This window comes from Aulonocara stuartgranti (assembly GCF_965226115.1).
Source record: "Aulonocara stuartgranti genome assembly, chromosome: 13".
NCBI classification, from domain to species: Eukaryota; Metazoa; Chordata; class Actinopteri; order Cichliformes; family Cichlidae; genus Aulonocara; species Aulonocara stuartgranti.
The window spans coordinates 22214555-22358733 of NC_138949.1; the positions used below are offsets into that span (position 1 = coordinate 22214555).

At 39.8% G+C, this 144179-nt stretch overlaps 4 protein-coding genes and 1 long non-coding RNA gene across 8 annotated transcripts in view; 2 read left to right on the plus strand and 3 right to left on the minus strand.

Moving 5' to 3' along the window:
* The first annotated feature begins 761 nt into the window (after positions 1-761).
* Positions 762-17824, plus strand: LOC309720628 (carbohydrate sulfotransferase 15-like). The gene is made up of 8 exons (XM_082557714.1): positions 762-1047; positions 11171-11793; positions 12435-12774; positions 14468-14611; positions 15338-15491; positions 15707-15863; positions 17275-17422; positions 17533-17824. Exons 2-8 carry the CDS (start codon positions 11329-11331, stop codon positions 17721-17723), a joined length of 1599 nt encoding a protein of 532 aa, XP_082413840.1. The 5' UTR covers positions 762-1047; positions 11171-11328; the 3' UTR covers positions 17724-17824.
* An 18127-nt stretch (positions 17825-35951) lies between these two features.
* Positions 35952-41501, minus strand: LOC309720685 (G-protein coupled receptor 26-like). 3 transcript variants are annotated; one of them, XM_082557817.1, is made up of 4 exons: positions 41436-41501; positions 37960-39537; positions 37312-37425; positions 35952-36645 (listed from the first exon to the last, which is right to left on the minus strand). In XM_082557817.1, exons 2-4 carry the CDS (start codon positions 38631-38633, stop codon positions 36369-36371), a joined length of 1065 nt encoding a protein of 354 aa, XP_082413943.1. In that variant the 5' UTR covers positions 38634-39537; positions 41436-41501; the 3' UTR covers positions 35952-36368. The 3 variants fall into 3 exon arrangements, with proteins under 3 accessions (XP_082413943.1, XP_082413945.1, XP_082413944.1); XM_082557819.1 differs by lacking the exon at positions 41436-41501 and adding an exon at positions 41234-41277; XM_082557818.1 differs by lacking the exon at positions 41436-41501 and adding an exon at positions 41150-41187.
* LOC309720686 lies at positions 41309-111511 on the plus strand. 2 transcript variants are annotated; one of them, XR_014280554.1, is made up of 6 exons: positions 41309-41524; positions 65966-66021; positions 72259-72321; positions 89733-89891; positions 109276-109361; positions 111012-111511. It is a non-coding gene; the product is annotated as an uncharacterized lncRNA (long non-coding RNA). The 2 variants fall into 2 exon arrangements; XR_014280555.1 differs by lacking the exon at positions 89733-89891.
* A 22537-nt stretch (positions 111512-134048) lies between these two features.
* Positions 134049-136518, minus strand: hmx2 (H6 family homeobox 2). The gene is made up of 2 exons (XM_082556225.1): positions 135663-136518; positions 134049-135048 (listed from the first exon to the last, which is right to left on the minus strand). The coding sequence occupies exons 1-2, from the start codon at positions 135934-135936 to the stop codon at positions 134501-134503; spliced, it is 822 nt and encodes a 273-aa protein (XP_082412351.1). The 5' UTR covers positions 135937-136518; the 3' UTR covers positions 134049-134500.
* A 5031-nt stretch (positions 136519-141549) lies between these two features.
* Positions 141550-144179, minus strand: part of hmx3a (H6 family homeobox 3a) — a 3048-nt gene continuing 418 nt past the window's right edge. The window contains exons 1-2 of the mRNA XM_082558004.1: positions 143917-144179; positions 141550-143134 (exon numbers count right to left, since the gene is read on the minus strand). The exon at positions 143917-144179 is cut by the window's right edge and continues 418 nt beyond it. Coding sequence (XP_082414130.1) covers positions 142512-143134; positions 143917-144179 — 886 coding nt within the window. The 3' untranslated portion in view covers positions 141550-142511. The remainder of the gene's footprint in view (positions 143135-143916) is intronic.

Sequence of the window (144179 nt, forward strand, 5' to 3'; positions counted from 1 at the left end):
ACTCTGAGGAGTTTCTTGAGGACACTTGAGCAGTGTGAAATATTCACACTGAAATATATAATTTAGTAAAAATTAACTGGTGACAAACACTATAGATTTTCCCCCCCTCTTTATTTATAAAGTTTAGTTTTTTTAAACCTTTAGTTAACCAGGAAAAAAACAACACTTGAGATGAAAAATCTCTTTTACAAGAGCGTCCCGGCCAAGAAGGACAGCAGTACGATCATAAGCTGCACAAATTAATAGCAGATACACGTCAGAATCCGTACACGGGTTAAATACAGGTAAAGAGTAAAAAAAACAAACAAACACACAAAACAACCAAAATTATAAACGTGATTATCAATAAAGAATGAATACCTTAGTAATATCTTGTCAAATGCCAGAAACAAAGGTATTCACGCAAAAGATTTGCAGCCTGAATTAAAAGGTCGTTTAAAATGACCGTGAATGTATTAAGTGAGAGCAGTTCCTTAAGTCTTATTTGATTAAACTCTAGCTTTTATAATTAAACCATTAGACAGATAGATAAAATCGCTGCATCCATAGTGGTCACCCTTTTAACTCACAGCTGAACTATCTTCTACTTAAAAAAAAAAATCCCCTTCTCCCCAATCGACCAGCAGGAAAACGCCAATCTATTTTAGCTGATATCCTATCGGTCATATCACTCAGCAGCACAACAGCACTTCGAAGAAGTTGAAACGCAGATAAGACTGAATCTGCTGCTGGTGTTGGAGGTGGTGTTTCCTGCTACTTGCGTGCACCTCCCCTTTCTCTTCCACCCCTTCTTCTGTGATACGCGCAGGAGAGCTCAGTTGGATGGAGACTCCAGACTTCCGCGGTTCTTCGACGAAACCGAGCCGGCGTTTGTTATAAATGAAGACATCGTTCATACCTAGGTTCATCTGCTGTGCTGTTCTCCACCCCGCCTGACGCTTAATACAAATACCCATCAAGTCGCTTTGATTACCTTAAGTGGCGGTCTCAGTGGCTCTTAAGCGGCTGCACAAGAGACTCTTGGAATAAAACCGACTCAACTCCAGCGTGAGTATCTTTATTCAGCGGGATAATCACAATAACAGGAAAAGTGACGGGAAAAGGATTTGGTCATATTGTTGCTATGATTTAAGAAGGTTCCCAAGCTGATTTATAGATTTTTAAAAAGTTTATTTTTCTTATACTGAAGCATAATTGCGTACTTTATCTAATTAATCCTTTTGATATATATGCAAGTAAACGATAGACAATATGGTCCGAAAACTTGACAGCTTCTAATAGACACCTCCTCTGTGCAGTACCCCCCTGTGCTGAAGTGTAACCTTAACCTCCTAAGACCGGAATTCTTCCTTGGCATGCATTTTTAATTTCTCTGTGATATTTGGGCATATTGGGACCTGATGAATGTAAAAACAAAGAACTACCTGATATTTGTTTTACCTAATTTTTGTTTCTAAGAAAAATGAGAGCCACATATGAGATATTCATTTAAAATTTCGACAGAACAGTTGCAGTATAATGTCCTCGTAAGTGGATATCAGGCCCTTGGAGAGCAAGATTGAGTATTTTGGTCTAAATAACCCAAAATGTGATGTCCAAATATGTGGACGCCAGGTCCTAGGAGGTTAAAAAAGATATATGCCATAAGAGCACTACATATGCTTTCTTTAACCCCCCTCCCCCGAAATTGCTGGAATTTTGCCTTTGCAATGTTTAAAACTTACTAACCCCTTATCTCCATCACTGAACAGCTGCAGAACATCACAGTGTCATGTCTCTGGGGGTAAAAGACTTTTAGCCCAGTTTGTGATTCACCGACTGAATCACAAACTGGGCTGTGTGATAGGGTTAACATAAACTGTGTACATGCTCTTAATGTCCTTGTCTTGTAATTATTATTCAGTTTATTGTTACAAAGCAAAACCAGAAGGTTCTACGTCAACATCGGACTATCTGAGAGTTCCCCTGGCAAATTCCTTTCATTATAAGTCTTTATCTCATGTATCCAGCAAATGATGCAAAGTTAATTGTACAATGTGTTTTTGTTTGGAGAGCTCATGTTGTGTGAGATGTTTGTGCCCTCCCTGTAGCTGTTTGACATTATGTCTTTTCTCTCAGTTACAGTCTATGCATGGGGTGCATAGCAGAGGCCCTGACAGGCAGGTGACCTTTGGACAAACCTGCCTCTCTGGGCTCTCTGTGCAGTGTCGGAATACCCAAAGTTGTATTTTTTTTTTGTTAATTGGAAGGACAAAGAGTTGAATCTGAAAGTGAGTGAAGGGGAATGTAGATTTAGTGTTTTTTTTGTAAAAGGTAGCACATCTCTACACCTCATTACACTGCACACACCCAAACTAAACCACATTATGGCTGCTGCACCTATCTCTGCACTCTGTATGGTCTGCTAGGAAGGAAGGTTTTAGGTTGCCCCCCTGAAGTTGTGGAACAAATTTCTAGAGCTGCTAGGATGTCAATGCCATGCTTCTTTTGGCCAGCGGTAGAAGGCTTAGGTCATGCTAGAAGTATGAGAGGGGAGAGGAAAAGCGAGCGAGTGAGCTGTACCATATCAGATTGTTTAGACTGGACTCTAGGGGTCCACTTCAAATGGAAGAAAATGATTCTGTAACAGAACATTGGGAATGTGGGAGGACTGCGTGATACTAAAGTGTTTTGGCATCTTGGTATCTCAGAGCTTCTATTTCAGGAGTTGGCTGTTTTAACCTGTCATGACAACAAGCCTCAGTAATCCAAGATTGACTTTATTATTTCAAGCATGAAAGCTGGTTTTGAACGGATGCTTTAGTGTAGTCAAACCTTTATCTGCACCTGTCACTCTCTTGGCGTTGAGTAAATTTCCTGATGGATGATGTTTTTCACTCTAATATTTTCTTTTCCATTTGTTGGTCTTTCTAGTTTGATTATCTGTTATGCGAACATCATACTTTATACAGATGTGGCAAACAGATTTACACTTGGGTGGAGTTGATTTTTTCCCTCTGTGTTTGAGTTGTTTTTTTAAAAGGGTTTTTTTTTTTTTTTTTGACAATTGAAGCACAATTTTAAAGCGGGTAAAATTCATTAATTTAAGTTTTACACACTGAATGAATTCTAGTGCGTTTAAGGAACACAGTAGCCAGAGTATATACTGTAATTGTTGAAATAACGTTTGTTTTAAAGTAAATTGAGACACATTAACTAATATTTCCAACATTTCCTTCTTAGTTTTATGTTAAAGTTGCATGCTTTATGATTTACCCATTAACAGCTTGGAAACAAAATGGAAATTTAATTATCCACATACTGTCTGTAGCCCTGAGTCAAGTCTGAGTCACTAGGCAAGACAAATATTTTCTGTAACATATGACAACATTATAATGTGATATTAGGCAGTGTTCCAAGTGAAGCAGACAAATAAGTGATTAGTTATTCTAAATATATAATTATTATTACTGACATTATAAACATGAATTAAAGTCAAAAGAGACAGATTTACGGGTCAATGATGAGTTCAAACTTTAAAGATATTAAGTCAAGCAAGTATGTGGACAGCTGTTGGCTAAAAATCTTTCATAGAAATCAGGTTAGGTCAGTCAAGCTGCTGCATGTCTTGTATCCACACCATTTGTGTGCAAATGGGATTTGCATGGATGTTTTCATAACCAGTCAAAAATAGTTCAGTTGATAAAAGAACATTGCTGACAAGTTCTTTCTTTAACTGTTTTCATTATTAGTGTAGTGGGCAGCTGAAGGTGAAGTCGCTCAAGAAGAGACATGCCAGGTTCAAGGAGAAGACAATAACCAAACAGAGAAATGAACAGAATTTCTGTCTCTTCTCTCCACTGATAGAGCAAGCTGTGCAACAGCAGTAATATTCAATGGGAAGAATACTTCAACACAGATTTAACTGTCTGGTTATACTGTGGTTATTCTTACTTGTAAGTTATTGCACAAGTTTACTATGGAGAAACTACTGGAAAAAAGTGGGTGTGGCAGTAAGATGATCTGATGTATATATGATAAAAACCAAGGTTAGGCCTAATCAGTCAATCAAATGTCAGCAAATAAATGCATTTAGGGATGCAGATATGTCAAGTCAACCTGCTGAAGCTTGAAATCAAGCATCACAATGGGAAAGAAAAGCGATTTAAGTGATTTTGAACGTTTTGTCACCGATGCCCACTCTTATTGTGTGTGGTGGGTCTTCCCACCTCTGGAGTTTCCATGTGTGCATATGGAAGGGTGGGGATGTGTAACTCAGAACAGAGGCATATGGCACAATATAAATTACAGCAGGTGGAAATAACAATCTTCTTTCCGCTGCAGTGATTCTGAGTGAATTACAGCAATTAACTCGCGGTTAATGTTATGGAAGATTTAAAAGAAACAGCGCAGATTATCACTTTAAAACAGGAAATGCACATGAGAGTTTCCTGCGTTAAGGTTCCCTGTTTTATTGGTCCAACTATGGCCTTTGTCATAATTACTGCAACAACTTTGCCACTCGAGCAAACACAGTGGCACAAAAGGCACTGTTTTTTAAAAAAATGAGAGAACAGTCACTGGGATGATGGATCGAGCACAGTGGCAGAGTGTGAATACTCAGTGGGTCCCTCAACACACCACAATCTTGAGCCTTTTGCTTTTTAGTTCTCTTATACCCTCACTTGTTCTTTTTTGATCTATTGTACTTCCTGCAGGCTTTCTTTGCAAAGGCAAAGGGAGGATTTCACATGTGATCACTGCTGCTTCTTACAGCGTCACAGCTCACCCATGCTGACCCCAGGTCCTCAGATGTTTCCGTTCCATTTATTAAACAGTAGTGATGCAGATGTTCTCTGTTTTCTATTGATATGACATTGGTTTTAAAGTCTTACTGAAGCAAATCATATGTTGATACTATAAATTCATATGCATGCAGATGTACATAGTGGCATGTATCCACTGACCCTCTTGAGATCTGGACTCCAGATGTCAAGAATGTCTATATAAGCATATTCTTGTTTTCTAGTTACGGTTTCTTTTTGACCGTACTAGTGGGTGTGGCTTATGAGTCAGATTCCTGTAGAGACAAAATGTTGTTGTTGTTGTTTTTTTTAGTGGGAAGTAAAAAGGAAAGGGAGGCTTAGTCCAGCTCTATGAAGTAGATTAAGCCTGTTTCCTGAGATATTTGCGCTCTCGGGGTGCTTTTTCCTGCTGATTTTATTTGTAATCTCACTGCGAGGGCCTCTGAAAGGAGAAAAAAAAAATAGATACAAGAGTACCTCCCAGAAAATAAGTATTTGTTGTTTTCTTTCCTTTAAATTGCTTTAACTTTTTGATTTCTTTTTCACCCACATTGAGAAAGTTTTATTATTACCTCCGTTTGGAATCCAATCTGTCTTTGTTTGACTTCCCCATCAACAGGGAGACTTTCTTATTTCCTTTTGTGGCATCAGGTTTTCCTTGTGCCTCCCTTTTCCTAGCGCTGGCATTCTGCCAAATCCCACTCACAGAATGCCCTGGATCACATCAGGATGTGTTTACACAGTTATAAACATTAAGACATGATTCAAACATGTTTCAGGAGAAGCGATAATGTACGTGTATACTGAGTACTTACTCTTGGAAGTCCCCTCTCTGAATAATGTTCTGGTTACAGTGCATTCACTCAAAGGTGTTTTCAGAAGTCACGTTTCATAGACTCGTCATGTGAAATGCTATACAGAGCTGTGCCACAGTTGCATAGCATAAAGCATTTTGTTCACTGGATGAACTCTGCGGAGATGCTTGTAATCACTGTGTCTAATTCCTATCGTTTTATCATGAACACTAGAGATAAAGAGCAAAACAGAAATTAAGAGTGTAAGGCATTGAGGAAGGTTCTAATGAGCGTGCCTTTGTGTAAGCATAAAAGCAGGAAGTATGCATACTGCAAACGTGTATGTGTGCAGGGCTCATGCTCCCATGTATAAATTTAACATCTCAAGCAAGATTTTCAGTTAGCAAATCAAACAGATGCATGACGAACCACCAAATATCATAAATGCAATCAAGCTTGAGTGCACCACCTTTGACACCGCCTATGACTTTTTTTTTTTTCGATCCAAAGAACAGAGGGAACACAAATAACATATGTGGCGTAGGCCTGTTGTTTGACAGTAGACATTGTTCATATTTATCAGTGGAGTAGGTTAAATTCCAGATCTGACACACATCTGTTAAATCTGTGCCGCTGGGGCTGATTAAAAATAATGAGCTCTCGTTGTTTGTCCGTTTTACAGCCACAAGCTCTTGATAGGCTAAGCCACCACTGAACATATTGCCATTAAGAATCAGAGGACATTTTATTTTCACTGTAACACTTGTGAGTAGACTCCAGACAGACGGAAAAGGAAGAAACCATATTGACTACATGGACTGGGATGATTTACTATAGCCCCACCATAAGGTGGATTTTTTTTTTCATTTTAATTGAAATGGGTAACATAAGATTTAGTTTCACAAAACTGTGCTAACTTTGATTGTATAAGCAGAAATGTCGTGTGTGATTTGCAAGAAAAATATGTTTAACTGCAACATGTTTGACCTAATCTTTGGCATTAAAGGAAAAAAAATAAAAGAAATAAAAAAAATAAAAAAAATTAAATGCTTTTCACATGATCAGGCTCAAGAAATCCCTGAAGATTTTATGGAAGTTTCCACATTAGCTCAAGGACAATATTGACCCGAAGATGGGGTCAGAGGAATAACAGGTGTTAAAAATGGAAGAAGTTTTCTCTGTGAGTATTTGGTTATGTGTGCGTGTGTTTTAACGGTGGCACTTCCTTTCCTTAAGTCATTTCAACATGACTCCTTGTGTTTGCCATTGGCCAATAGGAACTCACTAAAAACATTACCATTAATCTTTCAGGGTCAAGGAATGTGCACTGTAAGAAAACTCACATGTACGTGTTGCAATATGTTTATTTGGTCCAAAATGTGCGATGGACTGAACATCTGCATCTCATGAAAGATGATCCTGGATCAGCCCTCTTTTCTACCAGTTAGCATGGCCAAGTATTCTAAGGAGCCACTCTTGATGATTGACTCCTTCCTGAGCAAAGAACCCTAGGATGTCCGAGCAGAAATGCAGGATCAAGTTCCTCTTCCCACGGCTGATATGTTGTAACATGTATTTTATGTTCTGCTTTTAATGGTAAAATTTTTAAGTACAGGTGCATCCTGGCAGTCTCATGTATGCACTCTAGCTTAAAACAGAGGTTATATAGTTTACAACTGCATGCAAATTCTATTTGGATTCATGAATCCAGATAGATTTATTGGCCAGAGGGTTCCATCTATATTTAGTTTATATGAGAAACAGGTTTTATGAAGTCAACCTGTTGGACATAATTTTAGCTGTATAGCTCACGTGGTAGAGGATTCTACTCTTAATCTCCGGGTTCAGGGTCTTTTCCCCATGTCGGAAAATCTTAAACAGTTCTGAACATTTAAGCCTAGTCACAGACCAAAAGAAAAATCAAATGAAGATCGCCACTGAAAAAGGTTTTTAGTCTAAGACAAGGCTTAATCCACGTCTGGGAAACTAAGCCTTAGTATTTAAGAGATGTTAAAAACCCGTTGCTTTAAGCCACGTTCACACTACACAGTATAGGCACTAAAAAGCCAGACCGAAAACGAGTGTTCGTCATTAAAATTTATAGTTTTATCCTCAGTCATGAATTATGAAATACTTCGACTAGCGTGACAGAAACTTCTTCCCTTCTCTCACAAAAATTGAAAAGCAGACTGAAAGCAGCATAAAACAGCATCTGAATTGTCATCACTATCTGATCTGTGTCTGACTTTTGCTAAATTGTCTTTCAGTTTAAAAGTTCTAAACAATAGTTGTGTGTTTGATAAAAACTCTTTCTGGTTTATTTGTATATCCGCTGTGTGTTGTCCAAAGGAGAATGGGCAGCATATGACTGCACGAGCCATAAGCTTAGCTACTCCTACTTAAACTTCCTCTTGTGTTTACTTTGTGACTTTTGCCTGAGTGGGTGAGCTAAGGTGCTACGGTGCCAGAGTCATGGGTTGAATCTGTGTTAATGAAAGGCCCTTATGGTTTCCAATTTAATGTGTAGATTCAAACCGTTTGTCTTTAGATTTCATTTAAGTTGTATGATGGAGCTTCCCTTGTGTTTGCAAGCCAGAGTCTTTTTAATAACCCTCTCGAAATTAAAATGATGAGACTCTTAATTCTAGAGGCTAGAAGTTCAACCATGTCAGTGAGTGGTGAAGAGATTTCATCCAACTTTCTGTTCATCAACATCAGGGAGTTGCTTAAAGCCACATAGGCACAAAAGGACCTGAAAAATGTAGACCCACAGAAAGAAAATAAAATCTGTTGCAGTAATCATTCTGACTTTGATATTCTTGCACAGCCATCTTAACATTTTGTATGCTTAGGACAGCAAATGCTTCTAACTCAATGATAAATGCAGGTTTTTATTTTGGTTTCTCAGGATTTTTATGGTAGGGTTTCACCTCAGTCAATCCCATGTGGTGTTTATTGCTTCCCGTCGTTGATTGATTTTGAGACCAAAGAATCTAAAACCCGTCTTTCCTGCACGTTCTCATGCTGTTTTTCTCATCTCTGCTGCTTCCGTCCTCCACTCTGTGCTTTACCCTTGACTTTCACTGTCCTCTTTATGCTCTGTCACATTTCCAAATCCCTCTCTTCTCCCACAATTTGAAATTTGCCCAACCAGACATAAATCTTTAATGGTGATAAATAGATAAATAGATGCAGAGAACAGAAAAGATCACAATTACCTGGGTTTGTAGAAATAAAACATGAAGAAACAGAAATAGGGGAATGGAATAATTTATTAATATGATTATGGATCATTAAAAAGAATGAAAAAGCTTGTATATATGTGAATATATGGCATATAGGAAATAAAGATTAGTATCACACACAGCCATGTTTACTCAGAACATGAACTGTTAATTATGATGGATATTATACCTTCTTTATCCACCGATATTTCACTAAATTATCCCTCACAACTCTAGTTGGATCAAAAATAAGTTCAGTCTCTGCAGCTGCCCACGCAGGCTTACAAATATCGACATGCATTCCTGATAAGTCTGCAAGGGATCAGGTTGGTCCCATTATGAAATCTGCAAGTCTGTGGGAATTGTTTAGGATTTTTGAAGCTCCATGTGCACATATTTATCAAACATGCTGCAGACCTTACGTGAGTACTACACAATTTATATCAGTGTTGCAGAGTGACAAGTGAAAGGCTATAAACATTAAACAGATGTGCATCTATTGCGGTAACACTGAATCGCAGTATGATTTTCAGAAAATTCCTTGATGTTAAGCTACAGAAAGAGTAAATTCTAGGTTTTACGTAATGTAACTTGATATGATCATTCGTTAGACTCTCTGGTTTTGAAAGGAGTGCAGCCATGTTTATAATCCAGGCTTCAATTAAAAATTGTTTGAGGTAATCCCAAAGGCTTGAAGTATAAAATCATCCTAGTGAAATGAATAAATTGACTCGCATTTGGGGTATGCCGGTACGCACACAGTCCACTTTGTTAGAACTGCTCAACTGCTTGTTACGCATTCTTATCAGCTAATCAGATGTCAACAACTCAGTGTATTTAGCACACTGGATGCCACTTAGAAAACTGAGGCTATAATTCACCCAGACTCACCAAAACTGGACAGTAAAAGTCTGAAAAAATGTTGCTTGGTCTGATGAGTTTTGATTTCCTCTGTGACATTTGGATGGAAGTCAAAATTTGGTCAACATATTAAGTGTTCAGGCTTCTGGTGGTGGTGGTGTTTTAATTGTGGGGAGCATATTTTCTTGGCAAACTATGGGGATTATTGTACCAACTGCACATTTTTTAAACACCACAGCCTACCCTGAGTATTGTTCATGACCATGTACATCGATTTATGACCACAATGTACCCATCTCATCTATGCCATGTTGCTCGCCTCAAAACAGAGCAGATTTTTTCTGTCTGTTTTCAGACAGCAGTACCTTGTGAACACCTTATAACCCTCGTCTTCTCTTCTTTCCAAAACTGCTTGAATTTTTTCTCTAGCACAAACTGTAATGGAGTTATAGTCATTTAGTGCTTTTAAAATAGGCCCGCCAGCGGGCCCACGGGAAATAAAGGGTTAATCTGACGTCAGTAACAGACGAAATAGGTTACAGGAGAAACCTGCTCTCAAGATAATATGACAGACTTCCAGTAACTTGTTAGTGCACAATAAGTAAACGGTCATGAGCAGGTGGGACTTTCTCTTTCACTTGAAGTCATCTAATTACTGGAACTGCTTGTTTGGTTGAAGCACTGAAGCACTGACGCATAATCACGTTTCACTATAACGGATTTTGTGAACGGGTTGAGATAGCATCGCTAGCGTGGTTGCATTTTAACAGACCCTTTTCCATAGTAAGGAAAAAAGAAGTTGTATCCATTAGAACTGGTGCAGGATTTCATTCCTTGCTCTACTGGGATTTTTAAGTCAACAACAAAAGAAAAATAACTGTAACTGGCTGAGGACATGTCAGAGTAAAAAGTCTTTTAATAATGTTTTACACTTTAGTGCTGGGATTTTTTTTCAGTACGACATTCTTGAAATAATCTACTAATTTACTTTCTTATTATTCATGTGGTGGGAAAAGAAAACAGTGTGTGCACTGTTTGGCCACCTGTATCAATACCTAATGTGGTTTCCCTGTAAAAATAAGTTAATCTTGAAAATAACATTCATAGGTTAAAGAAATAAAGCTCAGAGTGGGCTTTTAGCTCGAAGAGAGTAATCGTGTGTTTTTAGTTTTGAATTACAGAGCTACCATTATTCTGACCTTGAAAATTTTCTAGAAGAGCTTGCCTTTGCATGTGCTTTATACCCCAAATCATCAAGCCGGAGATCTCCATATAGCAGACCACACACATGCAGCAGCTAACCTCAAACATTTTAGAGGTGACTCCTATTATAGAATGGAGAATAGGATGAATTTCACATACTGGTGTGTGAGAGTGACAATGACCCGTAGTGCTAAAAATGTTCACTTAGTTTGGGTGACACTCTATAACTTCAAAGGAAAGCACACTGCTGCACTTTGATTGAAAAGACATGTGTTGTGTTTTAACAACTGTTTCTGCTTTACAGGAGGCCACATTGAAGACTCAGACACATGTAGGAAAAAAGAAGACAAGCGATGACCTGCAGCTTAATTTCACTAAATTCTTATGGGTGAAACAAAGCTTTTTTTAGAGAGTAATTTCCTTGCTTCTATTTCTACATGCCTGCTGTGATTCTCGGTCACTATGTCACTATCAGACTGCAAAAATGGGAGCAACACTCCAAGGCTCCACAACCACCTTCACAGCTTGCACATTGCTGAAAACTATGCAAAACGGCCCGTCCGGACGTTTTTGGACTTCAGGGACACAAATGTGGCTGAAAATCTGGACATCAAACATGTTCCTATGCTGTTTTTCAAGAACCTACAGCGCATCTCGAAAATCAAAGTGGTTAGCTTCCTCCTGGGCTTGACGTTGACATTTTTCATTATGGCTTCTTACGTCCTAATGTGGGATAAGAAAGGACCTTTGTTCACTCCATCACCATATCAGCTCAGACCTGCAGCCATCCCGACCAGCACAACAGCAACAAGAGCTTCTTCTAAAAAGAACCCAGTAAACGTGAAAGTGCTTGTAAAGCTCATCAAACAGGAGTACACACCCAGGAAAGTGCCTGATGAGAAGGATGTCATTGCCACAGACTCTCATGTAAGTTTGCTGCAGAATTTTACAACAAGAGCTTTCACTGTAAATGCTCCAGACTATTGTCACAAACAGAGAAAACATAGAAGTGATAACTGAATTTATTTTTTAAGTGTTTTTTTATTTGTTGGCAAAAATGAATTATAGGTGTCAGTTAATTTACAAGCACCTTACAGTCAACCCTGCAGTAAATACCTATTTGGTGAAGCTCATAATGACAGGTGTTTGCTAAGAATGGTTTCACAAAGCATTGCTAAGGGCCTATGGACTACTTTTACTACGTGCTTTTGCAGATGTCCTGTGTTTAGCGTGTCATCATACATTTCCACATTACAGTGCGTAATTTTGCACTATTTATGCAGAGAGCATCATCAGTTGTTGCTGTTGAGATGTACAGTTATTACTACCATTACAAGTGAGTCATTAGGAGCAACAGTTAGTGGGAAGTTTGTGTCAAACATTTGGAAACACAACTGAATTTTTCCACGCGGCCATATATTCTTTACTGGCTATTAACAACTTGTAAACACTGGTGTGCAAAATATATGACATAACTGACAGATGCAGATACCGAACTATACAGAGGACAGGATTTTACAAAAACAGCATCATACAAAAATGACAGATGAGTATCTCTTCCTCTCCAGCTTTTTTCAGTGATTCCTCACCGTTTCTTGCCTGGTATCAAGAGCCCTTGCTGGTACGAGGAGTTCTCCAGTAAACCTGGCAATGACCTGTACAGGAAGAACCTCTTCACACTGCGCTCAAAGTCCTTCAAGACTGTGTGTGACCGCCTGAGGGCCAATTTCCACAAGCATTTATACCACAAAGATGGGAAGGACTTTCGTCTGCGGTGCCTGCCATACTTCTACATTATTGGTCAACCAAAGTGTGGCACGACTGACTTGTTTCACAGAATGCTACTTCATCCAGAAGTCAAATTCAACATAATGAAAGAGCCACACTGGTGGACCAGGAAACGGTTTGGTAAGTCATCAGGAAATGGATGTCATTTTGGACTTGTTTTTGTAAATCTCACAAGTTTAAGTAATACTTTAATCGATCATTATGACAGATACTTTAATGTAGATAAAGCACGAGCAGATGGTACTAAATCAACTGGTTTAAAGTGACTAAGAAGTGAAGCCTCAGTGAGAGTTTATGTGAAAAACTGACCTGGAAATAAAATGTCCACAAAGTGTCAGATTATTCCCATGGGAGGGTAGATGCCATTTATCCCGTCTGCTGCACACGCTACCCAGGCAGAAACATTTCTTCATCCAAAACTAGAATATTTCCTCTGGCTATAACTAGTCTGACACATACAACCTCACATTCTGTGCTGCATTTGAGGGCAACTCATTCAGGGGCATTTACCATTTTTCACTTCTTCTGTTCCTTATGTATAACCCAAAAATGAGTGTGCAGAGTTTTCATAGTGGTTGTGCAGATCCTTGTGTGCGTCATCTTAAAATTCCAAACTTTAGCGAGCAAAACAAGTTTAGTTTGTGCAACAACTAAACATGAGTTCATCACTTACCTGCAACATGACAAACAAGATGACACATTCATCACTGACCTTCACTGGAAGCTCAGAAAAAAATGTCAGGCTCGAAAAAGAGTTTACAAACCATAAAAAATGTTGCTGTAGCTAATGTTACATAAAAATAATAATATTCAGTAGTTTGTTTTAGTTACATCATTTTCCCCAGTAGCACTAACAGCTATATTAATGGATGGAAGAAGTGATGTCTGCTTCGGTGAGGCTGTAGTGTGCTCTGCATGGAAGAATTTTATTTAGGGAAGTCCTTTCCCCTGAACAGAGAGCACGGTGTACTGTTTACTGAATGTACAGCATGGAAAGTTACTTTCTGCAGTTAAGAGTTGTGTAACTTCCTGAAGCTATGAGGTCACTGCGAGGTTAGAAAGGTAACCAGTGGAGACCACAGGAAGTCATGGTCACGACACATGTTCCAGCAACCGCATCCACTGTCCACATTTTACACAACCGTCCGTGATTAAACAAACAAATAGTGACTTTACAAGTATGAAGAGCAGCTTTAAGGAAAATGAAAAATGGGTGATCTGTTTGCTGTGTTCACTTTACCATTTATGCTTCCTACGCTGTCTGTTTTCACCTGATTGAACTTGTGCTCATTCCCATTCTTCCAGCATTAAAAAAGTACACATTTTTTAGAGTGTTTGTATAATCTTCATCACTAAAAGTACTTTTTGAGTCTACAAATAAAAATCTTGTTAGTCTTACTGAATTAGTTGCAGTATGCAGTGATTTTGTTGTCAGTGTTTGGCTGCTTTTTCAATGAGACATGCAATTGAAGGGGAGAGTATCAATTTGATTTTTCCTTCTTCTATACAGTTAAATACATAATAAATAAAATGGAGCTTTTAAATGTTTTTAGGAAAATAATCTTGTAGTGTGTATCTGTATAAAGTCACCATTATTTGCTGATTGTATGTCATGTAAATGTAGCTAGTGTGCAAAATGGAGTCAAATTATTGCTTATTCATAAACAGAAGAAAAACAGTACTGTTTCAGAGTCCGGAGTTTGTTTGTCCTGCCAGGGTTAAAGTGTACACACTTCATTCTCTTAATTTGATTACAAAGCAGTCTAAAAAGAAATACATCATATGTGATGTTTTGGTGTAAATGGGGTTGCAGGTTATATCCGTTTCAAAGATGGCTTCCAGGAAAGTTTTCGTGTGGAAGATTACCTGGATCTGTTTGACTTGGCAGCCCACAGCATCCAAGAAGGAATCACTGGAAATTCATCTGGACACCACCGTGCACTCCAGCTCATAACAGGTGAACACATGTGAAAGTGTTTGTGTGTGCAAGTGGTTATGATCTATTGTTAGTGTCACTGTGCATCAAATGGAAGAATGTCTTGGCTTTTTATTTCTCATTTTGTATCTTCTGAGGGGCTTTCAGCAGCCAAACAACTGTATCCTGACCATAATTCAATTGAGTTTTTTTCTCTCTCTTCTTTTTCTTTAGCGTCAGGCCATGATCATTTTCAGCAAATGGCTCTCGTCTCAGAAGCACTACAGTGCTCAAGAGAAGAGCTGGAAGGACACAATGTCGGCATTATTCATGATATATATATTTTTTGCGATGTAGAACAGATAGCTCAGTGTATTTATAAGTGTACACAGAAAGCCAAATGACTTGGGGCTCTGTCACGAGAACATTTCTTGCAGGTCATTCTGTTGCACGTTGAGATTCAAAATGGAACTGGTTTCAAACCTGGTAGTGAGAGACAGCAGGACTACCAGCATCTGTTTTAGTCACATGCATTTCCACATTTTTACATGTAAAAAGACAAAACTGTACCCTTGCAAAGCAGCTCAAGCATATGCATTTACTGTATCAGGCTGCTGTTCCCAGTTAACTAGTGAACGCAAAATCTTTTTCACAGCTTTGCTTAATAGGAATCTTCTCTATGCTATAGTTTACCCAAAGGACTGCACAACTGTATTAAATCAACTGTTGTTACCCAGAATGATACTGAGACTGTCACTGTCTTGTCAGGTGAAGCCAGTGCATCCACTATGTGGGACAACCAAGCCTGGAGCTATCTTCATGCAGACAAGGAGACAGAGCCCCCCTTCCTGGCCCAGGACTTTATCCATGCAGTCCAACCCGATGCCAAAATTATCATAATGCTCAGAGATCCAGTAGAGAGGTAGAAAGAATTTCTTACCCACATCCATCTGTGTAGACACAGACTTGAATTTCTGTAGATAAACAATTTCTAACACTTCTGATTGCTTCTATGGGACTCCCTTATGTTTTTCATTGTTGCAGAACATATTTGTTTTCAATCAAAATTTCCACTGCACAAATTGTGCAAAAATGTGCTTTCCTGCTTCCAGTTGATTTATTTCACTTTGTTGCCAGGCTCTATTCTGACTACTTGTATTTTAAGACGGCCAACAAGTCTGCAGAGGACTTTCATCAGAAGGTCATAGAGTCTGTGCAGTTGTTTCAGTCCTGTGTCTCTGAATGGTCACTGCGTTCCTGCGCCTACAACACCAGCCTCTTCAACGACATGCCAGTGAGCTAAAATGATTTTCTCATTTTTAAGAATATTAGGAGCCTTTTATAAGCATTTTCAATGATGAAACATTTGTACTTTGAGAATCCACCTGACACTGTAAATGGATGTTGCTGTGCTGAAGTGAAGCAAACAACTATCATGCAGCACTCTCTTGGGAATAAGCTGAGTTATGAGCTCTGGCAGTTGGTCATTTTTTATGATAACATACAGATGACAACACTGTTATCTTGAAAGATTTAATACAGTAAAAGCCAGTTCATCCTGAAAACACTGTGAGCCAAAGAATGTGTCTCTGATCTAACAGCAAGTTCAGAAAAACAAACTTAATCCTTTATTTACATGACTCTTCTCTTACGAAAGAGAAGATGACAGAGAAAGGCCTCTCTGTGGCACTCGATTTGACCAGTATCACAGCTACAATAGGTGATGTTGTATAGTGGCGCCCTCTGGAGGACTCAAAGTGTCTGTGCATTTAGATTAAATAATATACTGTCTTGCTTCGTGTTATTATTTAGGTTCAAGAAGAAAATTATACTAAAGAATCACTATAACCGAATCCATGCATGTGGGTCACATTAGTTTACTTGCTGTTAATATCTAATTTATCCAGAAAAGGTCTTGTTGGCTTTTTCCATAGTTCATCTGTGTTTGACAACAGTTGTTATGGTTTTGAGAAATATTGAGACTTTTGATGCACTTTGCCAGATCTGTATAAAATCAAACACATTTCCATGCAACATTTCTGTGAAAGAAGGAGACATTCTTAAGAGCTCTCCGAAACAGTAGTTAATGATTAATCATCTGTTTATTAATGTAAAATACACTACTTACACATTCTAAGAGATCTATATGTCAAAATTTGGTATAAACATAGAAATCATACCGTAAAGGTATCAAACGGTATGTAATAGACTAAAATGAGCACTTTAAAGTGGTCAAGAATTTAAGATCAGTGCTTGATATACTACTACTATGTCAATAATGTAGTATATTAGTAAATCCCATGACAAAGGACAAAACCAAAAATCAGTATTTACGCTGTGTGCATTTCTTCACTTAAGCATCATAATTTTAACTGATGATTTAAACAGAAATAAAATACTTTTATCATATAAAAAGCTCAACTGTTTTTTAAATAATGTATTTGGTGTTTTGTTTTTTTTTTGTTTGTCTTTTTTTAGATATCTACAGGAGGACCCAAATTTTGACTTAAAACTTTCAATTAATTAGTTGATAATAAGGAAAAAAAAAAAAAAAGCAAGAGCAGCTGTGCCCCTTTAATTTCAATGACTTTAGATCAACAGGTCATATTCAGATTTTATTTTTGGCCTTTGTAACAGCAGCTGGCTCACCACAGCAGATTTGTCATGTTGATTTGTTGTTGTTGTTTCTCACCTTTGTCCCACAGGTGAGATTAAATCTGGGGATGTACATCGTCTTCTTACTGGACTGGCTGAGTGTTTTCAGTAAGGAACAAATCCTTGTTCTTCGACTGGAGGACTATGCAGCAAACCTTAAAGAGACAATCCAAAAAGTTTTTGATTTTCTGAGTGTAGGTAAGTGTCCAAAAAGCTACAAAAACATCAGTCAGAGTGACTTTGTCTTTGTAAGTGAAATAAAATCCATTTTCACGGGTTGATTATGCATTGTTTTACTTTTCTTGTAGGTCCTCTGTCACAGCAGGTGGAGGCAGCACTGACCAAACAGCCTATGTCTAACACTCGGCGGGAGGAAGACCGGAGTCTTGGTCCTATGCTTCCGGCTACCAGGAACATCCTCAGGAATTTTCACCAGCCTTTCAACCATAAACTGGCCAGTCTGCTGGACAACAAGGCCTTTCTCTGGAATAACTCCTGAAGGAGCACAAGCACTGATAAAATTCTTGTTTGAGATATTTATTTGCTTTTGGAATATTGTGAGCCTTCGATATAAGATAACAATAAAAATAATTGAATTTGTTTTTTGATTTTTTAAATTGTGGCTTTGATGCACTGTTACAATAATAACCAATACATTAATCTACACTGAATTTAGCTTTCTCTTCTTTTAGGCCTTAAAATGCTTTTATTGAATATCATAGGATCATGGTACTATTTTATACAGTATAAAGAAACATTACCTGTCCTAGTATTGAGTTTTCTCTTTCAAATATTGTTTGCAAAGATTAATGGAAAATAATTTACCCCTGTAACAATACAATTTATGAATAATCCTCAAATGAAATGGATGTTTATAATTATAAAGACTATTGTGTACTTTGATAGCACTGGTCTGTGCTGGTCAGAAGGTCCAGCAGGTCTGGAGAAAGTCAGGCTTGATATTTCATTACTTGAAAGTGAATCTCTTAAACCGTAAGCCCTGATAAAAATGCAAATTCAAATTAGAATTACAAATATAACACTTTGAATTAACTTCAGATATTTCTGCTTCATTTTTCATGAAATAAAAAGGGAAGAGGCCTCACCTGGCTATTAAACTGTTGCCAGTCATTTGTCCAATTACTTTTGAGCCTCTGAAAATGGGGGACAGTTTATAAGACTAAACAATCTTGATTATTTCATTTAAATCCATTGTGGTGGTATACAGAGACAAAACTACAATAATTTGTCTTCGTCCAACAATTTATGGACCTAACTGTAGAACTAAACATTATCAGTATAAAATAGATGCCAGCTATGTGGGATAATTTATTAAAGCAACAAAACAGTGCTGCAAATAACTACACATCCTGTCATTCCATGTGGCCACAAAATCTCACCAAACGCTTACCTACAAACATGACTCTTGGGTTTGAAAAATTTTTGTCGGTGTAAATATATACACATAGATTCAGACAGAGTCAAACCAACTTTGGGGGAAATAAAAGGGCAAATGTGGATGGTAAGTAATTAAATATATGATACGTGAGAGATGGAGTGACGTCTGAGTGAGACAAATAATACATCATGCTGAAGTTAAGGCATTAATCACAAGAGGGCACTAAAACACACTATAATTCAACACTTTAACACCATGCAACTAGACACTGAGACATCTCAAAGTATTATAGGTATTATACTACAATGTCACATTGATAACAATTTCATAATGTAATATGTTATTAATATTCCAATTTATTAATATTAGGTGTGTGGACACTTTTCAAGCAAGAAAACATTGAAATTCCAAGACACTTATTCAAGTACAAAAAGATGTTCTCGTGAAATTAGGAATTTTTAAATAACCAGCACTTTAGTTTAGCAGAAGAGTCTCCTTTTCTGTGATCACCAGTGTTTTGGTTTGTGTCACTGAAAATTACACTTTATCTTATATAATGACCTGCCTTCACATTCCTTGTCTTTAAGGACTAATTGGCTTTCAGCTCAAAATAAACTACTGCCTCATGATGTTGCATGGAGTGAATTAAAGTGCCATCAAAGTTTTGCTCACATGAACTGCTGTTTTACGCAGATGAGTTACTCATGCAAACACTTTTCTATAGTCATGCTCAACTGTTATTTGCGGAAATTACAACTATTAACTGTGACATTTTAACTCTTCAGCTGTTTCCCATGTAATTGGTGAGAGAAAAATCAAAGGTCAATGACTGAGAAAGGACTGTGTGTGTGTGTGTGTGTGTGTGTGTGTGTGTGTGTGTGTGTGTGTGTCTGGTGTGGGAACTCTACTTTGTCTGATTGATCCATGGAGTGAAAACTTGGTTTAGGTCCTTTCTGAGATACCGCCCGATTTTTCAGTGCTGTAAAACCACCAGAAAGGGTGGTTCCCACAATGCATGTTCTGGTCATGTGTCCCTACAACATCATAAAGACAAGGATAGAGGGTGTGTGTGTGTGTTTAGCATTTTGATTATGATTGTCACTTGTCTCACAGAAGCCAGCAGTCTTTCAAGGTGTGTTTCTATTTATGTTAAAATAAGAGAAAAGTAGTTCAAGCATTTCAGGAATGGCCTCTAAGCGTGATGTTGATGGCAATTCTCTCCAGTAATTTGGAAAGCACAAGAGCCTGATAAAATGGAAGAATTTTAAATGACACTTTATCAAAGCCGTGAGACATCTGAGTGTAGAGAGTAGTGTGTGTGTGTATGTCTGTGTGTATTTAAGGTGTTAAGATGTTGTTAGAGTCAAGTGCCTTTTTTTGTTGCATCATTCCTCTTCACACCCGTTTTCACAGTTTCAACTCATTCACACCTGAGAGCTGTCAAGAGAAGCCATAATCATTACCATCATCACGACTGAGCAGTTTTGCTATAGAAGCATAATATCCAGTGCCTTGCTCATGAGCACGTTGAGTTTGGTTGCACAGAGTAAGGCTTCTGTTTTTCCTCACTTCTGTGTGGAATACGCGCTGTTGCACAATGATCCCTGGACATAAATACATTAACATTTCATTTTATCAGTAAAGTCTAGTGGAAAAAGCTGAAAATGTAACAATCACCCGATTAGTAAACTACAGTAAAAAACACATTTCTTTTCACTTGAGACTCACGTCACAGTGAGCAAAGTGCTGGTGTAAAAATAAATGTAGACAATAAAAGATGACATTTGTTTTATAAATTTTTCTTAAAAAATTCTCGTTTTTGTTTTCCACTCTTGGCTCATGATGACCTTCATTAAATTAGAAAGCTTTCATGTGGAAGAAAAAGGCAATCAACTCCTTGACGCATCCTCAGCTCTCTAATGAGTGGATCAATTGAGAATGCATTGAATAATGATCATTAGTCTAGACCTCAAACATGAAAGGCTCAAAGGAGACAGAGACATAATGGGAAGAGGGAAAAGAGAAGGTCTAGGATATTTTTAGTAGTTATTAGTTAAGCTACCTGTTCACTATTGAAGTAAAGTTGTTGTTTGTTTAAATTGTGAATACAGTACATTTTGGTACAGTACATACACTGTTGATTCAATGTTGCAGTTAAAGAGAATCGACTGATTTCTCTTAAACCCCGTTTTTCTTCTTCTGTTGTGCTCTCTTTTTTGCGTTTTGTGTTAATAAAGACTGACTGGCAGGAAAAAGAAACCTCGCTTATCCATATATTTGATCTGAAAAACCTAAAATTCTCTATTTGTCTGAAAAAGTCTGACAGATAGCAAGTGGAAATAAGAAACTATATTGTTGTCCACTTAACTTTTGTTAATTTTTAAAAATCTTATTTTGTTTGTTTCTGTATTCTCTGCTCTTCTTTGATATGTAGGTAACTGACTTAAAAGGCCATTGCCATTTCTATTTACCAGTAATGCATTCAGGTTTTATCTAGTAAAGCTTCTTAAAAATACGTGAGGTCAGAATGAGAACAATGAGCCTCTTGATAATGATGACTAAACAAAAACAAAACAAAAAAACAAATGCAAAACATTAGCACGTAGCTTGATGCAGACACTTGGATGTCCTGTATCCAGGGTCTACAATTTTGTTGTGACATCCACATCTGTGCTGAACATAGTGAAGTGCCAACGTCTAGCACTCTAATTAATTCAACCCAGTTAATCACTGTTCATCTATACCCCGATTATGAGAATGTGCTGGCAGTTGTTGATGTGCAATGATTAGCCAGATTCTTGGCAGCAAGGAATTACAAACCAGAACTATTTCTGCTACTCCTTAAAAAAATACAAAAAAAGAAGAGTTGAGTAAAAACTAGCAGACACTGGGAAAAGAAAAATGACTCCAAGGCATAGAGAAGCAGACAACAACAACCAGTATCTATGAAAACACCAAATATGTAAATATTGGAGCATCAACACTTACATGGATGTCCTCGGGTTTTATCTTTTAATGTGTTTCTCTGCAGACACTCGGGGTTAAAGTGGAATTTGGCAGGTGGGTGAACCAAAAGTTCAGGTGTAGTGGAGCAGCGTATGGTCATGTTACACTTGCCATTATGGCTGCTTTAAATGTAAAAAGCATCTGTAATCCATAGCCAGTATAAAGCTGGAATTTGGCAACAGCATAATGTCAAACTGAAACTGATGACATCTACTAGAAGCAAGTCCTGTTACTCAGCAACAATATTGTAAAGCATCTGTGCACTTGTATTTACAATTATTTTGACTCAATATCTAACTTACCTTTCATTTCAAAGGTGGCATGTCACTCTCTCTCAGTTTATGCGTCAGTTTAAGCGCATTTTGGAAAAAGAATTTCTAAAACTTACCCCGATGATGCCCATTAAATGTCTGTAGAGCTAGCTAGTTGCTGAATACGGAAAGACCAGTTGTAAAAGTGGCATGATTTGGTACTAATGGCTTTCCGTACATGAACATAACTTTTTTTTATCTTACCCCTGAACGCATCACAGGGATGAGACGACAAAAGCATTTGTGCACCCTGGATCATGTGGCAACTTAACTGTGTCTGTCGCATCACCTAAAATGATGCCAGACTGCATAGAAAACTGAAAACATTTGACAATATTTTACTGCCAATCAGATTTAATTACTCATTAAGAGGAGGTGTCGGATCAACATTCTGGGTTGGCCCACTTTAACCCCTGCTGAGCCTGCATCTTTATGACTGACTCAAGCGGTTTATAAAGGTACTCGGTAAGCAACCACCTGCCATGCATTGCAAATGAATGATGCCGATAACGGTGTGTAGTCGAACAACAAACGCTCATAAGTGTCAGAATTAATCTAATTAATTACTTAATATAAGAAGTTTTAAAATAAAAATTGAATATTGGCTTCGATTTGTGAGATTGATTTATATTTTTTGCACAAAATACAAAACAATTTCACTTTGAGTAAAATATGGAGTATTAATTTGGAAAAATCAGTGTAAACATGAGTTCAACTGAAACTGGATCAAACCATTTCAGACAGTCAAACAAAGTGAAATCATGTTTTGTCAGTGCAAAACTTGTCTCTCTCTTAACTGTCCATGGAGAACGATGTATATTTAACGTAAAATTCAGCTTGTAGAAAAAGTTAATGAACATTCCGTGAGGCACTTCATAAGTTTAAACTGCTACTCGTGTGCCTGTTAACACAAATATCAAATTAGCTACTCACATGGCAGTAACTGAATACATTTAAGTAAATAGACATGGTCAGTATGTGATGTTAAAGTTTAAATGAAGCATCAGAATGGGGCAGAAATGTGATTTTAAGTGGCTGTGAATGTTATGGTTACGTGGGCTGGTCTGAGTACTTCAGAAATCTCTTATCTACTGGGATTTTCCCACTGACGCGTCTCAAGAAGTGAATGGTCAGGAAAAGAGAAAATATCCAGGAAGCTGCAGTTCTCTGGACAAAAAAATGCCTTGTTAATGCCAGAGGTCTTAAGAGGATGATGAGACTACTTAAAGCTGATAGGAAAGCAAGATAAACTTAAATGTAAAAAGCATCTCTAAACACAAAACATGTTTAGAGATAAATTCTGAAGCAGATGCGCTAATGCAGCTGAAGACCACAGCAGGTGGGACTCCTGTCACTTAAAAACTTGAAACTGAGGCTACAATTTGAAAGCAGTCATCAAATTGGACAATAGAAAACTAGAAAAATGTTGCCTGGGGTCAAAATTTGGCATAAACAACATGAAGGCATGGATCCATGCTGTCTTGTATTACCGGTTCAGGCTAGTGGTGGTGGTGTAGTGCTGTGTGAGGTATTTTTGGCTCACTTTGGGTCTAAGTAATACTAAGGGATTCTTAGTATACTTAGTATACAGCATTGTTTAAACACCACAGCAGCAAACCTGTGTATTGCTGTGTTATTTTCATCTTTTATTTACACTGAACAGAACAAAAATGGTGCTATTGGACCATCCATGTGTTGAGGAGTCCTCATGGTGTGTATATTGGTCTCTAAACAACAGTTTCTCATTTTCTTCTTTGCAGGGACTAGGGGTAAAAGAATGATAGAGATAAATCTCTGTGTACTATGAGTCCTGAGCAGAGGCAATCAGTCATGGTTGAACTGTTCTATGACTTCAATTTCGGTGTGAGGAATCTCATCCTGCTATCTCATTTGATTGCACAATAGAGTTGCCCTCAGCTGGGACTCTGTTTTTGTCATTCTGTTGAAATAGAGAAATGCAACATTTTTGTCAATGATTTTTTTTTCCTTTTCAGTGTTTGAAAGACACACACTCATGTTGAATGACAATGTGCACAGGGACACATACTCATACAAGTCTGCTTATGTTCAATATTACAAAAAATACAAATATAACAATAAAAATAGAGAGATAAAACACTCAAATAAATACAAAAAAGGGGCACATACGTTTTATTAAGAAACATTTCTGTTCTTTATACTCTGGAACTCAAATACTGTCACTACCTCCATAACCATTAATAGAAGCTATAACCTGTGCATTCGGTAACTGCTTCAAAGTGAATTCATATTCTTTGTGGTATGATGTTTACTTGCTGTTAAGTAATTTGCAGTCTTCTTTCCATGGTTGCAACCCCTATTCTTTTTGCAGTGACAGTGCAAGAGTCTTTGGGTGTTGCCTGGGCTGAATTGACCACACCTGGTGAAGTGTGGATAAACGCATGCCTGAGGCAAGTTTTATCGAGGCACACCAATCTTTGTCTTTATGCTGGTTTGTTTTAGCTAACTTATTATGTAATTTAAAATAAAAACTATTCTTTAAAAAAACATCTGGTGTCAGTCTCTATGGTTATGTTGAGGCTTTTGAGTCGGGTTGTAATGCTGCCTTTGTAATCATCTGGCCTGCCCTGTAGTTTCACCTGTGTTGTATAAGTCACACCAGTTTCCAATAAGCTTATCACCCTCTTCCATAATTAAACTTCTAGTTGTTTACCTCTCACTTGTCAGACTCGCGCTGACAAGCATTTCCCGTGGTTCTCGTATATTTTTGTGTTCCACTATGTTTGCGGTTTTTATCCCACATGTGACCTTTTGTCTGATTTTTTTGAGCTGGTCTTTTATCTGCCCCTTACTGGACTTGTTCGCCTGTGTCTGACCTTTGTGAGGATTTGGATTTTGCTCCTTCTACCTCCTTTGTGTTAATATTTGAGTCCTCCAGTAAGCAAAACCTACTCCTTCACATGCAGCTTAATTAGTGTTGTGTTCTCTATTGCATTGTTTTTCTTGCGTGTTCTTGTTGTTTGATAAAGGGGTTAAAAAATGAAAGAAAAATAAGTACTTTTTCCATGTTATTTGTCTAGATAGTGTGGTATATTTGCAATAGATCTGGTGCTTTGCATGCTAATCAGATGATCTTTTTTCATTTAATGATTGAGTTTTTTAAGGATTGTTTGCCTTTGAAAAGGTGTTTTTATTTTTGGCTCATTTGGCATAGAGTTTGTAGTTAGTGTGTAGATTTTCAAAGCTAGTGTGTTAGTAACAAATATTTATAAAGCCTCATCTTCATCTAACATTTAGCATTTGCAGAATTGTGTACTTGACAGTCTATAATGCCCCCCCCCCCCCATAAATCAATACTTTGCCAAAGCTGTTTTTTTTCTTTTTTAATTATCAGAATGCTAAAAAAAAAAAACAACATTATCTGGGTATTTATCTATAGTTAGGGAGGAATTTTGGTTTTCTTCCTACAGGTCTTTCAAATGTTTTTTGAATATTGGCTGCTTTTTCACTCATTGGATGAACCGCTGTTGTGTCTTCACATAAGTGACAACTTATCTTTAGGCATTTTATTTCTAGCCTGTCAAAAAACTACAACAACAACAGGTTGTATGTAGGTTATGGAGTGATGAATCCAAAACTTGATGAATCCAAACTTTTGCTTCACATCATCATATATACTCATTATCATCAATATATATGGAGGAGGTCAAATGAGAGGTATAACAGTGAGTGTCTACAGCCATCTGGTAAACATGGTGGAGGCTCTTTCATGACTCAGGGCTGGATTTCAGCCAGTGGGGATCTTATCAAAACTGATGGAATATTAAAGCAGAAAAGTACATCTTTGATAAATAATGTAATACCTGAAAACAGTCTGATGGACAATGACTTCATGACAATGATCTTCCACACACTGCTAGTACAGTAAAAGCATACCTGTATAGAAAAGCATACAGTGAAACACTATCAGTCATGGATTGGCCTCCACAGAGCACAGACCTCAACATTATTAAAGTGGTGCGGGCTCATCTTGATAGAGAATGAGAACAAAAGGCAAAGGAAAGCTTTGAATGTCCTTCCAGAAACCTGGAGAAGTTTTCCTGAAGGCTACATAAGGAATGGAACGAAAGTGCATAAACCCTGTTTTTCCCTAAATATGTATGTTTGCAGATATTTCCATAAATCTCTTCACCAATTTCTCATTTTCCTAACAAAACATATTGAAGAATTAAAGGTGACTTAGTTTTTTGCACATTACTCTATTATATTTATAAGATAATTGTAGTCATGCTTAAATACAAAACATCGTTGACTTTTGGATTAAAACAGGACACAAATCGCAGTCTTCAGTACTTTAGCCCAGTTTTTCATGTGTGAAACATAAATGGCTACATCGGCTCTCACAACACTGATCGAGGCTTAGAAATTGCTCTGGATTTTAACCCGCAAAGATCCACTACAGAACTTCTGTCTCCTGTTGTGAAACTACTATTCTTTCCTGGTAAGGCAAGAAATACACGTTACTCTACTGATACAAAGTGATATTATGATGTTGACAAGTACACAGAAGTGTGAGTGATTAAAGAAGATTCAATTAATTTGGATGTATCATGTGTGACAGGAAACGTGACGGGGATGCAAAAAATATCGTTCTGAATCACATAAAGTGAACATGTCTATTTATAAAGTCATCGACCAAGACTCTTTGTTCAGTCAAGCAAGGTCAATGTGCAACTATCATCTGTGCTGCTGCACTGCTTTATCTCTGACTCATCCTCCTCATTCGTCACAAATAATTACAGTATGCCAAACTTAAAATGCATTGATAATTGCTTTTGTAATGTGATGATGTGCTGAATGATGATTCAGATTTGTGAGAAACAAGAATCTTTGTTGTTGGTGCTATTAATAAACACAGTTATTAAAAGTGAGTTATTAGATAATAAAGGAGGAATATGAATATCTCTTTATCATGTTCCTTAATCATGTGGAAATGATTTTTACCATCATCATCAAAGTACCAAATTAAAGAAAATCCTTTCACAGAAAGATATTATAGCCTTTCAGTAGATTGCCAAATATATGCAGATTTAAAGCTTTTCTGGCAGCACTCAGTGCAAGGCCCCTGCAATACTACCATAACACACGTTATGGTAGCATTTCTTGCCGGTAATCTATCAGCAGCCTGGAAATTTTTCTTTTGCCTTTTAGTGAGAAGTGTGACCACTGGACCAGGGTAAATGTATAAGAAGCTTTCATAGTTCACAGCAGGCGATGATTGCATGATGATTCCCTTTCTCTCTCAGGTTAATGTCATGCCAGCTTTTATTTGCTTTCCCTTTTAGATCCCTCTCTTTACATGTGCATCCAAACTCGCTCATACAATCACACATATCAGCTAATGGATGGCGGATGGTGTTGATGGTGCTTCTGCTGTGGAACATGTTGCACGTTCTGTGTTTGCAAGGAAATTTAACATACACTGCATATACTCCACGTGCTGGCACGTTTAGAGTCCTTCAAAAGGTTTTCACAAATTCACACCTATAGTTTTCCACTTCATTTGATGAGTGTAGTGTTCAAAATTTGAGGAAAATTGAGTATTGAGACAAAACCCATGCAGACGCTGTCCAGTGGAAGAAACCAGGAGTTTTTAAAAAAAATTTTAACTGTGCTGTGAGCATAGTTTCACTTGGTTCAACAAAGCTTTGAACTTGTTCTTTGCACTTGTACTCAAGCTGATGTAAATAGACATAACTGCTTTGTGTCCTTTACTGATAACACCGTGCAATGAAAAGGATCTAAAGGAGTGTCCTTTCAAGATGTGGTTAAGTACTGAGCACGGAACTGGAATGCTTTTCAAATTCTTCTCAGATCACTACATTTTTGTTCCTGGATGCACTTATGTTTTCACAATGGGAAATATACAAGAAGGTCATCAGCAATTGTAGGTGCCTCTCAACCATTGTTCTCAAGTATTTTCACTCGATAGTGATTCTCCTTTTCGCAGCTTGTATGTTCATTTGACCTCTGTGAGAGAGGCTTATTCATGTGTAACCACAGTTCTCCAGAAAGTGGCTCCATTGTCTCCAGTTCTTTTCAATGCTGACGTCTCTCCGATAATGAAATGACTTGATGGATTTTCCCTAAGCCGTGGGCTCTTAGGTGTCTGAAAGAATAATTACATGGATCACTTTTGTTCGCAGTTCTACTGATAGATTCACAATCCCTCTCTTTGGGTTTTTTCTGCCTCTTATAATGGCAGCCTCCTTACATTTCTGCCGGAAATTTCCTCAGCATTTGAGGGTATTGACTGACTGGAACAAGGCTGGAAAAAGACATATATGGTCAGTGAGCGACAGTCACATCCTGTTACGTTTAAATGCCCTTCTATTTCTATTCTTCATATTGCTCCACTCAGCATTAGTGGACATATTTTTCCCTCTCGGACCATGAATCTATCAATGCAGTATGTTATAATATAACCATTGTTGTTTTCTTCACTTCTGCTTTTGCTTTAACCTTCTGCGAGCTTTCACTCACCTCATAAAGGATAAACGTCCTCCCTGTGTCAGTTTAGATGTGCCCCTCTTTGGTCTCAATTATTGTCTGATGGGATTTTTAATGGTACCACATGTCACACTGGGTCTTTGGCACATTTTTATCACACACAACCCTCACTGCAGCTGACAGCAAGGTAATGAAAAAGGTGGAAATACCTGTCAGGCGCATTTCATGGCATTGGCTCATAGCCTAAAGTTTATCTGAAGGATTTATATCAAAATGACAGAAGCTAGTGATGCACTGGTGTGCTTATTAGATATTATAGAAGTACGCTGCTTTGAATGGGTATGTGACTGAAAACAACAGTTTTTCTTGCATAATTACATCAGTAGAGTGCCACTGTAGCTTGATAACAGCGTGTGACAAATTAAAAAAATGGATTTAATTAAAATTGAGACACTATCGAGTGAAATTAATGGATTTGAGTAAGATGGGAGTCTGGATGCAGTGTTCTATCAGTGAAGTAGGAGGCAGCTGTCTGAATATGTGCCTTGTATACTTGGCAGGATGGGTAAACATGGGCTGCATGCTAACTCGAAACATGAAGGTCAGAAAAAGACTCGGGGAGCACAGACAGCATTTGTTGCTGTAAGCTTGTCGGCAGTTTGTTAAAACCAGACTTAACTTGTCTGACACAAAGTTTCCAGATGCAGGTGCAGTTGGGTTATAGCTGAGGTAACACCTCGATCAATTTATATTACATGCACACATTGTTAATAGGACAACCTGAATTTGTTTTACTGCAGAGTACCATCTGATATAACCCTCCTCATCGAATGGCAGTCTATATTTCATGTATTCATCCATCTGTATGCTGCAAGCTACAGTATTTACCTTTCAGCTATCAACTCATACCTTCAAAAGCCGACTCGCAAACACGGAGCTTCAAAGCTACACCTCATAACGAAATCTATTATTTCATACTGAGTTATATTTTGTTGTTAATGTAAAATATCCTAATAAATCAAAATGAAATCAATCATTTGACAAAAAGCTGTTATGCACAAAAATCGCAAATTCACCCCAACTTTCTCCCGTTATTGTATCTCGTGATCATGAAGCAGATGGTTAGAAATGACTCAGTCTGAACACTGAAGCCACATACATCATCCTCTCATTAACTGTCAGCATTGATGCTCTCAGAGCAGCTGGCACAGTTAAAGTCACCAAAACATTACCATATCCACATGATGCCTTAAAAGTGGCCAAGCAGGAAATCACAGAGTACTGTGGAGTACTCTTTAAGAAGCAGTGATAAACACCTGGAGCAAGCATTTGTATTTAAATAGATTAGCTTTATTATTCACTTGCAAATAAAAGCTTTGTGGTTACACCTTAACCTTTCTGCTGCCTTGTCTTGAATTTTGATGAGGAATAAAAAATGTGGAGCATCTTTTACCCTCTGATCTATTTTTAAGAAGTGTAGAAGAATTCCCACCTCTGGAGCTTTCTGTTTGATTCAGGGCAACATTACTCAGCTGTGTGTGTGACTCAGACAAGAAGAAGCTGCAGGAGAAAGAGGAAGTACTTGAAGTGAGGTCTCATGTTTCCTTTATCATACATGTGCATGAGTCTTTTGTTCCCTCCTGTCTTTTCCTGTCAAAATTTAGAAATGCACAGATCTGAAAGAAGCATATATCTCTTCAAAACATGCATGTTTAATTGATTGCACAGTGAATGCACCGTGAAACTCTTTGATTATTCTGAGGACGGTGCCGGTAGTGTACTTCTCAAAGCTGGACAACAGTCAAGGTTTGCATAAAGACCAAATGGGGTTACAGTAGGTTCATTAGTGCTTTTATTGCTTTGACTCTGGAACAATGTGGTTCTCACGTTGTACCATGTGCTAGCAAGATAATGTCTGTACTTCTTAATTAGAGCTTGTGTGTAGCACATGAAAATCATACCACAAATGCCCTTTGAAAGAAGTCTTAATAACAATATCTTATAGCTACAATAACACTTTTGTGGGGATTGCATTAGCAGATGTTTTTGTCTGAAGTCATGGAAAATTTGTTTTTTGATATCATTCTTTTCAACAAACGCAACAAAACAAACAAAAAACTTTTTTATTTAAACTTTTTTCTAAACAAAAACATTTAAAATATTGCATGTTTTTACGAACACTGTTTCTCAGGAGACCATAAGCCTAAAACTGGATAAGTGACTAAGAGAGGAGATGGATGGATGGATAGATGGAGTGATATGATTTAGTGATGTAGAACCATTCCAGAACAACGGGAAATCTGAGTGAATAAAATTACCCTAAATTAATGTGTTTTTCCAGTAAAATTAATTGACCAATTTTCCGATATCATCATGATGACTTTTATTTAAACAAATAAATAAATAAAACTTGATCCTTTTGTGTTTATGATCATTGAAAATTGAACTATTTGATGGCTTGCCAATGTATTACACAGGGTGACTGGTCTCGAGAGGATGAATGCCACTGACTCCTGTGGTTATACAGCACAATCACTAGTCTGAGTTGACATTTGTGCTTCAGAATGAAATGTCTATTTTGGTCTCTATTGGATGGATTACAATTCAATTTAAGGTGGACAGATATGGTCTCTGTTGGATTTGGTGACTATGTCACCCCTCCCACTGTCTCCGAGGTGGTCCTGGCCTACTCTTGATGATGACTGGTTGACAAGGGAGGGTTATAAGCCACTGCAGTTATCCTGGGGCTTCCAGGTTGTAAAAGCTGGCCTAGATGAATTGCTGTCTGTCTAGTTCACTCAACCTTTTTGGTGTTTGTGGTGGTTTATGTTTGATAAATTATCTTTTAATGAAAAATAACATCTTGTGTGGATTTGTTTCTTTTCACACAAGAGTTCACAGGACTTTGGAATCCTGTGAAAAACTAAGTACTCCACATAATACAATAACATGTAGAACCACTTGTAGCAATAACTTGAAGCCACTGCGTTACTTTATCAGTCTGTCGTATTGTCGTAGAGGAGTTTTTTCTTTACAACATTACTTCAGTTCATGGAGGTTTGCAGGCATTTGTTTATGAACAGCTTTCTGAAAGTCCTGGCATTTCAATCAGCTGAAGTCTTCACTTTGATTGTGCCACTGCAGCACATTGAGTCTTTTCTCCTTCAGCTATTCTGTGTGTTTGGGATCATTGTCCCATTGCATGACACAGTTTCAGCTAAGCTTTAGGTGTTGGACAGATGGCCTCACATTTGACTCCAGCATATTTTGCTACTCATGGCAAAACATGTCATAGACACGCTGGTCCACCTCATTCAATTCACCCTTTACTAGCTTAATCATTTCTGCTTTTTAAGGACTCTGGGATGCACTTTTTATGTTTTTTGCTCACTACCGACGTCTTGGCTTTAAATATATTACCTCTGTCTGCTGGTCTCTTCTAGATGCGTCTCCATTTCATGTTTTGGAGAGGCAAAGTGTGAAATAGACACGAGGAACGGGCATGTCTATAACACGTTTTGCTGTGATACTGGGTTGTCAGGTCATACCCCAAACATCACCCCTCCACCACTGCCTGACAGTTGGTAGGAAGTGTTTGTGCTGATTTGCTGACACGGTGCTGTGCATTAAGCAACATTGTCCCAGAAATTATGTCTTTTGTTCAGATGCAACTTTGAAAAGCTAAGCAACGCTGGCATGTTCTTTTAGGAGAGATGAGATTTTCTCCAGCCCTTCCAAACAAGCCTTGCTAGTTCAGCCTTTTTCTGTTATACTGTCATTAAATTTAACCTGCAAACTAAGATCTGACCCAAATGTAGACGTGGGTTTTTTGTAGTTTCTCTGAGTATTGTCTGACCTTTGGGCTAGTCTGCTGGGATGTCCACTCCTGGGAAAATTGTAGTACTGTGTTAACACACACCAAGATGCTCCACACTAACAAAATGCCAAAACTAGTGGTCACACTTACTGATAATCAGTTAATTAAGTGCATTTAATTAGCAGGACCTAGCTGCTACTGACCCTCAGTTACTGCTCAGTAATGATGCTCTTTATTTTTCATGGGACTACGAATAAAACTTTCTTTTTCACATGATTGCAGCTTGAGCCAGTTTGTGAAAGTGAGCTCCTTGATCACTCATCTTAAATCATTTTTTTATAGTTTAAATTTGTCTCACTTTGGAAAAGCAAGTGGGCATCAGTATTCAGTTAATGCTCAAAATATGCAGATACATAAACAGATATTGGCATGTCCATAAGCAGTAGAATCAATGTTTACATGCTGAACAGATGGCTGGAGCATAACAGACTTGTAATGCTATTAATTTAATATTTGCTTGACATTTTTGCTGCAGACGTGAACACGCAGTGTGGACTTTGTCCTTATGGTGAGTTATCCATGGTATCAAAACAAATAACTCTTGCTGCTCATTAATTTTATCATGTGAAAAGCTTTCAAATCAGATTTTTTTTTTAATTTTTAAATTTTGAATTATTGCCTTTATAAATTTGTGGAATGTTAAAATTAACCATGAAGTCCTTGAAGATACTGAAAACAGTAGCATGAGGTTTTCGCTTGAAGGCAGTGATACTCTTTAAACGTTTCTGTAGTGGTTTGGGGGACAAAAAATATAAATAAATAAATTAAAAAAACCCAGGGGAAAAAAACAAAACAAATGCGGCATTCCTGGACAAAAATAGATGGTCTTTTTATTACATCTATGAGCAGGGCAGGCTGTTTGCTTAAGGGCATGGGGAAAACTTTGACATTTAAGACCAACATTCCCATGATTCACATTATGTGGTTTGTCTGGTAGATTTACTGGAAGAGATTAGGATAAACTGCTATATAAGGAATACTTGGAGATTAAAGACAAAGAAAACTAGAGAATAGAGGCCTAGTGAGACAAGGGGACATAATAGAAAGTCATGCCTTCATTATCATCATTATCTGCTGTTTTCCTCGGATATGTCATGTTTAAACATCTACGGATACTGTATGTAAACCCTTCTATGTGCTTCTGCAATTAATGAGCAGATCAGAGGGAGCTCACGGTGAAAGATTGTCTAACAGAAATTAAAAAGATGAGTCAGTTACGTTTTCTCAGTGTGTGCACGGTGATTCTTTTCTTATTCAGCTCGCTGTAGCTGCTGCTGATTAAAAGAGGTTGCAGCACACGGGTGACTCCAGCTACTGTGGCAGTCTTGCACAAATTTGACAGCCAATTTATTTTGCTACAGTCTTTTAAAACACCCGTGTGAAATGCCACATTTAGATTGTAGTGGCTCTTTAGCTCTAAAACTTCATCACTGCATATTTTCAGGAATTTAGAGGTCTGGCATGTTTGCATGCTTTTATGAGTTATTAATATTTTGTTTATGAGCTTTGTCCTTTATGATAAATTTGCACACACATACTGTATTCTGTGTAATCTCCTGCAATCTACTTCTACTTTACTATTGTGGTATGATGACCTGTTATAGCTTGTTCAATAAACTCAGACAACACTGTAAAGACGGTGACTGCACTGACATTTTAAATTGAGCTTGATCAGTTTAAGAGACCTGACATAATCTGATCAGGAAGTCAAATTTGTACAGCGTTTAAAGCTCACATAAAACCATAAATCCTTTGATACTGAACTGAATTTTTACCTCACATGGTCGTAAATGTTTTTTTTTACACAAACAACTTTTACTTTGTCGGAGTGGGAGAACTGTAGCGAGCGCCACTCCTTCGTCGTGCCCTGACACTCGGGTCGCATGAAGTCATCCAGCAAACTCATGTTCTTCTTCTTCCTCCTCTGCTTTCTTGTCCTTCCCACGCACAGTGACTTAATCGCTAGGTCTGTACACAGCATTTCGTGTATGGCAGGTTTGTGTCTGCCACTACACTACCCACTCACTAAATCTCCCAGGGAGATGTGGTATGCACACACCTCCAGACTGGGGCTCCTTCCAAACTCACTGAATACTTTCAGCTAATTGCCCTCGCTTGGTGTGCTTCACAGTGATATGGTCAGCTCATCTTTTGCCCTTTTGGTGAATAATTCAATTTACTGGGGGCAGTTTTGTCTTATGACAAGACATGATTGTTTCAAATTTTTTGATTCAATTTGTTTTGCATTGGATTTAAGTAGGATAGATGACACAGATGGAAGGGACCTTTGAAAACTGCCACAGCATTTGGCGAGATAATGCCTACCTCCATCCTTTTTCGTGGCTTCTTTTATTCTTTTCCCACTCCTTCTAGAAGCTCTGCAATTAAGAAAGCCTTTAACTTTCAATCCTGATGCTTTTGTATAAAGTCTTTGTTCTGCTGCCACATCAACAGCAGCAGTAGTGGGAGGGACCCTTAAATGATTTTTCGGGTTAATTATTATTTCTCCATGACTTAATCATCGTGGGAGAATAAAGGTGTTGGAAGATTGGTGCTATAGTAAAGCATTGTTCAAGATCAGATTTGCTGAATTCTCTATGCATCATCTCAATAAAAATACAGATGATAAATGTTTAAGAAGACAGCTTGGCACAGTTTCAAATGTCAAAATGCACAGCATTTATTGTAATATCATCACAAACGTATTAGCAAAATTCAGACACAGTTTTGACAAAAATAAATAGATTTTTTTTTTGCCTTTTAAAGGCTTCATATTGTCACAGTAAAGTAAAAACACAACATCCTGATTAGTCAGTGTTGTCTTACAACACAGATATCGCACAGCCACTCATATGACATGAGCTCAAATGTTAATTACACATTACTGAATAGCTGCTACCACATTCAATAACATTTCACCTTGTGCTGCCTTACGCAACCAAATAACGAGGTTGTATTACAAAATAAACGTTACTTACAAAACGGACTACTTAACAGGATTAAAATCACACACTTTACCATAACACAACCATTGAGAAAAGTGTTCCCTCTGTTGAGTTGTGATTCAATCAGAGACTTCATAGGCACTTTAGAAGTCAGGCCTCACAGTTATACTGTACAGTATTTTCAATAAAACTATCAGTGTGGTGCAACACAACTTTAAAATATCATCTGCTTTAAATGATTCCATGAACACATGAAGTATTTAATCCAGCTTTCTTCATCATGAGTGAGGTCAGAGGTTATGCTTGAATTTCAGTCAAGACATGCAGCCATTCGCTTTAGGTGGAACACAACACTTTGAGCATCTTTTTCCAAACAATATAACTTATAAATACATCGATTTGAGGTAATCAGATACTTCTGTTCCTTCGTTCTGCATTTTGGAGATGGGGCGCTGTTCACGTGCGCTGCAGTTTGTGCCTTTGAAACAGTCACTAGATTACCATGCCACAGCAGTCTAGGTATTTCACACAAATTTACCAGAATGCTACAAAGCTATATCACGAAAAACAGGTCCAAGACCTTTGCAGAAAAAGATGTACACTTGTATTAAATCCTCAATGCCATTAAAGTCTACAAACGTAGCTGGCCTACATCCCCCCCCCCCCCCCCCCTCCCCACAATAAACCTACTCTATTGAGAGTTAACAAATAATAATTGAAAAACACATCTACAGTAAGTAGCACTGTGTGACATACTTCTTGTAATCACGAACATGGGTATCTGCTGTAAATAAAGAGATGTCACTGTCAATAACGGTCAATGCATTTTTGCATTCAGGAATACAGATGCGAAAAAAGCAGCACAATCTTAGCATTTAGCTATCTAAGTCAGAAACGGTGGCAAATTAATAAAGTATGGAGATGCGGAGTAACACATTGCTGGTTTTGGTCTTTTCATTGAATTTGTTCACAATAAAAAGTACAAAATATCTTGTCCCTTAACAAGTAATTACATGAGAAACGTTTGATATTATAATATCACTTTTTATGTTATCTCAAACTCAGAAGAAAATGTCAGCATCCAAGATCAACACTTCACCTGTCACTGTGTTGACGTTCACTGGCCGAGGGGTTTTTCGGTCGGTGGTTGGACATTGTTGGTTGCATTGGAGGAGTTGTCACTTCTCCTTGCATTGTTCTCTATCCTGAGTGAGGAGGAGTTGAACGTGCTCCTCTTGAGGACTTTGTTTGCCAGAAGGCTGCAGGTCTTCCTGTACTGGTGACGCAACAGTGAGTAGACAAATGGGTCGCTTGCTGCCTTGGTGTAGGCCAAGCATTTGGACAGCACACCCCAGTGAGAGTTTATGGGTCCTGGGATGAAAAGCTCTACAATTCTACCTCAAACAGAGAAAACATGGGAAGAAAAGTCACATACAATTGATGGACAAAGTGCAGCTTCTTACATGAGTGAAATGGAAGAAATCTACAACACTTAATGAATCTCCACCAGTGCCTCAGTACTGTGAAAATGTCATCACTTCATTTCACTTCACTGAAATGTCATCACTATGTTCGGGAATCTGAACAGATGGCTGTGGCTTTTGTGGATTCTCAAGTTCTTGCAAATGATGATTTCTTTTTAAATTCCTATTACATCAAAATAAAGGCTGGACAAACCAGCAAGAGCATTTTTTTTTTGCACTTGTTATTAACAGCAAGTGCAAACAGTGAGTGCACGTTATACTGTAAAGAATTAAGTAAAGATGTAGTAGCTTAAATATTTAAAATATTATCGTACACATACAGTAGTTACCACCATCTGTATTGCTGTACTTGATAAGCTTTTGATCATTAGCTGTAGTCCAATATCTCCTTGATGCCAGTTGTTAAAAATGTATTTTTAATCTTTTGATTCAAAATGAAGAAAAATGTACGAAACCTTCACATCTTCTGGTGACAGTATGGTGGTAAATATCTCTCACAAACATGGATTCTGCTCCCACCCACCCACACACACATACACATCCACAAACCATGCAGCATTATACATCGCTCGTCACCTTGTAATGACATAAGGCGTGAAGCACACCATAAATGTGCCGATGAATGTACTGATTTTTTTGGTGGCCCTCTGCCTCCTCCGCTTCTGTTCATCCAAGCATTTCTGGCGTACACTGTCAAAGCACACAGGTAAGATTATCTCCCTTGTATGCATTACCAGAGACATGCAAACATAATTAAGCAGTCAAAAGAGAAGACATATGAGGCAGACTTGAAGAGAACAGTACACTGTGCACTGTTATCTAAGACAATTACATCAGAGATTCTCACACTACAGAGATAAAAAGAAAATATACAAAGAGAGAGCATTTCAATTCTGTTACTAGGAATCAAATGTGGTTATTTTATTCAATCAAATGTCCAACATTTGATTACAAATTTTGATAGACATTATCAATATGATGGACAGCTTTATAACAGCTAGTGAATCTGTAAAGATTCTGTTTGATTTAAATAAATGCACTAAATAAAGGTTTTCTTATATAATCACAATTTGCTGACAGAATGATTTAACCTCCAAAGTATCCAAATGATTGTTTGACACACTGGATAACATAAATAACAATGGGTGGAAATGTTTTATTAAAAGACACATGTATTAAAAGGACAGGTGGATTAGAGCGAATGCATCTCTAATGCTTGTTTACCTGGGGTGGATATCCACAAGCAGCACCAGTGTCTGCATAGTGATGACGTCGATGCGTTTACAGTGAAACCTCGCAACTTTGAGAACTTTGAGATACGTTACACACAGCACGATCAGCGTGAGAAGGAAAGTGAGAGAGTGCAAAACCACGGTGAAAATGATGAACTGCGTCCCGGCTCCCTTCGCTCTCACACTGCACAGCGTGCACGATGCGTAAAGGTGGTTGTAGCCGACCCAGGAACGGCAGGTAGCCACCGTGGAGAAGCAAAGTGAATGTATCCACGTGTATCCTAGAGCTATCACTGCATCCCGGTGCCGTATTCTTGAGTGGTAGCTCAGCGGGAAAACCACCGCCACCCATCTATCGATGCTAAGAGCTGCCATGGTCAACATGGAGTTTGTGGTGAGAAAAGTGTCGAGGAAACCCACAATTTGACAGAAACCGCTGCCCCCGGGGTGGCCCGTGGTGATGAGCCCGATCAGAGTTAGTGGCATGTTGGACACGCTCAGCAACAGGTTGCAAAACGTCAAATTGAGAATAAAAAGGCCGGGTACCTGTTTACGGATCTCCGGATTGTACATAAAGCAGATCAGCACCACAACGTTGGACAGCAGCGACACGACAATAATCCCCAAAACCAGCACAGAGGCAACTATGTCCGCTGCGTCCATCATGCTTCCTCTCAGAAACCCAGACTTTTGAAAAGTGCATCCATAGTCCTGATGCGAGCTGTCATCGTGAGTTGTGGACACAACGTATATGAGTCCAACAGATGAACATGCTGCTTACCCTCACCGGTATACGAACGTCTTCATTACACGAAGCTACTCTTCCAGCAGCGTCGAAGATGGGGTTGTGGGAAATTCGCACAGAGACCGCTCACCTTGTTACTGTGGGGGAATTTAGAAGTCTTCTTTACTGGAATGGGGTCACAGTAGGAGGCTGGTTCTCTTGCGGCGCTGCGGTAGTTTTTTCAGTGGTCATGTCACTGGTCTCACACATCGGGGGTTCCTGCTGCGCAATTGCGCACTGACATGATGGACGGCTTTTTTTAAGGACAAAAAGTGCTTAAAGCAGTCGCTGTGTTTGAGCACTTACAGTCTATTGTCTTTTACTGCCAGCGTCTGAAGCACGCTGGTGCACTCGTTCAAAAATAGCTTTTTAGTGTAAAAATAGAAGTGCGACGCACGATTACGTGGCTGGTGGTAATGCTGATGTCATAAGCGTCACGTTGAAATCTGGAGTTTGGTAATGAAATGTTTTTGTGGGGTTTGGGGAAAAAATAGAAGCTTTAAAATATTTAAATAGCTAATTGAATGTTTTGCAAGTCAGTGTGACGAGATTAAATGGCAACACTATCATCACTTTATTAACATTTCACAGCAGATACACTTTTGCCCAGAGCTCAGAAATCGTTGCGAGAACTGAGTTACCGGAGCAGTAACAGCCCAGTGTTCAAAGCTTTACGTGGTGCTTTAATTGGACGCAGTGCAGCTGGATTACATCCAGGGTATTAGTCCATAGTGCAGCAGTACCACCGCCTCTGGCACAAAACAGAACCGCGTGCATCCCCCAGCCCTGCAAAGGAAGGCACACTGTTAGAGATACTGTGTTTTCAATAGATCAGCAGTGTGTGTGTGTGTGTGTGTGTGTAGTGTGTGGTTAAAGATCTTGAATTAGAAGACATTTCGGTTCCTTCCTGTCTTCTTTACAAGATTGTTCAAGGTATATTTAAGCTTTACAATTAGAAATGCGTTTAGATTATATCTGAAGTTCAGCATTTAAAATGGTGATTTGGAAGTAAGGGAATAGTGAATTTATGATGTACTGTATACATCATTTGCCATCTTTGTGAATTAAAAAATAGTCTTGTTTGAGTTCAGAAAAGCACATAGGTATTAAAATATAGAAAAGATGACCCACATAAATGCTTTCTTGTTTATCAATGGTTGTAAATAATGGCAACATTTTTACATAAAGGTAGATCAAATTGATTTCAGTGAAGATTTAGAGGTTTCAAAAAAATACAAAGGAAATGTGAAAAAGTGCACAGTAGAGTTCCGCTTAGTACCTATATTATGCTGATAACAGTGCACTATAGGTCTGTACAGATATCCTTCACTACCCATACATTTGAAATATTATTTTACTTTATCGCTGTCCCTCACTATCACTAATATATGTGTGATAGTTCTTTTCTATCTATCCAAAGTAGTTCAAATGCAACATGATGCCTACTTTTGAATGCAGAAAGTTCAGCTTCAGACATACAACAAAGAATTAAATATTCATGCAGTGTCCTCTTTTCATTTCAGTTAACAGCCAAACGAAAAAAAAAGAAAAGAGAATGACACGTTTAGGCTACAGCAGTCTTTGCAGTGAAGCACAAAGTTAATGGCTCTACAGATTTACCCTATTATGTGAAAATGTTCACACTGAATAATATGGTACAAGGCTGACAACTGTGCAGAGCACTGAAAGGGAAAATATGGTGTATTCTTTACAAATCACTAAGTGTAACTAGATCAGACTAATGAAAGTGGTGAATAATGAGTTGCAGTGATTATATGTTGTATGTGTTTTGATACATGCTAAATCTTATGTCAAGGGTGAATCAGGGAGGTCAGACAACGAGAACATTAACATCTTTGTCATGCTGCAGTTACTGTGTTGTATTAAATTGCTGTTACAATCTGAAAAAAAAAAACCCAATCTCACACTACAAACCTGTAGACTGTTCATGTGACAAATGTAATTTGTGACCATCGCATCAATATTAGTCATATAGCAGTTTCTATTTCCACATATCCTTTAAATACACAGTATAGAGTCATTAACCACTGTCGCCATCCACCACACATGTGAGCTCTTTGAACATTTCAATTAACCTGTTCAGTGAGACCGGCACAGTAAAGGTGCAAATTAAAATTACTAATTTCCACAAAAATCATTTAACTCAGATTAGCTTCAGGGCCAAAATTAAAAGCTTGGATTTGATGTATGGTGTTTAATTGAAAAAGATTTCCCCACTGTCCAGCTACAAGGTGAGAAGCCAGTCTATTTGCTAGAACAGTGGTCACATGTGCAGCTGTCTAGCCATCTTATAAATTAAAGGTAATGACAAATATCTAGCAGGGCACTGATTTTTTAATTAATACCACAGAGAGAGAAATTTTTAACTTTTTCATACAGGAGCAGATGGTAAGTCCACAAAGAACATCAATTCTCCCTGGTGCTCCCAAAGCCAAGATAAAGTCCAACTTCATTTTCTTACACAGACTGAGTTAATGAGGTGAGAGGTTACAGCTCCAAATGGCCACACAAAGAATCACCCAATGGTCTCTGCAGACACTAGAAGTCAGAAGTAATTTCTAAAACCTTTGATTTAGTTCAATTTTCTTCATTTGTGTTCAGACTGACCAAAAAAACACAAAGGATTAAATCCATGCTTTCATTTTGTTTCTGTTTGAAAATACCTTTCTCTGGCGCCATCCAATGGTAGGAATAGAAAAAGACACCACGACCAGACAGCGTGAACACAAGATGAGCGCGCTTCAAGCAACAGGTAGATGGCTGTGTGTGTTAAATCATTTTAAATCTGCTGTAATACACAAACAAACATTAAAGCAGCACAACTGAAACAAAAGTCGCTCTTGTGTTGACAAAGTGCTTCACAATGTTTGGCTCTTCCTTGCTGGCGTGTTCAGCCGCATTAATGCAGGTGTCTTCATTCATGCTAAGGTCGCATTTGACCTGATAATAATAATGCCCCTGGTTTCGGAAGGCTTGGTTAATCATTGAGTAATATGCTAACGCACACCAGAAGTTTTCTCGTGTTTGCTGCCGATATCTGTCTCTAAGGTCTTTTCAAATGAGTCGTTTAAGTGTCTGTTGCTGTTTAGATGCAGTTTGTGATTGGTTAATGGCTTTGCTATGTTTTCAGGCGATGTGGTGCCTGTTCAGTTGTTGTGTGCGCATTCAAACTGTGTGATTGTTGCTATCCACAGTGGTCAATTCTCAATTGTTATCTTCTTTTAAATATTGGCTTTTGCATCCTGCTTGATCGCTAGATTTATATAATATTACTGTTTTTAGAGATTAATATAAGGATGAGGCCTGGTTGCAAATACCGTGTTTGGTTCTGAATGTGTCGCTCTCATGAACTTACATTAGTATTTTGGACATGTATGCCTTCTCACCCAGTATTATTGAGTTCCATCTCGGATGAGAGGGGCTTGCTGGCATTCAAATCACAGTCTGGAGTTCATCCACATAGGTTGGATGCATCACAGTGTAGAATATTAATTTTGAATTTGAATAAGGTCAGTATCCAGCGACAGCAAGCTTAATGCCACATGGGACACCGTGATTTAAGCCTGTTCTCATCAATTTACGTTCTCTGCAGGCGGCCTTGTTTGTTTTCGTGTAGTTATATGAATCGACTAATTAAAACTGACTGTGCCATTGGTTTGTCTGCTTAGCTGGACATCTCCTGTGTCCATCTGCACAGTTACTGCTTCGTCACACCGAACATGCTACTGGCTAAAGGAAAAAAAACTTGATGACCTTTAAAGGAGAATCATAACATTTCCCATCTCTGTATATTTTTAGGTCAGTTACTCAGTACACCTGTGCTCCCTCTCAGTGTGCTGCCTTCTTCAGATGTTGGATTGCTTTCATGTTGAATTTACACTTCATGCAAAGCTCTGGTTTTAATATTGGCTAAACCTCAAATGGCTGGTTGTTTCTTGGCTGTACATAAATTGTTGCAGCCATTCCAGGCTCCGTTAATCATACCCATCGCCCATCTGCTTTGATGTCCTTTCTCTGGTAATGAGTGTAACATCGCTGTACACAGCCGCGACAGTAAGCAGCTTCCACTAGCCTTTTTAAATGGAGTGCTGGGTAAGTTTTAATGAGATGTCACGATGGTACATGTCAGGACCTTCATAATCTGGACATATGAGGCTTTGCTTTATCCTTCTGGTCTCTCCTAGCACCTACAACTGTGTGTGTGTGTGTGTGTGTGTGTGTGTTTGCTTGCTCCTAACCTAACCTTCAGTTCTTATGGCAATTAAAAATTGCCAGAAAAAAATGCCTGACTGCAGCCCGAACTGGCTCTTTTGTATTTTCAGGCTGTCTTTTGTTCTTCTTCTCTGTTTGGAGCCATATCACTTTTTTTAAGCACAGTTTCATTTCCACATAAATTGCCAAACTGCTAGACAATGTCATGGTTCATCCTTTTGACAGAGAAGTGCACAATTACATTTCTGCATTTTAATATCTATAGGTGATGTCTTAAGTTCAATACTATAAGTTCAATATTCTGACTTGATAATTCACATAGCAATAGAAGTAAAGTGTTAAAGTGGGGATATGTTTTTCTCTTTTTTTAGCTGCAGAAAGCTGCAACAGAAAACATATACAAATGAATATAACCTTGAGAATGTTTCAGTTCAGGATGCTCAGACAGTTAATGTAAACTCATTTTCTTTGTTTGCCTCTCTGACCATAAAAGCTATTTTTGTTTAATAGCTGAACAATGTGGTTCCTGAAACATATTAAACTCAATTATTTTAAATAATGATGTGGAGGATTGGAAATGTCGGCGTTCACATTAACAGTAAAGTGGGGTTTGTTTAAAACAAAAGCCACCTCTGTTTTCTGAGACGACTGAGGTGCTTTAACATCTGTTTGCTCGGGATGTTTTATGAGGTTGTGGTTGCCAGCGCCATCCTCTATGTAGTGATGTGCTACGGCAGCAGACTGAGCGCAGCGGATTACAACAGACTCAATAAACGGATTCACAAGGCCAGTAATGCTGTGGGTGTGGAGCCTGGCTTTCTGACAGAGGTTTCAGAAAAGAGGATGCTGTCGAAGTTATGGTCAGAATTGGACAATCCTTCACATCCTCTCCATTTTGTGCTGAACAACAACAGGAGCATGTTCAGCAAAAACTTCTTCCACCGCAATATGTCGGAGGAAAACATTTTTCAGTTTTCAACCTAAATTTTCATTTGGATTGATTGTTTGTCATTGCGATGTCACTATATCTACTTCTATGGGTAGAGCGAGAGAAGTGTCCATGATAGGAGTGCACACCTTTTCATTTACCATTAAGGCTGCTCTACTGGTCCTTTCATATCGTAAGCACCACAGTATGATAAATGACTGTGGATACATTTGTTTGCTTTCATTAGATGCTCATCTTTGTTTCATTGGGACGGCATCAGACAAAAGTGTTGGATTTGTTCCATTGTCATCTCTGCGCCCATTCCAGATCATCCACAGTACACAATTGCTTCTCTTTAGCTCTACAAGATTTCCGACAATGCTTTGACAGAAATTGAGTGCTGTCTCTGTTTCTTCTCTTTTGTTTTCCTTTTTTGCTCATTTCCTATTTTCAGGGAATCATGTTTAATTTTTTCTGTCCTTATGCTTTGCTTTCTTTCCATACATTTTCCTTTTATAACCTTTCTTTTTTTGTATTTCCTGTTTAACTAATCAATATCTTTTGTCCCACCTATGATGGATTTCACTTTTAAACAAGATGTAAAATCCTTTCCATTGTGTCAACTCGTATATCTCTTGTTGAGACCACAGTTCCCTTCAATCAGCCAGGTCCTGTTTAATAAGGACTGCAAACTGCTCTGTTTTTAGCTGCAGACTGTTTGGATATTTAGATTTGTGCAGGTATTTGTCTTAGAAATGCAGGCTTTTTAGTGTTGTTTTTCATCAACATCAAATGATTTCATAATTTCATCCTCTACTTGATCTGGAAAAAATGTAGCATTAATGACATAAATCTGAATTTTCAACCAAAATAAACAAAAATACATTTGTGTCATATCAGCTGAATGAACGTCCTCCAGGTGTGTTGATTTCATATTTGTTTTGTCAGAGGCTGTACTTCACCTTTGTTTAAACCTACAGCATTGTATGTGGAGGATGCGTCCCCTTGTGGTAAAAGAGGAAAGTAGGATTGTTGCCATCTCCTCCATGTGATAAGAAGCTACTGTTGTCATACAGCAGTAGCATCACGCCCAACCTGATGTGGGTGGATGGATGTGCTGATCTGTCAGTCACCTGCTCCTCCCTGACAGTTAAGATTGCTGTAGTTACAAAAGCAACACTTGCACAGGCTCAAGCTTATGTTGCTGGAATATTTGCTAGGAATTCATTGTAACATTAACACTGGACATCTTTTCACCTAAAGCATGGTAGAGATTCTGTTAATCTGCTTTCTGGTGCAGTGCTTCCCTCTACTGATTAAGAAATGGTAAGAAGGGAATGACTGTTATTCAAATACAAGAGTAACCGTGTGACAATATTCTTGCTACAAATAAAATTTACATTGTCAATTCTGAATAATTCATTAAAACTTTTTTAAAATTATATTAATGTGACTATTGGTACATTTTCTTAATAGTTTTAGTTATTAAATTACATTGCATACAATTATGAGAAGATTACTCAGTTTTACCTTTTTATATTAATGGGGGCAGATACAGGAAGGGAGAGGGGGAATCGTTTCCCTGGAGCACCTTTGAGTCTTCTGGTGATGTCCTTTTTTGTCCAGAGGAGGGCGCTCTCGGCTCTGTTGACGCTCTAAAGGCTGAACCTGGTGGAGGTGAGCTAATGCAGTGGGTGCTGTCTGAGCTGTCAACACTCATTAGTGCTGTCTCATTAAAGTAATGTCAGTGGCACTCCATTAGCAGTAAAATGAACAGCTGCCCTGCCTTCAGGCCAAGTCAACAAGTGAACTTTGTGAGTCCGTGCAGCCTGCAGGTCAACCTCCTTTTAAGTAGGAGGAGAGAACAAACTGTTATTTGTTTTGGTTTTTAAATGAGTCTGCAAAGCTGTTTTTAGGTCAAATTGTAGAATATGGTTTCAGAATAGGATCAGGGATAGCTCAAAATTTAGGTAGTCACTGATATTTGAAATTTTGCAGGATGTATGCAGATTTTGGAGATGCATTTGCAGTCATGGCTTGTTTAACACAGAAACATTGTAGGTGTCTGTTTTTCTGCAGACAGGTCAATAACAAAACATGATGATATAAAATTTAGAGATCTCAGTAAGACATGGGGAATCTGGCCATAGGATCAAGACTGAGAGACACGGGAAATTGTACCTTTGCTGTTGTGGCCCTAAAAGCTCTCCAGTAAGCTTTCCTCTGCATATTAGACTCACTTCTCCACTGCCCTTTTTAAAAAAAGGTATTCCACTTTTAAGATACATCTTTATTTATACAGTTTTAACACTGTGTGAATATAGCTTTTGTTTTTGTTGCTGTTTAATTCGTATTGCTCTCGTCGCTTAATATCCTATTTTTAAATTGGTGTTTTTAATACTCTGTTTTTCTGCTTTGTACAGCCTTGTTTGGTTTTGAACACACCGTCTTCATCATTTTGAATTGATAAAATAAACAATTGAATGGGGAAATGGGGTCCAGAGATTAATTATCTCTTGAGTATTTTGTTAATTTTATGATTTAATAATTGTGTCGATCATAGAAGACCACAGGCAACTGACTCAGAACTTTTTATACATCAATGTGTTTAAAAATTTCATGTTGTGACACCAGAGGGTGAAGTTACCCCTTCACTTTGATGTAATGACTGTGTAAACATTAGATTTTGGGGCATTAATATACTATTTATTCATGAGACATCAATATACGTGTGATTTGTTTTCTGTCAGTTGTCAGTTAAAAATGTTTATTAAAATGATGATACTTGTCTCATTACTGTTGTAGCCCATTCATGGAGTTGCAGCAGCTCAGAGATTTTGCCATGTTTTTATGTCTTCCTAGTAATGACAGTAGGTTTGTAATTCAAGTTTCAATGTTCTTCGTTTTACTTAGCCCACATTTTTTTTAAACACATTTTTACACATTTAATGTTTAATGTCCTCTACCACAGTGGAGACTACATCCATAATAGTGAAACAGAGAACAGTGGAGAGCATTTTTTGGGGGTGGGTGCATTTTTACCCTTTCTAATTGATAGGAGAGTAGAGCATAAACAGAAAGGGAGAGAGTGAGGGGGGTATGACCCACGGTAGTTAAAGCCAGGCCCCTGCAGCCTTTCAGTATATATATATATATATATATATATATATATATATATATATATATATATACAGCGACAAGGGGCAGTACCCTCCATGGAGAAGGAGGCTAGAGGGCAAGATCAAAGTAGCACGGAGGGAGGTTAGCCAACTAACAGAGTTGCAGAAAGGTGCGACAAATAAGGTGCCTAAGAAATACAGCAAGCTGTCCATACCTGAGGCCTTGGAAACTGCCAAGCAAAGACTCACAGCCTTGGCCAGCCGCTTGAGGAGGTACACCAGAGAGATAGAAGGCAGGAGAATAAACCAGCTGTTCTCCACAGAACCAGCAAAGGTGTACTCTCAGTGGCAAGGGAACAATAAGAGAACAGCACCACCAAGGCTGGAGACGGAGCAATACTGGAAGAGCATATGGGAGAAGGATGCAACCCATAACGGCAATGCTCAGTGGCTAGAGGATCTGAGGGCTGACCACAGCGACCTCCCTGAACAGGGTCCAGTAACCATCACAGTGGCAGATATCCAAGAAAGGGTCTCCAGTATGAAGAGTTGGACAGCACCAGGGCCCGACATGGTTCACGCCTACTGGCTGAAGAAGCTGACTGCACTCCACGAGCGTCTGGCAGCACAAATGAACCAGCTGCTAGTTAACGAGAGACACCTGGATTGGCTAACTGAAGGCTGGACGGTCCTGATCCCCAAGGACCCCAAGAAGGGACCGGTCCCCTCCAACTACCGACCAATAACCTGCCTCAGTACTACATGGAAGCTCCTGTCAGGCATCATATCGGCTAAGATGAACAGGCACATGGGTCAATACATGAGCGGGACACAGAAAGGAATTGGCAAGAATACCAGAGGCGCAAAACACCAGCTACTGGTAGACAGAACAATCAGCCGAGACTGCAAGACCAGACTGACCAACCTGTGCACTGCCTGGATTGATTACAAGAAGGCCTATGACTCAATGCCCCACAGCTGGATACTGGAATGCCTAGAATTGTACAAGATCAATGGGACCCTAAGAGCCTTCATCAGGAACTCAATGGGGATGTGGCGTACAACACTAGAGGCCAACTCCAAGCCCATAGCACAAGTCACCATCAAGTGCGGGATCTACCAAGGAGATGCTCTGTCCCCACTGCTGTTCTGCATAGGCCTGAACCCCCTCAGTGAGATCATTAACAAGACTGGCTACGGATACCGACTACAGAACGGAGCAGTTGTCAGCCACCTCCTGTACATGGATGACATCAAGCTGTATGCCAAGAGTGAACGAGACATCGATTCACTGATCCACACTACCAGGCTATACAGCAATGACATTGGAATGTCGTTCGGACTGGAGAAGTGTAGTCGGATGGTAACAAAGAGAGGGAAGGTAGTCAGAACTGAGGGGATTGAACTACCAGAAGGCAACATTGCAGACATAGAGGACAGTTACAAGTACTTGGGGATCCCACAGGCGAATGGGAACCATGAAGAGGCCGCTAGAAAAGCTGCAACCACCAAGTACCTGCAGAGGGTCAGGCAAGTCCTGAGGAGTCAGCTGAATGGTAAGAACAAGATCCGGGCCATCAACACGTACGCCCTGCCCGTGATCAGGTACCCTGCTGGGGTAATAGGCTGGCCAAAGGAGGAGATAGAAGCCACTGACATAAAGACAAGAAAGCTCCTTACCATGCATGGAGGGTTTCACCCCAAATCCAGCACCCTGAGGCTGTACGCTAAGCGGAAGGAAGGGGGCCGGGGACTGGTGAGTGTAAGCACCACAGTCCAGGATGAGACAACGAACATCCAAGAATACATTAGGAAGATGGCCCCAACTGACCGAGTGCTCAGTGAATACCTCAGGCAGCAGAAACCCAAGAAAGAGGAGGGAGACGAGGAACCATCATGGAAGGACAGGCCCCTGCACGGTATGTACCACCGGCAGATAGAGGAGGTGGCTGATATCCAGAAATCCTACCAGTGGCTGGACAAAGCTGGACTGAAAGACAGCACAGAGGCACTAATCATGGCAGCACAAGAACAAGCTCTGAGCACAAGATCCATAGAGGCTGGGGTCTATCACACCAGGCAAGACCCCAGGTGCAGGCTGTGTAAAGATGCCCCAGAGACAATCCAGCACATAACAGCAGGGTGCAAGATGCTAGCAGGCAAGGCATACATGGAACGCCATAACCAAGTGGCCGGCATAGTGTACAGGAACATCTGTGCCGAGTATAACCTGGAAGTCCCGAGGTCAAAATGGGAGATGCCCCCAAGGGTGGTGGAGAATGACCGAGCTAAGATCCTGTGGGACTTCCAGATACAGACGGACAAAATGGTGGTGGCTAACCAACCGGACATAGTGGTGGTAGACAAACAGAAGAAGACGGCCGTAGTGATCGATGTAGCGGTTCCGAATGACAGCAATATCAGGAAGAAGGAACACGAGAAGCTGGAGAAATACCAAGGGCTCAGAGAAGAGCTCGAGAGGATGTGGAGGGTGAAGGTAACGGTGGTCCCCGTGGTAATCGGAGCACTAGGTGCGGTGACTCCCAAGCTAGGCGAGTGGCTCCAGCAGATCCCGGGAACAACATCGGAGATCTCTGTCCAGAAGAGCGCAGTCCTGGGAACAGCTAAGATACTGCGCAGGACCCTCAAGCTCCCAGGCCTCTGGTAGAGGACCCGAGCTTGAAGGATAAACCGCCCGCAGGGGCGTGCTGGGTGTTTTTTTTTTTTTTTTTGTATATATATATATATAAAAAAACCAGGATCAGATGAACATTTTTAAGTTATTTTACATCATATTTGAAAAGTGTGTGTGTGTGTGTGTGTGTGTATGTATATATATATATATATATATATATATATATACACATATTTTTAAAATATGATGTAAAATAACTTAAAAATGTTCATCTGATCCTAATTTCCCGACTTTGAAACTTGGCAATGTGTGTGCTTTTAACGATCTGCTAGCAAATTACAGCAAAGACATTTGATCTTTTGAAATGCCTTAATAAAGGCCAGCCACACTTTAGCTCTTTTAACACAATCCCCTTCCTCTCCATTGGCTCCTTGTTACCCAACACATGCTACACCTCAAACAGCCACTCGGATAGACCAAGATCTGAATGGTATTTGGGGTCAAAACCACGATTTCCCCCATTTGCCTTCCTCCATTAATGGCCTATTTAGCGTACTGCCTATGGCAGTAAAGAGATAGCTGGGCTTTTATACCTTCTGACTGGATATATTAGCAGGTAATGTCCTTAAAGAGGATTAGCGGATGGAAAGAGAGGAAAAGAGAAAGGGAGGGAGAGTGGCTGAAAGTGCCGTAGGGATGGCATGGCAGTAAATAGGCAGGTGATAGCAGGGAGGACAGGAGAGCTTATGCTGCCTTGTGCAGCCTCTGGCTATAGATGGGGGGATTAGCTGCCATTCTGGATTCTCTGGTATCTTTAAGCATGTTAAATCAGACCTGCTTAATTTTTTATTTCTTTGCATACAAAGAGTATCTGTTGGAAAATAAATCTTCCTTTTCCACATATGCATTGAAGAATATGTTTTTTTTATCATCTTGTTAAACCTCATTGTATAGCACTTTGGGGAAATGCAAGGTATTAGTCGCCATGGTCAGTAAGTGGTTAATTCTGCATTTGTGGTTATCTGTTCTTTCCAATCCAGTGGAGTCAGTAAAGAATGTGCCCTAGATCAAAGGTCAAGAGTCCCAGTAAACCAAACAAATCACCCATTTACTGTGTTCAACCTCATTTCTACTTAAATGCATTCTTAAACAGGCAGAGCGACGTTTAATGGCGACGTTAAGGAGGTGAATTATGAAGTTGACAAATGTGCGAGTGAGGGAGCAATTAAAAGTATTCATACTGTCCATCGAATGTAGCAGAAGATATTTGTTTATGCGACTGGGCTTGAAAGGAGACACTGATTCTAAAATGGTAGTGCTCCTTGATGCATATCCTTTATTCTATTTCTATTTCTGTGTGGCTGGTGATATTTTCAGAATAATGACGATATCTGGCCATTTTGCAGCTTGTTACACGTCAATGTTCAATTTCAGTGTCCTTCGTGTATAACAAGGATAGATGGGAGTCATAGATGTGTGTGTGTGTGTCTGATTTTCGTATGGAAGACAAGTTTTCTGTTCTTTCACACTTCAAGGTTTTTATGCATCAAGTGGTTGAAACTGTTGCTAACCTTATCCTGGCATTTTTCTTTTCTTATTTAAAGGAAGATTGAGGAGAAATGACAGTGAAATGACAGTGTTTGTCGTCTTTTTTGCCACACTGACATAAATGAGGGAGTAAAATGTAATGTTCTGCATTATATTATATGCAATATGACCTGATTTAAAAACAAAAAAAACAAAACAAACTTAAGCTGGAGAGTTTTCTAACTCTTTTACCAACAATTTTTGAGAATGTAGAGGTTTGGTAAAAGAATCCTTTATAAAGTGTTGTTGTATTGAACTGCACAGGTGTATCTGTTAAGGTGCTCTATGGCTGTATATCGAGAATATTATGTAAAAGTACACCAATTTTCAAGAAACCATTTCAAGTTGCTCCTTAGGACCTTACATGTGGGATGTGGGTGGGGCTGGGCGATTGCTAAATGAGCAAGTCTACTCAGGCCACCCCCACCTCCAACATTTTCACTGCAATATGACTAATGTCCTAGACCTTGACTTGGCCCAGCTAAGCTGTATTTGGGGTATTTGATCATGCATAGATGAGTTAAATTGGGTCACTGCAGAATCTGCTTTAGTCAAAGTCCATTGGAAAGGAGTCAAGTGGAGGGCAAGCACCTGGGCTAGCTGACCTTTATCTGGGAGAGAGGATATGGAGAGGGATCAGAAGGGAGAGCCTGCAGAGATCTGGTTTGTCAGATCGTGCATTTCAAAATTACAGGGATGAGTAAGTGAAGTATTTAGCTTGGCATGAAATCCTGTCATCAAAACTCTCCATCCAGTTTCTGATTTACTTTACTTACAGTATTACTTAATTTATCTTCCTTGTACATGGTGTCACAGAGTACTTTGTCATGTCAACTCAAGTTTCCAAATCTTCAGAAAGTGTGAGATTGCACCCTCTCCAGGGGAGGTATGCGCAAAATATATTCTGTGCCAACACATCCCTGTGACCATCTCTGCTCTCAGTAGCACCAGGATATGAAAGAAGCATTGTGAGCTGCTTCACGCTCCATGCCCAATTGACTTCTTTCCCCGTTAATTAAATGGACTGTTTACCTAATCTTTCATAGCATTTCAAAACCATTAAACCAAGAGGATTATCCTAGTATTTCTGACAGTGTATCTTTTCCTCAGCGCTTTGATAAAGCTCTCGTTTCCTGTCTCTCTCACTGCCTGTTCCCATTTTTTTTCTTTACTTTCCTTTTGATTCCTGTCATATTTTTACTTTATTTTGATCTTACAGCTTTCCTTTCTCTCCCAAGTTTACTTACTGCTCTGTGTACCTTCTCCAACCTGCCGATGGACATGTCTATCCTTTCTCTGAATATCCTTTCACCGATTAAAGCAGATTAAGCAAATGGAAAGGGGTCAATCTGAAATTGGGTTTAATGCTGCACTTAACTGTATTCTTGACTGCTTCCTTAGTGTACACTTGTGTCTTTGAGCAGGAAGTTGGTGTTGGTTAGAGGGGCTACATTTCGGAGAGTATATCTTATGTTAGAGAGGAAATTGTGAATTGAATTGCACTTAAAACCCTCTTTGTAAAACTAGACGAAGCACACAGCAAACTCACATGCCAGAACAGTTGGCCAGGAACTACAGATTGGTTTAAAGGTTGTAGCCAAGCTGCATTGAAGCTTATTATAGCCCAAAGCTGTGGGAGCATGCAGTTACTTTTCTCACTCAATGTACAACTCAGATATCTTCTAATAAGGTCAAAAACAAGAAACTTGACTTAGAGAAATCTGAAATTTGAAACATTAATGTGCAAAAGTCTCGAGCTACCCCTCATTTCTTTATATTTTGAGAGGAATTTTCTTGTCATTTTTTTCTTGAGCAATAGTTTTCCAGGATTTTAAGGTTTTCCTTTTGACATTGGCTGCTTTTCATTCCTTTTCAGTCCAATCCTTGCACCTGACCATATTGATTAAATAGTAATCATAGAACAAGCTTTGGAATGACCTTCAGCTGTTTCTGAAGACGACTTAAAGAAATTACAAGAGGACCTACTTAAGAGAGATCAGGTGATGATGAAGACTGTTGAATTTAAAACTTGTTTGAATCTTACAAATTTTGTTTTTGCTTTTCTATTTATGCTTGCACATGTTTCAATGAATCACTGCATCCATTTAACATTTTCCTAGAAAAATAAATAAAGTTGGGTCAAGAGTTTTTCACAGTAGTATTTATCCAGATATCAAGGTGCTGACAATTCTAAGTTTTATTGCAGCTAAATAATATCCTCAATTTTATCTGTATTTGGCAATATTATGTTTACAGCAAGATGAAGTTGTGTTTTCTTTATAGGCAAAAGGTAATCATGTGGACTGGATGAGTATGCAATGTGTCTGGCGTTTGTGTGGGAGATCTGGACAGACATTGATGATTTTATTAATCGTAATATTCATTTTTTTGTATGTGTGGGGATTGTATAAAGATGCAATTTTATTGTTCTGGATGTAAGAAAAAAACAAACTGAGTAAATGCAGTTTGGATTTATTTTACGTTAGTGTGAAATATGAAATTTAAATTTAAAATGAAAGAATTATGTTCCTTTTAAATTATTTTTTGCATAAAGTTTGTTTCAGCTTCCAGCTGGAGTTCGTTGTTGCTTTGGAATGAACAAAGGCATGTGCTTTCTTTGTCTTAGCCCAGTCTAATCCTTAAATGATCCTTATTTATTACTGCTGATAACTATAAAGACTTTTGAAGTGTGCGTTATGGTTTTCGGTATGCTTGCACACACCCATGACTGAGTTAGTCACGTTGATTGAGTGGTTGCTGATGATTCTGAGGGGTTAATCTGCATTTAGTCGGGCCATCCGGATGCCTTAGAGGCCGTCTTATTAAAGGAAATGAGACGTTGTGAGTTTTTTTTTTTTCAGCAGACAGTTACTGAGCTCTGCGTGCATTCCTTCATGTCTTCTGCATACTGGACAGGAACAACGCTGTCCATAGTGGGTCCTGACAGAACAAGCCAAGACAAAAAGGCCCTTGTGCTAGTACACATGTTAGAGAGGGCATGCCGGTGTGTCAATCCAAAGCAATTATGAAAGTTTATCTCTAAACAGAACGTGACCACCGTAGACGGCTGAAGTTCTGAACTATTTGGATCAAGATAGCTGAAGAATCTAGAACCGTAATGCTTTAAAAGATTGACCCAACCCCCCCAGATACAGTGGTGAGGTTGGGGGGGAAAAATGGGGACCTGTTGAAATGGACTAATAACGTCTTATACAGGTCATTTTTTGGCTTGCCAAGGAGTTGACTGTACGTTTAGATGAAAGGGTTTAATTGGAAATGATAACCTGATGACAGAGGGCATCTGTCAGCCCACAAGCCCTGGCTGTCTGTCTGCCAGTACTGCAACAATATCCACAGGGAGATTGGCAGATAGAAGCTGCTGTCAACGCCCTTAACTCAGGGTTGTTCCAGCACTAAACCTGCACTTGTGTCTGCTTCAGCAAGGGTACCTTTTACTGTTGCTGGCTCTGTCTCACAGCTAACCCTGAGCGGATGGAAACAAACACATTTTCTAATTTACATGCTAAGGATAAAGACATAAGTGAGATGAGCATCAAAGAAAGCAGACCACAAATGCTTTCAGGCCATCGGAGTAGTTCAACAAGATCCGGGACATCAAAGTCACTTAAATATTTTTCATTCTTGGGGCCACAAAATGTAGGATGATATGACAGACACACAAAAGGCCCACAGTTTCCTCTTGGCCCCCGCAGTAGTGTTGACATGAGTAGAAATTAAGTTATCACCCTTTTTTAAAGTCCAGACGGCTGTCAGACAAGACCCAATGGCACGGTGGTTGATTCGATGGTTCCAGCAGCATGGCTACTTTACAGGGAGAGCTCTGTGTCACATATCCATTTCCAAGAATACTGCACAGAGCATACCACACGTGTCTCAGGAAGGATTTGAATGTACTTCCTGCTTGGGGCATGCATTTCCATTTTTAGATGGTTTATCAGTTGCTAATACTGCATATGTGGTCATACTGTGCTTTTGTGTATTGTATTTACATTTCAATCATATTGTGTGCAGCAGATATTTCACATATCACAGTGGAGCAGCCTGTTTTTTGTTGTTTTGTTTCACTTCCTGGTCCTCTATGCAGCGTTTGACCTCATGCCTGACCTCAACCCTCAAACCACTACTATTTAGCTAAGCATGTCACAACAGTCTTTATCCTTCTCAGACTGCAGGCGGGAAGATTAGACTAACTGACAGGTGAGTTAAAAAAAAAAAAAGGTGATTCAGTTTGGCACATGTTAATGAACTTTTTCTGACCGGGCGCACAGTTCTGTTGAGATCTGTTTGTGGAGCTCTTGAACATTGAACAATTCTTGAGCTGTTTCTGAATATACATACATCCAAAGCTGTTGAATTTTAGTCTTTAACCTGACAGCTCCCAAGTATAAAGTCTTTTGTTCTTTTGAATAAAAAGGTAATATTCTGGTGCATTCGCTGCTCTTTTGACAATCTGTGTGCATCCAGTATCCACCTGGCTTCTTTGCCTAAAACATGCAAATGTAAATGTGACTATTTTTATGTGTTATAAAATGTCTGAAGCTGTTTATTTCCTGCTTTGTGCTATATACACACATAGCAGACGGGTCTGGCCCGGATCCGGTGTCAAGCCGGCACTGCTGGCTGACTTCTGGCATGGTAAGTGGTATGTCCTCCGGATATGGGCCAGGCCTGGCGTAGATGGCACTGTTTATGTAACCTCGCCCGATTATGGTTTGGTTTATGTGGCCCAGGCTCATAGAAAACAGGTCTTCCCTAGATCCGGCATCAAGCAGGCACTTCTGACTGACTGGTGTCATGGCAGGGTGTATGTCAACCAGATGTGGGCCAGGTCTTGGCAATGATGGCACTATTTATGTTCCTATTTTCCTATTAGAAGACCCAAATGCCATGTTGCAATACTACACTGCTATGGTAGCCAATGTTTCAGATGCAACGGAGGACAATTGGAGCAGCTTTAGAGCTCATTGCTGTGTAACTGTGATCGATGATGACCCTGAAGAAGTCCACAAGCCAAAAATAAATGCTAAAGTTTTCTGTATAATTCAAGTGTTGCTGGAGCTCCAGCCTGTTCTGGCAGTATTTGTCAAAATACTTCTAACTCAGTGGAAACTGGATTTCTAGGTTTATCTGGAATGTCAGCACGTTTCTGCCCTTCAGTAACACAGACACTTTTTTTAGTTAGTTAGCAGGAATGATCTACCAGATCAAAAACTCTTTTTTGTATTCTGTAAATAAATGCTTAAAGAAGTGTGCTTGCTCAAATGGAGCCACCTTTGATGTTCTGCTTCCTGTATGTGTTGGTTTGAAAAAGACCATATTCTTTATCCTTGCCCCTGATCAAGGGTCTGTGTCACCCTAACGCATCCCCACTGAAACAAACATCAAGTGGTTCCTACATTAAAAATGGAGGCACACACCATCAAAGAGCCACCATTTAATTACAACACACAGGAAATTATCCCTAGAATAGGCCCAGTGCTGATAAGAAGTCCAGGGCTTCTGGATGACAGCTCTAGAAACCTGAGAGAACTTATCACCAAAGTGGAGGTGGGGGCCCACGACTTGGTGCCTGACAATCTGATTGGACTGTCATCTCCAGGTCATAATTAATATATTTATAAAATAATAACTGAAAAGAAAATCTTAGCATCATTGGCGCTATTGTAACAGAAGCTTGCCCTGGCCCCATAGGTGAACAGTGGCCAAATTCATGTGGCGGCTGGTTTCCCTTGTGGCTAATAAGGCTGCTGTCAGTATAATGGAGCAGAGGGGGGCAAAGTGACCTACCTCTCTTGGAAGCCTTGACAGATAAATTGCCTCCCCATGCATAGAATGAAACAGAATTTAGAGAAAGAAAAGAAATATGTTACTGTCTGCTGACAACTATAACCACAGGCTTTGCATATGAATACTTGTTATTGTGGAGAAAGTCGTATAAAAAACTGTGCCAGACATCACAACACAAAATTGTTTGATTTTCTTTTTTTGTGATGTGTCTAACATTAGTAAGGCAAGGCAAGTTTATTTGTATAGCACAATTCAACAACAAGGTGATTCAAAGTGCTTTACAGAGACATTAGAAACAAGAACAAATAAAAAGCATGATTTAAAATTGATTAAAACAAGCAAATAAACTAACTAACTAATTAACAAACAAACAAACAAAACAGTATATAAAATCAAAACAGATAAAATCAGAACAGTAGATAAAATCAGTAGTTAAATGTAAGTTTTGAAATTTAAGCTTAAAGTGTGGATTTGGTGCTTTATTCAAATGCAGCTGAGAACAGGTGAGTCTTCAACCTGGATTTAAATAAACTGAGTGTTTCAGCTGATCTGAGGCTTTCTGGGAGTTTGTTCCAGATATAAGGAGCATAAAAGCTGAATGCAGCTTCTCCGTGTCTGGTTCTGACTCTGGGAACTGATAAAAGACCGGATCCAGATGACCTGAGGGATCTGGAAGGTTCATACTGGGTCAGGAGGTCATTGATGTATTTTGGTCCTAAACCATTCAGAGCTTTATAGGCCAGCATCAGTATGAGAAACTGTTAAAATATGTCAAGCTGACATAAGAAGTTATTGTTAGCATATTATGATCCTGCAGGTAAATGCATTGGTTGGGCTCTAGTTAACACATATTGGGATATATTATGTATCCAAATGGGTGCCAGTCTTAATTTGTCTAGCAGAGACTGTTGCAACTTCATTTATATTTTTCTTAGTACTCTTTTCACTGTCGGCAGCAGATTTAGTATATGATGCATCACAGCTAATTGAATGCTGGTGAAAAGTCAAGTGGCTTATTCATAGAAAGTTGATCATCAGCCTTTCAAATACATCACAGTAAGCTTAAAATGAGTTTAGTTGCTGCAAAATAAAATAAGAGATTTTTTTTTTTTTTTGTAAAAGTGATTTTTGCAAACCTATTATGGTGAAACTTGATGTTCTCTTTACCGCTGATCTAAATAAAACATACTTTGATACATACTTTCCTTTGGCAAACCAGTCATTGTTTTCATTAGATATCCAAGTTGCTGGTATTAGATTAGATTCTCTGAATTGCCTGAAGTAATAAAAACTGTTTTTGGAAAGAATGATGGTTTTATACTTATATGGTCATTTTTCATTTTTTCAAGAATCAATCCTAGAGAATTGGTCAGATTTTGGTGAACTGGCACACAAGGATCACTTAATGGTTTAGCCAAATCATTCTCAAGGTCAAGGTCACATTTCTTGTTTTCCAGCACATTTTTGCAAGTATCCCTATTACTCCTGGAGTATTGGTCAGATTTTCCTTGACTTCTGAATGGATTTTAACTTGCATTGTTTGACTGTACTGCACCAACTAATGCTTTTTCTCTGTACTTCAAACATTCTAATAATCTAGCACTGGAGTTTCTCAAAATGTGGACAGATGCAGTAATTTGCATTGGTATTTGCATTGCTAAACAACACCACAGTAATGGACAGACCCTTCTTAAATCTGCGGTAACTGACTTTTTTGCCTGTAAGTGGGAGTATAAACCAACTGCTAACACATCAGTGATATAAAGCCACTTTTGATGGCAGACATTTTATAGTACAGTTGCCTTTTTACATATCCACCGAATATGCTCTGTGGTTCACTGCTACATGCTCCACATTCCCCAGTTAGTTGCCAGCCCTAGATCAAAACAAAGCTGCAAAGCTTGCAAAGAGCAATCAGAAAACACAAGTTAACCAAACAATGAGCTAGAGTTACAGAGCAGCAAAAAAAATTGTGTTTCTTTGCAAGCGACTGCTTACATCTATAAAAAAAAATGTAACTATTCACATGATCAGTTGTTAACATTAAATGTTTGTCCATTTATCTTATAATACTGTATGTCTCATAATGCATGTAAGTGATATTAGCACTTATAAAAATTATTTTTATTTCATTAAGTTCCTCAACCCCTTAACCTAGGTTAGAGAACCCCATGTTGATTCCCCCAAGGGACTGAATTTTAATTCCGACCCTAGACCACTGCCATGTCCTCTCCTGTGCAGGTGGAAAGCCACAGTGGGGATACTTTTATCGGGCATTCCAAGGGTACAAAACAGGAAGGAGGGAAAGCCGAATTGTAAAGGTAACACAATCAGCCGCTAAAGTAGTCACAGGAGTATCAGTTTCTTTAAGCTGCACTGAGCGCTGCACAAGATTAAGATGTGGATTACTGAACATTTACTTCATGTCACACAGACTGAGCCATGTGGTTTGTTCTATAGAGTGATACGGCACCCTGACCTTATTGCAATCCTGTCACAAGATATAATTATCCAAAGAGATATACTAATGCAGTTTTACTTCAGAGAGTGTTTGTAGCAGTCCACTAAAAAACAGCTTGGGGAGGGCAGAAATACTCATCTGCTGCTCATGCACGGTCACTCCAATTTTTTTAAAGTATTTCCCCCCCACACTGGAATCTAATCCTGTGGACAGACTTCACCTTTGACTCTTGTACTTGACCCCATACCTTGGGAATGAGTTTGTGGAAGTCAGACATGCTCAGGCTTTGTATGCATCATCGCTTGACCACTTTCAGGCTGATGTAGGAGAGAGAAAGTAGGTGTGCAGAGTCTTTGACTGATGGCACAGCTTTATAGTACACAATATTAAGCACCCGGTCCTGAAAGTTAGACGCTCTTTTGCTCTTGAAAGGGAAGCTGTAATCTCCATTCGTCTCTGACCACATAGAGAAGGATTTTGCAGTCAGATCTGCAGCTACCAATAAATAAGTTGCCTGTAAGTTGAACTATGTGTCATATCTCAATCACCTTTTGTTCCATGTCCTTGGGGGTTGCCTGAATTTACTGCCACTCTATATAAGTGAGTGGGTAGCACAGGTGTGCATTGGCGCACAGTTACACTGACACTCCATCCCCCCACCCCGCCCCACATGCCCTGGGTTCATTGTGTCCATTTTCTTTATCCAGAAAATGTGCTTCCACTTTCCAAAAACCGAGTTTGAGATCCAACCACACACCCACCTTGCGCTCATCCAAGTTAGACACAAATGTAAAGATTTCCACCAATCTGGGGAAAAAATGTGGGTTAAGATATAATGTGAGCAGCACATGGAGGGTGAGGAGTTGGGACCCCCACCGTCACCCCCATCTACCCCTCCTCTACACATCAACCAACCCTACAGACTTTCTTTCAGGTTCTTCGTGTAGAAAAAGGCTGTCCCGCTGTCCCAAAGCGTTTCGCCTCTGTGAATACGCACAAGATGTCCATTCATGCCCCATGGCCCTACGACTTTGCTGCACCCCCCCACCCCCCACCCCACCTCCCGCCCCCTCCACTCCCTTCAACGCCAGCTGAGGCAATTCAACTCAGGCCAAAAGCAGGGACCTTTAATCTAACAGAATGTAGCAGGCACCTGAACTACTTAACCGCTGTGCTTGTTCAAGGGGGTGGGCACAGAGGCTAAGGTAACTGGCGTGTAACAAAAAGCCCCGAACTTTATCCTTGGCCAGGATGAGTACATTTCCTTTCTGTTGTTCCCAACAAAGGCCAGCAAGCACAAATGGTCTGCTATCTGTGTCACTGGGAAGTGGAGAGCAATTTGTTTCTATTAAACAGGACGGTCCTCATCTTCCCCAACCGCAACCCCCTTTGCTCCCCTCCCATACTGATTTAGATGGCTTTTGTGCTGCAGGTAAAACTCTGCCAGTCAGTATGTTTCATGTGAGAGCTCGCCTTGACCAGGTGGAGACCTTGTAGACTTGAATAGCTGGTGGCCTTAAAAAGAGCATAAAGGACTCTCGGGGGATTTTTGTGGTTTGGCTTAATGCGAGAATTTGTGGGGGGCAAAAAGGATGAGGAGAACCAGAAATTGACTGCAGCACTCAGGCAAAAGTTGTCCTGCTACACCTGCTGTTGATCATTCCTTTCCAGCTAATGACTGTGGGTCTCTGTGACACACAGCAATTCAACACTTGTTAACACACACACACATGCACTCTAACAGCATAACCCATCTCTATGCCTTCTTACTACATCATATCAGTGGCAGCTTGACCTTCTTGATTTATCAGGATTCCAGTAGAGGGCAGAAATACAACAGCGAGCCACTGTATTTCACCCACATTGGTTCCAGAAACACACAGACCCATTCCCTGACTTTGACAAAGCCAAGATGGCTGCTTTCGTAAGAGGATGTTTCTCTTTTTTATTTAAACCCTAGTCTTAACCCATTCATTTTGTCCTTGTTACAGATATGAAACCTTTTGAGTACAATTGTATATCAGTCACAATACCACAAATCAAGCTGCAAGAAACCTTCCTATTATTTCTGCACAGCGTAAATGTATATACTGCTTATGAAACGAGGCGCCATGGTTTTAGGTTTATTGGTTCCATTTATTATGATGAGTGTTTGTTTGAATTTATTGAATGTTTATCTAAAATAAATACAAATAATGTTCTAAAAGAGATTAAAATTGCAAAAAAATGTTGGGATGAAAATTTGTCATATTGAGATTCCTGTGTAAATGAAGTGTTCCTTTTCTTCAGTTAATTAGGAATTAGACACATATGGATCAATTCATTTAGCTAATGAGCATCTCTAAATGGTTAAGGCGAGACTCCATCCCTCCTCTCTTCATTTGTCTTTTCATTTCTTCACATTTTATTCCCTCACCCCTCTGTTTTTTGTCCTGCCTCCCTCCCTTCCTTTGTATTGACGCCCTGGGACCCCATCTGGGCCCTTTGGAGGCGTGAAATGCACAGTAATTATTAGTAATCATCACACACCATCAGAAACGGATCCTAGTGCTGTAATTACATGATAAATGTCTGCCTAACACATGCCCTCTATTTAGCAGCCCCCTGGAGACCAAGGATAATAGACAGCTAACAGGGATCCGCAGAATGGGCCTTTCAGCGCTGGCCGGGGCTCATTGTCTACGCGCCAATACACCCTCGCCCCCCGTTTGGCAACAATGCAGACCCCGATCAATCCCCTGCTCTGCCCCCCTATCCAGCCTGCTGACCCCTCCTCATACACACATATCCCTTGTCACTGCTAAGTAGACAGCAACGTCAATCATTGGCATTACACTGCATTGCTAATGGCTGCCAAACAATTTCACAGGAGAGAAAAGAGTTTTGTTCAGCCATTTATCAGGTAATGGTGACTTTGTTTAATGCTGTTGCTGCTGACCCCTGAGCAAAATGTGATAATTGGAGTTATCATTATCTGCGTGTCTTTTGTTGCTTTTTCATGAATCGTTGTGATCGGAATGTAGCCAACATCTGGCTGCTTTTGATCAAGATTTTTATGGCTGAACTGCAAGAATTGTGATAAGCTTTTTGCCTATATGCTTGCAGTAACACATGTGCAAGGACTGCATGCCTGCAAGCCTTAAACATTCTGGTTTATTCCAGTTCTTCCAACGTATGCATTATCTTGCAGAAGAAGATATACTGTGACAGCCTAGCATGCAATAAAAACCTACACATGATGGGACTTGACTTCTCACTACATGGCAAATTTAAAGTAAAGTGGAAAACGTTAATTTGGAGTTACAGGCATATATTGCGCTTGTGCAATCTAAGCTACTTATTTATATAGAGTAGCATTATAACCACAACATGAGTAATGGCTTTTAAATGAATTATAATCCCTAAAAAGCATTTGATTTATAATATACACAAAAAATGTATAATTTCCTTTTTCCAAGTTTAAAATTATTATTTTTTGTTCTTCCACATCAGTTCTAGTTATTCAGAAAATGTCACACTAGATCTCACCTAAGTTAAAACATGCAAAGTCACCTGCAGGCAGGGTGTAACTCTGAAAGCAGCAGTCAGAACTGACAGTGACAGTTAGGAGAGTGAAAGAGGCCACCAAGCCTAAAGGAGACTGCCTCTGCAGTTTTTCGATGCAAATAAGGCCTAGGTGAGTCAATAGACATGTGCAGGGCAACTTTTACACAACACTTTTATATTAGTTTTTCATCGACTGTCACTGTACCTGAATCTACATATGGAATGATCAGATATGCATGCAAAGAAGTACGCTCTTATCAAAATGCATAGAGTGAAATGAGGAATCGTGTTTGTGGACAACAAGGGGAATTTGCCTGAGATTTGCCTAGCTGGCTCTAAACAACGGTCAACTATTCGGGGATATTTTATATATTACCCAGGTATGGCCACAAGAGTTTTGGCTGTTAAGCAAATTTTATACACTGTCTTACATCTGGCCAGAATTTTAACAGTGATCGCTTTAAATTTTGGCATGCACACTGTTTATTTCTTGTTCCTGTTAACTCATGAATACATGCAATAACTGATTTACAAACATGGGTGTCAGTTGATACAATGGAAAGCCCAAATTACCTGTTTACCTCCAGTAACTGTTGAAATGGTCTCTTACAGGAAGAGGGTTGTGCTTTAAGACAAAGGCAGTTTGAGTTTAAACGGAGGCCCACAGTTTTCCATGCTACCACACACTGTTAGAGACTCTAACAATACTTTATTTTACGTGTAATATGGCGACATCTTTAATTTATTCTGACCTTACTTATCCTTTTACTGGTTGATTTTTTAGCTTCTCTGAGTTATTGCCCAACATTGCCATGACCACACATACAAACTACAAATGTAACAGCTCTGCCTGAGTACAAAACCGAAAGCAGACACTGAATGAAAAGCCGAGCAATCTCAGAGTATGACAATAACAGACATATCAACTATCCCCTAATTGATACAGCTAGGCGGTCAGTCAGTTACTTAATGAATTGCTAATAGTCCTCAGCAATGCTATGAGTGACAGGGCCCAAACATTCCACCTGCCTGATGCTGCCCGGGGATTGAAGCGGATGGAGATGCTTCTCATTAACGGAGGCAGGATGCTTGGTGATTGTTCAGTCTTGTGTGGAGAGGCCTCTTCCTCATGGAGGCCACGCTTCTCTCTTAGCTAGTCCCCTTAGCGTCAGACAGCCAAGCATCAGAGTCACCGACAATGAAGACTTGATCAAAGAGACATTCCACTGAGCCTGGCTGAGCAACGGGACGGGATGACGGAGCAGAGCAGAGAGACTGACTGAAAGAAAGATGAGAAGAAAGAAAAAAAGAGAGAGGGGATGGTGGGAAGAAAAGGCTTATACTCTGCATAGTAATGCTGTAATTAGAGAGTTTGCAACGCATACTTCTGCTGGCTAAAGAAATGGGATTGATCTAGAAGTCTGGCCAATGACACTCTGAAGATGGTTGTTGTGGGATTGGGATCCTGTTAAATCATTTACGTTGGCTTAACAGGATAGGTGTTAATCACTTTTCATTTATGTGTATTTATATATTGTAATATATTTTTTTCTGTTCTGATCAGCCGGAGCTGCAGTGAATGACTGCCGGTGTATCACTGAAAAGATATACTGGATAAAAGAGTTATGCGCATGGGTAAGAGTCGAGCTTTATACGCCATGCATTTATTTCTGTACTTGTCACCAACTGCAGCATTATTTATCTTAATGCATATAACTACTAGACCTTCAACTGACCCATAATTCCCTACTAATAACTGCTGTGGGCAGAGTGATTATAGCTTTTCATTAGTGCCGGCAGCTTTTACTAGTGCTATCCCAGCTAAAGGGCCCTTGCTGTAATTGTTAGCCATTATAAATATAGTGCGTTGAAGGTATAAGGGGGGTAGTGATGCCTTTTTGTTAACTGCTGATGATTGAGCAATTAAACTTTGGCAACTTAATTACCTCTCCACAGAAACATGGCTATGAGGCATTAGGACTTACATTATGGTAAACATGTTGTCAGAGATCAACGACCTTGACCTGCTTGCTATTTATTTGCAGCTGCTAGAACAGGTATGCAAGACATTTACTGTCAGGTGCAAACTAACACTGTAAAGTTATATTTTGTATCATTTTTATTAGTTAAAAAATAAATATTTCAGTAATTATCATAATTTCATTTACATCAGTCATACTGCTGTTAAAAGTAAAATGTACCATTGGTATTTTCTATTTGTATCAGCACTGTTATTATAATATTAATTCATGCCTGACCACCAGCCTATTAATTAACTGCCTACTTATTGTACACAGAGAGAAAAATCAGGACCCACAAGCGGCGCCTCAACTAGTTTGCAGCATAGAAAGGCTAACAGATGTTGTATGGAGAAAAACAAAAAACACCAGAATAAAAAACCAACATCCATTCATCAGCCCAAGTAGGAATCACACTATGCAAGCTCCTCATTAAGTGGCATTAAAACTGTGAAGGTCTATAATTATCGAATAAATCCTTTCCCACATGAATGAATTCATCTGCGTGCCATAATTCTTCCCCACACAGAGCAGCTCTGGTGGTGAATGAGCCTTTTGTGCACCACTGTGGGAAGGCTTTTGTGAAATTACACTACTGCATAATGATGCTAATCATAAATTAGCATTTCAAGATGGAGCAGCATGTTTGTGTGTTTGAGTGTGTGTATTTTGTGCACGTGTGTTTATATATAAATTTGGCCATTTCAGTAACACACAACTTTTTTTTTTTTTTTTTGTTTCTGTTTGGGCCCATCCACCAATTTTATATACTGTCCACATATTTTGTTGAGAAAAGTTATTTACGAGCCTTTCAGTTGTAAAATTCAAAATGTCTCTTGGTTTGTTTTATGTCTCATGGAACTTTTTATCCTCTCTCAGGTAGCCATTGGAGGACAGAGAGGATGCAACGTCGACTAAAGAGAAGCTAAACACATGTGAGTTTGCTTCCTTCACCCCGCTCCCTAATTCCCTTCTGGATCGATATCTTATACTAATCTTTGCCTCCTCTGTCTTCTTTGTCTTAAAACTACAGCACAAAGAGAGGCACAAGCATGCAACCTGCAACACAAACACAAAACACAGGCATTGTGTATCCTAATAGGAACCACATGATGGTGATATTAGATTCAAGTTTCTATTCACTGCCCGAGAGTAGCAGGTGTGTGTTTCATTACCCACGAAAGAAAACACGACTCCACTGTGGGCTTCTTAATGTAAGGGCTTGACCCACTAATGAAAGGAGACAAAGAGACCAATCTAGAGGCAGCGCCCACTCTGTGTCCACTTAGCACCAAGCTAGAACCTTTGTCAATTAAGACCTGTCTGTTTGATGCGACAATTAACAAGGAGGCGGTTGGTCATTAATCCCAATATGGTTTCACTCACGATTAAGACGCACATCTTTGTCACAAACATTCATGCAGTCACAGAGTTTGCTGTAAACATCTTTGGAGTGTAAGGGGGGAAAGAAAAAAACCAAACAAATGGAAAGACAGTTGCGAGTTTGTTTGCATTGTGGCATCTTTCCCTAAATGATTATTAATATTGAATTGTCTGCTGTTTCAAATTGAGCAAATAAGTCATTTTAATAAACACCGACTCTAAGTAGGTATGTAAAAACATCTGTTAGCTTTGACTGATGGACACTTGTCACTCACAAATGATGATTCAAACTCGGTGAAGGTGGCTATAAGTTCTTGATATTTACTCAGACTCGTAAACATTGCTTTCAATTACTCAAACAATGACTGTCGGTGCCGTAGGTGTCAGGGTTATACAGAAGCTCATTTGCATGAAAAAGATATTTGTGTACTCAGAATGAAGCACACATGTAAATGATAACTGATGCATTGCGTGTTACAACAAAGGGATACTGATAGATATCCACATTTAAATTTCAATACTATTTACTTAACCACAGCTTTTCTCTGGAAGGGAATTATTCCAAACACATTGTTGTACATTTACAGTGAGTCATCAGTTGTTTTCCTCTTTGTTGTTGTCCCAGAATAAGGTCAGTGGAAAACATGACCACAGTGCTTTGCATCTTTCTTAGCTCTGCCAAACAAATGGGGTTTGTATATGCAAAGAATATGGGGTTTTAAAGATAGAACTTATTAAACAAAGACACCAGAGGTGTTCCTCAACACCACCACTACTCCTACAGTGTTTTACAATGTAATTCTTGAACAGTTTCAGAGACAAATGAAATCCATTGCACATATATGCCAAGAGGAGGATGCTTATTAACGCATTTTTGCAACTCGAAAGCAAGAGGAGAAGATGTGAGGGGATCTCAGTTTGAGATTTTTTGTGTAATTCGTGTATGTAACACCCACTTCATCATCTGAAGCATGTTTCAGTAACCCTAGACAGGAATAACTTTCATCAACAGATGGACAAACACAATCTTTAAAATGAAAGCCGTTACAAAAAAAATAAATTTTAGCCAACTTGTAAAGAGTGACAACTAAACTAGTTTGCAATTCACTGGATGCTGAAGGTATAGATTGGAAAACAATGTAATCACCAACAAAGATTTCAGAAGGACGGCTTAAAGCTGTAGCATTGACTGTGCACTAGGTGGTGCCCCGTCTCTTTACCAAGACAAAAAACACATTGTGTTACTTTTCGGCCAAACTCCACACTAAAGCTGTAGTGACGGGGCCGTACATCCGAGTAGAGTGATAAAGTTTGAGTCATGCGTGACAAAATCTTTTAAGTTACTGTCAAAGATGCTGTCTGTGTGTCTGGTTAAAGTTCAAAATTAAAAATGCACAGGGGGTTGCGTTAAAGCGTGAAGAAAAAAAATAATGCTTGAGCACATGTGTGAAGAGTGCACTCTTTCAAACATGTATATTGGCACACAATGCATTCCTCTTTCTCTCCGTCTCCCTCTAATGTGATCTGAGGAGAGAAAACTAGTGCTGTTTGATTAAAAGGGATTCAGGTGATGAAGGCTTGAGTCTCAGTGCTCAGGGCCTATAGTTTCAGCCTGGCCCAAGGCAGCAGCTGGAAGCATAATTACATAGGCTAATTTATACATCATTAAGGCCTCCATATAAGTCACCCGTTTTGAAAAGAGCAGTTAAGCTACTTACACTTTTCACAAAACAGCAGCAATTCTGTATAAAATGAATGTATGCCGTTCTTCTGAAGGCATATGGTATATTTCTCACCTATTAATAATTCAAGTCGAATGAGCAAAAATTAGTTGGCTCGGTTACCGCTGCATTTGTCCCACATTAATTTCACCGACATTTTGTAAATGGGGCTATTACGCTAAAAACAAAGCAGAGTGAATGACCACGGTTTGCCGTACTTAGGAAAAGAGAGGGCCTCATTCGTACACCTGTCATTTTCAAACAAGGCACCATTATGGCTTGCAGAGAGGTGATATCACACCTTTCATTGTAGCTGCGTCCCTTCTGTGGAAAAGCTGTAGCCATGAAATAGTGAATTTCTGTGAGAGAAAGCCATTTGTAATCTCGAAATCCAGACATTTACTTTTCACTTCAGAGTCTGTCAAATTACTGCGTTTCAGTGGGCATTTCAAAATAAAAGAAGCCAATAATTTGCATTTTTACTGAGGCAGTTCACTGTCTGCTTTACTCATATTCTTCATATTCTTTTCGTCTAACAAAACATACACTCAGTCTCTCCTAAACTCTTAAACTCATAACTAAGGTTTAATTGAAATCAAATTAGGTCTTCTTTATATGGGGAGCTGTAGAGTAGACAAGTGAACAGGTGTTCTTTTAGATATATCAAAGCATATACATTTTAACAACCCTTGACACCTTACATACACACTTAGTTTGAGATGCGCGCACACACCGACACACTCGCATACACATTCACCATCAGCACAGAAGGAGCAGCTCAATGGGGCTGAGCACATTGTTGCTTTAACCTTCTGCGCCAGTTATCCCTCTCAGAGCTCCAAGCCTTGGCAGCTAACTCTATTGGCTTTTTGTCATGGAGCCTTGGCTTGTACAGTGGCTGGGAGTTGGGGGGAGAGAGATCAGGGAGAACAAAACGACCAGAAAAAGTATTTTCTTTAACATTATTTTTGAAGTGAAGTGAGTGTGAGCAATGGCTAGAGGAGGCCTAGTCGAGGCTTTTATGGGCCTTGTCATCTTGGGGTCATTATGCTCAGCAGATCATTAGGCTTTGAAGAGGAGGCACAAGACAAGGTGCCCACAACCTCTCAGATGTGCCACAACTCCCCCACCTGACCCCTCTGCTCCTCATCAGGGCTAAACATCGCTTAAATGAACCGACCTCTGGCAGCCTCAGCTAAACGTACTGCAGCATCTATAAGACTGACTGATTTTGAAATGAATAGAGGGATGTTTCACATTTCCTTTCTAATCCTCTGGGTGGCTTAAAGTGCAAAATGGGTTCAGAAGTGGGTGCCTTTTGTCCCCTTCATCTCCACTCTGCAACCTTCCACAGTGTGTGGTTGGAAACACAGATGAAGGTTTCCCAGCTTGGTCGAGAGGACTAACACAGAAATGGCAAAATCAAGACTTTTCATGTTATCTTCCAATTGCAAGTAGTGATTGTGTTTGTGTCATTAGGATATTTTACATGATGAATTCTTTCCCTAATGGACCCAGTAGCATGCAGGAAGAAACCAGTCAAAGAGAGGTCATATCTCAAATGGTTCACGTTCATAAATAAAAGGGCAGCAACAACTGAGGCGCTGTTAGATTCGTATGGGCTACATTTACAAACTCAGCTCTGTCGTTCTCATCCTTCCTCCACTAGTATCTCTTCCTCCTTTGCTTGAATGTCACCACACTGCAGGAGGATTTAACGTTGCTTTTAACCCTCACCGCCTCATAATTACCTTGACATTTACCCTGCATTCAATCAAGTTTTTAACAGCAGATTTATTGCAATGACTTTTTTGTATTGCAGAAGGCAGCAGTAATTATGCAGGTTATTAAGAGTCTTCGTGTTAATGCAGTTTTACCCATGTAATATTCGGTGTGCTCTGTTTTCCTGTATGGAAGAGCACGGTGTCAGCTGCCTTAAGACAGAGTGACACAAGAAAGGACAGAAATACTATTAGATGAAGTATCAGATGACTTGGGGTATGAGGAGTGGAACAGGGTAGCACTGCCTATCCTTCCTTTATTGCTCAGGTTATTATCACAACTGCTGGGGAATTGTCGAGACGGGGAGATAGGAGTGGCAACGATCCATCCGGGACTCGTTCATCACCACACGCCGCAGCCCCCCGAATAGAAATTACATCTGCATCTGAATTAGTAACATTATTCGCCAATTTGGCTCAGAGTGAACATTGTTCCATTGAAGGTGGAATTAAATTAGAAAATGAGTGAGTCTTTAATTTTCAGATTATAAATCAGGGAATATAATTCACCTCCTTGTACCTTAAGGGCAATCACATTATCCTAAGCGACATTTTATCCTCAGCCCCACCAAGTGATCTCATCATAATACAGAGTCACACACCAATCATGCTTCCTAGGGAAGCAGGAAATACATCTTCTGCTCCAGAGTTAGACATAAAATATGGGTGTCTTCTCCTGTGCGGGAGCTTATTTTACATGAAATTTGATGGTCGTTTTGGACTCGCAAACACGTCAAAGTATTACTTGGTTCGAGCGATATTGCTTTCCTTTTTTAGCCCTCTTGAAGCATAATTTTGGCAGTTGATGACAAGTTGAACATCCAGAATATCAGAGTCTTACAACAGTAATTCACATGGCACTTGGAGAGTTTTATAAATGGAAAACGTATACCCACAACGAAAGTTATCCAAAGGTGTCAGCTGTAACGTTATGGATTTGAAACCACTCAAAAAACACCCCTGTACTTTTGCTGCAGTATGCGTTTTTAGTGCGACCCAAGCCTTTGAAAGCATCTACCATGGGGGAAAAAAATCTTCTGCAATAGCATGCGTGCTTTGTCCCTTTTCAAAACAATTCTGCAACATTTCAGTGAAATTGCTGCTCAGCTGTAATAAACAGCTTAGCGACTTAGAATTGAACATAACCTGTTCAAATTAAAAAGGATGGATCGACCTTTTAGAGCCAGCCTTTTCTAGTCTGTGTCCCAAAACTCTCTGTTCATTTCATTCTGGCCAATGCCCAGACCTCATTAAAAATAAATGCACTCCTTAAACCCCAACACTAGGCCTTTTCCATTAGGGAGAGAGATATGAGGGTGATAAACATTATTTGTGATCGGATATGAATCGTGCGAGGATTGGCTGCAATATTGGAAGCCACATTGAAAAGCGATTGTGCTTGAATTCCCCCATGCAGTTTCATGCCATATCACAGCTCTTGTAATTTGATTCCTATTCATTTTGACCATTGTTGTGTATTATATTGAAAGCCCTATCAAGCTGATCTAGACCAACCAATTTGGATTTTTGTTATTTTGTCCCACTTGGTTGATTTTAAGCTGATCAGGATATTTGCTTGGCACAGTCTTGGGCATTCTGAATAGCCTTATCTTACATTTAATTACCATACTCCCTTTGTTGAAGCAAAATTCATCTATTTTGCGGTGCAGTAGTGGGGTGTTTTTATGCCTGCGTGCATAAAAGGAAGAGGGGAAAGAGGGAAAGAGATGGGGAGTGTTTAGTTGTCCTCCCTTTCTGTCACTTTCTTTGATATACTGTACAGGTGTATTTTCTTGGAAACAGTGCGTTGGTGCATCCCCCATAAAAGGCAATAAAGCTGGGGCACACTATTGGAGATTCACCCCTGAGCGCTCCACTGACAACCTCCGAGACGTACACATTTAATATGCCATTGATTGATTGATTTTATGAGATATGGTTAACATTATCATCAATACCGCCCTGAGGACCAAGGCACCAAGTTAGTCTTGAAGGAATACTGCTTGTCACATGCTGTACATGCAAGATAAACATCAGTATAAAGGAAATTCTTTATAATATACCTTTTTTTTCCCATTAATTTATGACGAGGAAAGGGTGCATATTGGTGAAGCAAAGTGTGCGTGTGTAAGGCATTGTGTAGGTCTTAAGCGCGCATCCATAAAGGAATGCGTTCATATGAAATTGCAGTGCAAATATAGTATATGCTGGTGATGGTTTGAGCTGTATTAGCCTGACTGTTTGACCCCAGCACGGTAGTCAACACGCCTGTCTTACTTTCCTACAGGTTCACTGACAGTCAGAGCAGGACGATAATGGCCACCCTTGGACATTCTGCACCACAGGGCAGGTATGTGATGGGCTACAGCTCATCTACAGCACATATTAATATTAATACATATAAAAGCTGTCCAACTGGCACAGAGTCATCAGCTGTAGATAAGCGTACACACACAGGAATGCATAAATGTGCATATGCAAAGGCACACAGTCTCTCAGAAACACATCTGCCTGCTTGCAGATACACACATATACAAAAAAAAAACAAGTAAAAGGCCCATTATGGATGTAACAGCACAGCGTTTGTGGATGGACCGTTTCCCGAGGTCAGTTTGAAACATTTGCCAGCAGGAAACCTACACAGAGTGCCGGTTGTTCGCACCGTTTGGGGAAAACACACATTATGTAAATGATTCTTCTTTTGGAATAGAGCACGCACAACTAGAAACGGTGTGCTAATGGCTACCGTGTCAGCCAAAGCTAATGGTTGTTGTGTGTGTTTGCACATATGTGCGCTGCATTGCATGTGTTTCGTGCATGTCTGTGCATGTGAAAGTATGTTCACATCCCCTTTAACCGTGAATGAAAGGAGGGAAACATTAAAGTGCAAAGAGACGCAACAAAAAACAGTCAACAAGGAAAAAGTTTGTCTCGCTTTACATATTTCGGTTAATTCACAAAGGCAGTTTGGTAAAGGACGAGACGTGCGCAGAGAGCTGACCCGCCTTCGGACGCAAAAACACAGCTTTTATTCATGAACTTGACAAAGTCGTCCCTGTCTCTCTTCTAACAGAAGGCACTGTAAGTAATCCAATTCTATTTGCATACTTTTATATTGGTTGATAGTTTGGTATCAACAGCATCTACAAACAGTCTGAAGTAATGGTGCATATACATAGTTCATTTGGCATAAATTGCAGGAAATATCTGATTTTAAAGAGTTGGGATTATACCTTTTCTATACTGGAGGCCATGCTGTTGAAACACAAGGGCAACAAGGAAATAAAACTCACATGGTTTGAAAATGAAGTTACTGAGGGGTGTCTGAGTCACTGACATGAACGGTGATCTGAAAAGCAGATTTCAATGTCAGTAAGCAAATGACGAGCCAGGTTCTTGTTTTCCTCTGCATTTCAGTAGGAGATGTAACCGCTGAGAGGGAAAATTAAATAGCAAATTACAAAGCCTTCTACGTGGTATCTCAAGAATAAGTGTGCACGGGCATGTAATGTTCATCATACTGTATGTCACAGAAGTGCTTGCTTCCTTGAACCTTATTGAATCAGCCTCTAATCTGTAATCAAACAAAAAATGAAGTCAGTTCCGGAAATATTGAGTGGGATATTGTTAAATGAGACAATGTTGCAAGAAGGTTTAAGCACTGAAGAATTGCAGTAAAGTTTCAAGAACAGAAGGACCTTTGGATTTGACTCCACGTGGTCCATTTATGACTTCCTGTTAGCAATATGACATGTTAAGAAAGAATGGGCACTTTTATTATCTTATACCTTGCCTAAAAGAAAGTAAAAGAAGGTCATATATGTGTACAGCCCACCTAAGTGCATTTTTTATTGGATTAAATTAAACCATGACTCCCTGGGGCTTCCACTATGACTAAACTTGATTCTGTCTTTGGTGCTAAACACGGACTCACTGAGACCAGTGATTACACAGTATGACAGAAATGAAAATAACTAAAGAAAAGGAATAAAAGGGTTGTTTGACAAATAACTAGAAAACCAAGATAAATAATTCATGTTCTGCAGATTTTTTCTTTTTTCCTTTTGCATCTCTACTCTCTAATCAGACGACTGAAAAGAACAACACATGCAAGCAGCTGCTTTTAGTTTCACCTCTAGACTAAAGAAAACTCTGGTCTTCTCCGGAGCGGGGGGTTGGACTGGGACAGGACATTTTTCACCGTCAGCCTGACTTGCCCTAACAATGTGACAGTTGGTGACAAATAACCTGGCTCATGATTGAAATCTGACAAAATAACACTATGTTTTATAATAGTGTCCCCAAGCAGAAATATGGCCGTCGCAAACTAAACAGTGCTTCATCACCTCCATGCCAGTCCCAGCGGTTCTCCATTAAGGGCCAGATCATTGTGTTTTGCCTCCCCCCCCATCCCAGCTGACCGCCGAAGTGACAGCCCCGGCTTGCTGCCATGACATTGAAAAATATTTGTACTGACAAGGCCACAAATCACTCGCCGACAAGTTTTAAAACTCAATGTTCACTCAATGTGCATCTGCTATATTCTCGTTAAAAGTGTAATATGGTAGTCTCTCCCCTCTGCGTTCTTTTATTATTACGGTATTGACAGCGACTATAATAAAGTTGTGCTGTTTTGATGCCAGGGAGGGAAGCGCGTGAGATGGAGAGATTGAAGGAAAGGGTGTATGGGGGTGAGAGATGAAGAGAATAGCTGAGATGGTTGAATGCTCACATGGCACTGTAACAAAAGTGCTCCATTTTCATGACAGAACTTCATCTGACATGTTTAGTTTGATGGTCTGCCTCTAGGTTTCTCAATAAGTCCAAAGCCTGCATTATACCGCATGTCGAAACATAACTTTGGAAGCATCAAATGTAATATCTTACCTAATATTCACATCTAAATCCCTCTATTTTCAGCGCTGCTGCCTTTCATTCAGCATACTGTAGCGGGGTGGAGTATAATCAGTATACTCTTTACCTGCTCTAGATTGCCATGCTCCTACTATACTAGTGCCATCGAGCCAGTGGTTACTCTAATATCCCCTTAGTTTGAAGCCTTGTCGACCATGTAGGCCCTAATGTGTGCCCAGTGCACACGAGTAAGTGTGCTTTAGGCTCATTGTTAACATAAGGCCAAATCTGTAATATAGCACGGACAATTAAGTGCACAATTTTTGTATAAATGCAAAATCCCTCACTGTGAATTATTTAATTCCCTCTCTCCAGTTCATTTAATAGAGCCCTTTTGGCGGGCGGTTTTAGTCACAGAAAACTAATTTGATTCTGCTCCTTGATTTAATTAGATTTTATGATATATGGTATTGCTAATTCGGTGGCTCACCATGCGTTGTCGGCGCCTGTCCCTTGCACTGGCGGTGAGCTGTCAGAGCCCCATTTTTAACAGTATTGAAAAATTCAAGCTTTATTATTGCCCCCTCACTCATTTTCTCCCATCAGAGAGAAAGTAATGAGCTTTTAGTCTCTCCTCTTTTACTCGTCCCCCTTTCCTCGTACTTTTTTCTTTTCTCTGTCTTCATCTCTCTGTGGCTCCGGATTTTTTTTTTCTTCCTTTCACCCTTTTTCAAAACAAGAGTGGATAAAGAGTTTGGGAGAGAACAGGGAAAGAACTGTAAGAGCGGGGGAGGCGGAAAGTAGAAATGATGGCACCAACAAGTGCAATACAATAAGGGAACAAAAAATGACATGAGCAGAGAATGAAATGAACAAATAAGATAGCAGGACAGGGGAGGGATGATCAAGTTAAAGACTGAGAGAAAAGAATAAACGCGTCAGAGAGAAGTGGAATGTGAACATAGCAGTGATGGTGAATATGAGAGATAAGTAGCAGTTGGAGTGGGAAAAGGAGAGAGAAAAGGGGAGTTGCTGAGGAAAATGGAGATCAAAGAAGCAAGAGGGAGAGAGAGTGGATGGGGGGGAGGGCTGCTGGAGACTGTGCTGCACGCTTGCAGCGCTCCAGGCTCGCTGCTCCGGCATTAGCGCACTGATTCATGAGTTAAGTTTCCCCAACTGCCCACGGCTATTAGCTTTCAGTTCCTTCGGCTGTCATTTAGACTCCAAAGAGTCTTTTGGTTAATGCACTGTTTTAATGAGAGTGCACCACTCGCTAATATATTTGACTGTATGAAAGGTCACAACAGGAAGCTAAACAGATTGAAAGAGAGGGAGCACAATGGCGGAGGCGCTGTCAAGAGGCAAGACAGCTTTTCGAGAAAACTGATTGGAGTTGGGGGCGTTAGGGGTGGGCAGCAGGGTTAGCGCTAACCTGTGAGGCAGCCGGCTGTGGTGTCGCTGTTCCACGCCTTGTACTCCTTTTACTCAGCGTCCAGCTGTGCGTAATAGGCCTCAGAACTGATGGGTTACTGCTCCCTCTAATAGTTACGCCCCATCCATCACCAGCTTTAACCAGAAAGAGAGAGAAAAGTTAGGGGAAGAGATGGAGGGGGACAAGCAATGGAAGGGGCAGACAGGAGGAGGCACATGTTTCATTACCCATATAATCACCAGTCTGATTGCCACACAAGCAATATAAGAGCATCTCACAGCAGCCCCGGGAAATTTATAGCTGTCTGACTATGAGATTCCCACCAACCCGTTAAATATTGCTGGAATGCTGAGCTGATATTAAAGGCAATGGGATAACTAGAAATCTGCAAACCTTTATTGAGTCTTATTCTATATAAAGATTATTGGTGTGAAAGCTTCTTTTGTTTTCTATTTCTGTCCTTCTGCGCTGTGTCCACTCAACTTTCACTAGATGATGCCTCTAACCTTGAGGTTCCTCACTGCTTTTAAACCCCAATATTTAAGCTTGAATAAGGGGGAACAACAGTGTTATCAAACATTTTGACAACTCTGCATAAACAAGCATGGCCTCCGCCCTCCACCCTTCTCACTCTTTGTCAAGTCGCGGCCCCCGTTTTGTCACAGGACACCCGTAAGGGACTGTCTCCAAGCCGCAGAGCCGTGTCTAGGTTTGGGCCCCAAACCCGATAATCTAACAGTAATCCATTCAAAACTAATCAAACATTTACAAAGGTGCCATGATATAGAGAGAGCGCTATTCATCAGCGTCCTCCATCACCAACACGCTGGCCGACCTCGTTACGCTCGCGGCGTCTCAATCTACCTATGCAAATGAGACAGCAGCGCGCGGTGGTGAGCGGGGGACTGACAACCAGACTTGTGTATAGAAATTATAAACAAATATTCATCCATTATGGGAGGAGTCACATGATTCAGGAAGTGCCTGGCAGTGAAGGTGCATACAAACTCTTCTTCTGTTGAGCAATTACTCACCGTGCAGGAAGTGACAGTGTTGTCAAGGTGAATTAGCAGCATATGTCAAGCTTTTGTTATAAATCCAAGCCTACTGTAACCCTTATTTCCCCCCTCTACGATGTATGTGCTCAGTTGATGATATATCAACACAGCTCAGAGATTTATAATTCAGCGAGGGTGATTCCACAGGGGGAGTTGTGGTGAGACATGGGACAGGTCTTGTGGTGATGGTTGAGGGGTTTTGGGGGGTGAAAAGTGGACTCCTTTCGCTGTAATCCTCTCCAAGTGCCTGTAGGCTCCAGACCTTTTCCCCCCCATTACCCAAACCATTTGTTTATTGTGCAGTAATTACAAACCTTCAAGCCTAAAGGCAAACAGGCGGAGAGGCACTGTAATGATGGAGACATTTATAACAATATATCACAACAGCGGTAGAATCAAAGAATGTATTTAAGTCACAGGATATCAATATCAACGAACAGCAAAACAACCAGGTGCCTATGACTTCAGTGAGTTGGGGCTTGTTGAAGAAGGGAATATGCACTTGTTTTGGTAGACTATTATTGATTTGTAATGAGCCTGATTCCCCTTAAAGGCTAAAGTGTTAGCAAGGTAATATGTTGCATTTTATTTAGCAATTTCATGCATGTTTGCCTCACAAGGTTAAAAACCACAATCTGTTCTGAGACCAAAAAAAGAAAATTTTCTCATTTTCAGCACTCCAGAAGCCATTTAATGCTCCCTGTGTTAGAGTGGCAATCCCTATTACCGCTGGATAAAGTGTACCCTTTTTTATTTGAAATGAAAATGTCAGTAATTTCTTTTGAGATTGATGACTCCTTACACGCAGGCCCAATAAATGAAAAATTGATGAGGCTCAGTTCTCTCTTTTAATATTTAAGGCAATATTAAAGTCTCTCTTACATCTCATGGAAATAGTTTTATTTAAAAGGAATAAGACCATTGGGCATTGTTTACTGAGCACCTCATGCATGTTTTATAAAGCTGGTGCCTCTTGGAGGAATTCAAAGGCCCTTGAAATCGTTACTGTTTTGCAGTAAGTATAAAACGACTTAAGAGGAAGTCGAATGGCATCAGCATTGTTGTGTAGCTGCTCCCTTGTTGTTGGATGTGGGCTGCTTTGATGAGAGTTCCAGTGGTGGATAGCAGTGCCAGAAAAGGCGGGTGGGGGGTGCACAATAAATGGCTGAGATTTTATTTCTTCTATTGGGTCGTAATGTGTGCTCGGTGAGGAAATTGATGTTTAACGTGGCTGAGCGGACGAACGGGATGAATTGCCATTTAAAACAAAGACCCATGGGTTGAAAGCAAGGCAGCGAGGAGGAGAGGGAAAGTTAGGAGTAGGACAAGGAGAGGAAGCCACTTGAATGGTTCAGATGGTTTAAAACAAGGCAGAGGCAGGGAGAGTAGCAGGCAAAGCAGAAAAGGATACCCAGGTATTATCGGATAAGTTGTCTCGGTTCAAATAGGTCCTAAAATGGGCCAAAACGGTGAGCTCGTATATGAAAATACACAATGGACCAACTTGAGCAAAGGACTTAATAGCTGAGAACAAAGCTTGACCCACGCTGTCTTTCATGGCGTTTGTGTACATTGAAAGCTACATAGTGTTGAGTAAAGCATGAGCTAGATTACTAGGTTTTTGACCCCAGAATATTTTAAAGGCAGATGGTGACTGCATCAAGGAACAAAATCCTGCCATGATCATTTGAGGCATATTCACAATACCACTCTATTGTTATGCTAGTGTGAAAAACCTGGCCGAGATTTAAGTTGAATAAGTTGCTGAAGTCTAATTTTTTTTTTTATAACCAAAACTCACTACATGTACACACCTATGAACAGACACAAGCATGGAGCATACTTGGACACACACACTCGAACAGAAAACATCATATAGTGGAAAACCTCCTATACCAGCAGGACTCAATCAGCAGCTCCAAGTTGAGGAGCCCATTACATTGTAGTGGTGGTTAACAGGGACATTCGAACTGAGAACCAAGATACTCCAGCTCCCATTTAGACAAATTAAATCAAGTCCCATAATGCTTTATGTATCTGTTGCCTGGGTTACACATCCTAGCACACCAGGCCCCTTGATGGAGGGTGGAATGAAGCCTTTTATATCAGATGCTTCGACAACAGGGGGTGACTACTACCTGCCAACTATTATCAAAGGCACTGGTTTCATAGCCCTGCCATATTTTTTGATTGATCTAAATTACACGTCAGTGAGTGCTGCAGTAACATGATCTATAAAGAGATAGCGACTACTTGTACATTATTAAACTCCCCGAGCGGCTGCTCTGCTTTTCGATTGCTGTAATTATCTGTGCTGGAGGCACAACAAGTGGCCCAAACACAGCTGTTAGCCTGCCTGTGCACCCGAACACTGGTTGGCATTAATTGTTTCTGAACAGAAGCTACATTTGGCAGAGGTTAATATTAAGAAGAGGGGTAGAAACATGCCATTATGCCTCGATATAAAGAAACAGCATATGTGCATTTTTACCATTTAGATTTTTTTTTGTGCAAGTAAGAATATTATCTAAATTGAACAAATCTACTCTCAGTCTTGTGGTTTTGGTAAAAGCCTTGTTGACACCACTGTGGTCCCAGTAATCACAGCTCAGCTTGCTGGAGCTCAGGAGCTCAAGATGTGCCACTCAGCTGATATTCATCTTTACATCTTCTCTCCAATACCCCATGAACGGAGATTAATCAGCCAGTGGCCTTTATATCTTTTAAAATAGAAATTCCAGTAAATCCTTTCAACTTTAATAGTAACTGCCTGTGCCCCTCTGGCATCCCACCCCATAAGATACAGAAAGTCAGCTAAAAAGGATGGCATTCTGGGAGACCTGAGGGACCTCTGTGGGACTCTGTCATGTTGACCCATGGTGTCTGACACCATGGCACCAACCATGGTTTGTGGCTGGTCCTGGTGTTGTGGTGACACAGACCGTAAACAGGGCGTATCAGTTTTACCGCAGCGCTTTTCTTTACCTCAGAAGAGATCTCTTAGCACATAACTCTGCAACTATAGCTAAGACGGGGGATGATAAAGCAAAAACTTGCAGTCAGGCCCACAAATAATAATAGCGCTGTTAAAATCATGGAGATTCCAAATACCTTCACTAATGTTGTTCTGTTGCAGTTTTATGTAAAAGCAGAACATACATGTAAACAGATTTTTTATTAAAGAAATCCATACACAAGCCTGCATAATGCGTCTCTCTTGGTTTACATCACCACACGCCATCAATGCCTTTTGCTTGCAAGCCTTATTTCATATGGCTCACCTTTTACGAGGACTGCTTGGGAGTGGAACAGCAGATGCAGACATTGAATTCGAATTCATACAAGGCAGACATAATATCAGGCAATATAGAGGCAGACAGAGAGGCTATTGAAATGCAAATAGACTGCTGGGGCCGTGGCAGCAGGGAAAAGAAATTGGCCAGGATGACAATGCAAGTAAACCACTCCAGTTTGTCAAGAAGGCCACGCTTTGTCACAAAACTGGGAATGGATTTCAGTACAAGTGCTGCTACAGCACTAAAAAGAATAATATTCAAAAATAGGAGGAAAGGAGAAATAAAATAGTTGCCCACTACACAACTCTCATGTTAAGACTGAGAAATGCCTGTAAAGTTAGCGTTTTTCAGTTTATTGCTGTGTGTTTTCCAAGGGACCCTCTTATGTGTGCCGGTTTATGGTGGACCATGAATGTGAGCGATGTTGAGAGTGAGAGGGAGAGGGATACAATGTGTATGCATGTGTGCGCTGGTGCTGGTGTGCATGCACACTTTCTTCATGCTTCATTCTTCTCATGAGTGGCCTTTCAGTTCATGGCGTGTTTTGTTAGTCAGGTTGGCACGCTCCATCAGGAGGAGGGACACAGAACTGGGAGGCCTCACCGGACCCTCAGCCGTAATAAATTACCTACAAGTGCTGCAGAACAATAACACAAAAAAGTGCGAGCCATCCATTTCACCACCATTTACAAGAAATCAATATCAATACTTAATGCAATGCGGATGAAAAATGAGCAGAGATACAGGGGCATAATGCAAGCTCAAATGAAAGACCTCGGAGTGCTGCTTCCCAAGGGTTTTGGGGGATGAGGAGGGAGGCAAAATGTAAAAAAAAAACCTGAAGTGTAAGAAAAAGTGTATTATACCTTTTGTTTTTGTCCCTAGTCTATTTTTGTAGTTTAAGTTTCATAATAATCTTTTCTCAGCCTGGTTATCTAATTGTAAATCAATATGCAATTTTGCCTCGCCAACAGCCCAGGACAGAACATGCACAAACATCTATTTAAAATACTCCGTCTTTAGAAAAAAGTACGTTGCACTTAAAGCTGAATTTTGTTCTTTTTCAGCTCGCTGTAGCAGCAGTGGTCTTCACCATCATTACCTGTTAAATGTGCAGACGTTTCCTTAGCAGTCAGTTCAGATCTCTTTACCATGTCCCAAATGAATCATCTGTTAAAGATAAACATGATCTATATTTGTCCTGGAGGCATGCTGCATGATGTCATCTCTGCCTTAATGTCCCATTTCATTGTGGTGCTTGGTGATGTATTACAGATCTTTGCATGCTGTGTAGAAAACTAATATATATATATATATATATATATATATATATATATATATATATATTAGGGGTGCAACGATACACAAAATTCACGGTTCGGTTCGATACTTTGGTGTCACGGTTCGATATTTTTTCGATACAAAAAAAATGTTCATGCATTTTTAATTTGTCATTTATTAAAACTATAAATATATATTTTAACTCAAAAGTACAGTTTTTAAATTTAACCCTAACCCTAACCCTTGTGCGCGTTTTTTATTTTGACAGCGAATGCGCACCTGCGGACCACTTATGTGCAGCCCTGGTTATTTAGCTCGTCATATTGCAGCCACAGAAATTATTTTGTCCATGAAACCATAAAGCTGCACTTTCTTTTTGCCTTATAGTCTGATTTGTCATAACTTCTCCGTTTTGTGGTAAGCTTTTATTTGGCTGTCACTTCTTCACCCTGACCTGTCTTATTTGGCTCAGCAGAACTGAAATGCTTTTACACGCGCACTCACATAAGCTCAGCGATTCTCTGCGCGATCAACCTCTCACATGTTTAAGCTTTTAAGACTGAAAAAATCGCTAGCTCCGGGACGTCGGGCTAGCGATATTGCGAGCCCTGTATCTGATTGAGGAATCACTCATCTTTGGAAAAGAGAGTTTATTACAGAGAAATGGCTCTTTCCAAAATAAAAGCTATACTATCCGCTTCTTCTGGGCTATATTCTCAGCAGCATAAGGAGAATCATGTGCTAACAGCTGTCTAAATGACTCGGCTAAAGTTAGTAGCATGCTTGTTGTTTTTGTCTTTGCACTAGGATGATGTCGGTGTAAATGTGCAGTCATATTCGTTGTGTTCCCACTAGTGCTTTCAGGTTAATCTCGTTGAAATGACCTTAACGCCACAACACGGCAAATCTCCGTTAACGAGCTACCGCCGATCGCTCTGTGCATGGGGCTAGACGGCCAACACGTTAACGAGCTAACTGCGCTAACACACTAGTTCACACCAATGTAATTGAGCATTGCATGGCACATCCAACATACTGTTTTACTTTAGTCCATGACTCGCTTACCTTCAGGGTCATACGTCACATGAAAACCAAAATAATTCCAAACGCCAGATCTGAATGAGGGTCAATTTGCCTGTTGCAAGGAGAGCTTAACTTCTGTCTCGCTAGCTTGCCCTGTGCTCTTCCTTCTGACTATGCTGTCTGTGTGGAGCGCTCAGTGGATCTGCGCTCGACAGTGCAGCCTAGGCGGAGTAGTCGAACACAGATTCACTGAGCGCTCCACACAGACAGCATCGTCAGAAGGAAAATTGATAAAATAAATTACAAATGTTGTATTGTTCGATACATATGCGTACCGAACCGAAAGCACTGTATCGAACGGTTCAATATCGATACGAATATCGTTGCACCCCTAATATATATATATATATATATATATATATATATATATATTTCTTTTTTGACTAACTGGTGATAAAGACACTGAAATAAGCGTAAGAAAAAAATTGGGTAAAACGTAGATGCAAGGAACCTTTTTGTGCAGATCTGAATTTGATTGCTGTCGTATGTTTGTGCATTGTTATGTGTTTGTTTTATTTAGCTGATTTATGGTATTACGTTGCATCTTTTTATGCACGAATCGCAAATGTCTGTGGCGATTGAGTGAGGAAACACATTTTACTGCTAAAGCCTCAATTAGACTTGTCACCCGCAATAAAAGTTGATTTTGTGATGATGTTCCGTGTATTTATGGTTTGATAAGCTGGAGAGCTACCTAGCCGTTTAGTCAAAGGGTCACATCTTCCTTTCTCCTCCTCTTTATGGTCCCTGATAGCAGATGCAGCATTCAACATATGAACTGTAGTTGTCTGGGTAAGATATGATCTTGCCCCCACAACTCTAAAATTGCCTTTGCTCTGGAACATGCAGGCTTCTTGAGTGAGACCTTTAATGAAAAAGCATGCATAATGAAAAAGGCAGGTGAAAATGAAACAGTGATATCTGAAACCTGTTCGGCTTAATATGAATCCTTTTACTGCTTCTTCTGCACTTTCCAACCAGCTCCTGCTTCCCCAAGTGTTTCAGTCCTGGCATTTGTCACCAGTAGATGGCACTGTAGCCAAGTTTCAGGCTACACGGCCAGCAATTTCACCTGCCAGCTCTGGCTGCCAAAGAAAAAAGTGCAAATGTATTTGTTTCACCCTAGCTCTGAGGGCTTTTTCTGCTGTTGTGTTCAGGGCCAGATGCAGTGTGTGTGACACAGGGAGAGAATATCAATAACCAATATGCTCACAGGCTGCTGGCCGATGGTTCCAAGTTCTCTAAGCACACAGTGGCGATCCCCCTTTTAAAGTCTGTCCCTATTCAAATTACACTCTTGTTGCCCTGAAAACAAATGATCACGGCTTTGGTAATAAGCAACCAAAAACTTTGCATTTTTCTTGTTTTTTTTCCCCCACTCTTTGTATTTCAGTTACTCGTGTTACGTGCCATCAAAAGCACCGTGTATATGCTTTACTATTTCGTCTGCCTACATCTGACTTATCAAAAGCCAAATAACATCAATTAGTCTTTGGAGGATAGAGTATTTTGTATGGTTAAAGGTCTGGTGTCGAGTTCTGAAGGGAGCCATTGTCCCTTCTTGAGCTTCAGTCCTTTAGAGAGCATAAGTGTTTATTGAACTCAATAGAAAGCGTCGGGACAAAGGGACCTGATATTCCTTACTCACTTGCTGCATAGTTTGTATCATAATTTCACTATAAGTTGTTGCGATCAGCGCATTGTGAGGAATTTTGGCAGCCATTCAGTGTGGCTCTTTGAACCCGAGCTGGCCCAGTTGTATTGTGGGTTTTACCTGGGCACTCTTGAACACCAATAATAACCAAACAATGGTGCTGACTTTGAGGGTATTTGGGATTTTTATGTGTAGCATTAGTGGGTTATCTGCTGTGGTTGTGACAGGGTTGACAGAGTGGGGTGAGCTTTGAAAGGGTTGTGGTTTGACATGACATGTAAAGGCTGCCTGTTGTTGTGGTGTAGAGCTGCAGGCCACGCAGAAAAAGAAAGTGCTCATATTTCTCAAATACAAGACAAAATTATCTCCACTAGATTGGTATGGAACTTTGGGGGAATTCATGCTTTTTTTCTTCAGTTGGCGAAATGTAATGCAATTAAAGCACTCCAATTATAAAGAAACTCCACCAGCTCAATAAAATAAAGATCAGAATTCACTCCAAATATTCTATTACAAGTTGTGAGGATTTCTTTTAGCAATAACCTGGAATCATGTACTTCATGCATTACACACCCAGACAGATAAGTAAGCGATAGTGCAGAGAAGAGTGTGACAAAGTTCATGCCGTTGTCCCTGTGTCACCCGAGGCAGGATGAGCTCATGGCTGTGCAGTACAGAATCAAAGAAAGGTGTTGAACCGAGGGTGGGCCTTAGTGTTGCCGTGTCAGAGCTAACATCAGTGCAGCACACACAGCAGTCATTCACTATTGTTTATTGAATGACTCTATCAGTGTCACAGGGCACGTATAATATGCCTTTCTGCAAACAAGACCTTGTAGTAACAAGGTACGGGTGTTGTTTTCTTACTATAAATATGCGTCACTTAACATTTTACGGTGTAACATTTGTGGAAATTGGTGTATTCATATTCTTAGAGATATATAGATAAGAATATCAATACCACATTCATATCTCAAGGTTAAGTGATGAAATGGTTAGCGTAGCTTTGGATAAACAGTGAAATCAGAGGAGATGATGTGCGTGGCACTTTCCAAAGATGAAAATGTCAGCATTTCTAAGGCTTGATAATTAACAGGTAAGTAGGTAAAGGTGTTCTCCTAAATGTCAAACTTTCCTTCAAAGAGCAGACTAATAAAGTGAATGGCTAAATTACTTCCTCATCTTGGTCAATATTTTATTTTTTTTAATTTTAGCAATTTGTACTTATACTTTGAAGTACTCAGGCATTTGTTTGTATTGCAATTAGAGATTAAGTGTTAAGGTTCAGTATATTTGCTCATTTTGGAGTATTTCCTGAAGCGTATTGCAACTTAATTGCAAAAATGTAGCTTCATGTTGAGTGATATTAATTTCTCTGGTTTGAAATTTGGGGTCATCAACCCAAAAATTCAATGACTACACCCACTCAGCTTTCACGATGCCCTTTTACATTAATTCCAAAGCTTCCTTTCTGTATCACCCACTCTGATCTTTTCCTTCTTTCCTTCCCTCTCTCCTTCGCCTCATCTACCCCCACATCTCTCTAGTGATGTTTTTTTTTTTGTTTTTTTTAGATCACTTCCATTAACACTGGCATGCTGAGCTCTAATTACTCACTCACTCAGCGTTCTGGGCTGCCCGCCGCTCATTTGGGTAAGCAATGTGGCCCGTTAGCAAGATGCTTGTTAACTGAATGCACTTAATTATATAAGAAGATAATTACATGTAAATGTTGCATCTAAAAGCAGCCATCCAACCCTGCTTGCTGATTTAATAGGCACATGTTTAGGATCCCTGTTTTGTTTATTTTAGAACGAGGTGATTAATTGCTTGCTCTGATGAATCTGCTGGATATTGTTTCCATAGTGGCACAGGCCCAGCCACAACAAGGTTTATGAAAACATGTTTACTTTCATGATCTGATTTCTATAACATGGAATTACATGTTAAAACACTGACTGTATGGACTTAGGCACTGTTCACTGATGTGCGTGACACAGCACAACTAAGAATAATGAGAAAAGTCACTTAGTAGACATGATGCAGCAACAACATAATCATGGACCAAGATGCAATAATTGTTAACAAGATGATGTGCTAAGAACAGGCTGCCTATCCTTTCTTCTACATGTGCAAAAAGAAGAAAAAAAAGATGGCATTAAAGTGGCTCGTTTATCAATATTCTATTGTCCAGGGTAAATGGTGCGACTCTAAGCTGAATTTCATTCAAGCTCCTGTCAAATGAAGGATTATTTAGTGTGTTTTAAGAAGCTGGAGTGCAGGGTGGAGATAGGGGTCAGAGTTGGAGGGCTCCCTGGGGAGGTCCGGAGGGTCTCGGGGACATCAGTCGTCCATTATGAGCTAATCAGAGGGGGGAGTGTTCAGCTGTGTGTATGTTTGTGTGTGTGTGTGTGTGTGTGTGTGTGTATTGAAAATGGGGCTGGATAGGATGAAGAGAGGTAGAGGGCCGCCACATGTTGTGGGCACTGTGTGTGCGTGTGTGTGCATGTGTCCATGTGTTAGCAAGGGAGATGATGAGCATCTTAATCTCTCAAAGCAGCAGAAGGCAAGATCCCCCAGGATGTTCTCTACGGACCCTCACTCCCCACGTGAATGTGGGACATAGACTTCCAGCCTCCAGATGCTTGCAGTTCGATACAAGCCCCAAGACTGACATCCACCCATACTCTCACAGGGCTCTTTGCACAGCCCAGGGGACCTGCTGTGTTAAGAACATGATATAGTATTTACAAAAAAATATTTGTAAATGGAAGCCGTTAGCTTGTCTGTAATGGGGGGCCTGTCCGTGCTGCTATTTCCCAGCTGGCCCTCTTTGGGAGGAGGGATAAATGTCAGGAGATGTATGATCCAGGCGCTTGGCTGGGACTGCTTCTGTCTCATTCAGGCAGCCAATGTGTGCACTCTGTGAGTTTAAGCCACTCGCCCAAACAGAAGCCAACGGCTCCTTCTCTTACCGCCATAGAAACAAACCTTGATGACTGAAAGTGCATCAAAAACATTAAGTCGTATTTCATTTCACATAGCTGGAGCCACCCTGTAGCGGAAGGGAGACTGTGAAATTTCCAGTAAAAAGCTACGCTTGTTACGTCCCCCCCCTCCCTTTATAACAAGCACTTTCAGATAATGAATTGATGTTTCGATTAGATAGGCTTTATTTGTAACCACTCAGGAAACAAATACACCACAAGAAACAAAATATTGCCAGGGAAAATTCGACAAAAAACCTCCATTGATTTTCTTTTTCATAGAAAGAGGAAAAAGTCCATAGCTTTGATGCTCTAAAAGCACTAACAGAGCTGTATGTGATAAACTGAAATGCCCTGTTTGTGTTACTGCAACAGTGGAAAGTTTAAAATGTCATAGTCGGTCAAGCCAGAAATTTTCCAGGTTGATTTGAATATTATTTTGCAATATTCACATTTTCCACTTGCCAAATATAAATTGATATCAAGACAAAGTTGATTTTAATTTCAACAAGTACTTGAAAGCTCTTTAGCAGGCGTGACTGGGAAGCCATTTTTAAGGTTACTTGAAAAGATAACAGTTTATTTTTGAGAACAATTAATTACACAGCTTGTTTGCAGTGTTCATTTGGAGGATACATGGATTGGTAGCCTGTAAGTAGAAGCTGCTCAGGGAGGATTGGGTGTATCAGAGACATCTGATCCATCCCTAGGCGCACTTTTACAGCCTCTGAAATGAGACGCATCTTTGATTTGCCTGCCCTGTAAACAGAAAGAGACATGAAGGGGCTCTGGTCTCAGCCTCACTCCGAGCTGCCAAAGATTCACTGCCTGAAAAATGGACACAGTCAACCTCGTGACTCTGACACGTTTTTTCCACTACCCTGCCATGTTAGACAGCTGTTGAAATGATGGTTTTGTCAGTGTTGATGTAATTGGAAACTTTGTTAACACACTCATTGTAATGGAGGAAAATAAAGTATATTCATAACCGACAGTTGGGATCAGGATTAACAACATACCAGCAATGTTCACATGCCCATTGCTATTTACTTTTTTTATTATGAAATACTTCCCAGTTTGGAAACACACACACACACACACACACACACACACACACACACACACACACACACACACACACACACACACACACACACACACAGACTCTCTCTCTCTCTTTCTGTCTCCCACTCTCACTCACACACACAGACGCACTCTTGTTGTTTGGGTTCCGTCATACCCCGGGGCCTCTTCTTGGCCTGTCAACATAAGGGCCGCGGGTCCGTGAACCGACTGACAGCCTGCTGGTGCTTTCAGTGGAAGCCTAATTACATTGTACAACATATTTAGAGGAAAGATAAAACCTCTATGGGAAAATAGTTGGGCTTAAATGGGGTGACAGTGTCAGTGGTGCGCCGTAATCTCAAAAGGTTACAGATTTGTTGTCTGAGAGGAAGATCTCATAACTTTTACAGTTGGTGCCTTGAGATGAACGAACAGGTTTCTCAATCTGAATGAGATGCCGTGTACAAAACAGCTTTGTAAGTGCTGCTCGGGGCTTTTATAGTGCATTAACCTTTTTCCAAAAATGTAAGGAAATGCATTACACTTTTTTTTAATCCTTCAGTGAGGTCAATTAAATTTTGGCATTGCATTGAATATTCCATTATGTTACTACATAAATTGTATGTTAAATTTATTATTTACCGCTAATGTAATGTAATCCCAATGATAATAAATAGCAAAGTAAAGTAGGGTTTAAAAGAGATTAATATTGCACTTAATTAATAATGAAGAAGTAGGCTAGCTGCAGTTAATTAATATGAATTAATGTAATTAATATTAATTAATGAATTAACTATATTTAAGGATACCTCTTTTGTTAAACACAGAAGCTACACTTAGTATCAGTAATGTTCAGCACTGTACTGTAATATATGAATAGTAATTTTGCAGTAGTTGCAAATAGAAGACATAACTGTTTTTGCTATTAATAATAATATTATATTTGGTTAGTGAAGACTTTTCAGTGCACCCTAAGATGAAAGATAAAACTCCACTAAACAATACATTAATTTGAATAAGGTGCGCCAATAATTTTTTCTTTTCTTTTTAGTGTTGGTGCAGCCTTCAATGTGCTTGTGGGGAGACTTTGAGAATCAAGCAGCAGCCATGGAGAACAGTCTGTTGCTCCGGGGTTGGTGCTTGGCCCTGACTGAGCATCAGAGGAGCAGAGTTTGTTCAAAGCACCGCAGTGATGGAGTATGTTGGTGAGGTATGAGGGTACAGTACAGTCTAACTCGCTTGAAACAAAACCTCCTCCAAGGTAATTACAAAAAGTGTCAGCAGTCTAAATGATGACCAAAGAGACCAAAAATATAATTGTTGACTACTGAAAATGTTCATTATGATAAGTGCTTATGCTGTTCATAGCGACACTATTTCTACATAAATTTGTGTGGGGTTTTTTTTTTTTTTTTTAAGTGAGTGTGTGTGTGTGTGCCAGTTAACATGTGTGCATGCTGTGGTCTGCTTAACATATTAATGCCATCTAGACAGATGAATCATGACTTAATTGGCTGTAATGAGCTCAGTTGTTTTTAATAAGCTATTCCTGGCAAAGTGAACAAGTAGAGTGGTGGGAGGTAGAGGACAGAGTAGTCCGAGTTGAAAAATCCTGTTGATGCTTTCATATAAACACTGCATGCTCTTTCCTTGTGTAAAAGGGCAGCTGGGCATTACTCAGCCTAAATTTATATTGTAAATATTTTTATTTTTATATTTGACAATCTAAACAAAGACAGATGTGATTTCCACACTGTGCCTTTGGTCTGCTGTGACCTTTCCTGTTGTCCCTGCTGCTGTGGGCTGAGAGTCAAAAGAGCAGTGATGAGTCAGGAAGGAGGATGGAGTGATGGTGAGTGTTGCTCCTCCTCCAGACAGTCTGCCTCCACTCTGTGAACATGAAGCGGTGCGGTTGGCTAATGTGGCTGGGGAGAGAGCGGCAGAGCTAAGATGTCATGTCTGTCTGTTGGCTAACAATTAAATGTGGCACCTCAAGCAGATCAATTTGACTTTGAGGCTTCAGGTTTTAACTCCTCACTCATCTCTCACCCATGTTCTCTCTCCCCACTCTCTCTCATTTTTCTTTTCTTTTTTTAAAAAAAAATCTCTCTGGCTCGCTTTTTCTCTCCTGAATTTTTTATTTTCCCTTTTGGCAAATTAACCTCTAATTTCCTCTAATGCCCTCACTTCTATAATATCTTTTCCCCTTCAGTTTTTCCTTGTTTCCTCCATTTTTTGAGGTTATGTCTTTGTTTTAAAAATGCAACTAAGCTGAAATCAGAACATAACAGCACATCGCAGAAACCAAAGTAAAAAAAAACACAGAGAGTCACTCGCGCCAGACAGACTCCTGATTCAGGACGGAGACGAGCGATGCTGCGGGGAAACACAACACCAGCACAAACCAGCACTTGAAATATCAACGCTCCAGCCTTCTAATTAAAGCCAAGACTAATGGGCCCTAATTGCATCGCTAAAATGCACCAGTTCTTTTCTCTCCAGTGTAACTTGACTACACTTCCCCCGTATGGATTAATGGGGAACGGAGCTGCAAACTAAAAAGCAGTTAATTTGTTGGAAGATCTGTTAGGAACGATGGGGGCGGAAAGGGAAAAGGAGGAGAAAACAGTGGAGGAAGATGAGGGTTGCCAGAGAAACAGAAGGATATCATCAGGCTCTTGTTATTAAGAATGCATTTCATATCTGTCTTAAAGGGGTTGCATTTAGATTAAGCTTGTTGATTTTACTTGTTAGTGACATTTGGCTGCTACCCAAACCTTTTTAGACTGTAAAGAACAGGAGGACTCTTACATTAACTACTTGTGGTTGTTTCTTAGTGGTTAGTTCAGAGAAAGGGGACTGGGGAGATATGCATTATTTCAAGGTTGCGGATGATATCTTGGCAGATATGATGCTGTGCATTAGAGTGCCTCTATTCCCTTTGTTTATCCAGGTAAAAACAAGAAGCCATTTTCTGTGGTGAGACAAAATGTACTTAACAAGAGTACAATATAAGCGTGTAAATTACTCTTTTTCCCCCAGGTGGAAAACCATTAAAGTTAGTACACTAATCTGCTTTTTTCTCCACCAGCCAGATCTTTCTTTGTTATTGGTTTACTTTTCATAATGGTTTTTTTCAATCAGATATTGCTATTAATCCATTAGAGGGTGATATTAGTTTTGTGGTCACTTCTGTGCACATTTCAACCATAGGAGGCATGAGCAAGAAGCTTCTACCCTGCATTTAAACTAATGTACCTTCAGTTCTGATGTAATACCCATTACAATGTAATACACAGGTCGGTGTATTGAGAAATGTGCTTTAATATTGGCCTTGTTATCCCTGCCAGTTAACTGAATGGGGGAAGAAATGAAGGAAAAAAATGGTGAAAGCACTTTGCAAGTATCTTTCACATCATTACTTTTGTCCAAGCGTCAAAAATAAGCACAAAATGAGAAAGGTCTTTTAACTTAAAAAGCAATTTGCTTGCAGTTGTTCCGCATCTGTACTTTGGGAAGTTTCAAGCAGTCTTTATGTTCACTTATTTTGGTCTTTTCAACAATAGATTGTAACTGCCTTCAAAAATTGTTGACATTATTTTCTATTATGTTTATTTCCTATAAGTGAGCTTCTTATGTTGCAAAGGTCTGCATAGGTGTACACACAAAAACATATACGCTGGCTGCGACAGAAACCTGCCAGTAAACAAAAAATTTGACTGGTAGTGGTGCTGATTTTCAGAAACTGAATGCAGGAGTGATTTGCATATCCAAATGTGTGCTGCAGGAAGAATTTTTGATGTCAATGAGAGTATTGCAAGGTATAAATAAATACAGTCAAAACATGTGCACACTGAGAACACTGATATGATTTTTTAAATGTATTTTTTTAACAAATTTGCTGCTTTGAAGCTGTAAACACATCTTTATTTCAGTCAGTATGAAAATGAAATGTGCACGTGGTGAAAGGCGTGCAGCCAAACTGCTGTGTTTGCATATTTACAAATTAAACAAATATGTCGGATCTTTAAATGAAGTGAAAACTATTTGCACCTGTATTAATACAGCTGACTATCTGTTGTGTAGGAAGTGAAATATGAAATAAGCGGATTTAAATGACCCAAATTCAGAGTGATTGCTTTGCAGTTTACATGAATGCCTGTTCAAATTCAAATTATATATACTGAACTCTTGGACTTAAACATAGGCATGGCCTCTGCTCATGCAATAAAGTTACGCTGTTGAAAAATGTTTTGGTTTATTTAGTGTTTTCCAGAATGTTGCGATGCCTCAGTGATGCTGCCTTTTGACCTTTTGATATTACATATCATAACTCCTAATGTTTTATAACATATGATGATATCTTGAGTTGTGGCTCAAAACATGCGTAGTTACATTAAAGCTGGACATACACTGTGGGGTTTTTTCAGTCGCGTTATTCAGCTCCTGCTCAAACTGTACAATTGAATCTCAGGGGTTAGAAGTTCGAAGGTCATGATTCTGGGTCTTACACTATACGGCCCGATGCTCTGATGCGAGCTGAGTGCTCACACTGTGCGTCCATAACATGAAGCTTACAGCACAAAATCTGTCTCTCGCTCTCTCTCTCTGTCTTTCACTCACACAGACACACACACCACCACCATCAACTTTGCTAAATTGCTAATGAAAATCCAGGCAGCTGCAATTGAGCAGCAATGTCCATCCGACTATTTTCACGGTTGTTGTGGTCGTGATAATTTTGTGAGGCCACATCGAAAAGGCTCAGATGAGCTTGGCAAAGTTCTACAAGTTGGGCATCCATGGCTTGTGTCCAGATCACACGCTGCACTCTGTCTTTTTCACTTTTATTTCTGTGTTTGCGCGTGCGCAGTGTGAGAGGCTGCGTTGATACCCTCACCAGGGGCGACAGGATTTCAAACAGGTTTGATTTTCTTGCGACCATACGATTGCTGATTGGGAGCTGGTCGTGAGGTGTTAATCGCTTCTCGGTGCCCCATGTATACTACACGATGCACACGATTAAGGTGAAACTCGGGCCGATCCCCAAAACGGTTGCACGACTGAAAACTCGGCTCAAAATGGGCCAAAGATCACGCAGTATATGCCCAGCTTTAGATGACCTTGACCTCTATGTACCCAAATCTAATTGAATAGGTGGTGGGGTAGTTAACACCGGAGCCTCATCGCATAAGCGTCCTGGTTTTGGATCCACCGGCCAGCTGGGGACTTTCTGTGTGCTCTCTCTGGGTACTCAAGATTCCTCCCACAGTCCAAAAACATTAAGGTTTGGTTAATTGGGGATTCTAAATGTAAGCCTTGGGTTTGCACTGCCACAGACTGGTGACCTGTTCAGGGTGCACCCCGCCTCTCGCTCCATGACAGCTGGTACAGGCTCGAGTGCCATTATGGGGCGATCGTGGCTCAAAGAGTTGGCAGTTCGTCTTGTAACCGGAAGTTTGCTGGTTCGAGCCCCGGCTCGGACAGTCTCGGTCGTTGTGTCCTTGGGCAAGACACTTCACGTACCGCCTACTGGTGATGGCCAGAAGGGCTGATGGCGTGATACGGCAGCCTCGCTTCTGTCAGTCTGCCCCAGGGCAGCTGTGGCTGCAACTGTAGCTGCCTCCACCAGTGTGTGAATGTGAGAGTGAATGAATAGTGGAATTGTACAGTGCTTTGAGTGTCTAGAAAAGCGCTATATAAATGCAATCCATTATTAATATTGGACAAAATGAAGCAAATGAATGGATGAATCTAAGGGAACATATGACCAAACTTCCTAAAGAGATTTTGAAAATATTTAGAGTTATGTTTTTCAACTTCAAGTAAAAAGATGTTTAACAACTGGTTGAGTGCTTCACAAGTCTTCACTTGTATCCGTTTTTGATTACATTAGTCTTTCCTGAAAAGTGATACAAAATGAGCCATCTTTCATTTTATCTGAATTTGGTGGTTTCTGTTAAATTGGCTTTTGTTTAATGTACTTATTTAATTTTTTCCAAGAAAAGCTGTATGTTTTTGGATGTTTTCCAAGTCTTTGAGCGTTAGCAAGTTCCTGAAATCAATCATCACATTCAGGTGTACTACAAAGAGAATCTTATTTAAATTTGACAAATATAAAATTTAGCCCAAAGTTCACTGTGACACCTGTCTTACTGTTCCTTCAAGTCAAGTTGACACAAGTACCTACCTGCTGCTGTCTGAAAGGCAGTCATCTGAAAGCAAGCAGAAGGTGTTAAAAAAAAAATAATCATAAACTCACATTTTAATCAGAAAACATATTAAATGTTTGAACTTAAAAAAAATCTACCATTGTCATACAGGCATAATGTTGTGAAGAAAGTGCACATTTTGACATCGAAGACATGAAAATGAAAATGTCGACATGGTAGCTGTGACCCTAACTGTATGCAAATTTAACACTAGCAAAAACCTTCTCAACACTTCCTGTTATGTAATGTAAAAATATATTACCGGTTCAGCACCTGCCAAATGCAGGCATATTCAAATTAAATACTGTGAAAGTATAGCTAAAATGCATCATGTGACCTTGTTTAGAATAATGCAAAGATTACACACATATACAGATTACAGAAATGATGTAGCATTTATAACTTACAGGGTTCAGCTTGTGTTGTAATGCTGTGCTACATGCACTTTTATTTGAACTTTTTTAATATGTTGGCAGTGCTTGCATATCCTGAGTTTGATTAAGACTTAAGTTCTGTAACTGAAATGTATATTATGGTTAATGTACAATGACTGCAGTGTATCTCCAGCTGTGATTCTAGTCAATTGACAGTTTGACTCTGCCCTCCTGCCTGACCAAACCTTTTATCTTTAATTGTGCTCACATTGGACTTCCAATCAGACCAATTTTGCCTTTAGCAACAGCTCAATCTGGCTAATTGGTTTCAGCATTTTTTTAAATTGTAGGCTATTGATTACACAAGGTCATCTCTGTTTCACAAATAAGAGAGTTTGCTTTGCTTTTGTTTGGAAACTTGTAAGGCTCTCATCCTTTCAGGCTTATTGAGAAGGAACCGTAGTTCTGCTCATTAGCTCACAGACCGGCTGGCTCATGAATGCAGCTACTCAGATACACAGTAATATATGCGCACGTACACAGAGGAACAAACCTCTAGTACACATGGTGCTATCCCCGTATGTGCTTAGAGCAATCGTCTCTGTTTTTTTGTTTTTTTTAATTAAACAGTCCTGTACAATGTACAACTAGGGCGAAAAGAGCTGCACTTTTAGCTTCCATTTATTTCAGGCCTGTTGATGTTATAGGGAGACCAATAGCAAATAAAGAGAGAATCAATGGGGCTTCATTAAAAGCAGCAGGCAGTCTTTTGCCTGGACACAGCTTAATTACAGTTTCACTGACGTTTGCTTTAATTGAGGAAAATAAAAGGAGTGAAGTAGAGTGAATGGAGGACATTAGCATATCTATCACTGGGAAAGGCCACAAGGGCCTGTCCAACCTGCGGCTGTAAACCTCACCTTTTGCTCTTCAGATCTACACGCACAGAACCACACATTTTTCCCAGCTTATTCACGTGTCTCGGATAACTTACAGTAAACACACAGAAATGTGCACGTGTATTTGATTTTACTGGTTTTTGGCACATAGACCTATTGGAATCGGGTAGTATTTCTGGAAACCGAGTCAGAAAAATTTGAAAGTATTTACAGGCAATGAGCACCATCATGCTTTTCTGATACAGCCTTGATCTGTACAGTGGTATATTTAGCTTGACAAATGACAAAATGGATAGTAAGTAGATATTTAATGGTAGCAGCACAAGATATATCATGGGTGTAGATTTTTTTGTATTCCTGTATATCTACTTGAGATGCAACCACAGCACATACAGCTTAGTGATTTGTGATTGTAGGGGTTTAAAAAGTGTACTTCAATAATGATGTAAAGTCATGTAGTTTCTTTGTTCCCTAACATTTGAGAATGAATGAGTGAAATCAAGTTTGACAAAAATTTCAGTCCTCAAATTTCATCCCATATCAAACTGGAATTGACAATACAAGTCCAAATGTATATGTAAAGCACAAATCTAAGCATATAACCCACCGTTCAAGTTGTGGTTGCGTTTGGAAGAGTAGCAAATGCAGAGGTAAACTTTCATTTTTATAGCAAGTCCAAGTAGGAGAGGAGCATTTGCATAAAGTAGTGAGGAAATAATTTTACATGCTCTGTAAACTTCACAAATACGGGTGCAATAGCCTTATGTTTTTGTTTTAACATTCACTGCATGCCTCATAATGCAGTAATTTCTGCCACACTGATAGGAAAAAAAAACATGTATATTTTATTTGCATATTCAAGCTGAGGGACTGGAAAGTTGCTTTGACACTTTTATAACACATTGTTCCAGCAAAAGTGATAATAATGTAAAAATAATTTTAAAGATTGTTTTCAGGCATTCAGTAGGTAATAGATATGAATATTACAACTCTTTGTCTACTTCAAACTATATTTTATTTTTTTTATTTTTTCTATAAGTTAAATATATTTTTTTAAAGTCAGTGCCTTTCCAATTTAGATTCACTTTATACTTTTCAAAGGGGATTTACTGTGTACTCTGCATTCACTCTTAAAAGAGTTTCTTCTGTTTTGCAGTTAAACTGGAGTGGCAAACAATTTGAAGTGAGCCTTTTGGCTCTCACAGGTACATACAAAAGAAAATATATGAATATACTTAATAGTTGTGAATCATTTGCTGCTAAACCAACCTCTTATATGTAGACTATGGGTAGGCAGTATTGCCTCAAAATTATACCACGAGGAAATTTGCACAAATAATGATACAATAATGATATTTCTGGTGAAATCGAAGTGCTGAACAATGTTTTTAATGTGATTGCAGCTTGCACATGTGCTGATTTTATGCCATTGTCCACTGAACTAACTGTCATTGACTGACTACCTAATTCAAAGTGTAAATCTATTGCCAGAAGGTGCCAGTAGCAGTATTATTATAGTGCTATAGTGTGTTTAGGGTAGTTTAACACTAATAATAACTACAGGAACTTAACCTTGTAGTTCTTCAGGAACCTAAGGAATATTGTCACAAAATAAAATTGACGTTGAAAAACATTTCTATCTGAGCTATTGCATCTTGGGTTGAGCTTTTTAACCAGCTGCTTAAAGACCTGCTTTACCGCATCTGTAATTTCCCTCCACTGTTTTTCTCCCCCTGTTATAACGAGTTTAACTACTAAGTGTTCAGACACTGAGTCACTTGTTTATTTGTTTACTTTTAAGTCGCACATCACCAGCTGCTATTATCTGCTCCTTGCACGCCTTCATAGCCTGGTTGTACTAAAGTGGTGAAACAAGTTTGTTGTTCCCACCTTTCGAAGGAATGGTTTTCTTGCTTATTTTGCAAAGTACTGTGCTTTGTTGGAAGTTGTTGATGTGGCTTCCTCGTGGCTCTCGCTGTTAGACATGTCTGGGTTTGTTTTATTGTTATATGTGCTAAGGAAATAAATAGATGTTGTCACGGTATTAATAATTTATGATATTATACTTAATCCATTCATCCTCTTCCGCTTATCCAATTCAGACGCGGGGATAGGCTCCAGCTCTTCCGTGATGTTATACTGATGTCACATAAAATTTAATTTCGTTATTATCGCAAATGATGCGATATGGCACAGCCCTAATTTAGACACTTTAAACACAATTTCAGAAAACTAAAAAAAAATTATTCAAAATCTCATCTAAGTGAGGATGTGAGTCTATCTGTCTATCTATCCCCTCTTCCTGAGTCTATCTCTGACAATGACAGATTGCCAGTCGGGATCAAACCATCCTCAGCAGTGCTTTGGTGACAGGTGAGCGGAGACAGTTTGAGTCTCATTCTCTCCCCCAGCAGTTAATAACAATTTGAAAAGGGGTTCAGGGTTAATAACACAATCATTACCTGGATGAGGACAGGAGACAGCTGTAAGCATGTATGCAGATGGACGGCCATCATTAGTCCTTGTCAAACAAGCTGAATAAGCGTGATCTAAGAGAGCACTTCAAATTTTAGCCATGAATGGATAACAGTTTAGAAAGGTCCAGCATTTAGCTTGCTTTCTTGATCATACGAGAGTGTATTTTTGTTCCTGTCCACACAAAGTCAAACCGGCATCTGTTGTTATGATGTGTTTTATTCATGAGGACAATTTTAGTTTAAAAATGTTTTAGTTAAAAACTGTACATGATGTGTTGCTTCATGGAACAATAGACGTGACCGAGTGAGCGCACTGGAAGGTCCTTCATTATTAAAAAGATTGATCTGTAATTTGTAGTGTTCCCATCTGTCCTGGTTACGCAAAATTATGGCTAAACCAGTTAGTAAACACTTTGCCCCATTGTCTGTTGTTTTGATAATCACCCATAATAGCATCCAGCATCAGTATGGTCTTTAAACCTGATTTAGGAGTTAATGGAATAAGAGGGAGAGGCAGTCAGTATATGTACCGGGCCTAATGTCATTAGAAATGTTTGCGGAGGCTAAATTAAATCAGTCGTAAATTGTGCTCTCAAGTAAGCCAGAAAAACCCTGCCTCGTTGAGGAGAGGAGGGGGCGGCGGGGATTCATATTTTAACCTTGCGTAGAAAATGCACTTAAACAGATTAAAATAAAATAGGGACCGTGTGGATGGATGGGAATGGTAATTGCTGGTGCTTTAATGGTTTCCTGTTAGCCAAGTCGGGCTGAAGGCAGAGCTATTTTAAAGTTGGAAATGGTGATTGAGGTCGTAACTTTGCAAATCTGGTGATTAAGGCAAAGGGTGCATGTCACCAAACAGCACGTTAGACATCTAATGGGGCTTTTGCTGAAAACAGATGTTTGTAGAGGGTTTTCAGTGCTCTACATGCTAAGTCGTGTTGCAGAGCAGGTGTGGGTTGGAGTGGATGGCTTTTGACCAAACAATCCAGTAGAATGTGGACTGTGAGCAATATAGCCTGCCAGAATGGGGAAATCTGTGTGTGTGCGTACTTGTATGTGAATGCACATAAAGCCCACCCATGTGTGTGCCTCATCCATTTCCCTTAATGCTGTCAGTGCAGGCATACTGTTTGTCTGGTTGCATCAGGTAGCTCATCACACAATGCAGCCCAGACGGTAATGATAGCCATAAATACTCTGGGAATTCCCAAACGTGGATTAAATTAAGACAGTGTCTTTCCCAAAATCTGACAAAAGGCAAAAAAGCAGTGTCTATATCAGGGGGAATAATATAGTTACCCATCAGACATAGTATTATAGTAATAAGACACTATGGATAAAGGATTCACATTTCTGGTCACTGCTCTCTGACATGTCTTCCTTTTCTCTTAATTTGCACTCACTCTTCAGGGTCACACCACATACCTTAGGTAGTTTGAAGCACAGTTCGTGCAGACACAACATATTTCATTCCTTGAACACTGTAGTTCTCAGACTTTGCAGGTTTAGCTTTACCTTTCTAAGTTGGGTTCACTTGTAACTCAACACTGTTGGCTCCAGGTAAAACTGTGGCCCCATGCATGCTCATGTTCAGCTATTGTGTAAATTAACAAGGAAAAGCCTGTGCGGATCTAATGGCAAATATGCCAGTGATGACACATCCCAGGCGCACACAAAGTATGTGTCATTGCTCAATGCCAGTTAAATAGTCAAACTGTCTATGATAAAATCCTATAGTTTCTCTTTGTCTGCTTATCTTTCTTTTATTCTTCATCTGTTAAAGTGGTGGCATTTTGTCATTCATGAATATTCAGTCACTTTCACATAAATGTTCCTCAGAGTTTAAGTCAGACACACCTATGCTGGTGACCGAGGAAGCCACTGGTTACACGCAGTACATGCAAAATATCTGTTGCACTGAGCACTGAGCATCGACTCAAATGCAATCACATTTTTGAATGTTTAATTCGCCGTGCAATTTTCACAGCAACTCAGTCTGTCTGTTTGTGTTTTTATGTGCGCTTCTGCTGCAGCAGCAAGTTATAGCTGCCCCCAGCCTGCACACGAACTCAGACGGTGAGATCTTTTTTCTGGACTGGAGAGAGAGTGCATCGTAGATGAGAAACGGAGATGGTTAGACAAGGTGTTATGGGTTTGTTATTGCAGGGCCTCCTGGAAAACAATGAGGTTTTGAAGTGAACCAAGTACCTGCCATGAGAGACGTGCAATGATAATCTTAGGCAGTAGCAGTAAGGCAAGGCAAGGCAAGTTTATTTGTATAGCACAATTCAACAACAAGGTGATTCAAAGTGCTTTACAGAGACATTAGAAACAAGAACAAATAAAAAGCATGATTTAAAATTGATTAAAACAAGCAAATAAACTAACTAACTAATTAACAAACAACAGTATATAAAATCAAAACAGATAAAATCAGAACAGTAGATAAAATCAGTAGTTAAATGTAAGTTTTGAAATTTAAGCTTAAAGTGTGGATTTGGTGCTTTATTCAAATGCAGCTGAGAACAGGTGAGTCTTCAACCTGGATTTAAATAAACTGAGTGTTTCAGCTGATCTGAGGCTTTCTAATAATAATAGTAATAATAATTACAAAACTTTTCTCCAACAGTTTTCAGTGTGCCATACAGAACGAGAAAAAAAAGCTCACAATTAAAAGTAAAAAGGCTTATAAAAATAAAAACATGGCATAAGACCTGAACAAAAAATGTGATAATATAGCAAGTAAAAAAACTAAATATAATAGAAATAAATAAGTCAATAAAGAAATATGATGGGAATAAGAACAACAGTTTTATCAGAATAAACCCTTTATGTAAAAATACGTTTTAAAAGTATATAGCCTACCAATAAACCGAATGCCTGTCTACTAAATTGACAGCATGAATTTTAGTCCTGTGCTTTGTTGATGCGATATGTAAATCTGGGTAGCAACATTTCCGTCAGATGGATGGAAATGACTGCATGACTGAAAGGGGCTTTTTGTGATGCTTTAGCTTTTTATAAATAGTCAAATTAGGAAGAGAGACGTTAAGAAGCATTTAAGACATTAATCCAGCGTAGTATTTGTTTTGGTGTGGAGGATAAAAATAATTTGAAACGTTGGCCACGCCTGAAACACTATGGACATGGGTTTAGTTTCAAGTCCCGACCTCTTATTGTCATATCTCCAGAGACCACTGTATTGTCCGTTGGTACAATTGAAACTAAATTTAGAGAAGAAGAAAATGACACCATCATCCAAATAAAATGAGGAAAAGTCATCTTCTCCATCAAAGACTTTATCGATGTGTGTCATCTATGTAGTGACACGCTATGATACTTGTGGGCGTCACAGAGTTAATACAAATTGTAAATAAATTAATCGAAATTTGTGAAAGAATTACTTTTAAAAAGGTCGTTGGATATCTGTATACTTACTGTTGCTCTGTAAATTGAAACCTGGACTAGGCTGTCAGTGTGCCAAAGGTTGATGTCACTGAGTAGCACAGGGTGACAGAGACACAGAGTACAAGTGTTGAAAAGGCAGGACAGGAGCATGTGTAGAATCACCTGTGTTGTTCCCTTTGTGTTTCACGCTGTAGGGCACATAGCTCACTGGGTCACAAGTGTGAGCTAAAACTCTTTTGTCCAACGTCTGCGCCCCTAGGGTTTAAATCTCCTAGCTGGGAAAGATATTGGAATGCACCCTTTTCTAAATGCACTGGCTGCAGCATACTAGTGCGCTGAAAGTTTTTAACAGTGAATTGGTTCTATGTACAAATAATACCAAAGTATAGCCAAAATTTAATAAAGACTATTTTTCTGTGCTAAACACCTCGATTCTTGTTTGATGGACACAAGCTTTTAAAAGAAAGCTATAAAAATTGGACTTCTTATTTATATCTCTTAATGGTATTTGTTAATGCTGGAGATCGTGACATAGCCAAAGTTATCATGATTGCATGCAGTGACCTTGCAGTCTTGTTCTGCTCTTAGTCTGATATCAACTTGCAGGTGAATGCAATCTGTTTGGGTTAATATGGCGATTACTTGTGATGAATGGTTGAAAATCATAAACCTGTTGCTGTCTGCATACACATAATTTCACATTAACTACATACATTCAGAATCCAGACAGAAACTTGTTGATTTGAAGTAGAAATTAAGACATTCCTTGGCAAGTAGTTGATGCAGGATGATGATTTAACTGCAAAATAACATAGGCAGTTGGCAACTTTAAGCTTTAATTTTGAAACATAACCAGAATACAATCTATGGTCAACCGGTTAAGTCAAGTCCCCTATTACAAAGAAATGTGTTGCAAATAGGTTGCACTCATCAGCACAGACTGCGATTGATTGCAACCTGTTAATAATCTCTCTGCTTTAATTGGACAACAGACTATTTACAAACCATTGCCAGTCTGTCTGAGAGCGATTACAGTCTGTCCAAATTGGTCTATGATGGTTTGGAGACAGTTTGCTTCCCATCAGGCAGCCTTTGCCATGTCAACAGTTGAATTTTGTCTCCTTCCACCACCAATCACAAGGTGGTTGCCATCCTATCTTTACTCTACTGTAAGCCATTAGAACCTGACTGATACACTAGTTGGTCAATATCATCATTACAAAAACTGTATATTAGTTTTGTTCTGCCTGTTGCTCAAAATGAAACATTATGTGTCCGAAACACACCTAGCATGTGAAATGTGTGGTGTGTGCATGTGTGTGGTTTTAAAATTACAATGACAAGTTTTCACAAGTAGAATGAACAACACAAAAAGCCTGAAAACCTTCACGATGCCAGCAAAAAGTGTCTTGATTTGGGGAAAACAGAAAAGACTTGCTGCACAATATTCATATATATCTCTGCATGCGTTGCTTGTTAAATAATCATCTGTACCATTAGTCAACAAAGCTTCTTACACTCTTTGACCTTTCACACAAAGCTACAATTGGTGTTTGTGAGTCAAAAATCGCTCTCGGGTGGCTCATGCTTCACAAACACCTTATTCAGTAACAGCAGCCTGAGCTGTGATTGAAGGCATGGGGAAATCCACAGGTAAGAGTAGTCAGTTCACGTCCCTTGAAACCAACCCAGACAGTGTTTAGGCACACAGTCAACAACTCTTGTCCTTGCTTATCTTAAGAATGTAAACCTCTATAAGCAAGCGCTTCATCTGTAATTCTATTGTGAGTTGGCCGGTTGTCTCAAAGTGTCTGAATAATCTAATGTAATGTAAAACCAGCTTTGTCTGCGACACCAAATACTTGCTTTAGCACAGGCGTCTCGACTGTTGGCCTGCACTGTGTGGAATTCACAGGTAGACAGGATGACTAGACCACACCAAAACCTGCCAGTTACATTCTTTGCATGATTCAGATGTATCCATTTCCCCCACTGGGACTGAGCTGAGAGCTCTGATCAAAAGAGTCATCATCCTGAGGAGCTGAGATTTGGATGTGAGGTTGGAGAAAGGAGGGATAGCGAACTGTTGGTTGTTGTGTTGTTGTGTGTTATTATTTCCATTTGTTGGGGAACAGAGAGATGAATGGAGGAATAAATGGATGATGGGTGTGCGGTGGGGAGGAGGAAATTCCCTTGTCTCGATGGAATTGGATGGTGAGCTTGCGGATGGATGGAGGGAGGGATGGGGGGCACCTGATGTAGAGGGTGCTGTCAGGCCCAGGACAGCGGGGTCTTTGTCTTCTCAATAATCACTCGCGGTACCTCTTCTTTCCATTCCTTTTCTCCACACTGCCATTTTACCTTTGTTTTTCTATTTCTCATCGCAACTTTTGGCTTATAGGTCAACCGTCTGTCAAAAATAGTGAGAAAGAATTAAAAGTAAAGCCTAAAATTTATCTCAATCCTTTATCCAATTTTTTCAGTCGTGGGGAAAAAAAGCTCCTTTGAGGTATGTACCATTTGCATTAGTCTGAAGGTAAAAAACAAAACAAAAACATGCTGGTCTTATATCTAAGTTTGTTGCACTTCAAGTCTGAAGTGAACGGTGTCACATTTAAGGTAGAGACATCAGAAAATGAAACACATACAGAGAAAAAAGGTGGGACAATTTATATAAACTTTTCAGATTCCCAGATTCAAAAACAAAAATTCAAGTAACTTTCTCCTGTATTTACATTACTTCATTCTTTCTTTCATTTAATAGCTCCAGCATGGGACTTTACTGAAAATAAATATATATTACATTCTATGCCAGGTCACATAATCCAGGTAACTTCATATGTAGAGGACAGGGTTATACTGTATTATACATGATCTGTTACTGTTGATTTACACGTGCATGTTGCAAAGATACGACCAAGAGATCAAAGTCCTTTGAATATACGCACATTATGAATGTATGTATGTGTTCAGCGAACACAATTTCAGGCCGATTGGATGTCATGTAACGCCGTAGCGGTTTCTAAGCTATCCTAAGAAGTTATAGTACATCTGAAGACATTTCTGGAATGTGAGTTTATCCTCCTCATTTGAGGCGCTTGGTGGCCAGCAGTAGTTAAAATAATCAGACTGTCATTATCGCACAAACCACAGGAGACAAGAGGCATAATTCATAACCCGCAAGAGCCGTGAAGATGACAGGTGGGTCTCATTCATCAATGGGAAGAATTGTGTTTGATTTAGGGATTCTTTTTGGCTTTGTTTTCTGAACAACAAGACGTTTATTTCTGTAATGATATAGTTGTGGTTAGATATATTCATTTAGAACTTTGTGATGCAGTATTTACTTACTTACTTACAGGTAATACCTGACATAATAACATGCATTTTTTTCCTACTTTTGTTTATTGTATCTCAGCGCTACAAGCTTTTGACAAAGTGAGTTTTCACGTTTTTGTCATTATGATGAAAGTTGCCCCTCTCTCTCTTATTCCCTCCTATATTCTAGATATTTCCAAAAGCAACTTCTGAGCAGCTTCCATACCTTAACCAATTCACCTGACCCAATCAATTCACCTCAAGCCTTTCTCTGAGTCAGTCGTAAATCATGAAAAAAATGGCTGCAAAAATGACGACAGTGACAGTAAATAAATGTTTGTTGTTTCTTTCCCTTCCTTGTTTCCCACCCTTTTTCTTTCTCTACTCTTTGTAATGGATGGGATATTGGTGGTGCTGCCCTCTGGGCAGGGTGAGTTGTTTACTTGGGTGTAAAGTCCCCCATCCACCAAGGGTCTCTGTAGGGGATGTCTCAGCCTCACTCCTAACCTCCCTATAGCTCCAAAAGTTAATAGCATGGAGGAGACGTGATTTATATCAGCTTTGGAACCACCACCAACAGACTGACTTCTTTGTGCTCGTGGCCTGTTCAACCAGCTCTGTTCATCAATAAAGATCACATTTAGAATTCACTCCAAACTCAGTAGATGGTGATTTAATTTCTGCAGAGTTTTTCTAAATAAATAGTCACCCACGTTTTGGAAGTGGCTTGAGGCAATAGGACTGATTTTTTATTCTTCCTGGTGTAAAACTTTTTGAGATAGGATGCAAGAAGGAGCTCTGAGATATCAGTATGCTAGCACAAACATACAACTCTCTTTGGCTTTAGAGTTTGGAAATTCCTGCGTGGAAAAAATAGAGGTTTATATGTTGCATATTTTTTACAGGAAGTTTCCATTTGTTTTGAAGCCCTGTGACCAACAATACAGTGAGCCATTTCAACTGCCCATTAACACGAAAGGTCATTTTCATGAGGACTTTCACATACTGACGCTCAGCTAAACTATTGCCTGCCTGTTTCACCTTTAGAAAGCCACTAATTCAAAGCTTTGTGGAGTGTTTTTTTTAACTCTTTCGGTTCCATACAGAATGCTTTTGAAAAAAAAAATCTCTGTTTTGGTCTAAGAAATTTAAACTCTCAGCAGTTCTGAAGCATGTGTTGTAGCTAAAGAAATGGCGTAATCTGCAGTGTAAAGGTACCGTTTTCTGCCCTTCTGTTGCACATTGAATGTGTGTAATTTTAAGTATGTAGCCTCTGATCAGTTACACGTTTTTCATTGTGTCTTCAGTCACGTAAATGCTACCCTTGAATAAGATACATAAACTGGCATAGCATAATCTCCTTACATAAAGGAGTCATTTGCTTATCTATTATGGCTGTACTCCACTTGTTCCAACAGGCCTTTTAACTGGATATGTGGAGTTGAGATTACAAGGTGTCTTGTTTGGGAATGAAAAATGAGGAGCTTCTTGGCAATAATAGTTTTCATATTAGGTTTTTTCAAAGAAAGATCTCGGCACTGACACTAATCCCTGTTGTGTCAGTCTGTGGTTGCCAAATGTTAGTATATCATCTCCTTTATGTGTGTGTGTGTGTGTGTGTGTGTGCGTGTGTGTGTATTCTTTTCACTTTGAAATATACCAGCACATTGTGTCACTATCATAAGCTTTACCATAGAACTATGGCAGGACGGCAAGATTCAGTTTAACCACAACTGTTTACAGCTGTCAATATATGGACCAACAGCACAATAAATGCATTAAATTGCATGTGGCCTCATGTCACTGAAAATAAGGTGAGTGGACGGGCTGTGTAGGTGATGCCGGCTCTCACTATTATTACACGGCTGTGTCTTAAGGGTTGTCTGGGCTGCTGTCCATTGGATTTAATCAGCCTCTATTACCTGCTACCCTTTTCACAGTTAAAATAATCACCCACAATTACTGACATAAAGGGGAGAGCTGACAGGAGAGTCAGAGGCAGAGAAATCACACACAAAGTAATTTCTCTCCACCTTGGTTGCTTACGTGGCTTTTGATGTTTCGGGGTGTATAATAAAAGGATTGAGGGGTGTCTGGCACGACTCGCCTTTGGAGTAGATATTGAAATGCCCTTTAAAAACACACACACACACACACACACTGACACACACAGAGACAAGTAAATGTAGAAGATACAGAGTATGCATGGTGCACACAAAAATACAGTCTCACATGAGAGAAAAAACACACATTTATAGTACATACAATACACTAGATAACCAAAAGGGGGAAAGAAAAGCACATGTACAAATACAGACACAGTATGCATTCTCACATACATGCAGTGCACACAGGTGTGAACACACACAGACACCCACTGCCAGTGCCATTAACCAAAGAGCTTCGTACAATTTATTGTATGTTGGAGATGAAAGAAAAAGTGAAAATAATTTAATAATTGACCACCTCTAAAATGAAGAAAATAGAACCACGAGAAAAAGAGCATTGTGATCTACTGTACTTTAATCCTCAACACGCCGCTGAAAAATAAGAGACACCATTAAATGTACCTTTGAAATAAATGGGCCCAATTACTGAGATGGCTGGGGCTCTCTAATGAAGCTTTTGTCAAGGCAGACAAACATGGTGCAGGGACACTCAAAACTGGGTGAGGAGCAGGAGGTAGAAATGGGCGAAATCATTCAAAAATGATCTTTCACATGAAAGTTAAATTCACATAAATGTTAATGGCAGCATAGTTGTGATGCAGGGTCCAGAGAAAACATGACTGAAATTTCCCTATTTGACGAGATAAAGAGTGAATGATAGCAGTCATAACCACATGAGTGCAGTGAGTAAAAAAAATATTCACACAATTAAAAAAATATGCTAAATGTAGACAATATGAACATTAGTCACAATCATTACCAAGAGGGTTGCTCAGTTACATTAGCTGTTATGTGTTCGGGAAGTAAGTCGTGTTAAATGGGTTTAGGAGAGTTGTTTTGATAATGGCGTTTTGTTGAATCTCTCCTTTTTAATTATCAGGTCAGAGGGTAGCAGCTCAAACTCCCTCTTTTTCATCCCTCTTCACAACAGTGAGTGCTGCCGACCCTTCCCACAGCAATACAGAACGCTCTGTACTGCTGGTGTAAAACATTGCCTCAATTACTTTTCGTTGGAGCTCTTTCCCGAGAGTGGATTGAACAAAGAAAATCAGCGATTGCATGAAAAGTATATAAATCAGGCATTATTAGTTATGATTGTATGGTTCAAATAGCTCTGCTTTTTATAATTTAGAGAAACGAGTATTTTCTAAAGGGTGGTCGAAAGCTTCTAATCAGGAGATAAGATTTGTGGTATCGTGTGATGACCTCTATATGCAGAAGGCCTTGATCCTTACTCGGAAACGTCCCTTCCTTGAGCTTGATCGATCCAGGAAGGAACCAGACCTTAGACATGGATCTTGTAGATGATTTTGGACATAACAGCTTGTCAAAGGGTAAAGGTTAAGGCCACGAGTGTCTGCTGGAGCACAGACAGAGGTCATAAGGTCTCAGTCAGGGTCAAGACCCCAAATGACCCCAGGTCTGCACTCACAGTTGCTTGTTGCATTCATGTCTGTGCATTAGGCACTGTTTTCACTGTGGCTTCCCTTCTTTGTTGCACCAGGAGAAAATCAGGCATTTAAAACTCAAATATTCTGTTTTTGACTCAATTTGTGGTTGCAAATATGATTTTTGATGGCATGTTTCAGGTATCCGTGTAGCATAATGTAATACAGTGGACTTTAATAATAGTAATATTAGAATTGAGGGTGACAATAACTCTTACAGCTCCAAATTACGCCCAGATCCTTTATTTTGATATTTGTCTGAATTGTCTGAATTCTCTCTCTTTTAGCCCTGCGACCATCCAGGGTGTCCCCTAGGCTCCATTACCCCCCGCCAACTTCAATCAGACACGTGGAAGAAAATTCACAGATGGATGTAAGGTTTCTTCATTATTATTATTTTTAATGAACACTGTTACAGTAAAAACAACCAAAAACCATATTCACAGATATAATAAATGATTTTGCAAATAAAGAAAACAAACAGGAAATCGGTGACAACAAACATACAACTCAAGATTTAATAGAGACATCACATTATCTTGATAAAGCTCTAACAGGTTAACAAGTGAAATGTAAGCTTTACGCATCGTCTGCAAAGCCAACGCTTCAGCCTCAGCTGGTGCGTTAAACATAACAGAGTGTAATGTGTACTGCAACCCTACTGTACTATTCATTTCTTCATTACTATTTTATATATGCGTATGATTAACACTCATTGCATGGCTCAGCTCCCAATCTCTCTGTCGGAGGCCTCCACTAAAGACAGCTCAAGCTTGAGAGATTTTTTTTTTCCTCAGTCATTTAAATTTTTACACTTCCATTTACCCGCCTTTTAATTTAGCGTATAATGATGCCATTAGAACAAAATCCATCTGGAAGTTCTGTTGGGAGCGGTTAATGTTCCATGGCTTTTTGCTGCTAATGCCATTGCGCCTGCATTGGCAACAGATGCTCTGAAAGCAACAGATACATTCTCTCACAACATCATTACAATCATGCCCATGTCCAGGATAAATGTTGCTGCTTGTTTAGGACTATCATACCTGCAATGGGACTGTAAAAAACAAAGGATATACAGAAGGCTGTAACGCTGCCAGTGAATTCCAATTTTTCAAGCTGATGATTCATAAGCATTGGGTGTGATCTTATCCCATAGGAAGCTGAAAGGCAATGATGCCTTTAGAAGTAAGGGGAAAAGAATGAGAAAAGGGAATGCATACATATTTAAAACTTGCTAGTTATTAGATTAAACCATGTACATGAAGTGTTTTGTCACAGCACACTCAGATTCTTTTGCTCCCATTGCAGCCAATTTAGTGACCTCTCTCCCACCCACCAGCAAACACTCTTGGACAGTTCATCTTCTGTGATATGAAAGCTAGAGAAAAAGGCCAAAAAAAATTGATTTCAGTTGCAATTTAGGTGATTAAGTACGGTGGATAATTAATTGGAATAACAAACAATTTCCTCCATAGAGGATTACTGATTCGTCACACTCCCCTACGCTGCCGTGGCCTTTTTATCCTCTCTGCTTCAATTATGTTAATGCTAACTTTCTTTCCCAGAAATTATTGTGATTAATTTTGTCTTGTTTTGAATTACAATTGCACCGGCTTCTAGCACTTTAAAGCATTCATTAATTCTCAATTAGATTGGTGGGCTCATTTGCTCCAGTGCTGCTCGGTTCTGTAGCGCTTTGTGTTTAATGTGCTAATTGGGCGAGATTAAAAACAACTAACCTCTTATGAGAGGAGAAAAGTTATTCAACGGTTACATTAGCATAATTTATCCCGGGATGCTTAATTAGACATTGCCACAATAATCATGAAAACTGACTAACAACTGTTGTCAGCAGTTGGATACTAAAACTGTAGTAAGTTTAGGGTCCAGTTTAATGCACATGCTGGCTTTCTTCAGATCTGAGTGTCTCACTAATGTGTTGTCTGTGCTTATCTCCAATCATTCGACATGTCTAAGACAGTACGGTGTTTTTTTTCGATTTCTGCATTTTATGTCTCTTCAGTGCTTTGTTACAACCACTCGAGCAGCATTAACAGCTCACTACTCCATTTACCCAAGACTTGGATTGTCTCTAACTCATTTACCACCATCAGAGGATCGGCGCTTCAGGCAAGCATGAATGGGGTTGGATATAAGGAAAAAAGAATGCTTTCATGTCCCGATGTGATCTCTTCAAATGGGACCTGGAACCTGGGAGTGAAATATTGTTTAGCTGTGTGTACCGCACAAGCTTTTTCATCATAAGATGAGAGATACTGGTGTGTGTAAGCCCAGAAACCGGTCTTGAGAGGTTTGGTAAAGAACTGGGGTTGTGCAGATCAAAGGAATATAAACCTTGATCATTCATCTATCAGAGCTGTGTGTAGGTTTCTGAAGTCTGAACTTTTTAAAAAAAAATTCACCAATATTTCAGTCTGTCATTTTGTTCAGATTGAATAATATCATCAAAATTTAGAACAGGGCTTTTAGTTAAGTGCTTACCTGTTTTTTATTTACTTTTTCCCAGATTTCCTTATCTCTCACTTACACCCAGGATGTGCAAACGGCAGAGCAAAGGCTATTTGTTAAAGATAAACAAAATAACCCTATAGCTCTCAGACATTTTCGTTTTTGATGTATATCTTTTGTGGGACTCACGGATGAGGAGGCCCAGAGGTTAAAAAAATAAAGGAAAACCATAATAACAACAACAAAAACTTGACCTGTGTTTCTTGCCATGTGACAGTGTTCAGACTGTCATGTGATAGTTGGTGGTTCAACCAGAGGGATGCTCTGTTCAGTTGTCAGGTGCCCAGTGACACTCTGCATTTGAAAAGGCTGCCTGTTTAATGTTTTTCAAACTGCTTTGCTGCAGCCTTAGTAAGTGTCAGAAACCTTTGAATTTTAAAGAAAAACTTCCAGCACTCAAAGTGACTTTGCTTGCTTTTCCTTCCAGCACCTTAAACCTATCAATTATCAAGGGGGAAACTAACAAATTGGCACATGTAAAAAGCAGGTGTCATAAATATTTTGTGTACTTTACCAGCATATCTGCTCAACACCTCACCTGTATACAGTTATATTTACACGTCACAGGTGTATTTTACATGTCAAAATTTGAATATGGTAAATGGACTAGTTTTATATGGCGCTCTCCCATTCTACCTCAGCACTCAAAGCGCTTTAACATGCTTAAGTGCTTTCTGTCAAACATTCGCTCTCTGATGGAGTCATCAGCGAGCAGCTTGAAGTTAGTATCTTGCCCAAGGATATTTGGTATACAGACTGGAGGAGCCAGAGATTGAACCACCAACTCTCTGATTAGAGTATAACCTACTCAGCCTCTTCCACTGCAACATATTTACTCACCAAAGCTGTCAGGTAACTGTAATAAAATAAAGACTTTAATATTTTCCTGTAAAATGTACACTATAGGCTTTACACCGTATGCCGTGTTGCAATGAGAATCATACCTTTAGTCAAAGAACAAAAATGTCCACACCTCAGTGTATAAGTAATACATATAAAAAGGGGAACTCACAGTGTAAATAGCTCCAACAGAAGTTGTGCTTTTCAGTGATTCAAGCCAAATCGCTGCAGGGACAGTGACCACATGCAAGGTTCAGCGAGGCGGCAGTTCTAACCATTGCTCCACTGTGCTTGCTACATTCAACGGGCATAGACGCCCGTTGAATGTAGCAACGTTTTGTTTTTGAGGCTCTTAGCTAGTCCATGAGAAAATGATTCAGAAGCAGTCTAATTCTACCCTGAAATCCTTTTTCTGTCTGCTTGTCCATACACCTCGTACAGAGAGCAAGCAGCAGCTTCTGTGTTAAACCCAGTTCTTATATTGAGGGCCATTACACGGACGAGAGGTGGATCTCCGTTTCTAACCTAGAAAAAAGTGTCAGTTTTCAGTGTAGGAGCTCACAGTATTCAAGCCCAAAGAAGGTGCATTAGCTCAGGAGCATGACCAGTGTGCAGGCTTTTTATTTTGAAGTTATTAGTGGTTAATTTGCCCAAGTTCAGATAGTCAACAGTGAATTATATTGTCGACTAAGGCATCGAAGGGGGAATATTCAGTGCAAATTACCTAAAATGTGTTGTGGCATGATGCGCCCGCTCGCTTTGCATTGTAAATACCGGAATTTCTTGGATGTTTTGGCTATGCCAGCATAATCAAATTCGCACTGTTTCCTTCTTCAATGGAATCATTTCAGAGCTTTAACTGTTCCGCATAAGCAGATGTTATTTTGGACCATTTGCCACAACAACTTGAGGTTTCCTGTTTTGATAAAACTTGATAAATATTAGTTGCTAGGTTGGAAGGTTACCTTCAGTCTTAAAGATATTTGTTTGCCCAGTGGGGATAAAGAGTTCACGTAGCTTTACAATTTGATCCATACAGAATCTTTCCTAGACTGCACATACACTAAATAGTAAAAGACCCAAAAGGAACTGGATACACTCACAAGTGTGGATAAGTGAGTATAATGACATCTGGTGTAAATAGGAATGAATGAAGAGGGGTACTATCATCTCAGTTCCAGTGTTGCTTTAACCTCTTTCATGTCTCAAGTGCTCGGACACTGGCAAAATCTATTAGTACCCTTTGAGAATTTCAATGCAGTGAATAGTATCCTATCTAGTGTTTTGTTCAGGTAATTCATGGAGCACTTTGAACAATACTGAAGCATCAAGATGAAAACCATTGTGCCTTGTGTACAAATGGACACTTGCTTATTTCATTGCACATATTTCATCTATATGGAAATGAAATGATGCGCTTTCAAGCTTGTTTGCTTGTTTGTGTTGTCCAGCAGGGACAATGAAAGGAAAATAAGAATTGCCTGTGTGCTGGGAACTTTTGTAGAGAAAGCTCTCGTGGCATTATTTGGGGCAAGAGGAAAGAAGAGCAGGATAAAAGAGATGTCTAGTGTCACAGGCAGCCCAAATTCTTATTTTGGAAAATAACTATATTTTTAAGAGAGTCATTGTACTGTTAGCACTCATCTATACGTTCTACCTCTAAAGATGAAATAATATTTAGGCCATATAACCCTTGCTCTTTTTGATTTTTTTTCTATTAAATTTCCTCATGGCAAGTCACATGGAATAGGAATATTCCATGTGACTTGTGACTTGTAGGATCTGTTGAAAATTATTTAGATTTTTTTTATTTATCTATCTGGCAGATGCCAGGTAATTTGAGAATTTGAGGAAAGTAAAGATGATGGTAGTATAGCTTCTACATGTCTTTGGTGATTCCACACATGCCCTTTTTTGTCATTGTGAAAACTGAAATTAAAATAATTTAGATAATGCCTCAAAACTAAGCACGTGTTCAAGGGGTGAAACTGACTTATAGGAAGACTTTGGTCATAATATGTTTTCAACCCAACTTAATCCAAGCAATCCAAAGATACCTTTCCTTACCCTACCTAAAGATATGTCTTAACCAAACTTGAACTTGTTTATCACTTGTTCTACTGCAATCACATTACATTTTATTTAGTAACACACTAATATAACACAATCCTGTACTTAATTCATTAATTATGCTAGAGTTACATGTATATTGTTATTTTTCTTACAATGGTTTTTCAGTCATCTGCAGGATGGACTGATAAAAAAGATTTTTTAAAAAAAAAATTTTCTCCAGGAAAATGGTGGTGTGGTCTTCACCTTTTGATGAGGGAATTTTTTGGAAATGCAGATATTGACATAACTTTTATTTTTAATCGATTGAAAGGACAAGTGTGCGATGGAAAAGAGCAAACTGCATCCAGGTCAGAGAAAACAGCATTCTGCACAGGTACTACACTAACACAAAAGTTGTGAAGAACCCAGTGTGATGTTAAACCTGAGTATATGCTGACCAAACTAAGCAGCCAGATCCTGATCTTCAGTAACTAAGACGAGCAGTTAGGGTCATAGCTTTGTAGCCTCTATTTCTACATGCACAGCTGCAGTAGAATCGATGGTGATTGCACGAAAGTCTCTTTTTTTTTTTTTCAACTTTGCTTTGTTTTTACACTGAAATACTAAAAGAAAGTTTGTCTGCTGTGTCTTCATTAAGATAGAGATTTGTGTCAGTGTGTGAGCCTGTGGGTGTATATTGTTTATTGGAAAATGTGACAGTGCATTTCAGGTAACATAAAAGTAATTTAACAAGTAGTATAACAAATTACTTTTGTGTAAAATAGCGATCTAACTTGTGAATGCAAAGATGTATTACAAAATACTGAAACGTTGGGTCTTCTTTTAATTACATTTTAAATTACATTTTTAAAAATCTTGTAGCAAACAACAAAAATTTTGTCTGTTTTTAGCTACTGTAATTCTCAGGAAGCATAGCACTTCAGTCACACAAAAATCAGTCTCAGCAATATAACTTTGGATAACTGAGAGAACTTTTCACATGGATTTTCAGGTACTTCATACAGTACAATGGCATGCCTTCACAATTTTTTTAGTACTTTTGCATGTTGTTGATAAAGAAAAAGCTGCCTCTTTAGACCTTTCAGCTACTTCTCTTCAATTCCCAACTCAATTTCTTCTACTTCCTGCCACAAACAAGGGACAAAGAAACTCTTGTCTGCTAGCCGTGTCCACTGCCATTGGGACGTTAAGGCGGAGAGAATTAGGAAGGGGCAGGAATAGGGCTCCCAACTACAAGGTAACAAGGGAAAACCAATCCCACCTGGAATTATCCTGATACTGGAGACACAGGGCTCACCAGACAGTGGATCAATGGGTCTCTCTGGGCCGAGAAGGAAGGAGGAGGGGTCCAGAGCAGGATATTGCCCCCAAGAAAGTGTGCCACACCATGTCCAAATTACCCCCAAAGTTGTGTGGGATCCAGTTACCTGTTCAGATGTTTCAGTTTGAATGTTCACTTGTCTGTTTTGGCTGTATGCCCACCCCACACCTACCTGGCTTTGAGACTAGTATTACAGATTACAATAAAACAGAAGTGTTCAACAAGGTTTATTCTGCTGAGGTCTAGAAAGACAATGTAAAGAACAAAAAAGGTCTATCTGGACTCAGTTTAGTTCAAGTTTGGTGGTGGAATTGCTACCTGATAACATTTTCTTTAAGACATGATCACTTGGCAGATTGCAATTCTGCAGATGCACTATAAATCTGGAAAATTAGTAGGTTTGAAAATGGCATGAACAAGTGCCAAAATAGGGTAAACGCACTGTCTTAACCAATCAAATTCTTGCAGGCATACATTCATAATAGATAGATTTGTGGCATCAACATGGAAATCCTGATATTTTGCCTCTATCATGTAGACAGAAGATAAATGCATATCACTTTAATACAATTATAGCTCTATGATGATCAATCAATGATCACAATGAACAATATATATTTTTTAAAAATTTAGGCATATGCTGTAGCTTGTGAAAAATTATGACTAACACATCTTCAAGAGTTCCTGCACCACTTTTCTCTCTAGGCGCTACCTGTTTACATCTTTTCTACAACCACATTCATTAAGACTGAGGCTCTCGTTTCCCTTTATCCACCAGCACACATTACTCTTCCCCCCACCCGTTGTCTGCCTTTATGTAAGCATTAGCCAACACACGTTGGAAATGAAAGAGCAGAACACTCTTGGTCCTCACCCTCCCAGTCATTGCCATCATCCCAGCCATACAATGCACTCTTGTCTAGTGCGAGCGAATGTCATCATCCAACATCTATGAATGAGTAGAACAAGCGCATCACATATTGATCCACTCCCTTTGTGAGACCTTCCAAGCTTGTGATAATTAACATCGTCCATTAGCGACTTTGCCGTGCTAACATGCCCATTAAGAGTCAAAGCTTCTGTTCTTCTCTGTGAACATTCATTTGGCCCAGATTTTCTTCTTTAAAGAGCATAATAAGGGAATGGTAAAATACGTTGTGGACAGATGAAGAGTGGACAATATAAAGTGGGTGTTTAAATGCATTAAAAGGCATCCAGATTTAATTAACACCCTAGATAGCTGGCAGCTTTGTTCGTGTGCTGTAAATGATCATCTTAGCAAAGAAGAGAGCTATAATTTTGAGTATGTTTTTAAAAGGTGCTTTGCAGAGACATTGCAGATGCCTTCTTTTCATAGCCCAAATGCATAACTTCTCTTTGCCAGCTTAAAATACCAAAGTAACCTATTAGACTCCAACGCAGTATACTACCCTTGCACTCATTCCCTGTCCCTGTTTTTGTAATTTGCCTTAATTAGGGGAAGAATATGTGTAATCCTCAGGTTTGTTAGCAGCAAACACACAACTCCCTGACTCAAATTGAAGATAACAATTTAATTAAACAGTGCATAAAACAGGATGACACTGTAACATTTTGTCAAGAATAACAAAACATAAAAAGTAACTTAAAATAGAACATGTGAGCACTTGATGGAATTGTTCCTTTGGTGGTCCAGAGCGGGGTATTGATTGCAGCACAAGAGGTTCACATCTGCCTGTTTACTTTCTCTGTTTACTGTTTGCATTCCTCTGGCAGGCAAAGATATTATTTTTCTGTTGAGGACCCTAGAAAAGCGGCCACCCTGCGCTCAGTGTGCGACCTCAGCCCCCATTGCATCACTACTGATATAATGAGAGACTGTAGAGAGAAACTACCAGTGCCAGTAGAGGCTCTTTGTGAGGCACCCAAACAGCAGCTTCCGCTCTTGCCTGTATGGATGGCGTTCTGGGATGCATGCATGTCATGTTGACCTTACTGGCCATCAGCTGGCTAAGAGGGGAAATGAGCGCGGGGTATGAGAAGGAGGGAGTATGAAAGTAAAGTGCTCACCCTGAGCCATTATGATTAACCATCAGCAGTTTTTGTGTTATCATCGGCAATGTGCACACTGCAGAATCCAGTATAGAAAGAGCTTCAGAGAAAAATCAATCACATTATATTACTGTGGACATGCTTTATTGACCTCTGTTGGTGTTCACACATTTCATACTTGATTTGTATCTACTGGCGGGCATTTAGAACAATGTGGGCAATTTGGGCAATGAGGAAAAACAGGGCAGCATTTTCAAGCCCGGAGCCCATGCTTATAGATTGAGTGCTACTTCATGAAAAAGAGGAACCTATTTAGATGCACTTTCTGCATACATTTCATGAAATACCCCGAAGCAATGGATGGAACTGCCCCTTTATTCAGTTCATTCAGGCCTATAGTTTGGGCTGAGTTGTTATATATATATATATATATATATATATATACACACATATGCCATATATGGTTGGATAAGGGCCAGCCACACGGTACAATGTGCGAAATATCTTGCTCAGGGAGACAACAGTAAATAAGATTTGGATGTCTCATTATCTGTACACCAAGCTGTGACAGATGCATTCATCCAAAATGCATTGTATCTAAAGGTTAAGAGTAGTTATGAGAAAAGTAATGTATTATTAAAATACCTTTCGGAGTGAAGTACCTTCTGATATATTTTCCTTGGTAATGAAAGTAGGATTCGGTGGAAATGTAGTAATTTGGAGGCCCATTTCTTCAAGCCTTTATTCCCCCTCTCCCTCTTCAACAATTTATCTGGGGAGAGTGAAGAGCTCACAGCTAGCGAACAGACAGTAAACATTTTGTTATAGTCAGAACCATCTCTTATTACTGGTTTTTCATTAAAAAAGAAAGCCTTTTGAAGCATTCAAAGCATTTCGGCAGATGAAGATGCTTCACAATTTTCTCCCTCTCACCCTCTTTCTCTCCTCACTATACCTGAATCCTTTCTCTTTTTGATGCTGTTAAGGGAGTAATTGAGTGCAGAAAATGGCTTGGCTTATTTGGACTGAGCCTGATCCAGAAATGATTAAAGCTAAAGGGGTTTGAGGTATTCAAAAAGAGAGAATGACAGAAAGAATATGGTTAATGCTTTTTTCTTTTTCTATTTTGTGAGGAGAGAAGGAGACGGGAGGGGTGGTCAGGCTGAGCACCGAGCAGCCAGACAGGTTGGTGTTCGAGGGGACTCGAGGGGAGGGGGGTGTGGACGCATAGAATAGCCCCTACTCATACCCCTATTAAAAGCATCACGGTTGTCAGAGACGGTAAAAAGACAGGAAATCACTGCAAGAAATGAAGCTTCTTTTACCAATTACTGAATACCGAGTGCACACCTTGGAGTTCTTTGTCCTTTGTAGCACCAGTTCCCTGTCTCTCAACCCCTTTCTTCCTCTTTTTCTTTCTTCCCGCCTTTCTCTCTCTCGCTGGCTTACAGCCTTTGAGTCAGATGCATTAGCACCAAGGCCTGGAGAAGAGGCAGCATTTTCAAAGCCCAGTTGGACTCACTTCTAGCCTGTCGTCGTAGCTCCTTTTCAGGCTTTTATTCACAGACAGCAGGGGCAGGTCTGAAAGAGACGCCCTCAACCTCTCCACTCAAACATTTATCTCTCCCTTTTTCCCTTGCTACAGCAGAGATGATTAGCAAAGGGAGCCATTTACTGATTCGCAGCACCTTTCCATACAGAGTGTTAGAAAATAAAAAGGGTGCACATTCAGTATGTCTGATTAACACACACCCACACAGTTGTGCACATTCAAACACGTCCTCCAACAAACATGTATCGTACATGGGCACAGTCAGTCAAGCACACAGACAAATCTGTATCATTCAAATTGCACAGTGGTGACAGCAGTGTTTTTTGGGGGGGGGTTTGTCCCTAAATAAAGTCTCTTTTATCTCATCAATAATTGATATGAGTGTGAGCCTTTAGTTGAGGATCTGTCAGGTCATTGAGTTTGGATAGATGAGCTCTGCTTTGCCCCCTCACCCCAGAAATGACTCTTGGGACCTATAAACACCTTGCAGACTGGCTCTCCATCCCACCTATTGACAAAGTCAGTTAATTACCTCCCTGTTAAAACAATAGTGGATAGCCCATGCAGTCTGTAGAGACCATTTAATGCCTTTGGTTGTTTGACTTTGTAGCCTGTACATCTGTGTAACAGCACAGCAACATCCTGAGCCAATGGGAGCTGCGTTAATGTGGTTTCACATCATGGATTTTGCGAGGATTGTTGCTGTGGATGCAGTAATCGTGATAGTCACTGGTAATGGTGTCGTTAAAGATATACTTTCCAAATCAGAGGTTCACAGAGCATATTTGCCATGGATATAGCTGCCTTCAGGATCCATAACATTGTTAGTGGGTTTTCATAGATATGCTGATGGATGCTGTCGGCTTGTTCAGGGTTTGCTCTTATCAAGACACATGAGGATATTATTATGTAAGATTACTCATTTTGAAGGGGTTTAACTCAGGGTCTGTTTCTCTGCAGCCACTCCAAACACCCCAACCCCAACCCTTCTCCACACCAATTCCTTTACATCGTCCTCACCTCATCTGTCATCCCCGCTAGCAGACAGCAGGAGACACTTTTCAAATCACCCAGTATTTTGCCACGAGCGTTGTTGTGATGCTAATAAGATTTTCATTTATTTGGAAATATATGGCTTCATTTTAGCTCCCTGCATGAGTACAGGTGTTTTTAATGGTTTGAGATTTTTGGCGTGGTGTTAATGTCAACCATCAGGAAGTTGCCAGAGTTGACAGTGTGAGTGTGCGCGCATGTGTGGCGTGAGACATAGCTGCTCTCTGGCAGCCATTTGCAAGGTTAATGTTGTAGAAAACAACATCCATCTCTCCGTTCTCACCTCGCAAAACAGTTTCATTAGTCCTACAGCTCTGACCCCTCTTCTTATATCGTTGTTGAATGCGACATGCGTCATATTATCAACGAGTGATACGATCAATAACATTTCAGAGTCAGCCCCACTGCCAAGGTACCCATCCTGCGTGCATATTTTAAAACAGAGTTAAATTGGCATGGTGCTGCCTGGCTATTTCTCATTCATTCCCAGTGGGTTAATAAGACACGCTGAAGGCACCGACTATCAATAATAATAACAGAGTGAGTTAAGTTTGAGGCTGTTATGATGAACAAAGCTTGCATGCCTTTGAACAGCTTTTCGTTTTTTGTTTTTAGTGCTGACATGTTGGTGTTCTGGGCGAGTAAGTCTCAGACAAACATTCAGATTAATTACATTAATAAAACAAAAATACAACTGGGATCAGCCATGGTCTCTGCCTCAGTCCATCTATCCTGTTTGGATAAACTCTGCTGAAATATTCTAAGCATATACATTACTGGTTAATTAACTTTGTTGTCTTAAAATGCCATCTTCCCACTGAGGTAACACAGTTGTTGATTTTTTTATAGCAAGAAATTTTCATATGAGGCGATAACTGTTGGTATAATAAAAAAACAACAACATCCCATTGGGATTTAAATAGTTGGAGCCTGGAACTGGTTTATTTCTTGCTTGTAATGAGAGTAAATATTATTACTAGATAAATAAATTTAAAAGGAAACGCTATAGATGATTTTTATTTTTTTTTATCAGTTTTGATTGGTCCGCTAATAGCGACATTATCTCTAATCACATCGGGAGTTTGGAAGAATTTTTTTTCTTGAAATATCTTTTGTGTTCAGTAATACAGAGAAAACCCCAACAATGAAACAACAACCTATCAGCATGCACTTGGTGACAGTAGGAAGGAAAAACTCCCTTATAACAGGAACAAACGTCCAGCATAACTAGCCTCAGGGAGGGGGCAGCCATCTGCAGCGACCGGTTAGGAGTGAGGGGAAGCAGAAGGGACAAAAGACACCACCAGTGGTTGTGAATACAGAGAAAATCAGTACACCCTCAGCTGTGGCTGAATGTGCACAGATCTAAATTAAGACCCACTGTAGGACCTATTTTTAATGCAACTTTTAGGATGGGAAACTATCAAAGCCTGTGGCTTTGATAGTTTCTGTTAAACCTGAGTTAAGTTAATGGGTTGTTTTAATAAGTTTTATACTGACTATATGATGCTGCCTCGATCTTGAACTGGTGCGCCTTATCGCAGGTTCAGATTATAACACCATAGATTGAGACACAACTAATATTGCCTGTCACAGGCAGGCAGAAAAGCCAGAGTGTGATCAAAACCAAGAGCTGGATGCTGTTCTCAGCCTTTTAAAATGAGCAATGAGTACGAAATGCATCACATAAAGTGACACATCATCTTTCCTTTACCCTATTTATTCCGGGAGGAGGGGGGTCTCTCAACTGGCAGGATACAATGACTGGATGAACATATTAATGTTTTTTTATGCATCAGAAGGAACATAAAGTGTATTCTGTGGTAATCCAAAAGGCAGTAAAGCAAGCATTTTTGTCAGGTAACACAAAAGTCTTCAAAAAAAAAAATCCTTACCTTGACCTTTTGGGGGCTTTTACCAGAAAAATAAAAAGCTTCATAAATTAAAGTCAGTGACGTTTCTGCACTGAGCATTATTTTGTATCTGTAACACAGACCTGAGTTTAAAAATATAAACTGACAGCCTAGAAAAAAATAAAAAAAAATGAACAAATTCACAAATCTGTAGGAGTTTTTTTTCAGTCTCCATACGGTGCTTTGTCATTATTCTTAGAAATCATATATTTATTTATGTTGTGGAAATTACAACATGCTTTGGTTAATGACAAAAAAAATATTAAATGAATACAAAATGTTGCACCTGTTTTTTGTTAATGCAATGTACTTAAAACATGTTCATATTGCATAAAATACTTTAAGAAAACTGAAACAAGCTCGTCATTGATTTAGGAATTAGAAATAATTCTTGATTCATTTAAAAATAAGAAGAAGACAAAAAAAGGTATAGATATCCCGGAAGGTGTAAAATGATCTAACTGGGGATTTTACAATAAAATCATACTGGGTTATAAAATTCAGGATACTGCTGGCGGATCATTGTTGTTGTTTTTTAGCATAGACACTGTCAAATATATTGATGCTGCTGTTTCCTGTGAGTGTGTCAAATGCATTTTTTAAAATGGACAAAACAATGGAGTGAAGGTCTCCTGTTCAAACAAAGTTAGAGTCTGACACATTTATAAAATGACCTGCAGGTAATCAGTAAGTAAAATATTCTTAAGCCCGAGCCAGCAGAAATGGACAAAAAAGCACTGATAAATTGCTGTGCTCATTGTGAATTCCATACTCAATTGTGGCATTTTCCAGGGTAAATGGAATTGTACATTAAAGTCTGAATATGCCTGACTTTGGGGGAGTGATACATTTTATTTTCCTTTTTTCCCTACAGATGTGGCCCGTGGAAGCCACAGTATTGCAGTGCTTTCAGTGAAAAGGCCATCTTTAGGACCTCTTGATCAATCTGTGACCTTTAAGTACACAGCCATCTCGTAAATAGGAGGGTGCGCTTACAGAGACTTCAAAAGCAAGGGGACCCGATAATTTCAAAATGGAGCGGTGTGGAGTGGCGCTGGTGGGGAGTCCATAAAAGCCTGCCTTGTTCTCAACACACCTCCTCTTTGCTCCACAACAGCCAGTTAGGGTAATAGCTCAAGGGAGAAAGGAGAAGAGAGAGAGAGACAGAGACAGAGAGATAGAGGAGGAGGGATGGATGGAGGGAGCGAAAAACAGGTAATTACTTGTAATCATTGGTTGAGGAAGAGCTGATGATCCCTCCAGTATAACAGATTGTACTGTTCCCCGTTGAAAAACACTGAGGAAGCCGGATGTGGCACTGTCGGCAGTAACGACTGGGAAATTAGTTGGTAACCTTAAACCCCCTTCGCAATCATGGAGAAATACTCTTTCCCTCTTTCTCTCCTTTTCTCTCTCATTGAGAGGAGTTATATAAATCTCAATGTTCCACTCAATAAGCACCGTATAAGTAGGGACTATGGGTCCTTTATTATATTACAATCTTTTTTATTTAGATTGCACATCAAGTAGAGGGAAGTAGCTGTGGTTCAACAAGGAGACATGGTGATACAAACAGAAATATGTAAGTGAGAGACAGAAGCACTTGGAGTTGTACCTCAATCTTCAAAACATATTCGCGGAATATTTTGAAAAACCCATCAGATCTCTGTGTTTAGTCAAATTTGGTCGGGTTCTGGTTAAAACTAAATCACCGAGTCAAATATAAGCTGTGTCCACCAGGCAATCAAAGTGAAATGTGATTATTATTTTTTAAATCCATATGCTGCAACAAGATTCTCCTGTAATGCCCCTGCAAATAGCATCAGGTTTCTGAGCCTGGCTGTCCAGCAGCATTATCAGTTGTCTGCTAAAACCATGTACGTCAAACACAGACTACACCATTAATTAATGAAACTGCCTCTAACCATTTGGTAGAATGTGCCATAACCTTTTCCAGAAATTACTGCCCATTGATTGTTGCAACAACTATTACTTCTTTTTTTTTTTAAACTGAAAAGCATATTTTAGTCCCTTACAATAATAAACGAGAGAACTGCAGTATAGCACAGGTAAAGCCAAAGAGGAGACATTTGTAGAAGAAGTCATGACCAAAAAAAAAAAGTGGAAAATAAAATCAAACATATATCCAGATCAATTCCAGTAGCCCAGCATAACACCAGTTTTTCAAAGTGCACTCAAACTATATTTACATCACTTGGGTTTCATATTGCATAAAACAACTTGTGCAGTTAATATCATCAATGCTGGGCTACAAGAAGTGTGGACTTTAGAAGAGCCAGTGACACAAGAAGAATTATTGATTTTGAGCAGTGTCTCTTCTTGGGCTCCGTGTGACTAGACAGTGGCCTCGTCACATTGGGGGCCTTTAGTGAATCAATTGGGAGCACTTGTGCTGCTTGTACCTGTTTGTAACTGATAAGACAGCACTTCAGACAACTGATAATGATTAGCTGAGGATAAACAGAGCAAATCAAGATACTCAGGAGGAGCAAATGAAGAAAAATATGGAAGAGCAACATTGATTCACTTCTAATTAAACTGTAGTACTTCTTTTTGGTTTTCTCACTATTTTGCTTCACACACACGCACACACACAATTATTAATTTTATTAGACAGGGGTGTTTTAACTATAATGCCCAACAAGAACACAAATCCTTAAGCTGAAAATTGCATTGTGATATTTTCTTGCGTGACAAGGTGTAGTAAGTGGGTATTTTGTTGTCACTGAAGACTCATGAGATCACCACAGTTTCATCCATATCCCATAATGTTGACACGCAGAGCCCATACCCTGATCCTCCCCCACATGAAAAGGGAGTCATGAGATTCAGTTTTGACCCAGATGTTAAAGAACATACTGTGCACGAGCCCATTGTCTCAATTTCTCATTTTCTTCTGCAACATAATATTTACTGAACTGATTGAATTCACTAACTTTTATATTTATGTTGCATGAGAAAATGCAAATTGCTCCTTTCATGAGTAAAAAGTAATTGACCGAACTGATCTCTGATGGGTTGAAGATTAAAAAAATAGATGAGAAAGACAGGGCCATAAAATATGAATGAAAGTCGAGGAGGGTTGACGTTTGAGGGCAGATGCCTCTTGTCCTGACATGTGACAGGGCTAACTGTTGTCATGGGAAGCCCATCACTTAAAACAGGCCAGATCAAAATGCGCCGCTGGGAGTTACGCCTTCCGTCAGCACTGCCAAACAATACCACAGCAGTGCAGGCGTAACTCTTACTCTCAATTTGTTTTCAAAATTACAGTATCACTAGCACGTTATCCACACCCATGCAGTATCCTATTTTTTGAAGCCCGTCTTAGCCATTGCATAGTTTTTGTCATGGCAATTCAAAAGGAATTACCAATAACACAGCTAATAATAAAAGACTTGTAATGGATACACGGGGGTTTGTCGTCTTGCTACAGTTTAATCTGCCCTGCAGTTACTCCAGCAGTGGAGGACAGGTAATGTGAGACTCAAAGATTCGCTGCATTAGTTCTGCTTAGCTAACCGTGAATGCTAATTGCAGGAAGAACAAACTACTATTCTCCCCTCCTTTTCCTCTCTCCACCCATTTGGACAACAGTAGCGCTCATTGGAAAGCACAGAGAGTGTTAGACAACTTTACATGAAGAGGGAACAAAGAAGGTTGTTCTGCAAGCGATATTCAATATGTAGAGGGGAAAACAGTCGAACATACTGAGTTCCCCACAGCCATCTCATAGAAAAATCAATATAAATCTTCAGGACATAGCTTTAACTTTACCTTGCCAGGTAGGATGCTGCGTGGTCGCCTTTTAGGCCATATAGTGCAAAATATTGTTTTGTTTTAGCTATAATTAGATATAAAAAATCAAACATTTCTTAAGCCTAAACATATGCACATGGGGTATTCATGAGGCACCGATTTTAAAATTGTGTCTACTGGAATTTCACACAGCGTGACCGAAGACAGAGTACAACATGAAACCAATTGCAAGAGCTCACAATAGAGACCTAAAGTCCCAACTTCAAGAGTGTTCTTATGGAAAGGAACCCAACCATGACATGCCTTCATGTGAAAACAAAACAATAAAAGAAGGAGAACTATGAGTTAAATCCAGTACTAAGACTGATACTGATACTAATCTGTGGGCAAGGTCAAAGACCCAGTTACACACCAGAGGCTATAAAAGTTCAGAGGTGCTGGTCAGCCTGAGCTGTGAAACCTGTGATCACTCACTGAGGTTCTGACCTGGGCAAATGAGAGGCCACTACCCTGGTGGCAACCATTCTCTCCTATCAGTCTTCTATCCAAACATCTATAGACTACCTGCAGGCCCTCGGGAAAGAGATATCATATAGCCACTGTACCAAGCACTTCTGTCTTTACCTTGCAGTGGAGATTTATTGTAATTAGAAGATTCCTTTACAAAAGCTTGGATCTGCGTTTCTCCAAGGCTCTCCGTGCGGTCCCAAGGGGGACACCTTTTGATCTCGACCTTCGAACCTTAAGGGTTAATCCCTTTCTTTGCAAATGAGTTTGACATGATGGACCACTTCCTAACTGGCAAGTTGCTTGGGTCATGCTGGTTTAACAAGTGTATGTTTTACTTCACACACTCTCCAGTGTCTTTCCAGATCAGTGGTTTTAAAGTGTGTCTTTTGAGCTACCATAATAGAATCATACACGCTTGATGTATGGAAAAGGATCAAATAGTGAAGTACTATAAGAGATGTAAGAATAAAAAACTTAAGGGCTCACTTGCATTTGCGCCTTTGAAACCACATAATAATTAAGTTTATACATTTGTGACCCAATCAGGCTTTTAAAATGTGTTGAAATTAGTTTGCGTATGCCACTGGGAGTATTGCGTGTTTTCTCTCTTTTGTCTGTTTCACTGTTCCTCCTACTGTGTGTTAGCTTGATCATGCTGATGGCTATGGTAGCTCCTTAACGATCAGAGACCCTGGAGAAGAGGTGGTGTCGAGTCCCACCCTGCAGCATGTGGTTTGTAAGTTTCTGCCCCTCCCCACCTCCTTCTTTTCCCCAATCAGATTAGTTTGTCTAAATAGTGAGAGGGAAGGTTGTTGCCAGTGAGCCCTTCAGGCTTAGAAGAACAGGTGGCCAAGTGCTGAAATGGTTTCTCTGGACTGAACTGAAGAAATTATGTTAATGGAGGCCTGTATCCAAGATTTCATAAAGATTTTAGCAAATAAATTAGATCGTACTATCCATTAATTTCAAAGCAGATTCAGAATTTTTTTTGAATGAAATTCTTAAATAAATACATTGAATTAATAAATCTGTTTGTGTGCTTCAATCGGCAATAAGACTTTGTTTCATTGCAAATCCTTAGAATGCCTTTTTACATATAGCTATACTTTCACATTCTACCTGCAGATGTTATTCTGATGGATTATCCAGTAACCTTTCCCGAGCACCTATGCAAAGTTTGCCCACCTGCAGGACGACTGGAATCTCCCCTGCTAAAGCACCTCCTCCTCTGTCCACCAGGAACGTGCCTCGCCAGCCGCCTAGGCATGAGACGGATTGCTTAGAGGTGCAGAATTAGTCAGGTCAGGGAATCCTTGGCCTTAGGACTGGCTAATTCCTTTCTAATGTGATGACGATTCTTTTGAAGAACCAGTCTCTCACTGGCCAAATCTCTTTAAAAGCATCTTGGGGGGTGCAAAAGGGGCCGAGAGGGAGTGCACGGTGGCAGGCCACACCAGGGCCAGAGGGGGGGCTCGGGTTACACCCTGCCTGCCGTGATGCATTGTTGGTGGGACGCGTAGGCTCCAGTGATCCCCCCCACCTCCTCCTCCTCCCCCCCCCCAGCCACCACCTCCATCCTCCTTCTCTCAGTGCAGTCCCTCCAAGAGAGGCTGCCACAGAGCCTCACAGAAACTCTGACACCAGTCCAGAGGATGCACTCTGCACATGAAACCTTACACTCAACTAATGGTTACAAATGTGTTTTCAAAGAAATCCCAGGTCTCTCTCATATAAGCCATAGACTGACACTCCTGGCTGTGCATATGGACGCACACACACTCACTGCCATGAATATGGCCATGCTAGCAGACAAATTTGGGGAGAATTGTTGTTGCTGAACTCTCAGATTTAAAAAGGACTGTATGAATGTCTAGATACAGTATGAAGTTCTTACTTGAGTTCACGCGTGTGGGGAACAGGACAGAAAAACTAAAACGGCCTATAATTTAGATATTATTTACTGTTTAGAACAAAGATAACCAGACATCAGGAAGTCCGCTCTTTGATAAATTCCCTTTAGAGATTGCAGGTGTCTTGTGGCTTTGACTGACACTTCACACAGATTTCAGTGACCTCTTGCTTTCTTTCCTTCATTCCCTCAAAGACAATGTATTCCCTTCCAGGGGAGTGATCCCTAATTAGCTGTCAGGTGATAGTGTGCTGCTTTCATTGTACTGCCTGCTGCTGCACTGCAGGCTATGTGATCACCAGTCAGTCTCAGACTGAAGTGATAGATCATCTCTCTATACGTGAGACCCCTGCAGCTGAAAGAGACCACTTGGTCCTTACAAAGAGATCGCAACTCTCGTGTTAAGAAGACCTCAATATCATATCTCATAACAAATGGATCACTGGCCCAGAAAAGACAAAGGGATCACTTGAGAATATGCCTGTGCTCTCACTAATAAAAACAATAAGCAGTGATGTGTTTATCATCCACCAATAGATGACTGTGGACTGGATTTGGATCTGAATTATTTTGTGTCTTTTATGTGTGTCAGTTTGTTCAGTGTAGGGGATTTTAATGGCGAGAATATTGTCATATCATGTTCCAACATTCAGTGAATCTGACAAAGTCTTTTATAAAATCACAATCACATATTGCCATAAAAGTGCAAAAAATAACTATCCTTTCTTGTATTTTCCAATAAAAGCCATATCTTCTCACTTCCCAGGATATGACAGGGCATTCCTGATATAAAAGATATGATTTCTTCCTGTCTGTCTGTTAGGTCCACTGCAGGCTCCAGACAGTTCCAGTATCCACCCAGGCAGCAGAGGGACCTTGTTTGAAGGTCATGTCAGCACCAGGGCGTAAACGTTAGACCTTTTTGTGGTCAGGGCAAATGTACAAGGCCGCCCTGCGGGAGCACTCCTTCCCTCTCTTTAATCGGCGTGTAACAGGCCCTTGTAGAGCCAAACTGTCTGCGACACATCAGCACTTAGAAATAAAAACCCCTCACCCAACCCTGCAATGGCTGCGGTTGGAGAACGGCAGCTGGATCATTTCAGAGGGACAGCACAGACAGGTCTACTAACTGATGGGGAACAGGAAGGGAAAATCCATCGTAAGCTTAAATTCTGCATGTCTATAGCATGTTTAAACTCTTGAATATAACATAGTTATTTATTATCTACAATATAAGGTAATGAGCAGCTCTCCTGATAATGTTATCAAGAGGAAAATTACGGAACTGGTTCAGTACCTTTTTTTTTTTTTTGACACAGTGGCAGTGCAGATACATTTTATGGCACCACTGTTGTCTTTTAGTGCTATAACAAATTGACCTAATTTGGATTCCAGCTTCTTTTTTTCCCCCAAAACAGTGTTGAGATTTGTCTCTCAGTAAAACTGGACTAAAGTTTAGACTCACTGGCTTAATAGTAAACCATGAATGTAAAATGTAGCCTTAAGGAATTAGCATGCTTTGTGTTCCCCTGTGATCTGGGTTACATGCCCAGATTATTTTAAAACTGTGTTTGTAACAGTTTTGTTAATGCTCCAATATTCAGCTCTGTAAAGCGTACAAAGTTAATGAGACAAAACAGAGAATATGCGGCCATCTCTCTGTCAGTGAATCCAATCATTTGAAGGAGCCGAGAAAGCAAACTTAACAGTTCTAATGCTCCAGCCGAGAAACTTAATTTACCAATTTGCAGGAAGACAAGATGGCAGGAAACAAGCCAATTTGCCACGTGTGCAGCGCACAACAAACCCCAGCCTTGCTCCACAGCCTCATGAGAGGTAATTATCCCTAAAAAAGAATGCCATGCTGTATTAAGATGAAGCCGCATCAAAACGAGGGAGACAGCCTCATTACAAGTAATTATGAGGGAATTAGAAACATCATTTAACTAAACGAGCAAATAATGTCCAGGATATTGAAGAAGCTGCCTGCACTTCTGCCGACCACTGCAAGTCCCATTACAAAAATTGTAGGTCTTTAATAGAATAATGACATGCTTTATCTTCCCTGCCTCTCTCCGAGAGGGTCTTGGAGCAGAGGGGAGGGCCGAGGGAGAGAGGGGAGGATGTGAAAACAACTGTTGCAGAGCTCTCTGTCTCTGTGGTCTCATGCTTGAGCGTGTAGCATAAGGCCTTCAAGATAATCCCCCTATTATCCTTACAAATACAAAATGGAGTGCACAAAATTATATCTCACATCCATTATTGTGTCAAAGGTAATGCTAATGGACTTATCTCTAAAGTAATAGCCAAATTCTCTGCACATACTGTAGTCTATAATAGTTTGATGCATATTGACCAGAGAAGGGATGCACTTCAGAATGAGAGTTTCAAGAAATGGTCGGTAATTTTACAATTACGCACAGTGCATTTTGCCATTAAAGCGCTAGTCCACATTACTGGGTAAATATTGTTCTTGAGTAGTTTGACTTAGGCATGGAAAGGTTTTCATTATGGTTCAAATAAAAGAGATTTTTCTATTCGGCCTTCAGTTTTTAAACAGCTTAAAATATACAGTATATTAATGTAGACAGTCACAATATCACAAGTTTAACTAAACTGATTTTGAGACTGAACACCATTTTTGTTATTTTTAATCAAATAACAGACTTAAACTTTTAAAAGGCGTATTTATCTATTTAAAAGATATAGCTCCTTATTACAGGTTTTCATTACAATTTTGGTTTAAAGTAATTTATAAAGCTGTAACTTTACCTTATTTCATTTAATAAACTTAGTCCATATGTTGCATTTACTGCGGCCATTTGCCTGGTAGCATATTCCTCCCCTGTTAAGGCGGGTAGAGGCTGTGGAGGGGGGACAAACACAATTTCCCTTCAGCTCCTTCATTTCCAGTTGATATAAAACAGAATCATGAAAAATCACTTCTGCTCCAAGCTCTCCTTTTTAACCATTAGCCCATAAATACAGAAGCTGGTTAAAGCCAGCGGATGACAGGGCCTGCCTCAAAAATCTTGTTACGCTCCTCTCAAATTCATTTAGGGAGCAAACAGGTCTTGAGAGTTGTCTGGCTTAATGCATTGCGATCGCTTTTAAAACTCTTGTCTTGAGGCAGACCCGGGGCTCTGCATCTGCTCGTGGTGTTATACTTCATAACCTTCCACTCTAATATGAAGCCACACATACCCTCTTTAAATCAAATTGGTGCTGTAAATATGTTGGGAGGTAGTTGAAAAGCCCTCATCCAAATAAATGATGAAAGGAAGGGATATTTTAAAAAAAAAGAAGAAGAAGAAGAAGAAGAAATCTTCAGATGTTAGAAGAGAGCATTACTAATGAAAAAGTAAAGTGTTAGATAGTGTTTTTGCAGCCTATATCAATTTAATGTGGTCTCAATTAATTTAGTTTTGATCTTCATTTTATCTCAAGATGTAAAAGAGGTGATATCTGGGGGTTTTAATTCATTACAATTCTGTAAATATGCTATAAAAACTATCCTGAGAATCAATTTGCCGGGTGCACGCTGTCTTTGCTTCTCCCTCTCCACACTGTGTGTAGCCCACAGTTTCCATTACTCCCATCATAAATTATACCACAGAGTGAATTACACTTGCTTTTCACCTTACCAGGCAGGTTTGATGAATCCTAAGGCACAACATATCATCTCAACAAATCTTCATCACCATGCCAGTCGCTGTCTCTTCGCAGTTTAAACCACTTCAAATCATTTTCATTGCCTTGCTATTAAAATTTGTAATTCACGCCTGCCATTGCAGTGATACATAGTTACATCGAACCCCATCCCCCCCACCCCACCTATTCCTCTCTTTCACTTTGGCTCTTATTTTCTCCACACATCTCTCTCCCTCTCGCCTTGTCTTCTAAATCAAACAACTTCAGGTGACAGGTCATGCAGATTTCCCAGAAGTCAGTGGGGTGCAAACATTCATCCAAAAGAGCAGCATATTACTGTCACACCTGATGACATAATGACCACTTGGAAACTAATAAACAGCTTCATTCAACCAAAGCTATTGCTCCTTTTCATAAGTGTTACTGTCCCCCATCGCTCTCTCTATCTCTCTTTTCACTCTCTCTCCTATCTGTCACAAATTCATCCTCCTGCACCTCACCTCTTCGCTGCTGCTGGAGTTGCCCATAAATCACTGCTGTTGTCTAACGCTATCCATTTTCCCAGAAACACAGGGCAGCTGTTGCAGAAATTGGGTCAGGCATAATCTGCAGGGCAGCAGAGCCTGGCTAGTCATGATTCTGCTAGGTAATGTAGCCATTAGCACACAGTGAGAGATTGGTGGGATGGGTAGAAGGGCTTGGTTGGGTGTGTGTGTTGGGGGGGCTTGTACATGATGTGACACCCAAGAAAAGCTGGCAAATGACACAATTTTATCGCTCCCCATCAACCACAGGACACGTGCATGTGCTTCTGAGTGAGTGCGTGTATGTGTGTGAGATTATGGTCAGGTTTATGGTTAATATTTACATTTATTTATTGTAGTGAATTGTTAATAGATAGTAAACACTGACAGGGTGAGCTGATTTAGTGCAACACGCCTCTTGAAAACCTAAACAAGCTCATGTGTTAACCAGACACACCACATGTGGTGTCCAGAATTCTTAAGGGAGCTGATAAAATAATTAACTACACAGACAGATAAAGAGCACAGTCTAATGACAGCCAGTCTTAAAGTTTGACAAAACGCCTCCTTCTTAGGTTTCCCCTTACAAGTCCTGATGCTTCAGAGCCGCAGAAGGCAGACTTCAAATGAGAGAAGATCCCGCCCAGAGGCGTGATTGGCCAGTGATAGTAAGCAACTCTTTTCCAGCCTGAAATGTGCTTTATCTACTTCTTATAAAGCCATGTGCCCTGGTCACCAATCTCTTAATTTACAGAGGAGTTCGCTGGTCACTAGCGTATACAAAAATATGACTAAAAAGGGCAAACTAATCAGATTTAGCTGTATCTCTCTGATGAACTCAATAGATTTAGACAGAGTTTGGTATTTTAGAGTATTTCCAGGCTAGTGTACTTAGCAATCAATATTTCACACCGCATTCCCTCGAAGTACATTTGTATTTCTTAAAAATGTAGTCAGATTAAAATGCACATCACAAGAATCCCACAACCTTTAGTATTATAAAATAACTAATATTTTTTGGTGTAATGTGAGAGCCAATAATCGTCTAGTGTTTCTGAATTTACTATCAGTGTCTTCCCCTTTTTCCCCTGACACACATTTTAGTTGTGGTTAAATCTTACATATAATAAAACAGTTAATTCAAGAATACAACGAGAAAAAATATATTAAATTAATACCCATTAACATAAAAGGATGGGTGCTACTGTGGTCTTCAGGAATCTCAGAACAGCTGAAAATAATTTTGCTTTCTTTCTTATTTACAATAATTCTTAGCCCTGTGTGCTGGGGGGATGTACCAGTGGCAAAGTTTACAAATAAAACCAAGCAAACCAAATTTTTCACTGAAATAGAAAATTTATTGAATGAGAAGGTTATTGTTGAAGGTCTAGATTACAATAGAAACAATGATATTTTTCCTTAAATGGAAGAATTGAGTGTTTCCTGTCAGTTTTGCGTCAGGTGGAGTGAAACTTAAAATATCTTTGACAAACCAATTCGGAATAAAAAACAGTGTAAAAGTCGGCCTTTTTTAACGTATTTTTCAAATGTGATATGAAGGATTAAATCCAGTATTTTATCACTTAAAGAAGAAGGAAGTTAAAATAAAAATACAAAATCGTTATAATAATTATACACATGGTGTATTTTATACATATAGGGAAGCTTGATTGCTTTCTTTCGAGACATACAATAACTGCATAATAAGAGTTTTCTCAACAAAAAAAGTGATACAATTGATATACAAGGCTTATGAGACACCTAGAATGTCGTATTGTTTTGTAATGCTTTTTTCGTGGACTGCAGTGAACATACAGCAGAGTCAATCAGTACTCGATTTTGTTATACAAGTTGTATAAAGGTAACGCTGGCAGGTTGCTTCCCGGGTAGTACAGGGGCGTCGGAAACGCGATAGACCTAGGGACGGGAACACGCAGTAAGGAGTTATCTCTGAAAACCAGCGGCATCCCCACTAGTGTCTGTGCGGAGGCGTGGGCCATGTTGGCCGCCTCCAGTTCAGCAGAGAGCTGTCGTTTCCATTTGTTCCTCCTGTTCTGAAACCACGTCTTGACTTGAGTCTCCGTCAGCTGTAAGCTGGAGGCTAAGCAGGCCCGCTCCGAGCTGCTCAGGTACCTCTTCATGTCGAAGGTGGACTCCAGCTGGTACACCTGACTCCGGGAGAAAACCGTGCGCGTTTTCTTTTTGGCCGAGCTGCCCTGCTTGTCCGCACCGTCTGTTTGTCTCTCCTCCGACAGAGGTGACATTTGATGGCACGGTCTCTCCTGCTCCTCCTTATAATCCTGCAGCAGAGGCTGTGACAGGTGCGGCCGCCGTGCGAGCCCGTCATTTCCAGACAGAAGTCCTTTAGCGGGACCTAAACGCAGCAGGGGGAGAAAGATGTGATGAGTAGGCTATCATAAGCGGTCTATGATTTAAGCGTGCTTTTTAAACGACTGAAAAAAAAATGTTTTACATTTTTTAGACATACTCAGTTTGAGAGTTCGTCAAGTGTGAACTCTGACTTGTTAAATCGACTGCTGAAAGCCTGTGACTTTTTAAATAAACAATTCAGCGTGAGTGTGCACGGTGTACAATAAGCTATTAATTAAATCCAGCTCTATTTAACGCTCAATTGACGACGTGTAGTGCAGCCATTTTGGAAACATGTTTCGTCAATTAGGAGGTTCAATTAAATTTGAAATGAGAGGAAAGACAGAGGGCTAATTATTAGACCTTCCACTCTTCCGCTGCTGATGCGATAGTCTGCGCAGAACGTACAAGTGGCAGCGGATGGTCTGCGTGTCAGTGTAACAATCTCAAACACAAGCTAGTGAAAAGTGAATGAAAGTGCAAACAAAGCATTAAACCTGTTATTTCTGTGGGGAAAAAAACTCAGCTGAATAAGTTTGAAAGTGTATCTGTGGGTGATAATATTGTTTTAATATTTCTTTGGTTTGTAATTTTAATAATAATAATAATAATCCTTACCTAAACAGGAAAAGTTATGGGGTTGGTGCTGGGTGCACGGCTCGCTGTGACCCGTGTCGGAGCAGAAGCAGTCTGCTGAGTCCTCCCCGCCACTGCACTCCTCCTCGGACGACACCGACAGTGAGCGCCTCCGCGGCGCTGGCGGCGGCCCCTTGGAGAGCTCCTTGGTCCCGGAGCGCGGCTCATCGGATGGCGTGCCTAAAATAGACTGGATAGTAAAGCTGGAAATCGGGCCCGACGAGCACTTGCTCCCGCTGTCTTCTGCGCTGCTCATTCTCGCTTCATAACAGTATTGAAGTATTGACTGAATCGGTCTGTCCCCTTGTATTCCGTTATTGCTTTCTACGGGGTTGGTGCGCAAAAAAATTACGAAAGCGCCTTTTGTCGGCTTTTGTCAACACAATCCGGTTTAATTGTGGAGTTTCAACATTGAAGGAGTTGGAGGTGTTTTTTCTAGAGCTCGAGGTACATGAGTGTATTCCTGGTCCTCCTCCTCACGCTCTGGATCAGAGGCAGCAAGGCTGCGTTGCTTCATTTGCATGTAGGTAAGCTCCTCGTGAGCCAATGGCAGCCTCCAGCATGAGCCCGGAAATTTCAAACTCCTGTCTAGTTTTTTTTTCGGGGTTTTTTTTTTTCAGATATGATGAGAAGAAGGAGAAAGCCGAAGAGGAGTATTGGCCTTCATTTTTACATTCACTTAAAACACTCAGACTAGGCGCCCTAATATGCAGACTATGGTCTGTATGACTCAGAAGAGTCACCAAACTTTGACTTCTTTTCCTGTATTTTTATTGCTTACAAGTGTGTTAAAGTATTTCGCTTTAACGCTTACAACAGCTTGGTGTAAGTGCGTCTAAATTGCGTTGCCTTCCATAATTTCAGACAGTATATCTCAGTTTATTAGTTATGGAAATGTATAATACCCATCCAAGAAAAGAGGAACTGTCGTGTCGGCTTTTTCCGATTATGATAAAACTGGCTGGCGTGACGGCAACGCACACACAGTCTTGGAACTAAGACAAAGGCGTAACTCATTTTTCCTGAAAATAATAAACTCATTCCGCGTCCATTATCTACGATTAAGAATTAATTTGATCATTACTGAGCTAATCTGCCTCGTGATGACCGCGCGTGGAGTGGAGGCCGGCTAATTGATTGACTAATTGATTGAAGGTGGTGGGGGCTGAGTGCGCGCGCGCGTGTGTGTGAAGAGGGGATTTGCTTCCCACCACCGCCCATCTCCCACCTTCACCGCCCATGCTCTTTCCGTGCCTCTCCCTGGTTGTGTGTGGATGCGGGACAGCTGCGGGGCTTGAGCTCGAGGTTCGGGCACATTATCCCTCTTTTACTGGTTTGTGAGGAAGCCCCAGACACATTACAAATGGTCAGCTTTAATCATTATGTCAGCGCCCTTCCTGGTAGCAACCCAAGCGGCGTTCGGTGTTAAGACAGCTTGGAAAAGGGAGAAGACGGTGGCTGTGGACGTGATGCTGCTCCTGATGCTGCTGCTGACGGCCGATTCTGTCAGCAGCTGCATCACGGCAGTCAGATGGATGCATCCGGATCCACGCGTAAATATCCTCAACTGGCAGTGGGACCAGCAGCTGCTAAATGATCTTACTAAAACGCTTACGCAGGGGAGGCTTTTACTGAAGGGGGGCAAATATATGAGGGCAGCCAGGGTGGATGCTGAATTTATGGTGGTTACACATAAGGCGTGAAATCTGCAATGACAGTTAAATGGGTTTATTTTATATGCCGCTCCTTTCAAACAAAGACCTTTGTCGGCGCAGGCGCCTTCATCACTTTCAGACGACTTTTGCAAAGTGAGATTGGTTCATCACGGAGATAGTGGACATAACAGACTGCCATTGTGCTGCAGAGAATAAATTAAGCATGTTTTTTTTTTTTTATTTAATGTCAAAGTGGTGTTTATAGACCAGCAGTACAGGCTGAGCAGTATAGGTCCTTCTAATGGAATGGAAATGTTCATCCCTTACCTATGTTACATACGTTTCAAGGCCCGGCGAAGCCCAAACAGCAAGGAGTGGGCCTAAGTCCGCGCTCTATCACAATGATAGGTGGTGTATGGCCGCCCTACCGCAATAACAGAACAAGATCTTTAGCAAGAGAGAACGGTCTGAGAAAGACAGATGAAGTTATGAGGCGCTTTGATCTGGGAATCAAGCTTCGATAAATATTAAACAAAGACCCGTTACACGTGTGTATTATGATATATGGCGTGTCCAAGTCTAGAATAAGGAAATTACCAGAGAAAATGATATCAATAAATTTTCTAAGTATAAACGTTGATTATGTTTCGATTTTCATTCAAGAAAGCGGGGCCTGCTCTTTTTTCAGGAGGCGTTTGGGTGCCTCCGTGCGCGCATATTTTGTGTGTATGAGGGTGTGCGCGCCTGAGAGAGAGAGGGGGGGGGGAGAGAGAGAGAGAGAGAGAGAGAGAGAGAGAGTTGTAAACGCAAGCAGAGCACCCAAGCCCTGGAGGTGTACAATTTATGTAATCTGAGTGTGGAAATGAACTGGGTAATTTATTGGAAAACACAAAGTCAGGAAGATTGGATCAGTACAGCCTATCCAAGGGCTCCTATCCATCAAGTTCCAATTAACAACCTAACCATTGAGTTTTAATGGCTTTCCAATCTACTGCCCTGATAGACTCATCAATTCCTCGGGGAGAAATTAAGAAAATCGACCGCCCCTCGGCGTTTCAGTGTCATTCTTCACAGCAACTATATGTCAAATTAAAAACACAATTAAAATTTAAACTGTTCCAATCAGACGGTGCCCCGCAACCTATGTTTCACTTAATAGAACTTTGATGAAAATCTGATGCTCGCATTCAATCAGGAAAGCAAATGGGATGGGTTTAAAACAAGATTTCCTCTTTGAGAAGTGTCAAAAGAGTTCTTCAAACGCATGACTTTGGCAACTTGAGGTGTCGACGTCGCTTTTATCTGCACGCAGATTAAGGGAATTCACTGGTATACGATTTGTATATGACTGTATGCAGTTTTTTTTTTTTTTTTTTTTGCAGTAAAGAGCCGAAGATCCTTTATAAGGAGGTTTGCTTAAACGTTTCTGTACCCACAATCACAACAATTTGGCCCATTTTGCCAGAAGAAGCCAGGAAAGATGATGTTTGTTGTTGGATATGACTTTTCAAAGATATCGAAAACTTTAGAGGTCAGGGTTTGAGGACAAACGTGGATTCGGACTGGGACTCCTGTGATTTTTGTTTTGGTATGAAAACGTCAGATTCCCCAAAGATCTCGGGGACCTTATTTAATCTTTATTTTTTGTCACACATACATATATATATTTATATCTTTTTAAAGACAATAAAACATTGCTTATTGCTGTCAAAATAAATGCTTTAATATCAAGCCTTTAAGTCCAGCTATAATGATATGTAACACATTTGAGGGGATGCAAGTGGCTACAAAGAAGAGGCTAGCATTATGCAAGGTGGTCGGGCCACTTGTGTGTTTCCAAACTGGCACTAAAACCTATGATAGGGCTCAAAATTACCAATTCAGCGCTCCATTTTAATGTAATACACTAAGCGCAGTCCCCGGTCACGTCCATTTGTCCCAGTTCCTGCAAATGCAGCTACTTTATCTGATTTTGGCCCCGCTCGCTCCCCTTTCTCCTTTACATAAAGATGTCGCACAAATGGAAATTATTGAGTGGTAATTTTTTCAATTTATGCGCGCAAATCAAGGTCATAAGCCGAGCCAGGCGGCGTGTGAACGTTGCTCTTACTTGACGCAATATGCTGCAGACGTTTACGGATCAATATGAGCCAGAACAATAATCCCATAACAATCTATTAATTTGCAGTAATGGGGCCATGTTGCGCGTGCATAGTAGTTGCACGTCAATACTTCTATGATCTGACGATATTTGAATGAACCCTTTGTCTCACGATGAGGTCATCATATAGAGTTTAGAGCTGACTGATTCATTTCCAATAACTGTGTTAGCCTGCAAATGGAAGCGGAAAATGGCCTTTGATGAAAAGGTTGTTGTGATGTAGGAAAACGCTTCTCTGAGCTGGATTTTGAATTTCAAAAATATTCTTTATGGTAATGTTTTCAGTGTTTGGGGAATGCAAATACACCACAGAGTAGTCTTTTATTAGATTTGCCATCCACTCTACTGCAGGCTAAAACTGCAGAGGCTCCTAAAACTGTCTTCAAACTGTGAGGCTAGAAGCAATTTGTCTTCCCGCGCCTCAGACACTAGGAATACTCCACAGCGAATGAAGCCTTGCTGAGAGATCGTGTTTTAATTAAATGGACTGTGAAAAAGCAGGCCGTAGTTTCTGTATGTCGTTTCTGGATCCTGCATCTGATCCACCTGATCCCTAATCACAGTCTAGAGGTCGATTCTGCTCAGATTCATTAGAAAAAGAATAGAATCACGTAGACATAAAATATTGTATCCTATTTCTTGTCTAAACCAGGATTTATTTTTGCAGTAAATTATTATCAGTTATCGTTGCTATTTACGGCCTGACTGGTGTTCAGCTAAACAGAGGATGACGAGTGTTGCCTCCCTCTTTTCATAGCCTCCTCCCCCAGATCGGTGTTGCTTTCGCATAAATTCTTAGTTACGTTCATATTTAATAATAATAATAATAATAATAATAATAATAATAATAATAATAATAATAATAATGTACATTTAAAAAACAAACATATGTAATTAGATTTTCAAAAATCAGTCATGGTTCATTTAGACTTGATATAATGTGTAATCTGATGAAACAAACAAAAAAAATATTAATATAGAAAAATGTGATTCTGTTTGTCTTTTATAAAGCTCCAGCAGTGTCCACATTTCCGCTGATTCTCTGAAATGACGCAATAAAATTAGAAGGCTCTTTAAATATCTCCACTTTTGCTCAGAATTTGTGTTCCTGTTCCGAGAAAACTTACAGGCTGATTATTTGCTATATAAACCGGAAGAACTGTCTACATTTATTTTATACATATATATGTATATATGTAATCTTGAAAAATGTAGGTATATACAGAAACCACGCGTGGCTTTTCAATGTCCAGTGACACCTGTAGGATTGTATGCATTAGAAAGCACCCACAATGTGGAGCATTGCAGAGTAATATGCTTCAACTGAAAACGCTGTGAGGAAGTAAAAAACAAAAAGACATCTGTACGTATGATCTTTCTTTTTATTTCCCTCTATATTGTTTATATTGTTTTTTCTTCTTCCTTTTGCAATTTGCACAGTTTCCCACCCTAATATTTATTATTTATTATTGTGTGTGTGTGTGTGTGTGTGTGTGTGTGTGTGTGTGTGTGTACGTACATATATATATATATATATATATATATATATATATATATATATATATATATATATATATAAAGGAATGGTTAAGGTCGCGGCGTTTAGCAACATCAGGTGGGGATGCTTGTCATAGATGCCGACATCCTTACACGCACGCTAACACAACCCAACACACAGCTACAAAAAACACGCGGTCACGAGAGAGAAAAGTGTTAAAAGACAGCAGCTCATGCACAGGGAGTAATTTCCACTTCTGAATACATTATCCATAATTTTGACAAGATGGTGGCAATTACGCATCTAATTGACCGAGCCACTTTTTATGTAAAATCACGCTTCAAAGTGCATAACACTAAGATGATTACAGAAGCCCACCTGCTCAAGCTTAGAGAGCTTATTCAGGCATGCGCACGCGTGCACGACTATAGAGTTGTTGGGGTTTGTTTTATAATAATTCAATTTTCTGCATAAAATATAGAAAACAAGCTAAACATAGCTCTATTTAACAACCTGTTATTTTTTTAGACGACAAAAAATGTGTTAAAATGTACGGAATATTCTCCATTTATTTCACAACATGGTTCAGCAATACAATATCAAAACGATGTTTTAACTGTACAAAGAAAAAGCCGTATGAGGAATCGCCTTTCCCCGCGCCTCATTAAATATATACATTTACATATTTTGTACACCAGGGTAGTCGATATTTTTGCCGTTCCTGCTCAAAAAACACAAAGCTCAGGAGACACTGGACCTCACACTTGTGCTTCAAAGACGTGTCCATGAAGAGGGGGCTAGAGTGAGAATTACTAAAACTAAACATAAAGCTACATGGGTATTTTACAGCTCAGAGTGTCTTGATTGTCCCCCAACAAACGCTTTATAAAGCAAAAATAATTAATAATAATAATAAAAATAATGATAATTACATCAAATCCTTGTCAATATTTTAACATGAGCAGATGACAAAACGTATGTTTCCTGTTTCATTCATTCACAGCATGCCGTGTATTGCACATCGTGATATCAATTCTTGAAATGTGAATAAAATCAAATGCTAAATGATGAGCAGATGTCGACTTCAGGCCGACACTTTTTGTAAACATGGTGATTTTTTTTTAGTCACACAGCTGACGTGTCCAGATACAAACGCAGTCTGGGAGGAAAACGAATAATAAAGACACTCATCAGGCAGTGTAAGCAAGTGGACTCCTGAGGTAATAATAATAACAATAATAATAATAATAACAATAATAATAATAGTAATAATGGGATTCAAATTGTCAGATCACGTGTAAACGGCATCTTTATGAAAAATGAAACAATCTATTTGCCAAAAATAGGTCCATGAAAGCCTGACAGTAACAGTCTCTCATTTTTCTTTTTCTTTTTTCATTCACTGGTTGTATAAAAATATTTTGTCCTTTTTATTTTTGATTTCTTTCTTCTTCTTCTTTTTTAATGAGTTGATATAGGAAACAGACACCAAGTTGTGCCTAAAAACTCGACTATTTTCAAACTGGTCTGAGCAGCGGCACAGATGTGACGATGGGATGGGAGTAGTAGACGCCGGGGTGCGGGAAAGTGAGGAGCGGTTGGCTCACGGGCACGTTGGCAGTGGCCCCTCCGCTCTCCGAGGCCGAGTTCTCGTGGTAGAGGATGGGCACCCGGACTATCCTCTGCGCCGCAGCGTGGCTCAGGTTGGCAGCCTCTAGCTCCGCGGCCAGCTGCCTTTTCCACTTGTTCCTCCTGTTCTGAAACCAGATCTTCACTTGAGTCTCCGTCAGGTGAAGGGAAGCGGCCAGGCTGGCCCGCTCCGAGCTGCTCAGGTATCGCTTCATGTCGAAGGTGGACTCCAGCTGAAACACCTGGCTCCGTGAGAACACCGTGCGCGTCTTCTTCTTGCGGCACGGCTTCTTGTCATCGTCCCTTTTCTTCCACTCCTCCAGCTCATCTTTTTTGGCCTCTTCCGTGTCGCTTTCCTCCAGGATTATCTCGTCACTGCTTTTGTTGTTGTTGTGCTCGTCGTCCTCGTCGTCATCTTTGGTGTCTGGCTCGGATTTGAGCGCCAGGTCCGGCGAGTCTCTGTCCGTGCCCGAAGTTGGAGAGGAGTCTCTGGCTCCTGGTTTCTCGGTGACTGAAATGGGGATACATGCAGGGAGACGTAGTCATAAATATTGGAGTCTATCGGGCATTTATTACAGCCTGTTGATATTGGACAGTCAGTGGGTTTTGGGAAACAGATGGTTGCTAATAAATAGTGGCAGAAGAAAATGCGTTGCGTCATGACATAAACCATTTCAGAGGTAGACATAACTGTACACAACATCTTCAAAAATGATGAAAATGTCATTTTTACCCCATTAAACAGTAATTTGAATAGACCTAAGTTATAAACTATGTACACCTATTTTATTCATTATTTTTATCAGCCTATACTACAGCCTAAATAACTAAATAAACGTAAAATAATATCGCTTTCTTTGTATTAGGCTATCATAATGCCATCCACATTAGTCTATTTTTTTTTTATTCCAGGTGAATAAATCACAGAAAAAGGCAGATAAAAGGCTCCCAGTAGCCAAGCCTCAGAGGTAAGATGTGCGCCAATAGACAAATCAAAAGCACGCTGCGCATCGTCACCCTCCTCCAATGATTTCATGATGTCTACTTCATTTTATGTGTGTTTCTTTATTGATCTATTATCCCACGTCGTGGCATAACAAAATAGGCCTTCAGAGGACAAGGTGTTAAATCATACACTCTGGTGTGAGGCTATGTGTGCATGATGCCTATCAGGAAACCGCACAAATCTCCCCTTTCAATTTAGAAGTTTGCTTTACTCTACTTACTCATTAGAAGGAACTCATACAAAAACAGTGGATTCGTTGGATAATTGCGCAACAGTTGTTTGCTTACCTTCAGTTCTGTGTAGGTGGGCGGCTGAGTTGAGGGTGTAAGGGTACCACCACGCTGAGGTGCGCTCCAAGTAGTGAGCGGGTAGACTGAATCTCTGTGCGGGCAGTTCGAAGCGTGGAAAGTTGAAGTCACCAACCTGGGAAAGGGAAAATCCTCCCTCTAAAGCTGCCTTGGTGGCCGCCAGTACGGGCTTGGGCTTGGACGGTTTGTTATCACAGTTCAGCAGGTTCTTAATGAAGAAAGGAGAGTCCTTGGCCGAAGCG

What these genes read in the sequence shown, in the direction of transcription:
- LOC309720628 (XM_082557714.1), top strand. Translation starts at nt 11,329, where the DNA reads ATGTCACTATCAGACTGCAAAAATGGGAGCAACACTCCAAGGCTCCAC. An exon ending in TCATTGCCACAGACTCTCAT is followed by an intron (nt 11,794 to 12,434) that starts GTAAGTTTGCTG and finishes CTTCCTCTCCAG; the next exon opens with CTTTTTTCAGTGATTCCTCA. An exon ending in TTTTGATTTTCTGAGTGTAG is followed by an intron (nt 17,423 to 17,532) that starts GTAAGTGTCCAA and finishes CTTTTCTTGTAG; the next exon opens with GTCCTCTGTCACAGCAGGTG.
- hmx2 (XM_082556225.1), bottom strand. Translation starts at nt 135,936, where the DNA reads ATGAGCAGCGCAGAAGACAGCGGGAGCAAGTGCTCGTCGGGCCCGATT. An exon ending in CCATAACTTTTCCTGTTTAG is followed by an intron (nt 135,049 to 135,662) that starts GTAAGGATTATT and finishes TGCTGCGTTTAG; the next exon opens with GTCCCGCTAAAGGACTTCTG.
- LOC309720685 (XM_082557817.1), bottom strand. Translation starts at nt 38,633, where the DNA reads ATGATGGACGCAGCGGACATAGTTGCCTCTGTGCTGGTTTTGGGGATT. An exon ending in CTTGTGGATATCCACCCCAG is followed by an intron (nt 37,426 to 37,959) that starts GTAAACAAGCAT and finishes GTGCTTTGACAG; the next exon opens with TGTACGCCAGAAATGCTTGG. An exon ending in ACGCCTTATGTCATTACAAG is followed by an intron (nt 36,646 to 37,311) that starts GTGACGAGCGAT and finishes TGTTTGAGGTAG; the next exon opens with AATTGTAGAGCTTTTCATCC.